Consider the following 144,179-nt stretch of genomic DNA (forward strand, 5'->3'; position numbering starts at 1 on the left):
TCTCTAAGCATTCAAAGTATGCGGCATTGAGTCATAGGCTTTCTTGTAATCAGTCCAAGCCATGCACAGGTTGGTGTGTCGGATTTTGCAGTCTCGGGCAACTGTGCGGTCTACGAGGAGTTGGTGTTTGGCTCCTCTGCTATTTACACCGATACCCTTCTGTGCCGTGCTCATGTGTTTATCCATGTGTTTGCTTATCTTGGCCGCTATGATGCCTGACATGAGCTTCCAGGTTGTGGAGAGGCAGGTTATTGGTCGGTAGTTGGGTGGGACTGGACCCTTTGTTGGATCCTTCTGGATTAGGATTGTCCGCCCTTCAGTTAACCATTCAGGGTGAGTCCCACTTTGTAGCAGCTGGTTCATTTGGGCTGCCAGTCACTCATGGAGGGCAGTGAGTTTCTTTAGCCAGTAGGCATGGATCATGTCAGGCCCTGGTGCTGTCCAGTTTTTCATACCTGAGACTCTTTCTTGGACATCAGTCACAGTGTGGCTCTGTTTCGCTCATTGGGGCCATGTATCCCCTCATTTGTAGTTAAGTCCCCACAGTTCTGACATCCAGGTTCCTCCCTTTTGCCGTAGCATTTGTGTTGTATCTCGTCAATCTCAAGTTGTGATACCAGTTGCCGTTTGCGGTTGTTGGAACACTGAGCTACTAGTTGTTTCGTGTTGACTGGGGATGTCGAAGTAACCATTCCTTCCCCAGTCTTTGTATGTAACCTCTCCGATTAGGGTTACTTGAGTAGTAGCATTCCAACAGATCCACATTTTCATCTCTCGCCCATTTCCGTCTTGTTCCAGTAGCCCATTTGTCATCAAGGTGCTCTGGTTCCCCAAAACCTGACGCAGACCTTGTTTGGCCGGGCGACGTCTGAGCCAACTTAGTATCTCTCATGGTATGAGGTAGGCAGTAGCTTGAAGGGTCTTGCCTAAGGACCCAGACTGGATTCGAACCCCGCCCTCTCGGGTGATACCTTATATATATATATATGTACTGTAAGGAAGGTTAAAAACTTTATTAGATCTTAAGCTTGGTTTTGTGTTTTATTTGTTTTGGTTTCCCGTTGTTAAAACAACGAATCGCGACATTCGTTGTTTTAAGTTCTGTTTCTTCTGCTCTTGACAGCTGGTGGTTGCCTTAGCAACCATTATCTAACAGCTGATCCGTTATGTTTTTTCTGTTGTTGGTTATGACGCTCACCGTTCGCTGCCCGGACATCGCTAAATGCTGTGTGCCAGAGCTAGAGGCCAGAAGCCACACAGTTCTTCTGTGGGAACGACTCAGTTTTCGTTAAAATCCATCTGTGATGGAAGGAGTAAACCAACGGAAAACAACGGAAACCAAAAAGCACGACAACTGGTGTCAGAAGTCGGATCATCTACAAGACTTTTGTGAGTGAATCCAATCGTAAAGACAATATCCAAGCCATCCTGAACTAATTACAACTTAAAGACAAGCTACAACTAGCCACAGCCGGTTAAAAGCAAAGAAAAAGCAGGAAAAGAAATCGCGCTGAGACAGTAATAAAGCTGCTGCGGTACTGCCGCGTAGCACTTCCGGTCCAGCCCTTCACAATAACAGTAACAATAACAAAGTTGGCACAGCGTTGACGAAGGCTGTTTCTGTCGATATAAGAGCATGAGCAAACTTACCAACGGAAAAAATAAATAAAATAGGCAGACACACACACGCCCCCCCCCCCCCCCCCACTACACACACACACCCATCTCCACGGTCAGGTAGTCAGAGAGTCAGATCAAATCATAAAAGAATAGTAGTTTTTGATCCAGGGGTTATTCTATTTTCTGTAATATAAAAGTTTCATATTCAAAAGATTCCTGTTCAGATCTCAGTGGATATAAAATGTGCTGAAAATCCTCTTTGTGATACAGAAACAGTCCGCAACATCTCAACCAACTTTTAGTTCCTTTTCCAGTAGAAAAGCTGATTCTGGGTGAAACTGCCACATGCCGGCCTGTTAAAAACATTACAGTATATCTATTTTTTTCTGGTTTAGTATTACCTTAACTTCTCTACCATCAAAAAGAAACAAAAACAAGTTTCTTAGAGAACTACTGAGAATGACAGACTGAGATGACCCAAGGTCCTTTTGCAATAAGCTGCTGCTGCTGATAACTGCTGAAAGGTTGTACAGATCAGAATTGGTATTGCAAGGCTTGACTTTCCTACATCTTTTTGAGGCATTTCAGAAATCTCTTACATTTCAAAATAACCCTGTACTTTGCCTGTTAATAAATTGATCTACATTCTTTTTTTTATGAATATCTCATACATCTGTTTTCTTTATTAAAATCACCCAGTATTGTCCTTTATAAAAGAATATGAGAAAAGTGCAGTAAAAATGCTAAACTTATTCTTCCATTAAAGCAACTTTTGAGATAATAAATTCTTAGCATTAGGGAGACATCTTTCACTGACTGTAAACCAACCACAAATCTTTATCTCTTTCTCTTCGTGATGATAATTTTTCTATTTTGTTTCTTTGAGCAAACATGGAAAATCATCCGTAAAAGACAATCAAAGAAATTAGGATCTCAGCAAAAAGTAATGATGAATGTTTGTAAGTTATTTTCAAGCCCAAGTCAATTCTGGAAAAAAAAGTGTTGTCATATCAAATGCGTGTCATTTATGTCTGTCTCATTATTGTGGGTTATTGTATATTATGATTTCATATCATATAGTCTTGAAGTTTAATTAAACACTTTAACATTGAATTGAGCCAAAAAAAAAAATAAATAAATAAATAAAAAAAGTTAACAACATTAACAATTTACCCAAATAATTTATTCCTGCTTAACTTGGAACACAAGATCAGATGATTTCTTATGAGACTCAAGTCACCAACTTCGAGTCAAAGCCAAGTTTTGAGTTTAAGTCACAGACGACACCAAGACAGTGTTCAGATCTCTGCTTTGTCTTGATGACTTCTGTTGTTCTGAGGTTTTATTCAGCTTTCAAAATGCAATGAAATAACTTCACACAACCTCTCTCACTGGAAAACATCTAAACTATCTCTTTAAAGAAACACAAACAATTCATGTTTCAATTACTGGTACAGAAAAGATGCTTCAATAAGTACTTCTCTCATGAGGGGAATGTTTTGTTTTGCCTCCACATTATGGTTCAGATTTTATTATGAATAACATGGCACCATGAAACCTGTCAGGGGATCAAATCAGCGGAACAGTTGGTCAAGGCTGGTTTGTGGCAGGATACAATTAGCAGCTTCCATGCAAGCAAGTAAACAGGGCAAGATGGCTGTTCCATTGAGAGAATAGTGACACGGTAAACAGCTATCTCAATTTTATCTAGCATTTGCATTAAAGCGCTGGGAAGATTTAGAGTTTTTTTTTTTAACAGCTTAAGACGGCACCAATGAAGTCTAGAATGTTGCTTCTCTGAACAGTGCTAAGTTTCCCTCCTACAAACTGGTTAATGAGCTGATACTAGAGAATAATGCAAGATATCTGCCTGAACGCGAGTAAAATGTAAATGAATTTAGCACATTACTAGCACACTGTGGCACACCTGCTGTGTACCAAGTGGGTGCAATGTGCAAACTCTTTATTTGCTGGTTTGGAGAACTCACACTCTAGACGTTTCCCTTAGTTTTTAGTGTTCATGTCGTGCGTGGATATTCCTGTACATCAATAAAGTCTAAAAGGCCAGGTAACTAAAGTTTTTTTTCTAGTTGTATATTATTTGTACTTGTCAAAGAAAAAAATTGTTGTGATGATGCAACTAATGCAACTAATATCTAATCAGGAGTAATTATCCAGAAACAAATGTTTTTTTTTTTTTTTGTTAATTAATTTCTAATTAGTTACACTTGAATTAACACTGATTTCAAACAAACATTTTAGTCACAGTTTTTGGATGTAATTAAATGAAAAACAATTTGCTTATTTGATTAACTCCTCGCTCAGTCAGAAAACAACGCTGCGCTAATTCAACCTTGTAGTGTTCATCCGTCGTCATCTGATGTCGTGTCTAATTGACTGTAGGTATGTAAGCGCCATGCTTCTCAGTGGTCTGAGAAGCGTATATTAAGAACACAGCAGATGCTCGCGTGTGCATCTGCAACAACAATTTAACACACCTGCAAATATGGGTGTGCGTGGAGAGAGTGTAGGAATTTAATTTTCCCTTCTGTCATGAGAGATGGCTGGGAAGAAAAGAGCAGGCGGGGTGGATATGACAGGTGTGGGTCTGTGGATGAGAAATCGGGGTTTGAGATCTGCTCCCCAGAGACAGGGATGCAAAAATGGAGAAATTAGATATGACAGGAGGAGGGGGAGTAAAGAGAATGATTAGAGGAATTGAGGGTGAAAACAGTGGAGAAATGAGGGGAAGAAAATAGGGGCAGGGGGGTGGGGGGGCTGAGCAGAAATGGGGGATGAAATGCAAAGATGAGACAGAGATGAGATAAACCAGGCTAATAAAACATAAAAGGTGAAAAGGGTGTTTTAACTCTGCAGGGGCGGTAAAAAGGTTGATCCAAGGTGTTTGTGAATGTGTGCTGTGTGCATTTGCACATGAAGGCGTAAGGTTAAAAGGGTGGAGGGACATCCTCAAAATGGTTATTTTCCTTCATCCTCGGGTAAATGGGAAATTCTTGTCAGTAATAACCCTGTATTGGGAGTGTAATGTGCGTGTGTGAGAGAGCGTGTGTATTTGTGTTGGTGTAATATAGATGGGAAATGTTTGTCAGTGATGGTTTTGCATTAGGAGTGTTTGGTCCCCAGAGGTTGAAAAAGGAGCCTAAATGACAAGGGATGAGTTGAAAAGTTATCGAAAAAATACTAATGTTCCATGAAAGGCTAATTGGGAATTAGTAATTTAGAAATGCTGTTGACTATTTGCAAGTTTTGTTTTTAAATGAACAAACCAGCCAAAACTTTTGTCATGTTTTATTGCTTTGAGCTCTGTAAAGGTTTTGCCCCCTCCTATTTATGTAATTTATTAGTACACTATGAAAATTGTCTAACTAAATCAAAGTAAAAATGTGAGATCAATGACAAAAATTACAGAAAGACCTTGGATTTGGAATTGATGTTTTACTATAAAAGTAAAGAAAACATGTAGAAAGACATTGAGAAACAAAAGATAAAATGTTAAACCCAGAATATTGCCGTCTTACTTGCCACCCCCAACAACAATGTCATAAAATAATAACTGCTTTTGCATATGTTGAAACCATGGCACAGCTTTTCCATTTTTCATGCAAAGTTTGCTCATCCTGTGGTTGAACTCAGGCATAAGCTGTTTTATTTAGCAGTTTGAAGCTTCAGATTTGTTTATCTTACTGAGAAAGGTTGCAGGAATAATGTCTTAACACTGTCATGTGAAGCAAATACCAATCTGATTTGTTTGAAATGTGTGATTGCAGTTCCTTTCTTAATCACATTCCTGTGGTTAAAAAAAGTTACCTTCTCCTGGCAACTTCCAGCCCCCCCCCAAATGGACAATGTGTGCACTGTACATCATGATTGGTGAAAAACAAAATAATATCAGATGAATAATTTCAGAGCTGACTGATGCTTATGAGGGTTAGAGTTGTTTTGCATGTCGCCATCCACAAACACTGGTATCCTAGTAAAGATATGCACTAAAGGTACTAAGTTGCTGATATGAAGACTTTGCAACCTCAAGATGTCACCCTTTGCTACAATTCTCCTATATATGTGTAGATAAATATCTTTATACTGTTTGATGCTACATCATACAGAATATGGGTCTTCATTAAGCTTTGTCTCAATTTTGAAGTTATGTTCTAATTGGCTTTTCTTAATTTTTTAGAAAATGATCTGCCTTAACCCAATGTTATGTATTTTCCCATTTCATACTGTATTTATAAGTAGTGGAAATATTCTACTTGTGGCTCATGGAAAAGAAAAAGTCAGAGATTAGTAAAAATTAGTAGGTCAACTTAAAAAGGTGAATTATAAACTTTTTTGATGGTACAACTTTATTGTCTAAAAAGTGTTTGGTTTGTCATTAATTATGATAACTCCAACTTAATGGATTTCTAACCTGATCAATTTAAAGATTGGACTTTATTTGTGTGAAAACTGGCCCAAACAGCTTCACAAACCTCATATCAGTTGGTTTATCAGTTACCTTTGTCTCATTATTAGGCAGTGAATTTATTGCTTATAATAAACCACTTTTCATTTTCAAAAGGGAATACAAAAAGTAGTTTGTTTTTGTAGAATGAGTAGAAAAATTAGAGGAAGAGAAAGATAGAAAAATGCTCAAAGGGGGAGCACTGGTATAAAAAAAATCTCCCAATTACACCATCAGACTGTAAAATGAACACAATTTCTGCAATACTGTATTAGGGTGGCAATGCGAATCCATTCCTGGACACATTGTCGTTTGCCAAAAGCTCATTAGATATCACTGAAATATGTAATTTGTTTTGTCTCCAGGGCCAGCAGTTAAAGTATGAAAGCCAAGACAAAATCCCATACATTATGCAACAGTTTTAAAAAAAAGAGAAAAAACTGGACTGGTTGATGTAAAAAACCCTGTTTAATTTGAAATAACATTGGATTTCGATCTGCAGCGGGACTCACACCTGGTGAGAAGAGACAACAAAATGGACCAAAGTTGATTTGAAATGCCCCGAAAATATTACACTCTTGAAACGTCGCACTGCGCTGTCCTCCTAACAGTCCAAACCCATGGTCTCTGGAAACCCACTTCTCTCACTCTCCCACAAAATTATAATGACTCAAATCATTTCTGCTCATGAACAGAAAGACTTTAAATATGAGGTTTAAAAGCTTTTTTTTTTTTTTCACATAGAAAAAAGATGATAATGACATTTCTTTTCGACTGATCACTTTAAGCTGACCCTGTGAATGCGACAATGTAAATGTGCACATTGTGTATGCGTGTGTGTGTGTCCATGTGAGTACCGGATGGACATTCGGTGTGGATCAGGACACACGATGACTATAGCGTCATGATGTTCTCAAGTTATCAAAAGAAACAGCCATGTAACAGAATGTGTGTCATGGCCTCTGACAATCAGTGATCAATGTTTACTATAGCTCTCTATTGTCATATAGATATATTTATATGCATCATATATATTTATATATAAGTAAGTAGATTTATTTTAAAAAAGGAGTTTTTACTTAATTACAAGTTGTGGCATTTTTCTTTTTATATTCATTATTGCAATGATTTGTTATCTAAGATGCTTTAAAAAAAAAGACAGGTGAGCTCTGATTTGCTACGCAGTTATTTACAACTGTTTTAATAAGCAAGCTTTCTGGTACCTCTGCACCAGCCACTGAAAAATCAGAGGGCGTAGAACAACAACCAAAGTGCCCATTAGGGCTCCAGCTAAATTGTGAAATGTACCTGTAAGCCTTTAAAAGACCGGTGGTTTTCAACTTGATTGTGGCCAGCAGAAACAATTGGTGGTGACTGCGTTGTGGGCAGATCTACGAAGAAATATTTCAATATGCCTAAAGCAGTGCCTTGAAAAGGATTCATCCTCCTTGAAGTTTTTCACGTTGTGGCACTTTTTAACCCAAAGAAACGGTTTTAAAAGGGACAGTTTATTTGGGCTTTTACGTGACAGACCAACACAAAGTAACACGTAATCATGAAGCTGACGTTAAAAGACAGATTTTCAACAAATAAAACACTGGAAAGTGTAAGGCGCATTTGTAAGGTAAGGTAAGATCTTTTTTTTTGTATAACACATTTTCAGCAATAAGACAATTCAAAGTGCCTAGTATGAAATAACTTGTCTTGATCCATTTCACTCTGGTACCCCTAATTACAATCCAGTGGTAGCAGTTACATTTAAAAAGGATTTAATTAGGATGTATGGAAAGAAAAGAACAGAGAAGAAGCCGGGAGAAAAAGCCATGGAGGAGCTGCAGTTTCATAGCTCAGGTGGGAGACTTTGTCCACACAAGACAACTGTTAGTCGTACTCTCCACAGTTCTAACCTTACTGGAAGAGGGGCAAGAAAAAACATATTTTTGAAAGGAAGTAAGACAAGAAGTCCTGTTTAAAGTTTGCCACAAGCCATATAGGGAGCACAGAAAATGTGGAAGAAAGATTTAAAATCTAGACGTTTTAATGTTGCACACTATCCTGAAACAAGATGGTAATGTCGGGATGCTTTTCCAGTAGGAGGTGACAGCTGGTCAAAGTCGATGGGAAGACAAATAGAGGTAATTACAGAGCAATTCAGGAAGAAAGTCTTAACACTGGTATGGGAGTTCAAATACATGCCGGACTTTTCCGATTTATATTTGATCAAAAGAAGATATAAGATGAAGTTGCATTTTCTTCTCACCTCATAATTTTGCTTTACCTTGTGTAAGTCCGTCATCTGCAAAGTTCCTACAAATTACATTGAACTTTGAGATTGTACTGTAATAAAATATGGAAAAGTTCAAAGAGAATGAATATTTCTGAAAGGCACTTTAGCTCACCTTTTTAGCAGCATCTGAGTTCTACGTTGTACTTCTGTTTAAACCGATGTTCCACGCAGCCTTCATCAATTTCTTTTTGCAAAGTTCTCTGACTTCCCAGTGGTTAAGATGAGAAGCATTTTGAGCCATTAAAGATCTGCCCGTATGTTTGTTTTCATCTCTTGAGTTCAAACTTCACCATTGTTGCCGAACAAAAATGAATATTCATCTGTCTGCTTAGTGGTTTTACTAATATAATGTTACTGCTAACGGAAAAAAAAAAAATGTTATTAATTAATATATTTTTCTTTTACAAACTTCTGTGTATTCCTTAGCAAAGAGTAGCCACACATTTCGAGGTTATTTCAGTACTGCAGTGGTTGATCACCCAGCTGACTTAGAGCAAAAAGATTATTCTGTATGTACGTTAAAAAAGGCTTTTTTTCATTTCGTATGAAGAGTCTGTGGCAAAGGAGCAGGTTTGCACAGTCTGACCGTTCAAGCTTACAGTTTTCTGGTCTCCTAATAGTTGTAATATCTGGCACGCAGTCTTTGCAGGCAAGTAACGATGACGACCATGATGATGATTATGAAAATACTGTTTGCAGGGAATAACTAAGGCCTTTTTCCAGAGGGTGTGGCTTGAGAGCCATTAATATCCAAAGAGAGTAGGAACGGGCGTGTTTTACGTGTCTTCGAAAGATTCAATCATCTTTATTGCCACCATCATCATGATCTGATTGGATTTGTGGTTTTTGTAATCTGTGCTGGCTTTCACGTTGGCTTGAAATGATCACAATATCGTCCTTTCCAAAAACTGAAAACAAAAACAACAAGAAGAAAAAAACATCTTAATGCTGTAGGTAACCGTGAAGTCTTGGTTGTTTTCTTTCTTTTTTTGGACCTCTCACTTCACAGTTTTAGTTCATTTGTCTTTTGTAAATTGAGCCAGTGGCAGCAGGAAGGTGAAATGGTTTCGCAGAGTTCGTTCTTGTGTCTTCAAGTGTTTAAAAATGTCTGTTTCTGAGTATTTTTGTTCAGTTTTCTGTCGCTATAATGAGTGTGTGTGTGTGTGAGAATATGATATGCTGCAAGCATTTGTGTGTTTGTGTGTGTGTGTTGATTTCAAAGTCCTCATGTTTGTGTGTGTTTAAGGCACGGCAGGTGTTTTTGGTTTTCAGGGCAGTCCGGAGGAGACCACTGCAAGGCCGGGGTGTCGGAGGGAGGCGTGACCAGCATGCACGGCTTTGGGGCAGTCTGGAGTCAGGACGCGGCCATTCTCCCCCACGCTTCCCGTAATGGACAGTCGGGCCTTATTCCGCATGGCTTCAGAGAAAGAGAGCTGTGTGAGAAGAGATGGAGAGGACATAGGAAGGAGGTGGAGACAGCAGATGATTTGTTTTGTTTTTTAAAAACTCATCACAGAAACAGGAATCATTTGATAAATGCAACCCATTCACTGAACACATGGACATTTCTGCTGACCAACATGCCCAGACCACTTATACATGCATGTGCCTGTGCACACAACATATAAATTTACACCGACTTTATCACCGTCACACAAATAGAGCAACATATACAGCGTCCTCCACATTTATTGGCACATCTGGAAAAAAATCTGTTAGAGGTCTTCACGTAATATTTATAAAAATCTAATTGCACATAAAAGTTTTAATCTCCATCTATGTGGCGTTACGATAAACATGAATCTTTTTTCAGCCACATTTTAAACTTTGCCACAGGCATTTCCTGAAGATTATACAAATCTGTCATACCTGAATAGCACATTATTCTTTCTTTCCAACTTTTAACAATGACAAAATTATTTTACTTAAAACTAGTTATTTTTCTTATTTCTTTATTTTCTTTTGCATTTTTTTTTCAGCTGCTTTGGTAAATACCTCAAATCATCCTCGACTTCTGCAAAATAGTAAGTGCACTTCTGAAAACAATTTGTACAAAAAGCAAAACACTGGATCATCAGCAAAAGCCTGTCTATTTCTCAAAATCCTTAGTTTATCTCTCAAAAATTAATATCTGTGTCAATCAACTCACAGAATGACAAGTCCTTGTGTCAATGTGTACAGATATAACAGTTGATTGCTTGGTCAACTCAGGATTCAGCCTGGAGCAATTGATCAATTCAGGACAGATTTGGGGAAAGAAAAGGAAACGTATAGCAACATGAAAGACATTTACTGAACTTGGGCTTAAATGTTGTGGAGGCTGAGACAATTCAACAGAGACTCATTTTGATCCACATGGCAGAAGCAATTGAAAATATAGGAAAAAGTGAAGAATCATTTACTATCACTTGAATAGATATACCAAACTTGCAAAACAGCTTTTTTCCATGTGAACAAGTGACAGGATGATTTGAAGAATGAACAAGAAGTTTTGAGAATTTCACTTCTGCTCTGAGAAATGTACCAAAGCAACTGAGAAAAACTATGATGTGCATCAAAAGAATTTGTTTTTTTTTTTTTTACACATCTTTTTCTGGCGTACCAGTAAATTTGGAGGACAATGTGCTGCAATAGACAAAAAAAAACAAAAAATAAACAAACACAAAAAAACAACATGATTACTTTTACTTTTCTACATCATTTTTTGACCAAAAGGATATGCAAAAATACATTTTTTTTTTACATTATCATTGAGTGGTATTGCCTAAATTTGATTTAGCTTTTTAATTATTTATTTAATCAAATTGTAAAATTGGCATCAGAACAATGTAACTATGAGCTTTATAAAACAATTTTAAAATATTCACTAAAGCAGATCATTAGTAGATTTGTTCTTAGGTTGTTGGTTGAAGAAAATGATTTGGTTAAAACATATTCAAACGTTTTGAGTAAAGGTTTACTGGCTGAAACGCCGTACTTACAATGGTAGGAGAGGGCATCTATTCATGTATGCATCAAAAGAAATGCACACTTAGCTGTTCAGCTAGATTTTTTTTAATTAATATTGCAAAATTGCAGTACGGAGATGTTTGGAGAGACTTTATTCATACTGCTCAAAAGCTCCGCCAGTAAATTTTGTTTAGCTATTAAAAATAATTTTGCCCTCTAAAGGGAACAAAATGCATTTGTATGCAAAATAATTCAACTTTGCTCTATGGTTGAATGTTGCACATGGCCTATGTGTAATTTTAAAAGTCTAACCTAAAACTGGGGCTAATGCAATCTAAACAGCACATTCATGTCTCCATCTTCATATACTGTGTAATCATATTGTGCAGTTTTCTTTTAACAAATGCCAAAGCAGGCAACAGTCAACAAACAATAGGTAGACAAAATTCGGGAAGTAGACATCTGCATTTAGGGGTGACATGCATTTCTGGATTGAGGCTTCTGTAGTCTGTAGGTGTGGATTTTAAAGGATAGAATTGGGAAGGTCAGGACCTTGGAAAGACAAAGGGAAAATGTGAAGGAGTGTTTTTTTTTCCTTTCATATCTTAAGATTTATAGAAAGGGAGTGACTGACTGTTGTGGTCAGATGTGGTTTACACTTCATGCAAACAGGCAACCAAGTGATGCAACAGCTGTGGCTGCTGCCTGAAAATTAAACCTCATGTTTCTGAGAGCCACAACTCCTTGTTTACAGATTTTTGCTTCAGACCTACCCTTTTACAGGATGATTTATTTACACTTATAGAAAACAAAATGTTATATGTGTCGTAGCGTTCAAGTCCAGATGGCAAGATTAAAAAAAAACATTTCAATAACAGCTTTTGATTATTATCTCCCAGTTTATATTTAGCGGACAAAACGCCAATCCTGAAACTGACAATTACTATACCTCGAGTCCTTTCTTTAATCATCAATACTTTATTTTGGGCATAGACTGAGCCAGTTTAGTTGGAGGTGAAATACATCTTGTTTTACGTCTGAATGGTTTGTTATGCAGGCCAATAGAGCTGCGCTCAGCATATTCTTTCACCTACCCCCACAGTAATTGCTCGGTGCTATCAGTAAACATGAGTCATGGTTTTGCAACATCACTGAGTGGCTGTTCTATATGAAGTGTTTGCTCATCAATTATCCCTCTCTATTGATGCAAAGTAAGTAAGTGGGCTTTTTTAAAGTTGCCAGGACTGAAATAAGTCAAACAGGGCAGTTCGGATCATCGGCAGCAGGGCTGCGCAACTCCAGTTTGAGGATGAGACAGTGAATACGCAATGCATGAGTGAAAACGCTGAGCTAATAGCAATCAGAGTTCTTACGGAACTTACTTTGCACTCATTTATCTTTGGTTTATTGAATTGAAAATGCAATATACTTCTGGCTCTGCCTTTTACATCCTGAAGGAACATTTGTTTGCAAAACGTATGATCACACCACCTAAATCAATCACAAATGTCACTATTTTGATCGGATTGATGAACGAGAACAAAGTGAAAATAGGAATGTGCTGCAAATAAATTACTAAATATGTAGGTTGTCAAATAATAGTACGCAAAGATAAATTCAAAGCAAATAGTGTTGCCGTCCTATTTCTTTTTCATCTCTAAGACTTCTTCATATAGCATATTTTAGAGCCATAAAACCAGCAACTATTAAAAGCACAAATAAGAAATAGATTTTAATCGGCCATGTTATCGCTTTTCAAATAAATCCAGGTATTTTAAGGACACCTAAAATTTCTTTCTTCTTTATATAGGTGATGATGTCTGATCTCGATTACGGTGACAGACTATTGTTGTACATAGGATATGGACTATTTTCCTGATTAACGATCGTGTACGTGTTTTTTTTATGTGTGTATTTAGACGTTTGGTTTCAACTGTGACTACATTAGACCTGAATATAGTTGAAAAGTTGCTCAAATTAAAATTCATACCCTTTAGGAACTTTTACTTGACATTCTTCATTAGATGCCAGTCACATTATCAGGTCACCTAAACATGGTCTCATCAGAAACAAATTCATGATAATTGCTGTCCACACAGAAGCTAATTAATTTGTAGCCAGAAGCAGTTACAAATTTTAATGAGGAGAACCTTGGCAACAAGGTTATGCTCCCAGGTTGGTAAGACACAAAAATAAACCAACTTTTTTACAACAAAAATAGATAATTACTGCCAATATTTCCACATTTGTTGTTGCTAGAATGGTAATATTTAGGTAAAAATATAAACTGCAATGTTTAATTTAGAAACTGTCTACACCTGTTTTTGCTGTCTTGTCCTTTATTGATGTAACATCACAAGAGATCAAACATCTAACTCATAAGTAACGAGTTATGTTCTTAAAGAAAATACATGGATGAATTAAAAAATTAATTAATTGGAAGTTTCATCATGCAGGTAATCATGTCACTGGAGTTGTGCATCCTTGATTCATCCCAATATTATTATAAATGTACTAAAATAACAATGCAGGTGCCTCATCTGTTTATTAGCCAAGAGCTTCACCATCACTGTCATTCTCCTCATCATCATCATCATCCTCATCATCTGCAGCCAAAGACAATGGAGCCAAGTTTTGGCGACACAAATCTAACTTCAATCACAAAAGAAGCAAAACCATATTAAAAGCCAAAATAAATAAATAATCCATGAAAATGTTGGGATACTAAAGTCAAGAAAAAAAAAAAGAACAAACAAAAACAAAAGTAAAACAGCCAAAACACAAAAAAAAATGGTACATTGGTTCCACAATGCTTGACCACATCCTCATCACATCAAGAACGTGGCGCGACAGCCTCCACAAAACAAACTCTATAGCACTACCACCATGATCAACACCACCATAACCCCACCTATGTATGGCAGCCTCTAAATCCTACCCCTATATCTTGACCCCCTCGGAGCCGTACACGTTGTACCCCTCCCTATAAGTGGCTAGATTCTGGGTGCTCGGGGAGGGGCTGGGACAGTGGGGGGGGCTAAGGTCCACCTTCATGCGCTTGGCTTCGGCCCGTGACTTGTAGCAGAACTCGACCAGGGCCACCAGCATAGCCAGACCCAGGCCACCCACGAGGATATAGAAGACTCCAGCCACGTTGGACAGGCTTAGAGCCTGAGACGACTTGTCCTGCAGGAAGGAAGAGCGAGGGAAGGACGGAGGAGTCAAGGTGTTTGTAAAAAAAATAAAAAATAAAGATGGTTCGAGAAAAGATATGGATGAGTTGAGGAGAAATGAGTGGAAAAAGTTGAATGGATGAAGAATGGAAAGGCAAGTCGAAGAAGAGAGCACATGAGGAAGAGTGAGGAAAGTGATCAATAGGGGTGAAACGAGGGAAGAAAGAGAGAAAATAAGGAAGAGTGAGTTAGACACAGAAAAGAAGATAACGCAAAATAACAAATATTCTGTTGATGTAAGGTTTTCTATGTCACTGACAAAAACATTACAGTAGTAGGACTAATCACAATATTACATGATACTAGCTACAAGTTTCACTACTGCCACCACAAACACTACGAAACACATTTAAAAACACATTTATGACATAAGTGCAACTACAGATTTCAAAATTTCTGAGAATAAAATTAAACTTCTTTTCATATCAGTAAAAGACAGTAACCTACAAAACATCTTAGAAACTTGCAACGGTTTTTATATTGTGTTTGTTTAAAGCTACGAAAAAAGAAAAAAATAATTTTAATGAGAGGAGATGTAACTAAGTCTACATAAAAATATAATATATAAACATGTTGGCTCTTGTTTTATTTAAAGCATACTTTTTATGGACTAACAACGATATTCTTTAAAGCTGCAACATGTAATGTTTCTAATATATATATATATTATATATATTTTTTTTACTTATTTGTTATTGGATTATGTCCTAACTGTATAAGATAGAGAATATGTGAAAATTTTGAGTTCCTCTGCTTTCTCCTAGTGCTCCAACTCCAAACCTCAGAAATACATCAATCGGTCAAACGCAACAAATCAGAGACAGGAGGAGGGTCTTAGCGCCGTCAATCATGCTAATGCTCACCCTCTCCCCTTTGCTATCTGCTATAATACAGATGGTTCACCACAAAATAGCTTTCCACAGATAAGGCGAGTTAGCATGAATGGAAAGTCGTTTCTTCGCTATTAGCACATTCTTTTTGCTTGCCAACGCTGCTCAGAGCCAATCCTGGTTCTGATTTTTTTTTTTTTTTTTTTTTTGACTGAGGGTGGAGCATTTCTTCAGATTGCAGTAATAAGTTAGGGAGAAGGTGGAGAAGCTTGATTTTTTCCATAAATTATCTGTCTCATTCTATGCTGTCAAAATACAGTGACAGATTTAATAAATATAAAAAAAACAAGTTACATTTTTAAATGTATTAGGAATAACTCATTTTACATTAGGCTTTCATTCAGTTAGAATTGAGATGTTTATAATTTTACTCCTATTTGTTGACTTTTCTGTCCATATTTGGAAAAATTTCAGATTTCTGTGCAAACAATTCAATTGCTCCATTTGTCTACATTTATAACTATTTCAAAGTGAATTTACCTGCATTACGGAGGAGTACATATATTTTGAATTTCTAAATTTGTCATGTTACAAATGCAAACTTCAATGTATTTTATTAGGATTTATCTAATAAATTAACAAAACATAGTACATCAGTGTGAGATGGAAGGAAAATTATAGTTTTCAAATTTGTTTTAGAAAAAAAACACTAAATAGGGTGATGTGTGCAGATGTACTCAGCCTTATCAGTCAATACTTTGACTTTTCTACAATCACAGATGCACCACAAACAAAAGCTTTTTTAGGTAACATCTGAGGGAAACAGTATTAGATCTTTTTGGAGAATATCAGGCTAATTGGTGTTCAAATCATTATACAATGTTAAGAGGTTTATTGCATTTAAGAACTCAATGTGAGTGATATCTTCTAGTAGTACCTAGGCCTGTCACAATAAGCAATAAATCAATTGCATAATAAATTAAAACAAACTCCATAATTTCCATTTGCATGATTTATTGTTGTTCTCTTTATTCTCTTTCTACCAAACTCTGGATGTCAAAAGTCTCCAGTTTGATGGGGGTTTTTTTAAATAGCAATTTTTGAAGGACAATTTTGTTTCCAGAGTCTTCATAATTCATTTCATTTGTTGCCTTTGTTGTTTTTGTTTATTTATTTTGGATATTTAAAATGTCTTAAGATTCCAGTGCTAAATGTTCACTAATTTGAAGTTTATTGATCTTTGAGAATGTATTCTCACATTTTGCCATTACCATTACATTACTTGAAAATGGTCTCAAAACACCATTATCGTTAATCGCAATAACTTCTGGGACAATTTATCGTCCAGCAAAATTTGTTACTGTGGCAGTCCTAGTAGCACCTACTTAAATGGTTCAGTATTTTATTACCCAAAGAGAGAACGAAAACTTTGAAAGTATATTTTAAGCCCATCCTATGAAGATAAGTAATGTAAAATTATGCTATCCTGATAAAATACAAAGAACAAAAGCAAGGGACAACTACTGTAATACATCAGCACTACTCCCAAGAGTAGATTTGTTTCAAGACATTAAATCTAAAGTAACAAATGAGAATAAACAAAAATTATGAATGGTGGGAATTTCTAATACCACTGGAACTGTAATGAAGATGGGGTTGCCGCAGATTGCTACAGAAACTGGACAAGAATTTGCTATAATTCTTGGTCTGGGGTTAACCAGAACCTTAATTTAATCTAATAAAAATTACCCATTTTAAGAAATCACCATTAAATTGTATGTCAAGCATGCAGTTTTGAAAAAAGGTACTTCTAAGGCAGTAGTTGCAGTAATCTGTAGCGCATTCAAGATGAGTTTTAGGCTAGCGTTCTGCAGGCCACAGCAGCGTGAGACTGACCTTACTTCCAGAGTCCTTGGGTCCACACTCTCCCTTGTCATACCACCATTTGTTTTTCAGTTTGTCTAAGACGCCTGCTTCGCTCAGTTTCAAAACTGCAAGGTTTACCGGGGTTCTTTGCGTGTAAAAATAACATAAATAACATCATAGGTCATGTTATTTTATGTTATTATGGTATTTCACATTTGCATTGAACATCTCAAGTCACATAGAAAACTTTGATTACATACAAGTGACCTAGCTTGGATCCCACTGAGTACATGTGTGTATGCTCGTTTAAGGAGGGGCTGGGGGGAGGGAGGGCTACGTGGAGCTAAGTCGAGCTACATACATATGAGTGGGACCCACCTTTGTCACTGATGGTAACACATTCATTCTGCCCCTGCTAATCCCACAATGAAACAGAAAGAAAATACTATCAAGACAGGTCTTTAGGATCAAGCTAGCTATATGCTGCCACTGAGCGAGAGAGAGCTACACTTGTTCAACTTAAAGTATGAAGCTTATCATTTCATGAACTGACAATTTAAATACATTTATGACATGATATCATTAACGAGTCACTACAGTTCTTTAAATGTACTGTTGCTGTAAGTCGATTATTTCAGCTTAGGTTTTTCTGCTGGTTAGCTCTACATTTGATCCAGTCTCTAATTAATTCAGACTTTGCCAAGACAGCTTCTGCATATAAAGGAAACTAATGCAATATCTTTTGTTAATGGTTAGACTGGCACCCAACTCTGCACAGGCACACTTCCAAAACGATTAATCTAAATTATCTTGGTGTGTCTTTGTAATTTCTGAGATGGTGATGCACCAACTCTATATTGATCAAATAAACAAAAATACATTTAATTGGCGTCACACTGATATTATTTTTATTAAGGCATAGAAAAACTACTGGCTTATATGGCATCATTATGACACTGTCAGTGTGTATAAATTATATAAATTAAATGTGTAAACTGGTTTCTCTATTATAATCCACAGTGTAAGGTCCTCAGTGTGAAGAACATGTGTTTATCTAAGCTAAATACTTCTGAAAATGTATAAACCACAGATATTTGAATAACTGTAAAATGACCTTTACTGAGTAAACAACTATTCATGTCTGTAATTACAGAATGGCTAAATATAAAGTTAGTTTTAAGTTGAATACATGTACTTAAATAATTTCCTCCTTGTTTTTTTACTACTATGTGAAATGATGTACTTTTTACATGAACACTTTGATGCCCTCATCTTCAGATGCAGAACAAATGTTGATATAAAGAAATGACCAAATTAACATCTGTAAGTACAACAGCTCCCCAGTTAAGAACCGGATGCAATCTGAGTGTGTAGTCCTCATACCATTTTTTAACTTCTCTCTTTTCTTTACTCAGAGCAGCTAGAAGGGGGGAAATATTCCTGTCTTCACAGTAATTGCTCTCTATGTGCTAATATTAATCACTTAAATTTTGTCATTGCTTTCTTCTATTGCTCATTAATAGTGAAGTCAATAGTGAAATTAACAATATGTTATGCACTGTGATAAAGTTTTTTGATGATTTGTTGAATTTCTACCTTTTGGAATTTAGTCAAACCAATTTACTCTTTCAAAAAAGACTTTTTGAAATACTTATTTTGAAATAAGGGCTTCCTCACTACATACCAATATATATCTATAAAATATTTTCTCTCCCCTGTGTGGTCCATAAACTTTTCGGCGGGGCAGATGCATGTGTCACACTCTCCAAGGACGGGGCCATCGCAAGCTCCTGCAGCTTGTGAGCGGCCCCTGTCATTGAGTAGTTGGGGAGGGGCGGGTGGGGCAGACAGAGAGGGCTAACCTTGGAATCCCCTCCCCCGCTGCCACATTCTCCTTTGTCATACCACCACTTGTTTTTCAATTTGTCCAACAGGCCCTGCTCGTTGAGTTTTAGCACGGCCAGGTTGACCGCGTTTCTTTAAGTAAAAAAGGAGGGACAGATAACATAGTTTGGTCAGAGCAGAGGATGGAGGGACAAACAGACAAGATAGATGGAAATCACAGCCAGGGGGGGGAGAAGGAGAGAGGGAAAAGGAGGAGAGAACGAATGGGAAGGATAAATCAAAAAGGGCTTAAGGCATAAAGGTGAGCTAGTGGAGAGAGATGCACCCCAAACAACCCTGTCTCCGACTGTTAAGAGTTTTTTCTATCCATGCTCTACTAACTTGCAAAGTTTTGCAGGTTCTTCTGTTACTGTTTCTGAGCAAGCACTCGTCAGAGGTTACAGTCTACATGAGTAAACTAAGGTAATCAGATTTCTGCAGCCTGCTGATGGTGCTCTTGTCCATCTTCTCAGTTTTCTCTGCTGAGCTGCACAGACGAGAACTGCAGCAGTCCTTCCCACAGTAACAAGCTAACTGACCTTCAAACTAAATCCACAGGGACCAGGCTAAATAATCTGACATTCCTGGACTGTATGCAAAGCAATTTTGTCTCATGTAAACAAAATAATGTCCTGTGTACGGCTGACACCAGAAGTTTACATAAACTGCAGAAAAAAAACAACATACACCTTTTTTTTTCTCCAGTTAAATTAAACCAAACCAAACCAGTTCACTTATTTTAGGTTAGTTTCATGTGGTAAAATTTTTTCTATTTTCTTTCCTTTTTCCTCTTTCTCATCTCAGAAAGCTCTCTGATATCCATAATTTTGTAATTCTACAATGTATTGGGATTTCTACCATAGTGCCAGCCTAGATGTTTCTTAGTCTGCTAATTTGACCGCACACCTGACATCATATCTCAAAACTTGATGGTCAGGTTACATTTCATCCCATGCTGGGACTGAAAAGTTGTTGCCTGGTCAAAAAAAATAATCATGAATACTTCAGCTTCAGAAAGAGACAGTGTTCTTTGGGGGATCTCATCTACAAGCTGTGACATCTCAACTTATAAGGTATGGAAGACAATAGTTGAAACATGTATGAAAATCAGAAAAAAAAAAACATTACAGGTATTCATTATTATTCATACAACAGCAGCTCTAGTTAAGAAAAGAACATTTATCTGCTGAAAAATTAAATATCAAAGGAGTCATGCCTGTCAGCAACATCATAAAGTCAGTTCAGTGCTGCAAACACCAGGAGGAGAGGAAGACTCAAACTCAGGCTCTCACTGCCCCATGACTGGAATACAGTGCTTTCTATCGACTGACAGACATCAGAGACAACCATGGAAAGTTTCAATGATTAGTTTTAAGGAGGTTTAAACAGCAACATATCCATATCCTGTCAGAAGTTCTTTATTTTAAATGGAAAGGGTTTTTTTGTTCAATAGGAGTTGAACTGCAGGGAAGCTGGGGTCTTGAAAAACTTTGAATAATCGAAGTTTGGGGGGGAGTTATAGTACAGGACTTGAGACTGAAGTAGTGTTCATGCTCTGCCTTTCACAGAGCAAATCTGACAAATGATGACAAAAATAGATAGAGGAGCAGAAGAGAGAGCAGTTGGTCAAATTTTTCCTGTACTTTCCGTCTGTGGGAAACATCGGCATGTAGACGTTTCAAAACTCCTGCATTTTGGTTTAAACTTTTCACTTTGTATATTTCAAGTCCCACAGGTTTATCATCAAACTCTACCTGATGAGTTGAACCTGCAGCTGCATAGTACTTAATAATTGGAAAGGGATTCCCTTCTCCAACAAGCTCTGCAGGAAGCAGAGAACACTGAAAAGGAATGGGTTGTCTTTCCACACACCAGTTCTCAAAAACGTGCAATTAACCAAGAGCGAGTAGAAGTGCTTACATTTTGAATGGGGCCTCTGACGTCTGGAGGGAGTCGTGCTGCATGTAGGGTCCACCTTTTAATAGCCACCTTGTCCAGAGAGCCAGATGATCTGGATGTGGATCATAAATCTCTCCCTGGACCTCAGATCGAAGGTCCCTGAGAACGAGGACGGGCGGGCCATGGTTCTGCTGACAGAACTTGGATCATCTCCACCACTCAGGGTTTCAATGGCCTCCAGATTCAAAGTTAAGCCCTGTTCTCTCACCTTGAGTAGAGTTGGGAATATTAGGCTCAGACATGGAGCACCACACTTGGCCATGAGTGTATCAGCACGTCCATGCCCAGTGGAGCATCTGGAAGAGATGCTTCACTGGGGCAGTGAGCATTTTCCCATGAAGTGAAGAGATTTAGCACAGCCTGTTGTTATCTCTGCCAGGTCTGCTGCACCACTTGAGGGTTCAGCGTTCATTCTTTGTACAGATGGATTCCTAAAAGATTGGTCTGTCTGTTCAGATTTCCTGGTGCGTGCATTGCGTGAAAGGTACTTCACTTTTTTTTCCTGGCGGGTCTTTGAGGCTTCAAGAATTGTCTTCCTTTACCAAGATGTGGTGAATGATCATATAGGGCTATGAACTCTTTAACAACTAGAAATACTGTGGTTGATGTGAAGCCGTGTCAGTGCGTGCTCCCTCTGTTGGGCAAAGAGGAGAGTTTTTGTTTTTTTTATTTTTTTGTGGAGGGTTTCTGCCTTTGGCAACATGTTGAAGGTTGAAGAAAAGGTTGTTTCATTTTCTCGGATTCCTCGAGAAAAAAAACAATAGGTGCACTGGGGCAAAAGTGAGTGAGTGCTTTGTAACACTGTCAAGGTGCTGTGGAGTGTTAGATGGCACTGTTGAAGTGATTACTGTGTTGTGTGCCCCACAATTTCCTCTCTCTGAACATAAGAGGGAGAATTTAACAGGACTCCTGGTGAACTTGGAATCACAGGAGTATCTGAACACTGGACAAAAAAGTTTGTTTTGCAATCTGAAAATCTCTTCAGAGAAGTAAGTTGGCAACAGTCGGTTGCCCACTTCTTTTTTCACTCCTTGGGGTGAGCTGGATAAATTTTGTAGTAGCCCTGAGAAGGAGTTCATGGTAGTACGCCATGTTGGGTGGCGGATGGCGTCACAGACATGACCCAACCTGAATAAAGTTAGAAAAAGAACCACTAGTGGATTTGTTTTGTGTGCTCATCTCCTGATAATTTTGGGTTTATAATTTCCATTAAGGTCTTACCATATTCAGTTTGAAACAAATTTAATAATCAATTAGAAAATTATGTTTATAGATTTTCTCTGTCACATGCAGCCAAATTTCAGCCGTTTTACAAGGAAAATTGTCAAAAATTCTTTTCAACTATCTTCATTTCTAGATGTCCACTACGATGCTAATAGTGATGCACATCAAAAACTTAAAGCTGCACATGCAGCAAAAGATTGTCCTTGACTTAGGAGGGCTAAATAGAAATGCCATTTAAAAACCCTTCAGGCTATGTAGAATTTTCAAATAATTTCTCAATAAGTTAATTTTTGTTGGGCTATCGAATAAATCCCAAATGAAATAAAAGTGGCTACAATGTATTTTGCAAGCAGATAATGCCAATTTATAGGACATTCAAGTAACTATGTTACCTTCAGAAATTTAAGTTTCAATTGTCTTTGCAATTTGAAACCTTGAAATTGACCTCTGTTTCTTTAAGCAGCTCTTCTAGTCTGGTGAAACTTAGTAAGGAAGGAGTGATGTATTAATGGCAGAGAAACAACCTCTGTACTAGGAAAACTGTTTGTCCTCTGTCATCGGAGGCCATGGTTAGCCTGATAATTTACGGCAAACAGCACCGTGGGCAAGGAGCAATAGCACAGCAGAGCAGAAAAGGGAAGGTGTGAGCAGTGCATACACAAGTGTGATTGACAGTGTTTAGTCCCTCCTTCTGGCTCAGATTGGTTGTTTTTAACCAGGAGCTGTGTATTTCTGCAGATGGCAGTAGGGCCACAGGGAGGAGGCAGAGGAGACTTTTTTTCACAGATTATGTGTCTCATATTACGCTGTCAGGATGTAGTGATAGATTTTAAAAATATGTAAAAAAACAAAAAAAAAACATTTTGGTAAACATTTGCTACAAAAGCTGTACAGTAATACAGCTGATTAGGAGTAAAATATAGAAACTTACTGAATTTAGAAGGAAAAATACTATTTTTCAGGGCTGTCTTAGCAGTGTCTGATCCCTGGTAATAAAATAAATAAGAAGGGTGAGAGTGGGTTTTATCTGGAGTGCAGTGTAATGTTTGTCCTGATTGTCTTCAGAGCTGACCACACCCAGTGGAGTCACCGGATCTTAACCTGGTCCATTTACATTGCACAGTACTAAACATTGTGTGTGTGTGCTGCAGAACTGTGTAGAAATGCCTTTTGGCTAAAAGGAACCTATCTGATGTTTTACTACAGTAAGCTTTATAGTACTGTAGTCCATGGTATCTTTATGCCTTCACTGATTTCTATAAAATCAAAAGCAATTTTTCACTTCTCCCATATGGCATCTGTTAGTTTATGAGCTTAAGCTTGTCAGCTTGTTAGTTTTTCTTTCCAGTAACTAAGAATCATTGAGATAAATAGAAAACTGCATTTTCTCACAGAAGATAATAAGCAATTAAAGAAAATTACCAAAATTACCACTGCTTGAGAAATAAATTTACACATGCTGTGCATGAGCGATCCAAATGGCAAAGACAAAATGGTGAAGAGGCAAAATCAGGTCCCATTTCTGACTTCTGATTTGAGTTTGCTGTGAACCACAATGTACCCCAAATACTTTGTAATGTTCACATAGTGATCTGATAAGTGAATTAGATTTACTAATGTCCCACTAAAATAAAATCCTTGGTTGCTCTTACTGTGAACTCAAGCCAATAAGTCAGAGGAGTGAAGGATGTAAACTGACCAACTGTAGTCAAATTCAATTGCTTTCTCATTCATTTCCTCTATCCTTCATTTCTGATTTTAATCAAACTTTTATGGAAACACTGATATAAAGTACTGCATCATTTGACATTTTCTTCTGGCATTCTTTAAAAAGAAATTACAGTTGTGTGTCATCCAGAAATTTAATAAAATAATAATTTTAATTTTGACTTTGCAATTTGACACAAGAAACCTTGTTAGTTTTACTCACTAGTCCCCCCATTGACCAGGCCCCTCAGTTTTATGATTCCTGATTGTCTATAAATTCCCCCTCTGTGGCTCTGGAGAAAGTGCCAGAAGTCTGAGGTTCTGCCCCTCCTCATGGCAGATTACTGTGAATACATTTAAATATTATTCACTCGAATCATCATGACCATCATCATCATTATCATCATAAAAAAACACACTTAAGACAGCAGACGAATGTACAAAGTTACCTGGTAGTTGGCCCTATGGAAAAAAAGGGAGAATGGCTGACAGTGCAACAGAGGTGAGAACCACAAATGAGATGTATGGATGGTAGCGACACTGGACAGAGAAATGAAGGGGACATGCCCTAAATCAAGAGTGGTGGCAGAAAAGGACGAGTACAGCAGAAACAGTGACAGAAACAATTACACACAATACAAAAAAAAAAAGAAAAACAAGAAAGAGAGAAAAACCAAAGCAAATGAGAAAGCATGATGATATAATTTTTTACATTTGCAACATTTATTTGTCACTGCTGCCAAGTGGACTGACACATAAAGTTAGAATAAATTAATAATTATTGTAGTTTAATTTCTATAAAAAAAATAAAGTAATGATTGATCATCACTCCAGTTCTTCAGATTTTAAGTTTAAAAAAAACAAAACAAAACAAAAAACCTGCCACCTGACAGCAGTGACAGTCCAATCTGTGTGGATTAAAAGGCACAGCAGGGTAGGTGGAATTTTGCAGCAATAGTACAGTATCAGTGTTGCTACTGTTTCCTATTGTTACACTATTCCACCCACCTTAACAGTGAGCCTTTCGGTGTGGCAATGCCGTATCCTTTGGAGTCCAGATTTCCTCCCACTTTCATAGTGTCACAAGGCTTCCGCTGCTCCGTGTATTCGTTCATGGTGGACTCCAAGAGGAAGGCGTACTTCCCCTTGGACTTGCGCACTCTTGCCACACCCTCTGCTGTGGTTCTGGTGAACACGGATGGCTCAGCGGACTTCATGTAAGACCACATCTTCTCATAAACGGCTATCTTGGACCTCTGGGGTGGAGCGGGTGAGAGGAGAAACCAAGGGTTATTTGCACATTAGAAGGCATCGTTTCACAAAGGTAAAGATGCAGAATTTGATGCAGATTACAGTTCTTGTGGCTATTAAACATATGAAAAATGTTTATGTTGGGTGCTTTTTAAACACTTGCTATGAAGATAGAAGAAAAACGTGTCAACATGAAATGCAAAAATATATTTTTCCTGCCTAGAAATCAATCTACCATTTCAGTTGAGGTACTGATATGTCACTAGAATCCAACTGGCATGACATTAAGAAATTTATTGTAACTAAAAAACATTAAATATTTTTGATTATTCACAATTAATTAATTAATATTTTTAAAATCAATTTCCACCATTAATCAAAAGAAAGTGCAAAGCAATTGCACTTTAAAGTTCGCAAAAGGCATAAGACAGCAGAAAACAGAACAAATTTGGAATAAAACTTGTTGCAACCTGTAGAAGACTTAATATCAACTGAACAGACAATCATGAATCCAATGATTTGGTTTAGATCAAAGCATACTCATGTGTGGGTGTGACCCAGTCATAGTTCATATCCATCCCACCGACACGACAATGTTCAAAAACCGATGTTCATAAAAGTGATCTTACAAAAGGATCTAAAGCATAAAACATAATTTAGTCACTAGGCTTAATTTACCTTCATGGTACGTAAACAATAAAAACACTGACATGTGCGTTTCTGCTTTTTCTCATGGCACCGTAACAAACAAAAGGTTTTTTCTGGAATATTTCAGAATTATTTATTTAATCAAGGGGGAAAAGCTATTGATTCAATAGCAAGTCTCAAACAACCAACGGACTTTCAAACCTAAGACAGTCACTAATTCATTAAATAATACTTTTACTCTGTGGTCGGCTTGCTAAGACTTATTTGTGCTTTTAAACTGATCTGAACTGAGCTGAAAGTAGAACATTGTAATACAGTTGTCACATTGCTCTCTGTATCACAACAAGTCACCAACTGCCTCCTTTTTGATTTTGTTGTTTTTATTTTCACTAGCAGGATGAAGAGTTGGTGTTAGCTTTAACACAATAGAACCAGCAGTGCAGCTGACAGCACTGCACACAAACAGGGAGCTTTTACTTGTCAAATATAATATTCACTTATTTTTTTTAAACTTTGCCTGCTGTACAACACAAGGCTCTGCTGTGGTACAACGCTGCATCCTGCGTAAAAGCAATCTCATTTCATGTGAGGCCTAAAAGAGACATTTATTTACAGCCAATTTGCCTCTAGGATTAATAACACCTTCACATATGGCTGTACATTTAACAGTAAAATACATAAATATTCCTTATCAGATGTAAAAAAGAAAAACAGTTAAGGTCTACCATATTAGGTCGAATATTCAGTTTGTGAATTTAGTCAGACATTTACAATGATTGTTTCCATTGAATTTGTGTCTATTTCTTAATGCCCCTCCCTATAGGTTACAAAATTAGCTGCTTATCAAATTATGGATTTAATCATTAAAATGTAATTGCTGCATTTGAGATGTAACAGAAATATTTATAAATGAAACTGCAGTTGAATTTAATAGATGCTTTTTAATAAATTGACAAAATGACAACACAGATATAATTTAGTGCTGGTTATGTTATAAATGTGTCTTTAAAGCTTCTGATTTATTGCTACAGCTTTATATGCTGTAGCAATAAATATCCAAACTGTTAGAGCTGATTAGAATACAATTTGAATTTTGAATAATATTACACTGCTGATTGAAGGCTGTCTTATCCATCTACCATTTTTATGCTCGGGCATATAATGACTTTTATAATCTCATTGTGAATGTAACACTATATCTCTCTCAAAAAGTCAAGCATCAGTCTCACTTCGAATGACTTGAACAGTTGCATGCTAATCATGCTGCTACAAATTCTGAGGAGTCTTTCAGTAGGCGTCTGTCCGGAGTGATAAAGCCGTTGGTCTCCGTCTGCACATAAGGCGTTTTTTTTCACCAGTCTATATGTGTTTGAGAGACTTATTTGCTTCTGTCCAAGTGTGTGAATTGTGTTTACTCATGAGTGAAAATAACAAGCATCCTCCACAAGCATTCGATTTCTTCTCCCTCTCTGTCTCCTGGTATTTAAATGTTACTCTTGTTGCTTTGCAAGTAACAAGCCAGGGCCTGAGGAAGTGAAATCAACACCAGGGGATGGTATGCGTGTGTCAGGGTGCTGATGGTCCGTGACGGACACCTATCCTATAATAATGCCATTCACATTCAAGAGGACCAATATTCCCCTCTCTCTCTTATATCCTGACTTTCTCCCCAACCTTTGCCTTTATTTTTCACCCTAGCCAGGGGAAGCTATCATAAATTCTCGTCATCCTCTGCAGCCCCTTCATTCATCTGTCTGTGTAATGTCCGGGACACAGAGGAGACAGTAATGTTGAAGCTTCTGTGCACGTACAGAACACTGTCTAGCCCTAGAGGGATAGATGTGTGACAAAATACTGTGGCTTTTCCAAATTCTTTAACAATGAATGTGGCTGTGAAGGAGGAAATGGATGCTTCAAGTCACCTTCAGGCCTCCCATGCACACATTTTCTAAATACACACGGGAACAGATGCATTTTACATGCCACTCAAACATCCATGGGCATGTCAACTGTATTCATAAAATTTAGCTAAATGTGCATACATGCATGCATGCACTTGTGTGGGTGTGTGTGTGTGTGTGTGTGTGTACACAAGCGCACATACACACACGCAAAGATAATTAATGGTGGTGGCGAATCCCCCTCAGCTGTGGGAGATTAAATTGCTTTTTCACCCTCCACAGATTTCGGCACGCTCGTTATGTTGATGATGCGAGAGCCACTCAGAGAAGTAAAAACTATCTGCCACTAGCTCCTCGACCAGCCCCCACCCTGCTCCTTTCTCCAACCACCGCCACACTCATAGACACAGCACTCAAACAAAAATACCAATGCACATATCCTTCAGAAGCATAGAAGCGCATAAGCACAAAAGCACATGCACCAGTGAAGGAGGATATTGGGGTCAAAGTGTATTACGCCATCTTAGCTGTTTGCTATTGTCAGCAGGAAAAAAAAAAAATAAAGAAACTTCATAACTATATTCAAATGTTGATGGGACACATTTGTTGAAATTGGATAAAAAAGGCATCGTGATTTTTCTCTGGGATAATTTACTTTCCGTCTAATTTTGTTTCCCATAGAAGTTCCATGCAGAGCATTTAGCTCTATATGTTTCTTCTGTCTTCATTTACATAGTTTAATTTCCTGTATAATTTACTCTGATGATAATTAGCCAGTTAATAACTCTGTGTGACTTGGTGGGAGAGTGATTAAATGTAAGGACTCTGATAAACATTGCTCAGCTGGGTTTAATAATTGAGAGGATTCCTCAAGAATCCTTCATAGACTGTTGGTAAACATTAAACATGGGAATGAATTCTTGAAACCAACAAGCAAACAAAAAAAAAGCATGTAAGTGACACTTCATCACTAAAGCTAAAAAAAATAAAAAAATATCACATAATCCTTTCTATGTTCAACTCGAAGAGTTACCATGAAAGCTTCAAAGATATGGAATATCAATTTCCCATGTTTTCCCAGCCCAGTTAAGAAACAGCAGTTTAACATTTAGTGGACCTCTTAGAAGTGAAAAAAAAATGTTAAAAAAAAAAAAAAAATTTAGAAAATTTTTGTCTATAGTTCTTGAAATATTTTGGCTAATACCCATCTTTGTATCACAATTGCAAATACTGTATGGGCATGAAAATATATTATAGTGTCTAACATGTTATGCTATTTTGCCATCTTAAGTGTTCAAGAGACACAAAAACTTATATTTGACATCAATCTAAGTAAAAACAAACAAAAAAACACCCATTGAAGTGACTATTTAATTTAAAACGAGAAAAAAGCTGTGAAGCCAGTTTATGAGGCTAAGATCAGAGCATGCACTGATCAAGAGAAGCTCCAAAACAAATAGAACAGAAAATCCCTGAAGCCTGTCCGTATGGCAGGGCATTTAAATACATTTCTAATGCTTTGGAACTCCAGCCAACCAAAGTGGTCGCCGTTACTCATAAAATGAGAAAATCATAGAAGAAAGTCAAATCTTCGTAGAATGGCTGGTCAACAAAAACTCATTCATTTTATGATTTTTATCTTTACTGATGAAATTAAAGACACAGGATTCAGAATACTTTTGATTCAAGATTTATCTTGAAAAGCCTGCAGAGAGTCCATACCCTGAAGAACTCCTTCGTGGAGCCTGAATCCAGTGTTCCGTAGGCTATCTCTGTCTGTTTAGCCAAGTCCTCTGCACTTTCGATAGGTGAGACCATCCGCTCCACAGTGAGGAAAGCAGCCAGGTTGGCTGTGTAAGAGGAGATGATGATCAGAGTGAAGAACCACCACACACCTCCGACAATACGTCCAGACAGAGACCTACAAAGAGTGGTGTGGGGGTGGGAGTGATGAGAGCGAGGGAGAAAAGGGAAGAAGAGGAAAAGCATTTCCAGAAAAAGAGAGCGAAGAGATTAGGTAGATTAAAGAGGTGATTTGATAGAATAGATGAGAAAGAAGATGAGGGAGATGATAAAGGTAAAAGGTGATAAAAAAAGATTAAAATAAGTTTAGAGACAGAATGAAGAGAGAAAAAAATTATTACATTTAATTCTTCTGTCAAGGTTGTGCAAGACAATGTGCTGTTTTACACAATCAGTTTTAATACTAAAGTGTGTATGACTGTAAACCTGCTGGAGCTGCCAAAGTAATTGTCTTTCAGGCCTAAAAAGCATTTCAGCAGTAACAATAACAGGCTTGGCAAAACAGATTGTAATCTGGGCACTGCGCCGTGTCTTTCTGGGCGCTGCACCTCATTCTCTCAGTTTCTTTCTCTATGTTTAGTCTCTTCATCCACCAATTGCAAGATAAAGTTAGTGGCAATTCATTTAATTTTCTTTTGGTTGCATGAACTAGTTTTATACAAAGAAGTAGTGAAGAGAGCAGAAAAACAAGGATGAGGTATGGAAAACTGAGGCGTTTAGACTTTTTTTATGGTAGACATGGTAAAATAGCTTGCTAGTCTAATAGAAAGAAAACAGGAACATTCGTCAGCAAAGGCTTTGTTATACACATTTTCCTAATGCACATTTCCCTATAAATATCTTCAAATATTCAGTGTACCACCACTAATCGCAATCAAACTCAACCAAAAGGTTGTTGCTGTTAAAACATAGTGAAAGCCCACTTTTAAAGATCACGAGAACATCTGACTATGTGGAAGAAAGTTTTATGAAAAGACTGAACAATCTAAAACTTCACAGAAGTTTATTTTATTTAGGAAATGTTGAATATACATCTGAAAACTTGGGTGTAATAAGATAGATAGAATATCCATTTTAAGGATATCACTCACTAAAAATATCAAATAGGCTAAGAGATGTCCAAAAGTAGCATATTGTACTCCAATCTAAAGACATTTGAGAACAAATGTGAAAATACAACAGCCAGTCTAAAATGCATCCCCCCCAGGAATAATGAACAATAACAAAGGCTGTTACAGTGATCAAGTCTGCAGTTGATTAAAACATTGGTGAATATTTCAATGCCCAAGAAGGGGGCGATGACTGGAGGATATAGCAATTTTAGATGGAAAAAAGCAATTATTTGTTTTGTGGTTGACATGTTGTTTGAAGGAGAACACCACGTATTCTCCCTCTACCTGCTAATCCTGGAGGATGTTGTCTAAGCTATCAGTTTGTCTCCTTAAGCTTGATCTCACTTGAGCTCAGACTGTTAATAAATCCTTTTCTGAGGTTGTTTTTTTTCTTCCTGATACTAACAGGCGATCATTTGAAAACATTTCAGTCCAGGCTGACTGAAATGTTTCAGTCCAGGCTTCATTCATGTTCAGATTGCGCCCCCACCAAACCTTTATATCTTGCAATGCCCCTCTGTTGCTTAGTAAAGAATCAAAGAGAGAGGAGAACATGGGTGGTTGAAATTTATATTAAAGGTTTAACACTGAACCAGTAAGTGCACAAATCTTAAAAAGCCACCAGCTGTAAAGATAATAATGAGGTGAGAGAGGTGCCAGTTTGATCTAATACATACTGCAAAATGAGTTGTACATTTAATTCAAACACAGCTTCACAGCAACTGGGCTTGATGAATTCACAAAGTGCTGCCTGTAGGACAAAGCAGTATTGCTGGAGTTAAATTTAATAAGAATCTCGATAATAGCAAGTAATTCTTCATCGTTTGACTCAGTAAAGATTGAATGTGTGGTGTCTTGTGTGTGGTGTGCTTATGAATACAATATACACATTTTTTCATATGGCCATCAGGTAAGTGAGGGAGTCTTTAAAGAGGCAATTACTCATAGGAAAACCTGCTTTAAATGCAGGAACAGGATGCAGGTCTTTTTGATCAGTAAGAGGGGAAAAAAGTTAACTGCTCTGTCAGATTGAAACTCTTTATTTGTAAAGGGAACTCCTTTGAAAGTACAGATAACCATTATACACACACACAAAAAAAACTGATTAAATCCCCTTCCTCAGATTTATATATATCACCTGCAATCACATGCAATTAAATATTAAACTGAAGCACAGCTAGTAATTTAGCAACATCCTCGACCTGACTGAATTCACTAGTGTGTTGCATATTTGGTTTTAATAAGTCTGTGGTGAAGTGAGAAAAGGACAGAAATTTTGAAGGTGTATTAACCTCTGTGTACTCAGAAAATTATCTCTTTTTCAAGCTGCTTTGCATTTTGTTACTGTTCAAAGGCCAGAACACCTCTTATTAACACTTACTGCTCTCAAACAAACACACAAATTTGAATTGATAGGACCTGGCTCTGAGGTATTGATCTGTTTATACGAATAAATGAACCAGTCTAAGATTTTGATGGCTCCCTGAAGAATAATTTTTAGGGTTAGTTATTATTTCACTTTAAGAAGACTTTGGAATGAACTGACATAGACAGATGTTCACTAAAACAACGGATACAAGAAAAATTACAGATGTTGAAATTAATTGAAAAGTTCAGCAACCTTTCCAAAGCGCAGATGTTTTCCGCAGATGGAAAAGCATAGTTTTTGTTGCTAATGGGCTCAATGTTGGTACAAAAACAACAGTTTCCATTTGATAAAATGAATAACCTTGTCAGATATTAAGGGGAGGAGGAGGACAGAAGGAACAAGTGGAAACACAATACAAAGATAATGTGGCACATATTATTGTACTCAGTGAACCTGATGTTCCTTTAAAATCACACAATTTCCTCATGTTTAGACACATGCAAGATATGTTTTTTTTATACCTGGCAAGATAGGAAACAGGAGGTGTAATCTAGGAGAATGTCAGACGAATTCTAATTGGTTGATGACCTAATGCTCTCTCTAAATGATTATCAATCAGCTATCTGAATGTTTGGGCTGCCCTATAATTGAAAGATTAATACTATAATTTAAAGATAACTACTTTTGCTCATACGCCGTGTTCCAAATTATTATGCAAGTGATATTTTCTCAGATTTTCTTAAATGGTCAATGCAAATGATGGTCAGTATAATTTCCAAGTCATGAACTCTTACGGTATAAATAAAATTTTACTCCCCATGAGAAAAATATTTATTTCAAAAATAAATAAAAAAACTCAAAATGCACTGTTCCAAATTATTATGCACAGCAGATTTTCTAAACATTTTATGAATGATAAAGAACTGCAAAAGGTCATTCTTTAAATGTGTAGCATTACGTGGTCTCCAGGTACTTCCACTATTTTTCCCAAATAATAAAAAAAAGGAAGTATAATTCATCCTATGGTCATAGAGTAAAGTTTGAGAATATTTGGTTTCTATTTTCTGTACCTTGTGCTATCCTCCATAAGCCAGTATGGAGTGTATTTTTGGAATGGATGCCTTTGTTGTGTGTGCTGCATTCATGAGTTGCTTTGGCGTTGGTATGCAACAGGCGAATCATCCTATAGCAGGTCATGCATCATCTATGATAGCCAACAGATTGCCTCCACAATTCTCTGTGTGAAAGATTAATGGCATTCTGTGTACTTCTTTCTCACACACTCTGCTTTCGGCAATACTTTTCTTATCCCATGCATCCAGATTTTTATCACCTGACTCAAGCGTGTGCATTGTTTCATTTGTGCTTATTCTGCTGGGTAATAACTGGAAATCATTTTAGGCTTGATTTTTTAAAATTGGAGAACGGCAGGTGATTCATCACTCATTACACTGATGAACCCACCAGCAATATACATGGAGTTACTTGCTACTTTATTGTTGGTAGTCTGGGCATTCAACAGAAGGTGCTTTTTAGTCACCCACACTTTCAGTCGTTCAGTTAAGAGAGAAAAAGCATATGTGATAAATTAGTTCCAGATCGGGGAAAGTTGAAGCGAACAAATGCTTGAACTCTGATCTTTTTATTTCCTAAGAGATTTTGCTTTCTTCTGCTATTTGGTCTTAAAAATACTATTCTACATTATAAAATAAATATCTCACAAACTTGGAATAATAAGGATCTTCTAACAATCTACCCTCTCATTTATCTAAAGCAACCCAGAGAACAAAAACACAAAATCTCAAGGATTCAGTATTTTATATTCTTTGATTTTATTTTTTCAATATGTCTAAAATCTATAATGTGAAGCTGTTTCTGACATGTATTTAAAATACTTCTAATGTGAAAAAGCATTCCTTAGAAGACAGCATTTTAATTCAAATGTCCTTGCTTCATATATGTGAGGCCCTGTGCTGCCACGGAAAAAGATTTCTGACTGGCCAATAATATGACGCAGCTTCCAGGTTGGCCAGGAATCCGTTCCTGACTGGCCAGCTTCCCAGGATGGAACAAGGTTGGTTTTCACATCAGGATTTTCTGTTCAGAGTTTGAATCCAATCCCTCAGAAGTAAAAAAGAAAAAAACAAAACTTTGCAGCTACTCGGAAAGAAACTGACTGAGATCAAGACCTGGACAATCAATTTTGAAAACCAGTCATGTTTATGATTAATATTTATTATTGTAAACACTACTGTATTTGCTTATTTTTTAGTAGCCTTCATTGATTTTACTTCATGTATTTTAAGCACAATGAGCATTGCTCAGTACCTTCAAAAGCAATTTTACTAGAGGCATAATAGTTTTGAGCTGTTTATTTTAAAAGGACCTCCAGATTGCCAGATCCCCAAAATAAAAGAAACTTAAAAAATGTTGAAAATCAATACGGATGTAGTTTTTACTTTCAATACTAATCAAAACAAACACTTTTATGACACTTCTGGCATCACAGACAAATGCTGATACAGCCCATCAGTCTGAGACACTTGCTTCTGTCTGGACTTAAAATCTAAAAGCTTTTTTCCTTTTCCCAACTTTGTGTGGACCTCCATGCTTGATGGCGGGGCCTCTCTACCACCGTCGAGTCTTTGTTGTCATCACAGGATCCAGGAGAAAAGCAGGTAAACAAAATGGCAGATGCAGCATGCTTGTTGCAGCAACAAAAGGAGGAAATATTGGTGCATGGCGGGGGACGCAGTGGGCAAGATTGCACGTCTGACAAGGTTCCATTGCTGCTCGCCAGGTGCTTTTCCTTTGTAAGATACTATCTTTTTGGTGCAAGATAGTCTTTTAAAGTCAAAGAGTTCAAATCTAAGTGAAGTCATAAGTTTGTGTATGAAAGACATCTCCAACTTTACACAGTGTGCTGCCCCCATTTGACTCAATTCATGACTCAAATCCACAAGATGATAATAACCTGACAGAAACAGACTTTATGGGGGTGTCAAATACTGAGCTGAGTTAAGAATAAATATCCAACTTTGACTTCTGTCTCCTCTGCATTAAGCTGGAATGAAATTTGGCGTCATGTTTTTCATTTGTTGTTGCCAATGCGCTGCTCAGTTGCTCCCAGTATGGGATTTAATTTGGTGCAGATAATCTAAGAGATTATTAGGAATCCCAGAAAAGTATCAAGTGTAAAATAATCTGACTGGTAAAGTCAAAGCTAGATCATTTTCCACTGAACAAAGATTTCTTAAAGCAAAATTTAAAATGGAAATAGAAGAACATAAAATATCCTAAATATAAACCTGGACTGAGTTATGTCACACTAATAACATAGTTTTTGAAACATTTTGTGGAACCTGTGTTTATGTACATAAAAAAGAAAACAGTTTTTAAACCCAAAAATATTGTCTACAATATAATTTTGTTTTCATAGACCAAAGATTGTAAATCTCTGCTCTTGTTATATACCTTTACCTTAGGTTCTTTGACAATATTCTTTAGCTTTAGATATTTCTTTGCCATGTTTATTTTTTTTGCAACTATAAAGACTAAATATCTTGTGTTCTTTTTTATGCAATTTCTAAAATTCCCATTCACAAGTTTAATTCATTCATCAGACTTATTTGGTGTGGAATGACAAGTGTAGTTGGGCAATGAACAGAAGAATTATTTTAGTGATCAATAGTCATAAGACATGTATTAAATTTCACTACTATCCCTAATGTCACTGGAAAAGCATGAACATGGTAATCTTAACTCAGAAAGGCAGAAGGAAAATCCTCTCACTCTTCTCAGCTACTTCCATTTTCTGTTTTCCCTTACAACAACCACTGATGCGAAATAAGGCGAACTGATGAAATTGATTGAAACAGGCTGGAGCACTTTCCAACAAATCGAGCTTGATTGAGGAGAAGGAAGCAAACAGACTTAGTTGAAAAAGATGATTAGCAGATTAAAGATTAGTAGCTGGAGGGCAAATGTGAAAATAACAGCAGTGATCAGTCACCAGGAAAGGCTCATGAGATTAATACAGAAGGTAAATCATAAATGAAATGAGTCAATATGAGCTGCTGGTTTTCAATCAGTGACCTTGAGACCCAATATTTATTACTTAGTTACTAGTGCCATTAGGAGGAGCTCCTGCTCCCATTAAGTATTTAACACGCATATTTCTTCCATCCTGTCACATGATGCTTAAAAATACTAACCCCACATAAAACACTCATAATTCACAAGTACATAATTGCCCCTAAGCAAGTTGCTGACATATCCCAGAATACACAAAGAAGCCTTCAAAGGCAGAAGGCTGTAATTTCAGATGTTTATAGACAAGGCCAGCCCTTCTGAGAATAATATTAGGTTGCGATCAGTTTTCCAATTCTCATTCTCTCAGAGCCAGTAGATGTTCTTCAATTTCATCAACTTTAGGAACAATATTTTTTCTCTGCTTATTTGTCATTTTACTGTCCCCCCTTGTGTATGACCAGGGTGACCCTCATCATCATTTCAAAGCACATAGAACAAGAGTTGACAGGTTGATGGTCTTATCAAGGTCACTGTGGTAGTGTGAGGTCAATATGGGAGAATGTTCTCATTTCCGACGACAGCTATCACATCATGGAGAGGTACAAGAACAGAAAAGAGCATATTTGCTGTGTTTGCAGAGCAGATAAAATGCCACTTTTCTGCATGCAGGCTTGGCACTGCAATCTTGAAGCACGGTAAATCTGTGAAGAAATGTACATTTTAAAGAGCAAACATGTGAGTTGAGTAAAAAAGACAAAAACGGAAGCATAGATCAAAAATAAATAAAAAAATAAGTGTAGAGGTGCATGAGGGTGTGTTTTATGCTGCGTCTTGAAGACTGCAGAGATGACTGCAGCACAGAGGGAGGGACCCACACTGAATACCAATGGACCTGTGATAGTAACTTAACATACAAACAATGGCATACTGGCTCATACGCTAATACGAAACAAGCACAGGTTGCACAGTAAAGTAATATCTTATCAGTTTAGGCTTATAAAGGTCACGGACACCACCCAATACACCTCAGTAATTTGTGATCGAAAGAGCAAAGAAAGCTGAAAAAAAAAATGTAGAGCTCATTTGTTTGAGGCCTTCTGAAAAGCCTGAATTGTTATCTTTGTTCTCCTGTAAATTCTCTGTAAATGTCAAATTTAGCATTCACATGATCAAAGAAACAGCCTCGCTGCTGCCAGTCAAAGTGTAAAATGAAGCGATAATACTCAATGAGAAACAACAGTTTAGTGACACAATTTGCTGTGTGCTAAGCAAAAATATTACAAAGCATTAAGAATCAAGTATGTCCATCCCATAGTGTTCTAAATGAAGGGAAACTAAAATAAGAGATTAAGGAAAATAGGTGGATGTGGCTGTGAATATTGCAACTCATGATACAATGAACAGGAGTAAATTTCTTTACCAGTTCTTACATTTAAGGGGCGGTAAGGAATCTATAAAACTCCTATTTCCTTAGCAGCGTTCAATAGTTTGAAAGTTGAGTAGAAAGCTGCAGACTCCTGCAGCCAGGTCAGAGAGAATCTCATTAAACTGCATTCTCAATATTCACCCTATGTGCTTGTCAATGGACCATTCTTGTTCGTTTCATTGCCAGGGATCTCTCAGAGAAATCTAGAGGGAGAAATCGGTTTGAATTTCTATCTCACTCAATTCAACTCCTTCCCAGGCCTGACAGCACATTTTCTTCACCTCCTAAAAGATTCAGGGTTTTTTAGTAAAGAGATTGTTTGATGGTGAAACTCCATTATCACAGTTTTGTGTTGAAGCCTGCAATACTATTGCATAGCATTATGATATCTGAAGATTGTTGTCCAGTATGATAGAGTGTGTTTAAGTTATTCAAGTAAAAAAACAATTTTATTTGATATTTTTATTCTATTTAGACACTGTGAGCAAATGTAGTAATTATATGCTTATGATATTGTTAAAGCAGCCCTGAATTTTAGAGCTAAATAGAACCTACTATCTCACTTGTGATAAAGTTTGTGTGACTGAAGCCTATGTAAGGTTTGACATTGTGATTTTACCTGCTTATAAAGGTGAACAAGGGACTGGGGATTAGAGGAAATGAACTGAGGGGGTAGAAAAATGATATGACATTATGATATGCATGACATGGCTCCTTTTCAAAGGCTATAATCTCAAGAGCATTGTGCCTCTGAGGCTCATCCATCACATGAATTTATGCCTAAAGTCTGGATGCCAGTTTTACTTCCTTTCTGCAGCAATATATCAAATGAGCCAGGCTTTTTAATACTTTCTGAAATAAAAATGTTTGATTCAATGATGGCACACAAAAATACTTTAAGTAGATTTAGTTTTAAGCTGTTTTTTTTTTTTAGTTTAATGAGAATGAAAACTAAATAATAAAAAAACAACAACAATGCCCTTTAAGTATGATAGTAAAATATGACATATACCTATTATATGATGTCCTAAAAGTGGAAGATAAGATTAGGTCAGCTTTTACTGGGTACAGCCACACAACCCCGCCTTAGATTAAGAAATGATTGCTGTTTTAGGTCCTTTACTGCCTTAAATTAAAATAATAAGTATGTCTGCCACAGATATATGACATCATTCTGAATAATGTAAGGATATTTGAATCAAGGATGCAAAATGTCAGAAAATTGTTTTCCCAATTAATTGGAAAGGATATCAGTTTCACTTCCTGTTTCAAGTATCCATACATTTTATAAGAAAATTAGAGTTTCTCATAAAATTTTAATATTCATTATGATACATTTCAAAGACCACTGCTGCTTAGGTCTAAGAAAACAATGTAATAAAAGGTAATTTTCGGAGTTTCTAAGTTGTAAAACTTATCAAAAACAGATTTTCCCAGCGTTTTCCTGGAAGTGTGTTTTCTCAGTGGGAATCAAACTGGAGATTTTGAGCATGAACTAGAGAATCCCTGATCTAAATGCCAACCTTCCTGTCAAAATCATTCATACACTCTCATTAAAAAACACTGCTTGTAAGCCTAAAAGACCAACAAATCATCTTCTTTACCATGTAGTTTTATGCCTCTTCAAGAAATACACGCCCTCATCTGCTTTGGCAGGCTCAGAAAGGGGTAATAAACATACAAACATAATTTGTGGCTTAGTGAAGCAGCAGCAACTCACACCAAAATAAAAAACAAAAAAAAAACACAAAGTCAAAGCTGAAAGTGAAAGCTATCAAAAACCTCTAATCTTTGCAACCTGCATAAAACCAGTCAATTTTCCCTGTGATCATATCTCTTTCCTTGGAGTCTTTTTCCTCCACTGTTATCAAGGGAAAGTGAAGAATCGTGTGCTGCGGTTGAATGCACGTGTGTGTATGGGTGGACTATCAAAGGTGCAATAGCGAAAGTGACTGCAAACTCTAGTAAGATCAAAACACAGCTAGCTTATCATAGAAGTACAGAATCAATGAAAGAGGAGCTAATTCCACTTCTGCTTGCTCCAAAATGCCTCAGCAGCTCGCAGAGGACAAGTGTTCTGTCTCTGACTGTCACAGTGACTTTTAAGCTGCGTCTTGAGTACTAGTGCCTTTTTGTTTCCAACATTTCTTAGGCTGCACTTGGAAAAACACATTAATTCATATAACTTTGTTACATGGCCGTACACCTACAAACCAGGCATGCAGATCAATAATCAGAGACATAGCCTATAGGTGGAGGAACTGTACAGATCCTCATTATCAAAATGGACATTGTCCAAAAAGGACGATGATTAGAAATTTGCCTCTTAAATATGATATTTATTTAACAATGTCAAGAAGAAATCTTGCTTGCAATTTGCTTCAAGCCATAAAGGTGGTCTTGATAAAATGAATAGAGTATGTCTGCCTACCTATACTGACAGACGTCTTGCAGTTTAAAATGGTCTCATGTTTGTTCAAAGCTTTGAACATTTCATACAGCACAATACTCCTCCAAAAAGGGAAGAAAGTATGACATAACTGTAAACCTATCAAGACATGAGTGTCCACCTCAACTGATAGGCCTCGCAAGGAAATCATAAATCAGAGACCAAGGTAACTCTAGAGGAGGGTAGAAATCAATAGCTTGGGTGGGAGAATCTGTTGACATGACAAGAAGTGATGCATACAAAATATTCAGCCTTCAAATGTTAGCAAAAAGAGGGACATTGCTAAAAAAGCCACAAGGAGTTCTATTTAGGAGGCAGAGAAGCTCGAACATAAGTGAATTTTTTGAAGCCATGAAAAACACTAAGCTGCATCACCACGTGTAGTGGTGGCAGGATCAGACTGTGGGGAAACCTTTCTTCAGTAGGGACTGGAAAGCTTGTCAGAGGTGACAGAAAAATACCCAAAACTTGTTGTGGTAAAGCTCACAAAAGTCTTGTGGCTGAGTCCATGCAGTTCACTTTTCTGCAAAGTGATGATCCCAACCATTTAGGTATTGCTGCAATGTTAAAACTCAACTCAAAACATATACGTTGTGTTAAAAAATCCCAGTTCAAGTCCCAATAAAGCAGACTGACGTTTTTAGTTGTAACATGAAAACATGTGATAACTTGTACTTTTGCAAGATTCTGTCACACCTAAAACTGCATTCAGCCACTAAGAGTAACTTTGCAGCCACCAGTGGTGCATGTAGTGCTCTATATATAAACTTCTACTATTCCAGACAATAAAAGTGCCTTGTGGGACTCGTAAGTCTTCCGATCAGTAAACAATTGGAATAGTTCTATGTTTGTAGGAAGATAGTTTCCCATCCAAATAAAAAAGCGCTGCACACTTCCCTCAGTACATGCTTCCACTATGCTGGGAGCAGAGCCACGTTGCTAAATGCAGCTTTGATATCAGTTGAACCAATATGGTTTATCTCCTGGGGCTTGTTATATATTAAACATCCACACTGACTCCACAAGATAAATCATATGAGCTGTCACTCTAAAAGAGACATCTTAGACTTTAATTTGCATTGAAACATCCTGCCTCATTTAAAAAGCCAAGTAGATAAAAAAAAAAAAAAAAAAAAAGGAAAGGCGCAGAGAAGGACAAACATGTAAGTGACAGACTTCTCATTGTCAGAATGTAATCTGGCATTTAAGACTGCAGTAATCCCAGGCTATGCAAGAGTAGGGCTGTACTGGAACTGACAGAGCTTGGTGATTTATATGACGAACGCTGGCTTCACGTTAAGTATCACATTATCGCAATGACAGCTGTAGCTTATGAACAGGGCCTTTAAGTCACAGGGAAGTGCACATGTGCCTACTGATGAAAAGTTGTGAAACTGAGCAGTGGGCGTTTTCTTCTGTGTGGTTTTGTTAAACGTGTCCGTGTATGCAACTTATGTGTTTGCGTGCCTGTGAGTATGTGTGCCTGCAGCAGATGTGAGTGTGTTCCATTTAGAATTGGCCTGTCAGTCTCAGTGAAGTGGGGAGAGGAGAGAGACGACAGGTGTCAGGACTGAGAAGGAGATGGATGAGAGAGCAAAAGAGGAGGAAGAAGAAAGCAAAGTTTGTTCAGCTGCTGGAAATTTCTTGTTCTTTACTCAATAAAGAAATGCTAATGAAGATCCAGTGGGAATGACAGAGCAATGTTTGGTATAGTCCAGCTTTGAAAAAATAGAAAAGGGAAGCTTTAATAACATTTTTGAACATTCTGGGGATTTCTCGGACACACTGCTGAAAAGATAAAAAAAAAGACTGTTAACACTGAAAACAGAGTTCTTGTTAGTTGTACTTTTATGTGACTCATGAAACGATGTACATGTAAAATATAGATAAAAACAGTGAACAAAGTTTAAAACAGCGGTAAGGCAAGCAAAACACACACAGACATCAACTGTGACAAGTGCATACGTCTTGGTCCCACTTTTGCTGCCATTAATAGCTTTGAAGCGTCAAGGTTGGGACTCCGCTAAACCCTTAAAGATATAATGTGGCATCTGAAACCAAAATGTTAGTAGCATATCCTTATAGTCCTGGAAGTTGTAAAGTGGGGCCTTTAAATATCAGACTGGTTTCTACAATACACCACATAGATGCTTAGTTAGTTACGAGTTGTAGTCAGAACAAACACTCTCTCTCATAAGACTGTTAAGGTCACAAACAGTGCCTTTAAGGTAACACAAGTTGTTTGGATTGTCACCTGACGATCCAAACGCACCAATGTAACCAGGGTTCGCCTTTACAGTAACACATCCAAACACACGTTCTGCAGAGCGGTATTTTAGCAGGAGTGCCTAACACCAAAGAACAAACTGATCGTGTGAAGTTTTGGCAGTTAATGTGCATCAAGGGACGGGAAACTCGTCCGATAGCTGGTAAGGACTGAAAGAATCCAAAACACAGGACAACATGGATAATGTGGCTTCATGTTTTATCTTCTAGAGTGACTTGACTTGTGTCCTCATAGTTGGTGAAATTTTTGAATCATCAAGTCACAGTAGACCCAACATTAACTAAAAGGAAGGTATCATCAGCAACCCATGTGGCCTTCACATCAAGTAGTAACATTAATGCGCCACATACAGTAAATGTTCTGACTACTTTTCAGGAGATCCATCTAAAGTGCATACGTTCATTCAGAAACATTCAGAAATCTATGTGCCACACTGTTATGACATTGGTGATGTGGAAATTAATTTTGTTATCATAAAGTACTTTTAATAACATTTTATATTTGTATAATCAATAGCCTTTTGTAGAGAAATAGTGGTCAATTTGCAATACACATTATTAATGTTCTGTAATTTACCTTACAGGATAGGGAGGGATACAGAAATGGTATGATTATGAAAGTAAATGCATTTTGTTTTGTTATGGTGTGAAGTGTTCCCTGCTGCTACCTCTCTCCTTAGATCTGCTCCCTAAAGGTCTTGGAGAAGGATGGTATAAATATTTCACTAAACTGCATTCTCAGGTTATCAATTATAAAATGCTATCTTCGTATAAATATTCTAAAAATACAGCTGGACTCTGCTTCCTCCTTGGCATATTAAAAATTCATACACACCTAGCATTCTGCGAAGTCTCCATCCACACAGGACCCGTAAAAACACAGCTGCTGAAATGTATGCAGGGTGTTCTCGCTTTTAGGGGGTTTTGTTTGCATGTGGGAGCATGTTTTTATGTGTTTGTTTGTGTCTAGAAAATCTTTGGTGTCTGTACGACACATTTTGTTGGTGAATCAGATAAGCTCAGTGGAAGCTCAGAGGGTGGAGAGAAAGGTCAATTACACCGAAGAGTAAAACACATCTAGTGCTTGGACAGGTCTATTTTATTGCTAGTCTTTACATAGCCCTCAAAAATAAATTGAAAATGTTACTTTTTTAGCCCATAGTAGGGTATATCCTGTTCAAATGCAGCGTAACAATGTTTTTGAGTCTGTCTTGTTTGATGCATGTGAAACAAGACAGTTTTTAACCAACGTCAAACTGAAGATTAAAGTTTCTTTTCTGTTTTGAGAAAGAATGTCAACATAAACTGGACAATTAAATCAGGGGGTCCCCACTCAAGCGCAAATCAGATTGACACGTATACGCACACATGCACATGATCGATCTCAAGCACACCGACCTGGGCGAGATGTCACAGCCTTGTTGCATGAAGGCTCCCAAAGAAAACCACAGAGAGTTAAAGATGCCAAACTCATTTGGAGGCTGGTCAGTGGGGCCCTGCTCAGTGGCACCCTCCTCTGGTTCCTCTGCGTGCCATTCGTACGGACTGAAGCGGCTTACCTGGAACAGTGAAGGCAGAAAAATGTCAGCTAATTTCTAGGATCAACGATATCCATCCATCCACAGAATCCGTCCTGACAGATTCTGTGTCTCATTAAGCAAAACATTTAATAATTGCACTTAGACTGGTGTCTGCCTTCATTTATGCTGAATGACAACACAACTTTTAAAATTAGAATATTACATCATGTAAAAATCTACCGGGATGTTGACTTAATGGAAAGTACGTTTGACACCTCTCAAAGGTTGTTATTTTCAAAAGGTGCTTTTAATCTCAGAGATGAGCCTCATCAGAAGCCACATTCTCACTTAATTGAATAAGACGGTACCCGAAAAGCACTCATATCTATCTTAGTATGACAGCGTACTGGGACTGATAGGACACCTTTTTCCTTCAGAACTACTTTAAACCTTCAGATTTAAGGTTCAACAAGGCGTCGGAAACATTCCTCTGAGATCTTGATTCATGTTGACTTGATACAGACAGACTTGCTAGACAGATTCGTCAGCAACACATCAACAACTCTTGTTTCAATCCAGCTACCATAAGATTGTAACTTCTGAGGTCACTGGGTTCAGTAAAAGCATTGTCATATTAAAGAATCTGGCTTGAGAGGGTTTTGACTTTGTGATAGTGTGAATTTACTAAAAGGAAGAAGCCATCAGAAGATTGGAACAGGAACAATACAGCAGCGAGAAAACCCCAATATTCCACCTCCACCAACCTGAACTTTTTAAGCAAGGTAAGGTGAACTATGGACTCATGGTCCTATGTTGCTTACACCAAATTCTGACCTTACCAAGTTTTTACCCTCTTTTGGTGGACCTGTGCTTCTTTATTTAAGTGAGTTACACAGATAAAATTGCAAAATAACTAACTTATGCTGAAAAACTGTAAAGACACTGTAAAACGCTTGATTCTGTCTAGAAATCAAACTGAATTATAAACTTTGTCATGTACAGCTGGCTTTTTCATCTATGGTCCAAAGCCTTAAATAACCCATCTGTGCAGTCTGGCAATTCAGACGGTACACATGGGTGTACAGTTTCTATGAATCACTTACCAAAAACAAGACAACGCTGACTCCAATATAAGCAAACACTATGCACATCCATATCTCATAGGCCAGTGGGTCCAGGAAGGAGAAGACACCTGGTTTAGACTTCTGAGGCTTTTTGATCATGATGGAAATTCCAAGAGACATGAAGGGTTTAGAGAAATCAATCACTTCTTCACGCACCAATGTTATGGTCAGTGGGGCCACAGCAATTTCTGCTTTCTGCAAAGAAGAAGGGAAAGGCCAGGGACTTTATATCAGTCACATTATTGCACAATTAACTTCTCAAAGATTACATATAATATAGATAAATGGAAGGGAATGTGCAGTGAACACAGAGTAAAGGAAGGGCAGACATGGACTGGTATTGCAGACGAGGGAATAGAGAACCAGTGGAAGAAGAGGGCAACCCAGAATGACACAGGAGTAATTTATACAGTATGTTGGCCGGAGAGGGACATATCCAGCATATAAATGAGTCTCAAGGTCTAACTGGCATCTGCATGCAACAATGCTTGCTCGTGCAGAACACAGATCTTTTAAGTATCTAAAGTCAAAGTGGAAGAAAGTGGTAATAATTAATGATATGAAAATCTATTCTGGCTCAAATAACCAATAATGGGGTATGAAAGATCAACTTTGATCATATAAAACCCCAGTGAATATTGCATTTAAACTTACTGCAATTTCCCAAACTGTTTTCATACCAAAAAGGAAAATGAACAATGAAAAATAATGACTTTAAACTTTATATTGTTCATTTTTCTGTGCCTGAATCCTGCTCTTAAACCGCAGTAATCACACATTGCTGAAGTTCACCTTATACTTCACTGAATAAACATGGGTGATTTCCTCACAGAATAAAGCGGATATCTAAAATGTTCTTTAACAATGAGGTTGACTGACTATTGGTTTAATGTGTATTATAAACCACAAACTACTGCAAAAGATAAACTATTCTCCATGTGAGACAAAGCAATTCTTCAAAACATTCAACAAATCTGACAAGCATTTTATTCTTTATTCATTTATTGATTACAGGTCAAAAGAGTAAAGTTTTAAAATAATACCCTTAGGCTCTTTGACAGACTATCATGGGCTATTTTCAATACTCCTCAGAGGTTTGATGCTAAAGCAGCTTCAGAAACAATAGAAGATAAATTAACTGATAATGCTGTTATTCTGGAAAATAATTAAAATTTAGTCCAACACTTTTATTTTGTAGTATTTCTAAAGCCGTGAAAGTAAAACTGAGCTTTACACCTCTCTACATTACATGATAAAGGAATAATTAAAGCTGCATTTCTTACAACTTCCACTGAGAACTAAAGGCCACAGGATGAAAGGACAATTATGTATTAAATGTAGAAAGTTTCGCTATCCTAGACTTTTTCAAATCTCTTCAGTTTATCTGGATTTTTCATAATGTTACCATTTGCAATAGCTTTAGAGGATGTAAGTGGACAACTCATAAAATTGTTCCAAATGATTAGGGACCTTTTTTTTTTTTTCTGCAATAAATCTGTTCAAAATAGACTCTGTTTAGTTAAATTCACAGTTATTTGTGGGTTCTAAATCTGTGCAAACAGGAAATTGAACAACTTTCTAATTCCAAACTTTGACACAAAGACATGTCCACTCAAAAACAGCCATGCTGACAAAATTGATTCTCTCTAAGCCGTTTGCACACATTTCAACATTTATTATTTTGCATGTCTTCAGGTAATGTTAACCCATTTTTTGTATGTTTAAAAATATATTAAAAATGTGTATGCTTTACATATTTTCACTTAATAAAATTGTTTATTACTTAAATAATTTGGAATAATATTAAAATTATTTTAATAAATGCTAAGAATACAAATAGCATTGAATTGTCAAAAAAACTTTTGCTCAATTTTGTCAGGACTTGAAGTCACACCAGTAAATTGCCACATAAAAAAGACAATATAATATTTTCTCTGCTTCTTGATCACTTATGCTCTGTCTGTGTTATGGGTTGAAGAGAGGACAACTGCAAATTCAGTCAAACTTATAACGTCATGTTTGCATCTGCATGTGTTTCGTCAAAATGTCTTAGTGAATTTCGTTGCACTAATTCACGAAGACAAGACAGACTGAGGAAAAACAACTGCAAACATTGAGCAGACTGCCATCTTTGTGAATTCCTAACTTTGAAAAGACAAGATGGGAAAACACGATTTGCTCACATTTCTGTCAGTCAAAAGACTCAACTCCACAAGGAAACATTAATTCACAAGAAAATGTGTGTATATTGCTAGTATATAGCTGGAGTACATTTGAGAGTCTTTTTAAAGGACAGTGAGTGTTTTGTGTGATTCAAAACAGATAAATCAATGCAACAGTTTTGAGTCACCTTCCCCTATAAGTTGTGGAGGGTAATTGATTCAGTTGCTGTTCTGGAGCTCCTTCTGTGCTTCACTCCCCTAAACAATAACTGACATTGTCCGCTGCATGACAGTAAAGTTGACATTCAGGCAGCTATGTGAAATCAAAGGCGTAATTAATGAGCTTGGCAAATCCCCCATATATAAATAACCACTGCATGACACAGCATCTCTGTGGGAGCCAAACATGGTTACTAAGGAGACAGAAGCCTGGGGACAAGTTTATGTGCAGCATCAGAGTTATTTAAATTTTTTCTGCTGGTATGAAATGGAACTCTGCAATCTATAGGACCTGTGCAAGATCATCATGACTGAGATGTCCCAGACTGCTGTTGATTTCGGAGCCAGCTTCATAAGGTCTGTACACCTGTCTCAATTAATTCTCAGAAGATTAGAATTGTATAGGACTCATAAGAAAGGCTTTCCAGTGCTTAAATGTCATCCTTAACATTAAATGCATTTACTACATATAAAATGTGCTAAGAACTTGGCCTGGGTCCTTCAGAAAAAGGCAATCAATGCTTGTGGTGCTGATGAGGCGTTAAGGATGCCCAGGTTGCTTTAATACTTTCCTTCAGCTCTTCTGTATTGTAGTTTCTGGCTTCTCTCATCTTCGTCCTAACAGTTCATCCTCTGTGGGGTTTATTAGGCCCACTCTGTGGGCAGCAATTTTCATTAGCATTGACCTTTTGTGGAGGGTGACAGTGGCAATCTGCTGGACAACTGACAAGTCAGCAGTCTTCCCGTCATTGTATAGGCCATCCAAACCTAAAAAACGTTGTCAATTAAGCAACGTTTAAAGAGCAAGCAAATACAATCTAAATCCAATGTCTTACAATTGTCTGAATCGTCCCATTTTGATTTTTTAAACACCCCCAAAAATCTGATTTGAGCCATTTCCATAGCATTACATTCCTAAAATAATGGCCCAAGTAATTTCTTGCCCAAAATTATTATTCAGTCAAAAATTGGAGCATCACTTTTTGTTGATGCTCCAATTTACTAAGACGGACTTCTATAAAATTTGTGAACCTGAAATTTATTCAAACAGCACTGCAATACATTTTAGTTGTCTAAGAATGAATCCAGCTTATTCTTGTCCTGTTTCATCCTTACCCCATACACAAGCTCTCCCACCATGCCATTCCATATTTTAGTCTCTGGGTCTCTGGCTCCATATTTTCCATCAGGAACAATAGAGATCTTGTACTTGATTCCGATGTGCTTGGCAATCTCTGAAGCCAGGTCTACACAATATCCTTCATATTGGTCGTTGCCTTCGTAAAGCTCCCAGTTCTTCTTCTGCATCACATACGGACCCTCCTAAAAAAAGATCAGCATAAGGGGAGAAAGACATCTGTTTGGAGGAGCGCATCAGCAGAGAGAAAATTGGTTGTAAAGTGTGCACATAAGAAAAACAGTTAAGAAAGATGAAGACATAGATGTTAATATTGTAAAAGGAAAATGAGGAAAGAGGTGAAGGGGAAAAGGGTGCATGTTTGCAAACACATTGTTGGTAACAGCACTTCCAATTAAATCCTAAAAGGGACAGACTTTTTTCATTGAGATAAGAACCATAAGTGATATTTTAAAAGAAAACTACACAGACAAAGGCTTCCTGTCTTCCAATGCATTGTTTTTGCCTTCATGCCATTTTGCATAATTCCACTGAGATTCTCCTTTGACTCAGATCTCAGCTTCTCAGATCTGAAGCTGAGAAGACAGAAATGAACAAAAAAAAAAGAAAGAAACTACGAGATGTCTGCCCACATGAGCAGTAATAGGTTGGAGGATTTTTTTTTTATGCATGTGGTTAAAGATCAAAGGAAAAAGAGACACGCAGACAAACATCACTGCTTATAAGTGATTTATAAAGAGTAAAGACTCCGTCTGGTAAATGACAAGTTCATCTTTGAGAAGCAGTGAGTTATGGCACTAAGCTTGAGGCTGTTCACACTGTAATCCACATGAAAGCAAGCCTATTAAAATCTTATCAAGCCCATTTTAATCAGGAGACTAATCTCATCTAATTAAACAAACAGGCCTTTGCAATACCCAACACTCCGAAGCCATGAAACAGTTTATGAGAGCAATAAAACACATAGAAAAAGATAACATGCTGCGAATTGAATAGTTCATTCAGGAAATTGTTCACATTCCACACAAGTGCAGTTTAATCAAGGAAGAATTACCCACTAACATGCTTGAAAAGGGGTCAAACAAGCAGTAAAACAACCCAACAAAGATCTTTACTGGGTCTGCAGGAGAATCATCAAGCCAGAAAAAAAAACCCAACAACTTATGTTTCTCTTCTGTATATCAGTTTGTAAATAATTGTATAAAAAACCAAGGAGAGTACCGTCATCCTCTGCTGGACTCTATGTAGTGCCACACAACACATTTTAAAGCTTATGCTACGTTTTTTTCTTGAATTGCCATGTATGCTTTATTTATCTAAAAGCCCGTTTTTTTAGCAATTTGCCTAATGACTGAACTTGAACTTTATAAATAAGGTTTCATTGAAAACCTTTGAATTTACTTTGTTTTTAGTCAATTAGGTTAATTGGTCTAGTGTGTCTTTGTGTTGCTCTGTGATGTTGTGTACCATATCACTTCTGCAGTGACTCCTGGGGAAGAGTCACTGCAGAACAAGTGGGTATAAACAATGGGAGGGTGACCAAACTGAATTAGTCAGAAAATAAGAACAGCTCCACTGTCAAGTCAGCAATCACAGGTATTGAGTGTGACAGATATGAGTGAATCGTTGTCAGTGCCGACTGAATGCCTGCATTGTGTAGCAGTAGATTAAGTCATTTTAATAGCCTTTGGTCAAATTTAATGGAAGTGAGAAAAATGTGATGTGGTTTCTTTATTGTGTTGTGTATCTTTATATTCCCCTAAATGCAGGGTACATACTGTAAGTGAAGATGTAACAAGGATCTGTAATATCTTGTATTTACTTCAGTGAATAGAAAGCTATGTATAATACATGTATTTGACAAAAAAAAAAGTATATTAACATTGCACAGTAAAATGACACCATGCTTTATTGAAGCTATTACATAAGTTTCACTGGTTAAGTTTTAAAATCAAACACTTATCTCAAAACTAAAGTACATGTAAATGACTGAAGGAAACCATTAACCAGCTATAAGTCATTTGAAAATATTTTGTCAAATCAGATCTTCATTTCTATTCAAATGAGAATTAAATTAAATTATATTCGTTTTACTATAATTATCCAAAACAACATTGCCAACATCATTAAATTAATAATTATTACTCTTAAGGTCAAAACACACAAAGAAGAGCCCTTCTTCTTCCCACCTCCCCCTCAAAAATGCTATTATTAGAGACATTAGAAATTCCTGGGGCTCATTTAATAGACTCAACATGAATCATAATGTCAATGACCAACAAAACAATTAATTCCCTTTAACAGATCTGCAGAGCCATCAGCACCACTCTGGGGAAAATGAGCAGATCTGAAACTCTTGTCTTGAGTGCAAAAAATCTAAAAGGATTGTATATTGCCTAACATTTTGTATTTCATTATTTGTTATTTTAAAGCTCAAATGTTGGGAAAGTGTTGTAAATAACTAGACTCCACTGCATAAACATTAACTCATTCAACAAATTTAAACAAAACAAAAATGTTAAACACAATCTAGACCAACAAATAATTCATCTGAGAAAAAGAGGTAAAGCTTGGATATCGTGGTGTCTGATGACACAGCTTGGTGTGTCTGGAAAATACAAAAGAATAAAAAGTCCTACACTGGGACTGATCGGATAAGGAAAAGAATGAATCCCAACACAATGTGGAGACAGACCAGATATGGAAAGTGTGCAATCGAGGTATATGGTGATCTATATGTTGTTTAAAGCCCTGTTAAAAAGGCCAAACTGATATTTAAAGCATAATAACATAAAAAAATGAGAAGAATGGAAACAAAATGTATAATAAGAGTGAGGACCATTTAAAAGAGCATCATAAATGGTCCTGCGATATTTCTCTATGTGGAAGTGCATTTACAGTTTGTGATGCTTATGAGAGGAAAATGTGATCCATGGTAGATCTATGGCATCACAAATCGAAGAGAGGCCTCAAATAAGCAGAGAAAAGAGGCAGCAGGATTAGAAGTAATGAGGTCAAAATGTTGAAAGAGGACATTGGAAAAGAAAGATTATAAAAAATTGTGTTTATAGGTGTGTTTTCTTGAACGGTGCAGGGAGGGTGGTCAATGCTTTTCTCCAAAACAAAACTGAAACAAATAAAAGACTGCTGCAGGGAATGCAAAAAAGAAAAGGAGAAAATAAGAGAAATTGTGTTGTGGTTGGAGGAAGAACATATATAAAAACATATTGAGAAAGGAAGAAAAAAAGAAACAAAGAAGAGGGTGGCTTAAAAACATACCTTAGGAGGAAAATTGTTAGAGTTAAAAAGGGAACCAAGCTTTGTAGAAGCAAATGTTTGGGGCTGATAAGACATGAAACAGACTAACTGGAGCCAAAAAGATAGATAGAACTTGTTATCCAATCCAGTTGGCAAGTCAGTAAACAACAAAACCGCCTCTGTCCAGCTATTCATTCAACCTGCCAACCAGAACAGACCCTCCATCAATTCAGCATTTTAAAAGATTGTCATGTTAAACTGTTTCAATTTGCCAGGATGTTTAATTTGCCTTGGAGACATTTATGCAGATAAGCAGAGAGAAGCATGCCAGGCATTCAGTCAATTACAGCTTCAGCCAGTGAACTTCTCAATATGCTCACTTTATTATACAATTACTATGATTATGGAATATAATCTATCCATATTTGCCTATTTTGGCAACCTTATTGTCTGCTGGTCATTTAGCCAAAAAGACTCTAATCAAATTTGATTCTAAAACAAAGGAATCACATTTTTCAACATTGGAAACTGCCTCACAGTTAGCCAGGAGTGGTGTCTGAGTGAAACTTAAGCAGAAAATTGTAAGAGTGTGCTTTTGTCTACTTATTTTACAGTACTGAGGATATTCTCTGCAGTGTGATGAACTGATAAGGTTCTGAAATTTGTCAGGTAAGATGCTTTTTGGCACTACATAGCATTTGCAAATTTTATTTGGGTAAAAAAAAAAAAAACATGTCTCTTTTGGATATTATCACTTATTCCTTTAAAGACAGGAAGAAGCGTTTCTTTCGCATCACTTGTCAGTTCTGTGGTTGAGAATACCAAACCAAGAATAGCAACAGAGAAGGAATGTAAATAAAGGCTACTTACAGTCAATTGATATAGGGACTCTCATTATTGATGTGCTATTTTATGTTCTATCTGTTGATAAATGAAATTCAATCAGTGTAAATTATGTGTTTTACCTGAAAACTTTGGGCACCAAGCAAATTGAAGCAATTAGTCATCAAACAACATGTTCTTACATTGTGATCAGTCCAAAACCTTTTTGTTTTTTTTGTTGTATTTCTGGAATATATATAAAAAAAAGGCATGATTACATATAAAAACAAATAATCAAAAATATTAGGATAATATCTGTGCCATCTACGAGGTGTCTTATGCCATATTATCCACTCTGTTAAGGAATGTTGATATTCATAAATACACATATTGGAGTACATCTATGCCTGTGAAGTGCAATACAACAGAATACTTAAGCATATAAACATTTATGATGTCTGATTTATAGCAGTATTTCAAAAATGTATCAGTACTGGAAAGGTACGACATGAAATTTATGGTGAGACAAAATGATAGTATATATTATTTTAACAATGTTTTTCTTTTTCTTTTTTTTTTGTCAAATACATTTTTATTAGCATAAACTTATGTTTTCTAGCACTTACTTTCACTTTGGTGTGTCTGTTCAAACCTTGTCTTCAAACAGAAAAGGCAAGTTGCCTGATCAGGCTTGACTGAGTGGATTTACAGAGAGACAGAGCAGAAAAATAAAAATGGAAGGAGAGCTCCAACCCAAGGTGAAGGATGCACAAAAGAGGAAGGACACTGTCCTGTAAACTCACTTTGCATACTCTCTCTTGAAATATAACACTTTTTTCAAGACTTTTTATATACAATTATTAGGTTTTTCTCAGAGGTGAAACCAATAATGTAACAGTGAACACCTTGACCTAAAAACACACACAAAAAATCCGAAATGATAATGCTGCTCCACACTTAGATGGCATTGTGCAGTCAAATGTCAAACCTTAAAAGATGCTACAGAAACTCTTGCTCAGTTACCGTCCAACTGAGACTTTTCTCTTGAGGGACGTAAAGCAACACAACCCAGGCGACTCCTGATCCTGCTTTTCTTCTATGCGCTGTGGCAGTGTCACTGCAGAGCAAACCACTTCAAAGTGAAACAGTGACTCCAGACGGAACCATTAAAAGTAACATACAACGAGAAAAGCAACATAAAAAACAACAACAACAAAAAGAGTCTCTGTACAGGTTCAGTATCAGTCTGGCTGTTGGGTCTTTGCTGAGGCTGTGTTTCATTCCCATGCTTTGTCTGCAGACTCGGGATCAGTGTCGCAGCAGAGGCTTCCTCATCATCAGAGGCTGCAAAGAGGAGGAGGTGGCTGAGCTAATTGTTAGACCTTGCCAGGTCATCCACAGAAAAATATGATATGGTGGGGGTGTAAGTATGGAAGCATAAACAATGGGTTGGGAAACAGGGAGAAATTAGCTAAAAAGAAAACGACACAGAGGACAGAAAAAGAAGAGAGAAGACAGATGTGGGACAGAAATACAGAGGGAACAAATGTTGCAAGCAGATCTGCCACTCATCCTCATTTACAAACTCCAAAGAACTCAACAGCCATAGGAACATTGATACAACAATGATACTCATTTAAAATCATACATTGAAATTACTTTGATTCCATTTAGTCGCATGCAGTTTTTTTTACAAAAAATATTAACCATTTAACTTGATCATGTTCGGTCACATTACAACCACAGACTTTAGTGTATTTCACTAATTTTATGTGACAGACCAACACGTAGTAGCACACAATTGTGAAGTTGAAGGGAAAGACGTATGGCTTTGATTTTCATTTTACAAATAATAACTGAAGAGTGTCGTTTGCATCTCTATTTAGCCCTTTCTACTCTTTTACGCTTCAACATAATCCTGTGCATCCAGAGTTATTTACTCAGAAAATAAAATCCATTAATCCTACTGGACTACCCGGCTTTTCCGTTAAAGCCTCAAATGTTTGTTAGAGAACATTAGGGAAGAAACATCATCATGGTGGCCAAAGCACATCAGAGACGGTCAGAGACATAGTTATGGAAAGGTCTAAAGCAGTTTCCACCATTTAATACACAATCTGAAATAAAGAAAAAAGGCAGTAGCACAACTGCAAACCTTCCAGATCAGGACTAGCCACCAAAACTGACTCAATGCAAACAAAGACCATAAATTAGAAAAGAGCAACAAAGAACCTTATGATAACTCCAGAGGAACTGCAGAGATTCACAGCTTTAGACGAAGACACTTGACATAATAATTATTAGTTTTACACACAAACCTAAGCATTGTGGTAGAGTGGGTAGGTGAAAGCAATTGCTTAAACAAGGCCATCAGAAGTTGCAGTTTGCCAGAAATCATAAAGACAGAAACCTGGACAAGAAAGTGTAATTTTCAGATGAGACCAAAATATTGGTATAAAATGCTCATAAACTGACTATGTACAGCACCCTGAACACACCATCACCACTCTGTAACATGGTGTTGGCAATATTATGCTGTGGGGATGTTTTTTCAGGAACAGAAAAGATGGTCAGAGTTAATAAAAATATTAAATGATCATTTGTTTTCAAAAAAATTGCAACAAACTATGTTTGTAGTTATAATTTGGTGATAATGTTTTTCCATTCCACCACATTTATGTTACCCAGCATATTGTGTGCTAGTTTCCAACTCTGGAGCTTTGGCAGGTTGATATATTTTCTGGGTGTGAAAATTTATCAACTCACTATCTTTGTACACACGTCCTTTAATATGTATTTGCAGAAACCCAAAGTACAGACATTTTGGTCACATTTGTAATTATCCTAAATTAAACAAAATGCCCAAATAGAACAGCTCAAGCATCTATAGATTGATCTCTGTACTAAAATTAGTCATTTGAGTTGTTTACACTTGCATCACTTTGCATGCCTAATTGAGTCAACACTGAATGCATTTACAGGAAGGAGATGGCCACCATAAAAGGCAGCAGATGGGTCAAGTGAAATCAAATGTAAGTGGAGGATGTGCGCACATCCAACAATTAGTCTTTTTTATTTTTATTTATAGACGAAAGAGGGATAATTAAACTGTGTGGAGGAACTGTGTCTATGTGAAAGCCATTAGAACAGACTGGACGGAGGTCATTTCTAAATGGTGAGCTGAGGTCAGTTTTAGATTTGCCTACTAATGAGACATTAGCTTAATCTTCCAACTGAACAAGTGCCACCCCCTCCTGGCTGTGCTCTGGCAACTCTTTCCAGCTCGTATAACCCATTATCCCCAATCTGATTTTCCCTTGCTGTTAACAAGTCTCCTTGCAGCTCTCTCCACAGCACATCTTCCTATGAATTTTAGACTCTGAATTTGCTCTAACATGTCATGGAAAGCAATAAAATTGAGATTGTGGATTGATTTGAATTCCTGTCACTTTCAATGCTAAGACATTTTTAAAACTTGTCAGTTCTTTTGAACTAGCTCATGTTTTGCCATGTACATTATTGGAATTTTGTGTGTTTGATCAACATAAAGGCATTCCTGATTGTGAACTTCAGGCCACTCGGGGCTCTCCAGTACTCATTGGGCACCTAGACACATACAGGACAAAGAATAATGCACACACACTCACAGACATTAATTCATCCACAGTCATGTTTTTGAACTGTGGGCGGAATCCAGAGTACCCAGAGAGAATCGGCAGATGCAAAGGGAGAACAAACAAACTCCATGCAGAAAAGCCTCAATCATAAATTCGAACCCAGGATCTTCTTGCTCAGTGGAACATTTCTACCAACTGTGCCACTGTGCAGACTGGGAAATGATACATTGTGTTAAAATGTTTCTGAAAAAAAAAAAGTGTGGCTTCCATATAAATTCAAGACTCCCGATTCATTTAGCAAAGCTAACTTCTATTGAAGTTACAGCTGCAACCTTTGTGGGCCTGACTTTACTCAGTTTAGTATATATATTGGGGTAGGGCTGCATGAGAACTGCATAGGCCAGAGCAAGCAAAAAAAAAAAAATAATAATATCAAAAAAATTAATATGCAATTAGCCAATTAATTGCCTCATGACTTTGTTTAGGGCTAAAAGAAAACATTATCCCATAATGATTCAGTGAACCTTCTGGATAAAACGTTATTTCTATCTCAACAAGGTTTTATTTAAAAAGTTGCCTCTGGCTGACATCTGGAGTTTTGGCTTTGCAATATCTTAGTTGCAATATCTTAGTTGCACATTTTTAATGATCTTACCATCGTCTTCCCTTTAGAATCTCTGCTCCATTAAAAACCAAGTGTCAATACATTACACACGCATACAACCTAAATTCATCCTAGCGAAATAATTACCTGTAATTTATTACACTATAAGCAGTTCGTTATGATATGCTTGTTACGTATAATAATATTGAGGAACCAATAAAATGTGATATATGGTGCAGCCCGACTAAAAGCATTAAATGTTTTATGCAAAATAGCTGAAGCTCACTCAGAATGTCTGGACAGCATCTGAAAATATCAATATCCAAGTCTTACAAGAGATTTTCAATTGAATTCAAGTCTGGCCTTCAGCAGGGCAAAAGATGAAGAGTTTGAGTCGAGTCATTCCAGCCAAGTTCTAGTTGCAGTTTTAGAGCCATTTCTTCTAGGGTGGCACTGTGTTTAGTCATTTCACAGCCAACCAGTTCCCTGTCCCTGCTGATGAAAAGCATCTCCACATTATGAGGCTGCCACTACCATGTTTCACGTAGAGATTGTGTGTTTAATGTGAGCTGCGGCGCTAACAATCTGTCACATATATCCTGTTTATATCATAGCTCTGCAATAGACAAGCAACATGAACGCTTATGAATCACTTTGTCTTTTCACGTCATATAATGCAATCAGCCGAGATCATGGACATTTTGAGCTTTTTGCCAATACTCCTGCTTCAGCAGAATCATACGGGCATCACTTACAACTCAGCTTTCATCTGCTAAGAGTCATTTCCCATTGGGGAATCAGCAGCATTTAACTCTGTTTTCATTATGCATACTGTTCAAACTTTCCCAGTGACATAAATGCAAGTGATGGTGCTGCCCACTTTAGTTAGATTCAGCTGATCTCCCTTTTTCTCTGATCAGATGGACACTGGTCAGACTGAACCGCCAGTCCTGCTGTCTTTGCTTGTTGCTTTTTCTTTAAACCCAAGTTACTCTCTTATAGTTGATGGTGTTCACAGGTTTTTACAAGCTCCCAAGGTGGAGAAGGTGGAAAAATTTTATCAGATTTTTTAAAGACATTCCAGGCAATCATGGCGTGTAATGAAACATCAAGTTGACCTTAAAGGGGATACACTGTTTTTCATCTAAGCCAAAAAGATTGATCTTATTTTTGGTCAGAGGGCATTTTTTTATTTCCTGTCTTTATGATCCTGTTTGTTCTTCAAGGTTTTCAAACAAACTCTGAAGTCTTCTCCACTTCTAAGTAGATGATTTCTGAAGAGGATAAATGCATGGCACACTTGACATTTTATTCTACAGTTGTGTGAACACATTTAATTCCAATATAATACACAAAGTATGCGGTTGCAATGAGATAAACTGTTAAACGGTTAAATTTAAGATAAATATATATATAGTTTTTACAAATAACCATATGTAAATTGGTAGAATATATTGACAAAGTGTATACTTTTTTTCTGACAGAGTTATTTGTATTATTTGGTGCAGCATACTTTAATTTACTGCACTGAATAATTTATGGAATGATAGTGATACCCAGAAGGGCCTTGTTTTTTTTATTTATTATATTGCTTTTTCCATCCTATTGCACTTTTGTGCGGCTGTCTGAGAGACATTTTATCACATTTTATCTATAGGTTTGTCCTTCATAGTGACAGATGTGTCCAGATTGGTCATAAAAAGAGTTTAACGGCTCAGACACAATAATTTTTATCTCACCAAATTACAGTGTGACAACGGCACACTTGCTGTCCCCGTGTGGCCTGTTGCCCTTCAAGGTGAATTTCTTTTTAGGATACAGCAGAATAATAGTTTCTATGACTATTCTCTTTTGGAAAAGATCCGTGAAGGAAACATTGCAGGTAAAAGTAGGTTTCCTGGAATATACTGGATCTACTCTGAGAGTGGGAATGAAATATTAACTTTCTGCGACTTCTTACTTATCAACTTATCTCACATTTCATTTGTTTGATACCAGTGACATTTGAAAATGTTTGATATTTGCCTCATTATTCCACCACCACCACAATGTCTGGTTGGCAAGCCTGACCCTGTTTTCAGTCTGTATCTGAAAGTTTCATAGAATCCTTATTCTTTTTTGACTTTGGATTTTCTTCTAAATATTTTCCTGTAACCTAACTCACTGGTTTTGATGTTCAGTGCGTAATGTACCTGCATTTTATACCTAAATATTATTAAATTCACTGTTTTTACCCTGGCACACACTATGAGATTTAAAAAAAATAAATCTTGCAGACTTTGACATTTTACATTGTGCAAGTTCAATACGATAATGGTTTCTTTTACTGCTATACAATTTGGTGCTACAGAAGGATTACATTACAAAGGTTGTATACATATAAGCCCAACAATATATGAGAACCAAGTTATAGGTATTAATGTGCTTATTAGAGTCGGATGCTGGAAAGAGGGAGAAGGGATGTTGGAAAAAAAGACAGCTGGAGACATTTATATATCGGCGGTAGCAGCAGACTAACTACAAGATAGTGCAAGAAAACATCTGACTCTGCCTGATGTATATCATAGATCATGGTTGGGAGAGGGCTAAATGGATGGTTGCTATATCTGTCACAGTAATTGACCAAGTCACTGACTTAAGCTCAGGATTTTATTTTCAAATGAATGATACACAATAATTGCACCGTGTTTACCCTCCTTCGGGGGAAATTTTGCACAACTTTTATCTTGGGTTTAGTCTGTATGTTATTCTTCTGTTCAGATTAGCATCTTTGTGCTGTCTTTTCGCCTTCTCTTGATACTCGTAGAATTTCTGTTGGTATTTCCGTTCAATAAAATTTCTCCTTTTATTCATTTGGGCTTTGTGGCCTTAGACATTTTCTTGAAAGACTTTCTTCTAGTCATACTTCTAATGTACTTTCATATCTTTCTGGTTTTTATTCAGTGTAGTAGCACCAATTCAAACTAGTGTCTCTTCATTATTTGTCCAAAAGTCGCAGTCTTATATAGCTGGATGTAATCTTCAAAGCTCATTGTATAATGACATCCTTAACTGTACTTGCATATCTTTATCCTCTCATTAACTTAAATATACAGACACAGACATGTTTGCTTGTACCCTTGAAACTTATTGAAACAATGCTTGATTGCCTCAAAAAGTCATCCTCTATGCCTTCATTCCTTTAGCGTGTGACAGCAAAAAACATATACATTTTTCAACAATGATATATATATATATATATATATGTATATATATGGTTCATTGATATATATATCAATGAACCATGAACTGTTTTGTTAGTGCCCCAAAAGAGACAATTAATTCTTGTAGCAAAGTCATTTTTCAAATTATGTGTTAAGTCTACCTTCATCCACATGTATGTCTATGAAATAAACATCATGCTGTATTGTGTGGCGTTTTTGTATGCACCACTCTGAACAAGCAAATGTGAAAGATTTTGGATAGTTAATAATAATAGATTACAGACAATTATGCTAAAGGTAGAGGCTGGAATACCCTAATCGAGCAATTGGAATACCCTAATCGAGCAATTTTATGTTTCTGTGACCACAACTGCCAATATAGTTAAATGTAGAAGGTTCATGGGACTGTAAGCAACTCCCCAAAAGGTGTGGACAATAGGAAATTTTACTACAGTTTTGTCAGACTTATAGAAATAGATCTAAGGAAACCATCCAAAAACAATTACAATTCAAACTGAAGTGCAAGTTCAAGGTACATGACATCTGATTGAAAAAAATCATTCACATTTTAATTCTTTATTGGCTATATTTTTAAGATCCAGAAGGCTCTACTATAAATTGAAACATGCCAAACAAAACAGCTAGACTGGACTTAATAAAAATAAGTCCAAAAGTCTCTGGGAAAACAAAAACACAAGAGCGCCAATATTTTATTTTTTTCCCTTTGTTGTTTGCAGTGTTGCATTTTCATTTCTGTATCACAATGACCTGGTGTGTAAATAAATGACGGTAAAATGGTAAATGTGAATCTTTGATCTCGGACAATTACAAATTGCATTTCTTCAAAATTTTAGCCATAGTTTACAACAGATGTAAACTAGATGGCAACTAGTGACAACTAGTCATGTTGTCAGTGTTACAGAGACAATATGACTAGTTAACTGGACTGTCTTGTCAGTACACAATGAAACCAGGACATGTCATACAGAGGCAATGACATGTTCAATGACACAAACATCTATCTTTTGAGAGATGAACTTAAGATTTTGAGAAAGAGTCTAGTTTGTGCAGGTAGTCCACTGTGTTTGTTGTCTGTACAAATAGTTTTAAGAAATGCACTTATTCTTTTGCAAATGTCGAGGATGATTTGAGAAACGTACCAAAGCGCCTCAGAAAATCTGTTGTACCGCTGTCTGTCACGAGTTCAGTTTTGAAGGTTTCTTACGCAGGGAGTATGTATAGATAGAGTCTTGTTTTTCATTTTTAGTGCTAGGAGAGTTATTAGCTAGTTTCCCACTCCGTTCTCCATTTCTAATGCCATCTTCAAACCGGACACAGTTTGAGCAAACAGGGGTTCAAACTATCAACATATTGGCATTGACTTTCTCTGTGTGAAGGTCTCATTTTATTATGGCGAAATACAGATCATTAGTTGCATTTCACCATACAACTACTGTACAACTGGTGGTGATTGTGGCAAAACAATGCAGCGGCATAAACTGTATGAGGTCCAGTTGAACGTTTGCCAATTTTAAGTTATTTAAAATATAAAACGTATTTTGTGTTTGTTGTATAAGGGTACCACAAATTTGTCCATGTCTGTAAATCACTTTTGATCTCTTTATATGTGGTGAGATGGGAGGAACTAACAAATTTATGGGTTTTCAGCAGCTGTTTATCAGGCTACTGCTTTCCTTAAGATATCAAACATTAAAAAGTCTATATGGAATATGATGCAGTGGCAGGGGACATTACCATGATTGTTGTCACAACAACCGTCCTATTCTCCGTCAGTGAGCCTTCACTGGAAAGACCATTTCCATCCTGTTCCAACACAAGCTTGTCGATGTCGTTCCAGTAGCCAATCTGAGGAGGCCAAAGGAGAGCACAACTCTTTCAGAAATTGACTAAACCTAGTGCAAACCTTAAGGAAAATTAATGTGGGAGGACAGAAAGAAAAGTGAACAACAAAAGTTAGCCATTCGATTTGCTCCTGTAAATTTCCCATTAGAGCAATAGACGATATTAAAAGTGAGCCAAAAGTTTCCAATAACTGCACATTGCTGCCTAAGGGATAATTACATAGCTTGAATATCATGTAATTTTGTTATTTTATCTTCTACACGTGTGTTTGTTTTAATAAAGATAATTTATAGGAAATGTCAGCTTCAGTACTGTCCTCCTACGTTTTGCTGTGAGGAAGACAGATTTTGTTCAAATTTTTATTAGTTTGAAAATTGTAAACTTTTTATATTCCCTGGTTGACTGTAAGGTATAAACATAAGCTCCAAAATCCTCATGAAGCCCATCCTGCGATGAATATTTAGATTAGAATGATTTTCCATCTCAGTAGAACAGGTAATCATGAAGGACTATTAGAATAAAATATTGGCCTTCAGGTGAAAAATGAGCACATTAAATTCTGCAGAAATTATTAGGAAACATAAATTAATATGTAAAAGTCAACTTCTTTTTACTACGTTTGTTCTAAAAAGACCTTGCCGTCTTAATTTTTTTTTAAACAAAGATTGATATGATGATAATGTATATGTCTAGAAGGCAAACAGAACAAAACACAGAACAAAACAATGCATTTAACTGTTTTAAACTGAGAGCCTACCTTTAGCGGTCCATTGCTTTTCAGTTCAAATACGGCCATAGTGTAATTGATCCTCCGACCGTAGTGATCAAACTGAATATTTCCAGTAAGACCCTGAATGCGCACCTAGATTTAAAGCAGAAATAAAGGTAGGAACTCGTAATAGCAAAATAATATCTTACAAAATGAAACATTTGAACACATGACATTTCTCTGACGGCTGTTGGATTTCACACGTTCACTTTATTAACATAAAATTATTTTTTATTTAGCAGCATAATCTCATACAAAAAAATCTTAGAAACAAATCTAACCTTTAATTTAAATACAAGTATGGATACAATTCTCTGAATGTGTGAGAAATGACAATATGCAAACAAAGAAAGGTATATTTGTGTTGATGTTATTTTCTTGCACGCGTTCCTTCTTGAATAAAGGGCTAAAACTAATCTTGCTATAAATTACACTGAGGGCACTAATTATAAAGGTAGATTGACAAACAAGGCTGAACCAGGAACCCCATGCTTTTCTTGGCCTGGGTTTCCAAAACACAGTGATGATGAGGAATAAAGGAAACACTTTCATTGACAGAAATGGACAAAGATAAAATGTTTTCTAAAGGTTAATGAGACGGTAATTGTAAGGCTTTGTCTCATTTTTAGATATGATGGAGGCTTCAGGCAGAAAACACCCCCCTGTCAGTCTGCAACAAAAAATAAATGTGTAGGACGGAACCACATGTCTGATGTTCAGTTTGGTGGATGAACTGCGATGCTGTTTGCCTGTTTTTTTTCCAAATCCCTGTGAAGTATTTTAAACGCATATTACACAGAAAAGCATTTTTTTCTTCCAAAAAAAGAAAAGAAAAAGCTGGTTTGATTCACGGCGGCAGCCAAAGTCCAAACAAAAACCACTAAGCTTCAGCATCGGGATCAGAGCCAGGGAGAGCAGCTGCAACTGTGCTCAAAGCCAGCAGCTGGATCCTATCACAGATCCGATTTTTAAATAGAGCAGTGAGAAAAAATAAAAGGAATCACATGAATGGTCCCATTTTCATTCTCCTTTTTTCATCCTATATGTGACGTTCCGAGATGCACCCAAAATATTTAAACTTCTTAAGATCTGAAGTGTCTTTTGGATATCAAAATGGTCATGCATGTGACCAGGGAAAGATCTTAATGACTCCATACATATAAGAAGTAAAAGGCCTGTGTCTCTTGACTTTTACCTGTTTACAATTAAACAAATTGTCCCAACCTGTTTTAGTGCTCGCTCCATATCTATCCCTTGGTTCCAGGGAGCCGCCGGATTAGCAAGGCAGTCCCCAGCATTGCCACGGCGGCTGATGTCAATTTTCTGTCGGCGTAGGGTGCGGAAGGCCTCGGCCATTACAAGAACACCATCATACGTTAGAGATGAGGTATACTGGGAATATCAAAAGAGCACAGAGAGGGGGGGAAAAAATATCTTTAGGTGTTTTGTGTTGACTTTGTTTGTTGTTCAGCTGTAAATAAGCTAATACATTTTCAAGAACATTAAGAAAAAATACAAAAAAAATTAAAATAGAATTCAGTACAATCGTAAATTTACAATAAAAATTATGTGCTTTGAACTTCTTTTCACGTTACAACCTAAAACCTCAAAACATCTTACGCATCTTGTAATCTTGTGACATCCGTTTACATTTTTCTTTCTTTCACAATTAGGACGTCTACATTTATGAGTTACTGTGTAGCTCCTCAGGTCTTCTGTTCTGTTCTGGTCTGCATCCTCAGAACCAGACCCAAACAAGGAGAAGCAGCATTCAGCTTCCATGCACCACAAATCCGGAACTAGCTTCCAGTAAATATTTCACCCACCTGTCCAGGTGGGTCAGAGGTCAGACTGTCCCAGGGCAGCTGTGGCTACAAAGTAGCTTACCATCATCAGTGTGTGTTTGTGCATGAATGTCTTATGAACAAGGACACCCATGTTCAAGAATGACAGAGTGTAGAGTGAACCACACTGTGGTCCTCTGGACTTGATAAAGCACTATACAATCACAGTCCATTTACCATTCACATTGATCAACGAAGTCATTGCAGAAAGGCGACAGAGTTAACGGAAACAGTTACACGGATTCTGTTGCACAGCCAGAATACACATGGACTCTCAGTGCTGCGCAGACAGAGGCAGTCAAACACACAGCAGGCTCTCTTCACATCACGGTGGAAACAAGGAAAAGATGAAAGTGAGGAAAAAAGACTAAAGTCAGCTGAGATCCTCTCTGCCTCTCTGTGGGTAGTTTCTCTCACTGACTGACATCCCTTGATTTTTACTTTACTGTGTGTACTTTGGAGGGCTCCGCTACCATGTTGGCCTATTTTCATGTGCTCTGTTTGAAACTGAAGAGGACCTTAAGAAAGTGACTGACAAATGATGACTATGGAGAGGAAACATCTAGACTGGGGATAGTAGCACACTGTCTTTGCTGTTCCTGTCAGTGGCAGAACAGAAAAACCTTTGGGACAGGGAGAATAGTCCTTACCTAAGACTAGACAAGGATCTGCAGTCAGAGCTCTGCTTTTAGCTATAATCAGTCAACTTAATGTATGTCATACTTGTGACAAAAAAAGCAAAATGGTACAATTTCTAGGAAGTAAAGCCACTATCTAACCATTTTAGTTTGCATTCGACTGTATTTGCTTCATGAGTCCCAATGGGAATTGCACATTTTTGTTCTCTGAGACAAGTTAACTAAGACAAGAAATTTATAGTCTCATTTAGTAATTTGAAGCAAAGATACAGATAATTTTTATAACATATTACACAAGCCTGCATGCACACAAATCACATCTCAAGACATATAAGCAGTTTATTTGATTGTTTAAAGTAGCTCAACAAAATCTAGTCTACACCACATAGTAAAAAAAAAGTTAGAGATGCTGACATTACCACATCAGACTTTTACTGGGTCTGAAACTTTCTGCTTTTGGCCCAAGGCAAACTGAGTTCAGGTTTAACGCAGCAGCTTCAAAGCCAGGGGCAATTTGAAGGCAACTGTTGTCACTAGAGGGTTTTCTGTATTTATGTTCAACCAAATTTGTTTAGTTTGCATTTGCAGAGCGATGGAATGAATATTTTTTCTGGGCATGGTGAAGTATTAAACCTTTGCAGTTGTTTGTAGTTATCAAACAAATTGCAAGTCTTTTTTGTTAATTTAACTCTGATGATTGTGTTCATCTGTTACCATCCATCACAATTTATTTACCTCTGTTAGTGCACAAAATATTGTTTTACTTTAACAGTGCAAATTATAGAGTCAGCACTGGCAAATGATAATTAATGTGGTAAATGAGAGTGATTATTAGTTGATTAACAATAGCCAGCAGTGACAAAAACATTTCAAACACAAATTATCACCATGGAATATCAGCCAACATAAAAGCAAAGAACATGGGTAAAAAATGGATCACCTGCCTGAAAAGTCACTGATTTACAAAGAAACTTCACACATTTATAGCCGCAGCACACATTTATTGTTTTGGACGCAACTTGACGCATTAATCTTTGATTTAATGACTAAGCACACAATGTAATTATGACAAAAACCATCATAAAGAAGCACATGTTCTGCTTATACCATACTGTAGCATTCAGCTGCAGCCACAAGCATTTTTCCATATCACATTTTTCCAGACGCTGTTTAAGTTTTGGAAGTGGAATAAACTCTACCCTGGTGCAGTGTGTCTGTTTCCCACTGATCATGTTTAATCATACTTTCTGATTACTTTTCACCAGATCTGTATGACCACATCGCCTTGACAATTGGTCAGTTGCTGACAAACCCCTGGATTGATCGACAGGTGTAACAATGTCAATTCTGTACATTTTTATTTAAAAAAAAGGTAAATAAAAGCTATTCTGAAGTATTTTTAATGAGTAAGTGGACATGTTCCCAATTAAATGCATTTCCACTTGACTCCCGGTCACCAGCCTGTCTAAATTGGTCTGTAATAGAAAAGGGACAAAAAGAAAGAAGCTATCGCCGTCTAAATATAGAAATACTGATGGGGGGAGAAAGAAATGTGACTTAATGTGACTTTTTTTTTTTTTAAGAAAACATGATGCTTTATTGGTGAAGTTATAAAATTATGCAGAAAAAAAAGTATATGAAAAGAAACACTTACATCCTGCTGCAATTAGACACAAGGTAAAAATGCATCTGACAAAAGAACAACTAAATAATTTTAAATCCAAATCTTCCACAGGTATCAAAAACGTTGGTGTTAACTGTAACTATTGTTAACAGAAGGATGCCACACCAACAGTTTGATTCATTCTGTGACATAGACAGCCTGAATTATGATTATGGCTGTGTGGCTGCCTGTTATAATCAGGTTATTTGAACACTGCATTTTATTTTATATACGTTTAATTACCTTAGGTGGACTTTCAGACCCAGGATATTCTCGCTGGTCCAGTTTGTTCCACCTCTGCATGAGCTTTATGACAATATCTTTGCTGAAGTCCACCAACTGGAAACCAGTCACGTTGGCGCCACCATGCATAAATCTTTCCAGGGAGATGTCCTTAAATCCCTGAGAGAAAATAAAAGTAAGAATCAATAAAGGAAGAAAAAAAATTAAATATCACACAGTTAAGATGATGAAAAGTTCATTCTCACGCACAAACTCTCTAGATTATTTTCATGACAGATTATTCTAGTGAATTCCACAACTCCAATTGTGAGCATATGCAAGGAGACACTTCACTGTAAAGAGGATGTAAATCAATTTGGGACAGAGCTAAAGACACTGGCAGACTCTAAAGACATGTAAGCATTATCCAGGGTTGATGAATGCTAATGGTTAGACGGTGTGAAAGCCTATTTAGCCTTCAATATACTCAAAGGGCCTTTTTTCACTGTCACAGAGAAAAATACCATTGAACAGATTTCAGGGATTAGGCTTGAAGTCATATTTTATTTCTCGATGCAGGCTGCCAAAAGCTCCTGACAGTTATGACCTTGTCAAGAAAAGACACATGAAAATGTATTAGGCACATAAAAAGCAGTGAAGTTTTTTTTTTTTTTTTTTTTCAAAAGACCATAATCAAATTATGCAAAATCAGAGGCAGTAAAAATAAAGTGCACCTTTAAAAGGACATTGAGTTTATTACTGAGGTGTATTGTAATATCATTATGTGAGTATTATATATTTAGATAAACTCTAAAAGCAAAATTTAAAGTTTGTTTTGTCTCTAGTGGAACAAGTGGAAATGAAATAATAGGATAAAGCTTAACAAAAGGTCAAGACTTTCCATCCAGCACAATGGATAAAACGATTGTAAATTATTGTAACATAAAGAAGAAGCAAACGCCTCAAAATGTCAAAGCTTATGTTTTCAAGATTTCATCAGATATTTTTTATATCCTGGACACATTGTGAGTTCATCAAAGGGGACCAGAGAGATTCACAGAAAAAAAGGGCAAATTAGAGCAATAATTTACCCTAAAAGTCATTATTCTGGATTATTGGTGTACTTGATTAGCACCCAAACAAAGGGGAGACCATGCAAAACCCTCTGCAGAAAAACCCCAGACCTGAATTCAAACCCAGCACCGTCTTCCTGCAAGACGGCAATACTTTTTTTTGCTTGAAAAATTGTGTGTATTCTTAGTTAAAAGAGAACATGCAGTAGCTGTAAATGTTGATGGTCACCTTCTATGGAATTACAAAAAAAAAGAAAAAAAAACATGGATAAAACAGGACAGATTTGATTTTTCTCCTAACATTTGACTTTTTAAAGAAGATTTTAATCTGTCCAGTTTCCAATCGGTTGTGCTGTGGGGACAATCGTGTACCATTCTTAAACAGTAGCAGCACAGAATCATTGAGTGTACTGCAAGTGGCTCTTGAGCTGCACTTTGGTCTCCCTTGATTGAGATGCCAAATCTGAATAAAAGGTGTCAGGCACAGAAAAGATACATGGCTGGGGCACTTTTCGTGCAAGAAACACTCTTGCATTATTATCTGGTTTACGACTCAATGGATGCAACAGACATTAACATGATCTCAGCTCTCTGGGCAAAAAGGCAAATGTCCCATAAACATAGATTCACTTCCCTGATTTGAATCCACTAAGAAGGTCTGTTTTTATTTTTTTCCTCCAGCAATACATGCAAGATAAACAAGTCTTGTAATTCAGCTTTAAAGATGCAAAGCTTTGTCTTCCTAATGTTTGTGTGTCAGATACCTGAGGCAAGATGCATAAATAACACAGGAACATAAAAAATACAGAAAAAAAACAGATCTCTCTATTCCTGCATAAAATGTTTTTTTATGAAAAATAAATGTGCAGTGAGAGTGCAGCATCATCAGACTGTTGTTCAAAACAACCCCAAAACATGCTTGTTTTACAGTTTAAGTATAACATGATAATGTGACAATGGAAGAAAAATTTAAAATGAAACTAATATTTCTATGTTCTCCTGTATACAATCTTCAGTTTGAAGATTTCATGCTCCAGCTATGTTCAATATATAATACTCACATAAAAGCATGGAAAATAATATATTTAAAAATTAATGTTTCTGTGGAACATGATCTATGAAACCACAAATAAAGGTCAATGGACCCAACTTACAAACACACACATTTTTCTTTTTTCAATCTTTGCAGGGTATTTTGTAAAGGCCATACCTAATAATAACATCAAAATAGAAGAGGGTGGTTAGCACTAACGGGTAACTGGAAGAGGTTTACTGGTGGGTTTCTACACAAGATATAATTATTTTATAGTTCCACTTCATGTCTGCTCAATAGTTTTTGCACTGCAATCTAAATACAGACAATATATTTCCTGATTTCCTTTTCCCAATTTTTTATGAGTTAGCATAATTTGCACGACAGTACTGTTTGCTCAAGATTCAAAACCTTTAAAAACCCACTTCCTGTCCATGTGATCAACTAGATAAACAGCTAAAACTCCCTGACTATTGAACTTTTCTCCGAGTGGCATTTGACTTGTAAGCAGATGTGAATTTCAGTTACGTTAGACAGTGTGAGGGCACAATTTATTGTTCAAACAGGACAAAGATCATAAACACCAAACTAAATGTGGTATTGGAATGAACAAAGCAGGCCAACAGGAAGCTTCTACAATTAAAATGTATGGATGTTAAGTGTAATAAAGTAAATTGAAGTAAAAACAATATAATTGTTCCATGCACTTCCACAGAAACTTTTAATTACGTGAATTCACAATTTCTGTTGAAAATGTGTTTAAAACATGCTTAAGATCTCAGTACGTGCCAGATAAACTAATTTAAATGGTCAGGTATTCAGCCAGAAGTATGTTTGCAGCTTGTTGACAACAACAAAAAGCATGTTTTCCCCATATTTTGGTTTGAACATTTCGCTTGTAATCACCATATGGATTAGAGTCCATAAAAAATGTAAACTTTGAATGAAACAAATCATTAAAGCCTCAAAATTAAAGCCCAGCAATGACAAGACATTGTACATGTCTGTAGCTAAAAGTGGACATCCATGATGCACATTTAATTTCATGAGAGCTGAGGTTAAGAAAGAGAGGTATAAAAGAAAATGCTATATGAAGGTGGCACAAAGAACAACACAGAATTTCATGTTTCTGGGCCATGGTGTCTGACCTTGTCAAAAAACAATCCATCATGCAGCTGGTTATCAAAACTGCTTGCAAGTAATGGACTGAACTTGTCTCAGTAAAACAAAAATAATACTTACCAGGTTTGCTATGATGTAATGGTAACCTTTAACATGCTTCCCCACACTGACAGCCTAGAAAAAGAAAACAAGAATATATCAATATTTCTTTTGTGAATGCAATGTGTAAAACTGCACATTTGATTTGGAGGTAGGACAATAAATATAAATCATTCTTTTTCTAACCATTTATGAAACTCATTACAGCCAGAAAATGTAACTTCACAGGTTTGTGCTACAACTCAGTCATCAATACATGGTCATTTAACTTTATTTCCTAATTTGCTTTTAAAATACCCAGTAAATTAACTCAAAAATTAAACTATATTAGCATTTTGCAAGAGGGAGAGGGACATGAAACGCTTTGGGTTTTTTTTATAACATAGAAGACGTGCAAATCTCTATTGATGTGATGCACAAACCTAATTAATAAACTGTTCACATTTCTTACTCCTCTCTAGTCTCACCCACACATATCAGCGGCAACATACTGACACACTCACACATGCACAGATCGCAGCTGGCAGGAACAGGAAAACAGAGCAGTCTCTGTCTCAGAGCAAGGATGCTCGCCAGTGCCGGTACTGCAGGATTGACTGTGAGGGGAGAGTGTTTGTGCATGTATCGTATCCCTGTCTCGGTACAAGTTAAAGTCAGTGTGTGTTTGTGTGTGAATGCGTGTGTGTGTGTGTGTGTGCGCATGTGCATGTGTGTGTGTGTGTGTGTGGATGCTCAGTCACTACTGAAGCCAATTAAAAAAACAGTCTATTTTTCTGTCTGATAGGGAGGCTGCTGCCAGTGTGTGTTTGTGCCTAAGGAATTAAAACCTAGAGCTGTGAATTGCATAAATAAAATACACTTTTCTAACATGAAGTTGGTTAACTTCCAGATTTCAGGTTAATTCTAAGTTAGTGGAGATTGTTTCTTTTGTGGTAGTCTGACTTTCAGCCAAATGATCTTAAAGCATTTTAGAAATTCAGTTTGGGAATTTCTGAAAACTGCTGTTATTCTTGTTTACTTTATTCACCATATTTTTTCCCTTCACTTAATTTTCAATCATTGTGCAGCACTCTACGGTAAGCCAACATTTATAGCAATGACTAATTATGAATGGTTTGTGTTTATAAGATGCTTCCATTGACTGTTTTTATGAATGCCTTATCTTTATGCATTTTTGGTAAAAAATAAAATAAATAATAATAAAAACAGACATTTTTTATCAATGGTGTTATCAATGGTGTTATAAAATACCATTGCACTCGCTGTCTTTAGAGCTTCTCTTCTGCTTTATTCTTTTAAATACCTGCTCAAACCCAGTGCAGGTTTGTGCAACACCCATCAATGCAAAGTCCAGCCACCTCCTACATGGATTCCCAGAGGGACCTGATCATTTTGCTTCTTTTTGGCGTTTTATAACATCAAACATGTTATGCTGACCATGTGTCAAGAGGACATGTTGTGCCTGTTTTAAATACCGATGACAATCACTAGATTTAAAATGCAGTGCAGTTTATCCCACCCCAGGATTCAAATGAATCCCTTCACTTTGATTGGTTGAGGGTTAATGGATAAAAGAGGAGCCTCACCCACAGTGGAATTCATGCAAAAACTGACACTGAAAACTACGGTTTGAAAGTTTGAGTTTATACAACATTTTGAGAGAGCAAATGCCCTAAATGAAAGTCACATTTTCTAAAGACCTTTCTGGGTTTTGTAGACAGTGACTGGCCATATTAATAACTTCTCCTTACTTGTTATGTCATTTGGACAAAAATAGATATTTCACATTTGATATTTCCTCCTATTTCAGAGAGATTTTAAAAACAGATGAACACAATGAACTGATAACATCAACAATAACACAAGGAAAACGAATCCTTTGCTACACTTTTACTCATACAAGTCTTGTACTGTGAGAGAACATCAATCACATTATGCATTCTGGAATGAAAACTATAAAATTTCTTTTTGATCTCTTTGATTTGCATTTTAATGATATTTAAAGCAATTTTCAAATACTGGTAAAACTGTTTGCTCTTTAAATACTCAAAACCATTTCTTATTATAATGTCTAAATTTGCCAAGCTTTAATATTTGAAGGACTGTTCTATAACCTCAAGGAGAACAAGGTATGAATACTGTATTAGCAAACAATAGTAAGCTTTTTGCAGAGAGAAGAAGTTGACATGTACGGTGCACAATCAAATAAATGGCAAGAATAATCTGTTCTTTCACAGAGCTTTTTTTTCCCCGTCTTTTACTGATTTGGACACGTTTTTGGCAAATTGGATTTTTATGTAAATGTGTGCATTTGAAAGGTATCTGCTTGCATGTGTCACTGGATTTGTCAGATGTGCATACATGGGATCAGATGTGATGACAGGTGGCAGAACCGATGGGATATCACACTCCAACCTGAAGTGAAGGGCTCTCAAACACACAGTTACGCCACCTGTCAACCCAAGGCTTAACCGTAAAGCGAGACAGATAATCTAACGAACTTGGACAACCAGAAGGTGTCCGAGCACGTTCCTTAATGTCATTTATGTGTGCGTGAGCTCTAAATTGCAGTGTAAGAGGACACACACTAATATAACTGCTGCAGAAGCCGCATTTCTCATTTCACAACATGAAGTCCAAAGAAAACACAAATCGTCTTTTCTTTCCAGATGTCAGAAAGAAAACATCTGTAGTGCTGCTAAAACTAGCCGACAGGCGCATCAGAGAACACTAGTGGTAAAGTGACAAGAATGCTACTTATATAAACTCACAATAATTAGCGGTACTTCTTTAACAGAAATTTTCTCACTATACTTCCACATGACGTCCTATTCCATCGTTCAGGCCAATAATAGCAGGGAAGTTTCACAACATTATTAAGCTTTAATTGCTGCTAAAATATGGATTAGTTATGAAGTCTCTACTAATCCATAACTTAGTAAAAATAACAATGTCACATCAAACTACAGTGCAGCATTTATAAAAGTTGCATCATATGAAAAAATATAGATATATTTTTATTTCTGCTTTATATAACATATACAGACATAAGAAAATGACATTACACTACAAACTAATTCTGTACAAAAAAAAAATCACACATTGTTAGATTAGTGTCCCTTTCATCTATTAAGCATACTAGTATTCAATGTACATTGTCTTATGTACACATATCTTTGATTTCTTTCACATAAATATTTTTGATATTTGTCTAAATATCATAAGGGCCATCTCTATGGGAGTCCTGTATTATGCATCTTGTAAGCCCCTCATGCCTTTCTTGGCCCTTCCACTCGAACTCATCTCGAGTTCATCAATTAACATCATTCACTGTAATTGCAGAGTTGGTTTTCACCAGTGGTCCTACCTGTTCTAGAATGGTCTGGAGTCTCTCAGGCTCAAGGTCGATCACATATTTCCTCTCCTGCCGTCGGTCCAGGTCTTCCAGGATCCTGCGGTACGATGCGTCGTTGAAACTCTCTACGCAGATTGCGCTCACCTGTTTTTACGCATATTCACACAGAGTATTCAGTAAAACATCAGCATCATAGGAGAGCGGGGTCAAATAAGAAAATCATGAGCAAATTTATAATGTGTAAGTAACTGAATGACTATGCAGAGTGTATGCTCTATGAGATCATTTTGCTTAAGAAGTGTGCTTTGTGGCAGGTTTCCAAGAATGTTTCTTTGTTTGCGTGTCTGTGTGTAGGCGTGCATGTGCATGGGTGGGTGTGTAGGTGTGTGTGGGTGTGTGTGTGTGCGTGTGCGCGTGTGTGTGTGTGTCCTGACCTGCCATGCATTCTGCCCCGCTTTCTCCATAATTGCCTGCAGTATTGCATAACCTAAACAACAGAGAGTTGGGAACAGAAGGAGAAAAGGAGAGAATTAATGCTGCTACATGGTAGATGCAGTAGTTTGGAAGCTGAGTAGATTAATTTTACAAACAATCCCGGCTTGTGATGTGAAATAAACAGCTACTTTTAAAAGGAGAACAACTTGCAAACCCTTTTTATTTCTTTAAGTAAATGGGGCTATTAAAAGAGGGGGAAAATGACAAAAGGAAACTTGAAAAACTAGTACTCGGCTACATCACATTTTATTAAACAAGTAACTAAAATTAGGCTCTCGCATTGGGGGAAAAAGAATAAAACTACATTCAAAATCTAACGAAGTAGATCTTTAGTTTTCTTATGTAAAGATTTACATATGATGACATAATGAAACTTATCATCTTATCCAGCATTTAATCAGTTCTAGCAGAACAGTCATCCTACTGTAGATTTACTGCTGTTTTTAGGTTCATTCTGTCATTTCTGACCTAGTTTAGGTCAGACAGGTGGACAAACAGAAGACATCAAGAGAAGTTCTGTGGCGGCAAGACAAGCCCAAATCATCACCAGTCAATCACTGTGTGAATGGCAAATGGTAAATGGCTTGTACTTATATAGCGTTTCGTCAAGTCCAGAGGACACCAAAGCACTTCACACTACAGTCAGTCATTCTCAGACACACACGCACACACACACACTTTGATAGTAGCAGGCTACTGGACAGTAACCAGAGCTGCCTTGGGGCAATCTGACAGAAGCAAGGCTGCCCTACACCGGCGCCACCGAGCCATCTAACCCCCACCAGCGGGCAAGGTGGGTGAAATGTTGCCCAAGGACACAACGACAGAAGCAGGTAGAGCTGTGATACAACCAGCAACCTGCTGATTGCAGGGCGAACTCCTAGCACTGCTACCATTGTGTGAAAGTTAATGCAAGGTGTATTGTTTTTTTTTTCAGGAATTGTGTATTATGGGAGCCCTTTGTTGAGCCTTTTGCAGCATTTTTTTTTATCTGTAAAGTCATTGACGCCTTTCCACCTTGGTGTAAAATACATCTGGATTTTTTTCTACCTGGAAAACTGTGTAGACAAGCCATCCCATTTGTAGATGTTCAATTATTTGTGCATTTTATAAAAATAGCAGTCGGCTGCTACTTTTTTTCTTCTTCTTAAATCCTAGAAGAAGTACTTTGGAGTTATTTAAAAGCACATATGTTTCATGTTTGCTTTCTTTTAGTATGCCTCATCTTAAATAAGATGAGGCATACTGTAAACATTGTTAGGCTTTTATAAGACCCAGCATTTTTTATGTGCTTGTGATAGGAAATTTAATTTAAAATGGTGTACTTTCTTTATATTAGTAAAAAAACAAACAGATATGGATCTTTAAGTGACTTAAGAGTAAACTAGTTCTCTCTTGGAGAAGAAAACAGTTTTAGCAAAACAATGTAGCAAAGCTTTGAATATGAAATATTAATTTTAAAAGAATGATATCCCAAAAATTCTTTTAAATTAATTAATGTTGTGGGCAGAATGCGGCTGGAAAAAGTCTTACATTAAAATAAATCTGTTATATTTTACTAGGATTATCATTATTGTCCTATTACTAAATTGCAAAGACCTGAAAAAGCATTCATATTCCTTCCTAACCACAAATTGTGATGTATTTTATGAATTTCTTTTAGATTTTTCAATTCTGGACCAGAATTGAGGATCATGTTTTATGTCCACACACCTGAATAAATGGTTGATTAACAGGGTTTCTGGACCAGAGACACATTTAAAATAGTCGTCTGGCTTAGATGCTTAGATATGAAAAAACAGTATAAATCATAGCATTTATTTGTACATACTTAATACTTTGTAAAACCTTTCGCTCTTAAGGTCACAACTAAAGGTTTTTAGAACACCCATGTCATTTCACACCTTTGGTTTTGACCAAAGCATATTTATGCAGTACAATGGACAAGTCAAAGTAAAGGCCCAAATCCAATTGCAAATCCATCCATCCATTTTCTCCATTTCCTTGTTGGGAGGTCCCTATCCCCAGCTAATGTTCTGGGCGAGAGGTGGGGTTCACCCTGGAAAAGGTCGCCAGTCTGTCACAGGGACAGACAGGACAAACAACCATGGACACACTCACATCAGAGACCAATTAACCTGACAGTCATGTCTTTGGACTGTGTGAGGAAGCCAGAGTACCCAGAGAGAACCCACACATGCACAGGGAAAACATGCAAACGCCGTGAAGAAAGACCCCGGGCCGGGAATCGAACCCAGGATCTTCTTGCTGCAAGGCAACAGTGCTACCAACTGCACCACTGTGCAACCCCCATTGCAAAACTGGAAAATTGATGTTCATTCAAATGTGTCTGAGCTTGTGTTACTTTACATAGTCAAATATGATAACAGTCTCTGAATGCGAGAAGCTCAAGGAGACAAACCTAAATCAAATGGCTGAACTACTTTATGAGAATGCAATCAAGTTCTACAAAGCCTGCCGATGACCTAATTATTTGATGCAGGTGTAATGAAGCAGAACCACATCTAAAAGTTGCAAGGCAGCAGTTCTCAATGACTGGAGATAGCAAAGCCTTATCTAAACCTTTCAATTATAGCTTTATCTGTATTTTTACGGTCACTGAGGATGAATCTCTATGACCATGTCTATTGTTTCTAGACTCTATCCATCTTCCCATCAATTACAACAATGTTCTTTGTCCCTGATGAAGAAAGGCATTCCCACAGCATAAAGCTGCCACTACCATGTGTTGGTATGGGAGTAGATTATTATGCATGATGTGCAGCGTTAGTTTTCTGCCAAACTAGTAACAAGACAAACGTCCATATTGCAATAAGATGCATCTTATTCTTGCCAGGCTTCCTTAAATGTCAAATTTATGGAAAGTTTTCATTATGCTGTGTGCTCATTTATGAGGCTCTGAAATTAAATTAAAGTACAAACTGTTGAACTGTATTTATTGTGTAGGTGGCTTCTGATGGCTGCCTTTTGTGCTAAATATTATTTAATGGCATCATAGTAAAGAAGACTGAGTACAAGTCCTTTGAACTATTTTTTTAAATCATGCATCATCTTCCTTTGACCTCACAGAGACAGGTTCTTTCTCTTGGTCTGTCACATAAAAAGCTTTTTTCTCAAGTTTCTAGATGTAATCTGACAAAATACTTAAGCTCTATGGAAGCTTTTTCAAGGTGCTTTATCCTGATAGTTTTGCACTGAAAAAGACTTAGAAAAGAAGCTAAACATTTAAGTCAAAGTAAACTTCACATAAAATGAATAAAACTTTGGCATTTAATCTTCCAACATAAATAGAAGCACGCAAGACAAAATGAATTTCAGTCTAGTGCCTTATCTCCATGGCCTCCACTGTGATGCTAAAAACACATTTTCTTGTCATAAAATAAATGCGAGTGTGCTCAGAGCCACATTTTATGCTATAAATATTTTGCATGCATAGATGCTGTCTTTGGACTACATGCATCCATTTTTGATGTGTGTCTGCATTTAAGTGTGAGCATTGCATTTGTCTTTGCATGCAATTATGTGAGTACATGGATATTTGTGTGAGAATGCATGTGTCAGCAGGCTATCGGTGGAGCAGAGCAGGGGGCATAAAACAGATAACAGCATTACTGCCCATTTTCCAGCACATTACCAGTAGCAGGGCCTGATGGGAGCCTATAATGAAGAGTCCTGCCTTGGCCGAGTCATGGGTGAGTACAGTCCAAACTCTGTGCCTCTATCCTTTTCTCAGTTTCTCCCTCCTTTCCCTGTTTTCCCTGCTCCCTTCCTCCTACAGTGCATCCCCTGAGGCTTGTGATCCTGTCTGTCCTAGTACTCCTCTTGTTTGCCCTTTCTGTTATCTCTCTCCTGCCTCCCCTCTCGAGCCACACATCCACCTCTACCTTCTCCTCATCTCCGTCACCTTGTGTATCTCCTCCCATGACCCATGTATTTTCCAACGTTTTGGCTGCCTCACCAACTTGATTCATTCCCTCCTTCTTTCCTCTTTCTGTAGCTACTCCCCTGGGTACTAACCCTGACAACCTGGACCACATGGAAGTTGGCAGAGGCACAGACAGGGTCCACACATCTTTACACACTGTACAGCTCTCTAGTACTCCTAGCTCACAACCACACAGTGGTCTGTGGGGACTTTGCATCATATTTGACCTGTGTTTCACTCCTCATGGCAGGGAATTTGTCTGCGTGTGCATGCATGTGTGCAAAAAAGAGGAAAAAAAGTGTTCCAAGGATACCCATGACAATGGCTTATGGCCAGGGGCCTAATCTGTTCCCGCACCACTAACTTACTCATACTTCATGACTGCATGGTAAATTAAAGGCAGGTGAACGCTTGAGGAATTGGAGCCAGCCTCTTGCTTCTCGCTGAAATGAGACAAATTACAGCCTTTTCTTATGTAGCTTTAGTCAAGCCAATTTATATCTATTGGCACAAACTCTCTCCTTTTATGGAATTTGACTTTAACGCAGATTAACACTGAGAGCTTAATACAATTTTCACTTGAAGCAGTTGATAAACAGAAATTGTTTTCAGTTTTCAAAACCAAAGGAATAGCCAATTTGTGGACTCACACAAATAAATTCCCAAATGAATACTGGAATCTGTTTCAATTTCCCACAGCTGAGTATTTAACTAGGGGCAGAGTCATGGAGCAGAAGAACTATTCAGATCCAGTAATCACAGAAGTGCTTACAATTAAGCACTGAAATAATTTGGAGGCTTTTAAATTATAGAGTTGCTTAAAGGTTTTATACTTCCCATTAACAAAACGATCTCTCAAACAATATGCTAATATAATTTGGATAATGAACAAAAGTTCCAATCTACAACAAAATGGTAAAACATGACACTTTACTATGAATTGCTACATTAAAATAACAAACTGTGATGTATATGAATTGCATATTCTTACTTTTGCACACTTTACCCATTATGCCCAACACAACATATAACTCAATATTTTTTTTAATAAATCAAAATCTGGAAAGTGCAGATACATTTCCTACTCTGATACTCCAAAATAAACTTTAATGCCACCACTTACTTTCAAAAGTCCCTTAATTTACATTTGTACAACAGACATATTACAGCCATGCAAAACTTTCCTTCTATTTCAAAATTATGAATTATTTTTTTTAATCTGCTCTTAAAAAAAAGTACCTTTAATTTTGTGACAAAATAAACATAAAGGTAAGTAAAGGTTAAACCTTTTCGCTATAATTCATTGTGTTTGCAAAATGTAACTAATGCTGTACAAGCAAGTGATGGTACCACACCAAAATGTGCAATGGACTTTAAAGATATCAAGCATTTAATCTGATACATCCCTCAAAAATGCAGGTCTGTTTCTAAAAGTAATGAAAACACTGAGCAATAAATTGAAAAATCTCTGTGTGACACCTTGTTAGATATACTTGTCGGTGTGTATTTACCTCTGTCTGTGTCGTATAAGAAGACGAATCGGTTCCAGTCATAGTGGTCGAGCAGGGACAGCAGAGCTCCTCTGATGGACGGCCTCAGCTGCAGCGTGAACTGTCCCTCGCCCTCGGTGGGAAAGCTGGGCGTCACCAGGCTGATGTGCAGGGCTCCACAAAACGACGTCAACGTGTTCACCGACCGCTTGTCGTAAAGGCCAAAGATGGCAAAGACCCCCCTCGAATACTGTGAACAAACTAATGTGGTGAAGGACGAGAAGAAAGGGGGGAACGGGAAAGAATATGGGGATCAAAATGGAAAATTGGATGAAATTGGAAAAGAAGAAGAGAACATTAAGGAAACTAAAATTGAAAGTTTACTGGGTGACACAAATTAAAGAAGAAAAAAAGAAATACTTTTTAAAAACTTCTTTTGATTTTGTAAATGAGTTCTGCAGAAAAAAAGACCAAGAGGGGGAGAATTCAGAACACATGGGTCTTAATTAAATTCGCGCTGTGGAATATGTTTAAATATGCCAACCATTTTAATGAGCTACCACTTCAGCTTGTGTCAGCCCTACACTACCTCCTCTTTCCTAATTAGACCCACAAACTGCATATTTTGAAAAGTGTATGTGCCCGAAATTCAAAAGTACCTTTTTAACCTCGACAGAAGTTGAAATGGCATCAATCAAATCTGGCTCAGACATAGATAAAACAGATTTATGCCACCATAAGGAAAATCTCATCTGCCTCACAACATCATGTACAAAAACCGAAATAAAAATAAAAAACCTCACAGCTCAAACATTTTCACACGCATGTGTTCAAATCTAAGACGCTCACAAGCCAACACATTTCAGGCTTTGATTAAAATAAAAAAGCTACCCTCATCAACAAGAACTAACTGACTTAGCTGCATCTGCAGTCATTAAAGAAATTAGAGTCAAATATCTAACCCTGCTTGAAGCTAAATGCCCTTAGGATCTATCGTTGAACATAAGCAGACTTGAAGATGCAAGTCCCTTGACACAACCACAAGCAAGTTTCAAAGTTTGGATCATTTGGCAGGACTGCACCAGCAAAGAAAATAGGACAACAAAACAATTAAAAACATTTGACTTAATGAAAAAGGTTGGCCTTTTAAATTACAACTGTAAAATCTGGAACGTGTTTTTATTTGACTCTAAGTCTGAAATGTGCCTGCTTTTTAATTTCCATAATATTATTTTCTACTACTATCATAAATGGCCGCATTGATCAGTTCCGGCAGATATTTTATTATTTTTTGTTGCTGAACTACGACTTGGTCCTGCATTATAATTTACTCGCTTCCCAGTGATATGTCATCAAGGACTAAACGCGAAGACAGAAAGACTGCAGGCTGTGCTTTAAGCAACAACTGCACGACTCCAAAAGCTCCTTTTTTTCATTTTCTTTTTTAATCTTTTTGTACATTGCATCATCTACAGCCCTAGATCCTTTCTTCTGTTTTTAAGGCAGACTCCCTTCATCCTCTCTTTCAGCTTCCACCATCCACTCTCTCATCTCTTCTCTCCTGCCCTCCCTCCCTTCTCCTCCTCCTGGGACTGAGAGTAATTCCATTATCAGCTATAAGCCTCAGTGGGGGTAAACACTGAGGGAAATGCTGCTTTGACGGTTCGGCTTGTGGCAATTAAACAAAGCCATGGCCTCTGCACCCGGCCGGCGATAAGGCGGGGATTTAGTCTTAGATTATGACAGGAGCTAAATGTCTTCAATTCAGAGAACTTGCATATGAGCTGTACTCAGCATGCGTCATTCAGCTGCTGCTGAGTCATGCCATCCTAAGTGACTTTCATGTTGGCTTTTACAAAGACTGCATGTTTCTTAATGTTTCTGAGCATGACAGACGGGTGAACCGATGAGACTGAAAGGTGTTAATTTTTCACAGATATAGTGATTTACTTCAGTCTTATTAGAGGAAATAAATTATAATACGGCGATTAAAAAAAAAAAAATCTAAATTTAAAATTCAAAGGATTAATGCTGACAACCAGCAGGGATGTCTAATTATACTAAAGCAGTTGGGAAATAGTCACCTAATGAAAAGCGCGGTCTACTAGAAATGAACATCATTTGAAAACAAAAGATTATCAATATACACACATCAGCCACTTTATTAGATAAAATGGGTTAAGACATTTAACTATTCAGTCACATCACAGCAAGAACAAAACTCCTGCTGTGTTCAAATTACAAATCTAAATTGCATAGCCTTTGAACAATCACCACTTTTCAGTGTCCATCAGAATAAATATGTAGATTATTTTTTTCTTGACTATTCCCTTTCTTTTGCAGCTCACTTTAGATGTTGGTGAAAGAGCTTAAGTTGTAACTTCTTTCTTGAAAAAAGTCCTCTGTCTTTTAAATCCAACAAGGGGTTTGTCGCTGCTTGTTCTGGGTGTCCTGGATTATGATGATTTCATTTGTACGCTCTCTTCTTCTCCAAGTCATGCTTTGGAGACTGTTTACCACAGGTGGAGGGATTTATTATACACTTTAAAAACTCACACGCCATTGTTTGTGATAGGGTTCTGTTTGATGGTCCGACTTAAAAAAGTAAAAAATAAAGTAAAGCATTGGTATGTTAATCCACAAGTCTATTTTGGAACATTTGTCTTAATATTTCAGGTCTTCATTTATAAGAAAATTATGGTGGTTGCAGCATTTGGTCCCAGAATATAGTTGTTTTCTCATTACTTAAAACCCTAATTCTCCCATGTCAGCCATTCAGAAGTGCCTTAACACCTTCTTCTGAAATGCGTCGCCTATTTTGTTCTCAACTGAGCCTCTCTGTCTCCCCCAGCTCCTCCAGACCAGCGGTAATGGCAATTAGCAAACATCTGGTGGAAATGCGAGTCTGCTGAGATTTTTATGCAAGCTACTTCTCAGTTCAGTGTTTTTGAAAAAAAAAAAAAAAAAGCCTTCATCAAGAAGTAAACAGCATCAACAAATGACATGGAGAAGCATTATTGTGATGACATGCTAAGAAGAGGGAGTGTCAGAAGGGGCAGAATGTTCTTAAAGAGACAGAGTTCAATTTCAAGGAGTCAAATACAGCTATAAATCAAAATTTCATTTAAGTTCTTCTTGATATAGTATTTTTATAACAACTAAAAGTAAGTGACTTGATTGTGCTATAAAATGGCAGTATTGGCCTGACCATTTAAAGGCAGGAAACAAAGGCGACAGTTCAAATAACCTCACCAAAAGTGGAGTACACAGACAGAAAATAATGTTGTCTTGTCCACTGAGATGAAATTGCATGTGAAGTAATCAGAGTTTAATCTTAGAACATCAACAGGTTTTAAACATTTCATTCTAGAAAGAAAATACATTGGGTCTGTCTAATCTACTGCAAAACTGATTGTTTTTTTCCCCTATGTTTAAACAACTTACTGCATCCAACATAGCAAGTAAAAGAACTCTACTGAAAATTTAAAAAATTGTTTCCTCATAACGTGCTTCCTCTTAATATATGCAGTGCAGAGACACTCCTCAAAACTGCAAGAACAATATCTTACTTTATCAGTTCGGAAATAAATCTGAGATGACATTTTTTAAATCAACACAAGTTCAGTGAATGCCTGTCTTCAGCAATCACTGAACTATTGCTGTGTTAGATTTGTCCCTGAATTTGGAGCTCTGAGCTGGAAATGATGCCATGTCCAATATGAGACAATTTATTTGCAAGCCAAAAAACAGTGAGATCTGACATTCACATGTATTATCAGCATATCCCAATAACAGTTTTTTTTCCTTTTATTGATTTCAAACACAAAAGGAACATGTTCATAGGTTGATACATTACAGTGCCACAGATGGAGTCCAACTCCTGTCAGCTCACATAACAAAATTATGATAACTTTGGTCGAAGGAGAGTGAAGGGCCTAGGCAAGTAGGGCTGAGAAATTTCTTTGGATTAGCACAAGTGTCCTTCACAAAAATCAACCAAAGGGCCATCATGGTCAAAATAAATTATGTATAATATACGGTATTGGTTAAATTACAAAAGCCACAGGCCTGATCTGATCTGTTGCCTCCCTGCAGACCCAGATTGCAAATGCCAAATCATCCAAAGTTTTGAAATCGGGGAACATTTCTCCAATTGAAGTGATCAGAAGTACTGAACAGTATTCTCTCTGCCATCGGGAGGTCATAAGAACTCACAGATTCTACATGACGGGTTTCTAGTTGGTGGGACTTTGTGAATTAGACAGATGCATGTTTTGAGAGAGCTGCCACCCTGCAGCGCCTTAATGAATCAGCATGTGACTGAATATTACTGTATATTAAGGCTGTTATTAGAAAAAAGATTGCATCATCCTCTGTTCTTAAAGTTCTGCAGTTGGTATATGTCATCATTCACTCAGCCACCATTTGAAAAAAAAATAAAAAAAGAATTGTGAATTTTTATTAATCAGAAAAGAAAAGAACTTCATTCCACTGACTCAAAAAAATAAAAAGTTTGACTTGAATTCCTTTGACCTTGATCCAATTAATAACTAATGTCTTAAACCGTTTGTTTTATCAGCCCCCGGGTCTCCATTAAAGCTATCTCTGACAGCCTAAACCCCACTCCTCATTTTTAAAATCACACCAAAACCGCAGAGCCTGCAGCCTAAACAACTAAACAAAAGACAGTCTTTCCTTAGGTCTTTTTGAATCACCTCCACTTTTCTTAACTCCCATTTGCTTTTAATCTTGGCTTTGCATTCCAAACACTCTCATCCCTTTTTTCACTTCCACCATTTCCCCTTATGATCCATGTCTCTATGGGACTGTCACTTTACAACCCCCTCTACTAACACCAGGCTGCCGCAAGGCTGGAATGTGCCAGACAGTGGCGTCATTATAATAAAACGTGCACTAAGCTTGGTTCATAAAGCTTTAATGAGAGAAGGGGACCAGCGGCATGGTGCATCATCACTACAGTAAAAACTCTGGACAAAATGGGTCTCATGGGACTTTCTTCTGCCTTTTGTAGTCTCATACTTGCTTTTTCTTGCTGCATCATGTGTACGGTGATCTTTTTTTTTTTTTAGGTGATCCTGTTTGTTCATTCTTTCTGTCAAGCAGTTAAAAAGGTAGCATGCATTCTTTACATATATGATTGCACAATAATCGTGTGTTCAGAACTCAGGTCTTTGTTTATTGTGAAATTTTTCAACATGTTTCCACATTACAGAGCAATAATTTAACTGTGATTGTTGATCCAGTACAGTACTATGATAAAACTATTTCACCACTTATGTTACATCTGAAATGTTTCAGACAAATTGATCCATTATAATTTCTGACAATGATAACCTGAGCTAACACAAAAAGCAGGTTTGTTTTCGTTTAAGGGTCGAATACCATTTAAACAAAACTGGAAGAATGTGAAAACAGAATCCCACTTGTTAAAATGATTTGAATTACCTATGATTAAAAGAACATTTTGAACATTTAAACACAACTTCACCAGCCAAATCTAAGCCTGATTATTCCCAAACCAATTAAGAAATCACACAAACAAAACAACTCTGATCAAATGAAAGAGACTAAAAAATTCTTAAAAAGCAGTAAGCCATGTTGAAATCTCCAGAAATTCCAGAGCAGAGAAGAAACAAAGTGAGATTGACAACTATAGCTTGTAGGTACGATTCCAGCTTCCACATGTCACAAATTGTATGTAACCCTGATGATCTGTGTGTCAGTGTGTGAATGTGGGTGTGTTTATGGGTGCAGATGAGTGACTGTGTCTATCATGTGAAGTGTATTGGTCAGTATGAGGAAAGGCATTATACGAATTCAGTCCATGTAAAATGTATAAATCTGGAAATGGTTACAAAACCATTCCGAAAGTGTGTGAGTGGTAAGCTGTGAATTTTCTCAGTGGCATGAATTGCAGTTCTCAATTGCCTCAGTTAAACTCAGTGTTAAACTAAAGAATTTTTATTTTAGGGGAAATTATTGACATTTCTTTTATGATTTTAAACATTTAGCTGCGAGAAAAAACCCCAAAACCTCATAAGATGTACTTTGTTTTCTCCCCAGCTTTCTTTGATTCTTACTTTGGTTCGTATGTGTTTAGAAAGTTGTATTTACTCCACATGACGGAATGAAAACACACAGAGATTAACCTGCTGTTGATTAAACTGTCAGCACACATCAACCCAGCTCAGCACCAAAAGTTCTGCACACACATTACCCACAGTCACCTATGACAGCATTCATGGGCATAATCAGCTCCTCTTCATCATATGCAAACATCTTCCACACTTTATGTTCCTAATGCTGCAGTTGTTTTTTGTTTTTTTTTTTTCCTGTTAGTCTGAATAACAGCCCTGTAGCGGACACATTATCCAGACAGCTTACACAGCAAAATACTGCGAGCGCTCTCGCTACCAGGAGGCAAAGGCAAAAATAAAGAATGCATCATTATAAATGAGGGATACAAGCCAATTTAAAAGCCATGAAGTGTATTTCTTTCTACAGTGGTCAGAAAGGCCTACAGTGCACCACAGTAAAAAGGGGGTGGGGCAAACATAAACGGCACTAATAACCTTTAATGAGCAATAAAATTAGATGAAAATCTACTGTCCACTGCCTCATTCACTGTTCAGTCTGTTTCTAGTTGTAGACTCTTCAGTGGAAAGGTCTTGTGAATAAATTTTATTCAGTGCTGCAAGACAGTGTGTAATGATCCTTAGCAAGTGTGCTGCAGTCAACGTATTTATTTATAACTAGGCCATAGCCATTCATTATCTTATCTTCACAAGCATTGAATAAGGTAAATATTGAATGCAAAAACTTATCATACCACATTTCTGTCCAATTGTCAAATATTTAATTTTAGAATTGTAGGTCGTAAGTAATGTAACTGTCACAAAAATCTTATTTATAACTGCCACTTATCTTGCTACTTATATAAGTGCATCTGAAAGCAAATTTGATACGGGTCTAAATATGAAGAAAATATTCACATTTTTAGCACCATTCTCTGTCACATACAGTATAATCCTACCTAAACAGTTGCTGTGCCAAGGTGAGTGAATCCTTATCCAGCTATGCAGACAGAGCAAGAAGCAAAAGATTAACATCAACATAGCACTTAAAGTTCATAGTGGTTTTCATGTGAACCATTTGTTTTATCAGAGCTGTGAAACTGTACCATTTTGTAATCTGTCCCAAAAACATGTAGGTAGCCTGGACTCTATCGCGATCACATCACGCATGGAACAGTACCAGGAGTGGTGATACTAGAGTGTTATTTCAGATTCCATAAAAATGTGACAAAAGCATAGCAATCTATACCAACCCAAGACATAATTGTGCTTATTTCTCTTTAGAGGGAACAAAAAGTCAACCCAATTACCCAAGGAAGAAAGCACTAACCCTGACATACATCCTTATTTTACTGGGGGTTTTATTTAGCTCTTCCTCATCTTAAAATTAGCTGGAAAGGATTCATATTTTTATAAATGTTTTCCAGAGGAAATTGAGAAAAGCCCTGGAGGTGCTGGTAACAGCTAGCCAGTTGGCCAGTGATGACTTCCTGTAATGTTTTTAAAACGGGCAGGTAGAGGTCAAAGATATCTGGAAACAGAAAATAACATAAGTCAAATATATTGGTGTATGTATTTAGTTTGCACCATGTTTCATATTTAAATGGCACAAAACTGCAAATCTTAACAGAAATAAAATAAGCAAATTATAAGAAACCTTTCTATTGGAAAAAATAAGTCTTTTTTTCCCATATAGGCAGAACTGATTTAAATTGGCTTTTTTGGGGCAAGATTACATAATGTTATGAAAAATGAACCATGGATATTTAGAGTTGGAGTTTTGGACAGGAAATGTCCCGAGATTACATTTTGAATGGATTCAGTTTTTGTAACAATATCATCACTATTCAGCAACTTTTGACTGCAATCTCAGCTACTTTGTGTACATTTTATGTCAGCATTTTTTTAAGTATTTCTCATCTAGTGCATATTCTACATCACAACATATTGTATTTTCTTAACCCAGAAAGCGATCTTATGACGTCAAACTAAAAGGCCAAGAATCAACTATTTCAAGAGGCAGTGTTACAACATGAACAAAATGAAAAGACAAGATCAAAACAATAAAAACACATTAAGTCTTTAACAGCTGCAATAAGCAGGGATTAAGGCCTACAGGTAGGAAAATCGTTTCCAGGATGTAGTCAGAATTAGTTTTAATGTCTTCTGTTAAATCAAGTCATAGCAGGTTAAGATACTAAGAGTTTTTAAAAACACATAAAAATGCATATTTTTTTATATGAAAATGTTTAGGTTGGTTTTATGTGAAACGTGTCAATGTTCAATTGCTGAGGATTTACAATGGATGTCAGTTCTCAAGTGTTCTCATCGACAGCTTTACAAAGAAGATAAAAGACAAAGCTTGACAATCTGGTAGCAGCTTTTGGCCTCTGTATGGAATCATATCAGGCTTTCTCTTCCAGAACATAGTCTGCAAGATAACACAACCACAAATGGTTCATAAACAGGATAGTGATTATTAGGAATAATAGAGCACAGTGAGTGCTGTTGGCTTGTGTGTGTTTCTGGTTCACTGTGCAACCATTCATCCCTCGGTCTGCTTCCTTCTCTTGTCTATCACGGTCAGACTTCTCTTTTTCCTCCCTCTTTCACTAAACAGCCCCAAGCAGAGATGGAATTGAGGCATTGCTTCTTCTCAAGAACAAAAAAAGAAAATGTTGAGGGGAAAGGAAGAGAGCGGTTCCAAAATCCACAAGGGAATCTGAGCGCCACAAGAGTCTGCCAAGCAGATTTTTACTTGAAAGAAGAAAAGGTAATGTATACAAAAAGCTAGAGAATGTGAGACAACTACCAGTGTGGTTAGCAGGACCACCTAGAAACAAGTTTTTAAATGTGCTCACAGCTCTTTTACATGTGTTGAGGCTTAAGTCGTGAAATGGTTTTGCATACACACACTCAGGATCATCAGCTTCCGCTAACTCATGCACAGAAATGACTCCAGGGATATTCTGACAATGTCTTTTTTTAGCTTTGGTTTTTCAGCACAGAGTTCAATATGAGGTCAGACGTAGGGGCATAAACAGGAAAAATGCTTCTGGGTACAACTGTTGTGATTCACTCTTTGTCCCCCATATTTAGATTTTTGCTCTTCTTCAGGACAACCATTTGAGCTTCAGGTGTTAGAGAAGACAGATTAGGATCAAATTAAGATTGTTACCCAGGAAAGGCCTTCACAGCCTTTGCTGTCCTCACAGTTGTTAGGTGGAGTGATGCTGCCTTTGTTTTGCCTCCATATAACAAGCAAGACAGATTATCGACAATTAGCAAAGCTATTAAAGTCTCATTTGACGATCGTTTTAAAGTAATATCATTTGGCTTTCTTGGGATGTGAGAAGATCTTTAGTGTAACAATCAAAAAGTGTGGTAAACATATACGCCTGGGGCAACAGCCTTTACAAACTAGTCTTTGCACTGATTAAACTATTGGAGATACAAATTGGTTTAGCACTTGGATCCACACTCCCCAGAAATATTTGAAAGTTTTTATTTGTTAATACAAACAAGTGTTTGTTTGGCACCTTTGACAAGACAAAAGGGAATTCTTACAGCTGCTTTTTGCTTACATTTTGTGGAGAAGATAGCTATGTTCAAATCGCTTTTTTAAAAGTAAAAATGGAGGTTGGAAAGTAACAAATGGGATTTACACAAGGCATCATGGGTAATAGGACTAAGGTGAGTCATCAAGAGACTTTGTTAAAAACTAAAATATATATGTCAAACACAGAGTTGAGAGCTCTTAAAGAAAAAGTAAGACAATTTTGAAAGTCTTTTTAAAAATATGGATAGCTTAAAAATAAATCCTCTTTTTCTACAAATATAAAATGAGGAGAACGTCTAATAAACTGACAGTTGAATAATAGCATGTTTAGAGTTTTTTTTTTAATCTGATGATGTGTCCAGCCCTGCATACTAAAAAGAAGAAAAAAAAACTGACTTCAAAACTTAATTTTTTGGCATTAGTATTGTTTAAACTTTTTACCAGTGCATGTGCACAATGATTTGGGAGAAAATGGGAAGCAAGGCAATTGCATGCCAATGGGTATGTGTGTGTTGTAGCTTATTGAATCTCTGCCAAATGAGCCATGGAATATGATCAATCAGCACTTTTGCCCCTTTTTATGTTAGGTTTTGAGCAAATAAACAAACTCTGGTAACATTCCATTAATATCTCATTTATTTCTTCAGGGTCAGCAAATTATCAGGGCCAATATGACAGAAATCTTGGTTCTCCTCCATCAAAAAGGCAAAGAAGGATCACAAACAAAACTGATGACTTTTCATATAGTACACATATGTGTTTAAGTTCTATATGAGGCCTATGAGTCTAAATAATTTCTGTGATGTTGGAACATATTAATTTTTTTAAATGAAAAGCAAAAGTATTGGCACCATAGTTTCCTTGGTCCAGTAGGTGTAGCATCAAGCGTTTTAGATCTATGTGCCTTGAATTAATATGGCTGCCTGCTTCTTGCAACATTCTTACAAATGCGACAATATAGAGTTTGCCTGTTGCATCTATGTGGTGCCTTCAAAAAGTATTAATGGATCGGACGCCTGTGCACATGTGAAAGGTTTGTTACAGGATGTGAGCCACACCAAAAGCCCAGGTTAAGCCTAAGCAGAGAATGTCTGACTCATTCAGGTGACAGAGATTCAACACAAAGCACCTGCTTCCCAGGATAAGTCAAATATTAGTTACTCCTGCAATCCATAAACATAACTATTAGGTTAATTTGTCTTTGCATGCAAGTCTGTGCTCACATGGCTGTTTTTTTTATCTGCATCTATGATGCCATGCTATGGACTGGTGACCTGCCCAGGGTGCACACTCCAGCTACACTTTCTGGTCCCCCACCTGTTGGGGAATGTCTGAAGTATTGCAGCTGGAGTACTGGATCAGAATCAGTACTCAGTACTCCAGCTGCTGGGACTTTTACTGTGTGCACAGTTCCAATCACTCACAGCATTCAAACGTGCAGTGACAAATATAAAAAAATGACAGATTTGAATGAGCTCCTAGTTCGCAGTTCTCTAGTAATTATAAAAAATATGCCTATTTTATATTTATAATATTGTAATTCTGTTCAAATTAAGTGAGCATTGTGCCAGTAGGAGTCTAGTTTGTCTATGAATACCTATAAATGATTGCTTAGGCCAATAACTAGGAAAATTAGTAATTTAGATCAAAATTACCAAGTTGAGGCAAGACCTGATAATCAAGAAATAAGTCAAATAGTTCAGTCTCAGTTATTGTATATGAATAAATGAGTTGAGCTCATTTATGATAACTATCTCCTTGTTCTTTCAAGAACAAGGAGATAGTTATCAATGACGCAGCTAAATCCTGAAACTCCTCCTCTTCCTGCTGAATCTGAAATTTAATTAATAAAGTGAATTATTTAATTAAACAGTTAAACTGGCCACCTTCTTCATAGCATAACATCAGTATCCCAACGGCAGCAAATGTTGGCAGACATTTTTTCTAACTTCTGGAAGCTCTTTGTTTTGACTTTTTGCAGCTAATTGAAGTTTAGCTGCCAATTGAAGTTTATTATTTAAAGTAAAATAATAGTGTGTCTGCTCTAAGCAACATCAATTTTACGTATCTGGTGTGAAAGGTCACATGACCAGACCTCTTTACTTCCTGCCTAACGCTGGAGGTAAATGTCTGTCACAAACCTGTACAAGAGAAAGTCAGTAAAATATTTAAACATGTAATATAAAAAAAGCATTTTCAATATATGTTCTTTCAAGTGTCTTCTACTGATATATAAAGAAAATTGTATCCCTTCATCCATATTTTGATCATAAGAAGAGTGAATGTAGGCAACAATTGTTGGTGCAAGAATAATGCTATGTGTCCATAGTTTTGCTGTTTATTCTTTATGCCTTGTTGTTCCCGCACAGCTTAAAAATATCAGATATTTTAGATCTTCTAGACCCGAAGGAACCTCAAAATGATGTCTTCCACATCACCGTCATTCCCACAGTTGAAACTCTACCCTCCTTTTCTTCCCCAAGGAGATCCTTTACACAAAGTGTGGCCTACGCACCGAATGACCACTACAAAATGACGCCCCGCTTGAAACTACATCAGAGCCGAGGTGTAGTGATTGTTCTGGTAGAACAGAGGGAATTTCCTCCCAGCTGCAGATTGGTTCATACTAACATTTTCACCATGACTTTGCCTCATTGATGAAATGACCAAATGAGGTCAAAGGTCACTTGGCACATTGAAACAATGACATCTGCAGGATGTGGCATTGAATCTTTTTGCATCTAAAACATTTCTGAACACTCTTGTAACCATTCTTTGTTGTAATAAGTTATGCATGTCATGATTTTTTATATGTGTAAATTGACCAGATTTGTGAAATTCAGACGATGCAGTTTTCCACCGGCAACAATTGTTGCCAAGTATAAAACTTATATTTTCACTAACATAACCAACATAAAATCTAATAATTCATAAATATGTTTTAGGGAGGTCCAAGGATTGAAATGCATACACTTATTTTGCAGAAAAAAATTTGGGATCAATGGATTAATAAAAGAAACTCAAGTTTCTAAATATCTTGGTCTTTAAGAAGTAAAACCTGTTTTCTATGCAACATGGTCGTAAGACATTATACTAGATATTGTACAGTATATAAAAAAAAGGTCTCCAAGACCTCTAGTCACTGTAGTTACTGAGGCATGTTATTAAGCTTGTAATATTAAACTTGGCATAATCGCTCTGGGCAAAATTGTGGTCCAGAACATATCTGCTCTCAGCATGATCTACCAATCAGACATGCATGCACACATAAATTTACACACCCGCAGCCACACAGTGCATTGCATTATACTGACAATGTGCTGCAGTAACATTCCCCCCACCGACAAGGTCTGGAATAGCAGAGATAAAAGATAGAGGGGGGGATGAGAAAGAAAAGAGAACGAAAGAGGGAAAGTGCATGTCACCTGTCAAAGTGCTTTGCTGGGTACCCCTAGGACACAACCTTTTAAACAGGGATAATATGTGTGTGTGAATCAGAGACAGAAAGAGAGATGGAGAGAGAGCAAAAGAGAGCGCGTGAGTGTGTAGACCAGAGATGTGACAGCAAGGCTTTTTACTCCAGTCATCTTTAAGCACTACTAACAGTAGCTAAAACCCTCTGGGCCTGTCCAGTATGAACATAGTCATTCATCACATGCACACACAGACACACGCAAACACACATGATATCAAAACCATTCATCACAGTGGTCAGACTAAGAGGTAAAAGAAGGAAAAAAAGGGAAGGAGAAGCTTACACAGAGCTGCTTTCTGTGACACTCTTAATGTATCTTGTTGTAATGTCCTGTTTTTATTCATCTTGTAGTATTGCGGTTGAACCAAATCCCTTAAATATTCTCACCTCCTTAATTTCACACTCTGGTGAAACAACCCCAGGTGCAAAAAGTTATTTCGAAGGACATGGTTTACCTATAGGTGGTTTTAAAGTTCTATTCTCAAAATGCCTCAGTGTTATCACTCCTTAAACGTATCTGCCAAAACATAAGCGTTCTGCTTAGCAAATACACAGAAAGTTATTTTGGTCAAACAAACAACTTCATTGACATATGCATCTCGCCCAGTGCTTAAGAATATAAAAGTATATAAAGCTAATTAAGCTGAAATGATCATTTTCTATGGCTAAACATGATGTGTTTTGAAAATTAGCACAGTTGTTCACATCCAGATTTGAAGTGTACCTCCATCCATTATCTAAACACACTTGTCCATGCAGGGTCATGAGGGGGGATGGTACCCATCTCCAGCAGTCATCAGGCGAGAGGCGAAGCACACCCTGGAGAGGTCACCAGTCCATTGCAGGGCAACACAGAGACACATGAGAACCAAGCATGCACTCAATCACACCAACAGACACTTTTAGAGAGATCAATCAACTTAGCGGTCATGCTTTTGGACTGTGGGAGGAAGCCAGAGTACCCACAGAAAAACCACAAATGCACACGGAGAATATCCAAACTTCATACAGAAAATCCCCAGGCTGGGATTTAAACCAGGGACCATCTTGCGGAAAGGCAAAAGTGTTAGCAAGGGTACCACTGTGCAGCCCTGATTTTGAAAGAAACTTTCTCTTTTTAGCCATGGTACACATGGCTCTGACCACACTGTTTAAAAGAGGCAGTTTTATGCATTTTCTAAAAATATAGTTCCAGTTTATAGCACAATCAAGTAACTATGTGCTATAAACTGTTAGAAAAATGCTGATATAGGAGATTAAATAATTTTTGAAACAGGCATGAAAGGGTTAACAATCGAGGTAAGTTTTTGGTAAAGGAATAAAATAACATAATCTAAAGCTAAAAAATATATAAAATAAAATAAAAATCAATCTTATATAATACCCCCTGTAATAAGAATACCAGAGCGAAAGTGACTTTTGAATGTTGAAAACTGGAAGCCAGATCTGCGTCTCTCTCACTATGTGAAAACGGGGTGTTTAGAAATTCAAATGGATTTTATTAATCATCAAATATACTTAAACTTGTCAACAAGAGACATGCACTTTAGTACTAATATAACTGTCAGACCAATTTGAACCACAAACGCTTGGGCATGATTTAGGCAAGCTGGTTATAAGCAGGTTAATAGCTTTGACAGATCAGACCATTAGCCACTGAATTATACCTCCTTCTTCTAGGTTTTTTATTCTTTTTCTCTAATTAAAAAAATAAAAGTATCAAATTCCTTTTGAAGCATAAATGTTAGGCAAATCAGAAACAAATCAGAGTAAAGTTATCTTCGTCAGAATAAAAGTGGAAATCCTCGTTCTTGTTCTTTTAAACAATTCAAATTTAATTTGGGTATATTCAGCTTGATGTACTCGTATTTTTGTAACCATCTGGCTGAACCCTTCTCTGTTGAGCTGCGTTTTTCAACAGCCACCTTTTACTCTGTCTGCTCGGCTTTTCTTTAATATATAAATTGCTCAGCGGTTTTGTGTTTTTGTGCGTCTATTTTGTCCTCTCAAACCCTCAGATGGAGGCAAATACCTAACAGGAGGTTTCTTATCTGAAAAGAGTTTTCCCTTTTCACTTTCTCAACAAACATGCTGAGTATGAGAGAGTCGTATGAAGTTAAGAAAGTAAAACCTTAATGTAAAAAAACATGCACTCATTCCTGACTTATTTTCTATCGCTATGTGTTGACAAATTTCTCAGTTCTCCTTAATTTACCTATGAAAATCTAACTTGACTTACCGGTAATATTAATTTATTGTGGCTCAGGTTTCACTGACAGCGAAACAGTTTTGTAGGTAACAGAACAATTAGGTCTAGTGGTATGAAATTAACAATGCAAAAGCAATTTAAATAGCATTTCTATGTTTTATTATCTCTGAAAAATGATTAACCTCTCTAAACCCACGTATATTTTTTTCGTATTTCTAATTAAGATATGAAAAGATAAATATGTAAATACGTATTACTGAGAATAAAAAATACATTGCACTCGAGTGTTTTCCACTGCAGGGCTTCACAGGAAATGGATGCACTGAGTCCTCTTAATTTCAATCCCTACAGTCCTCTGTGGAGGTTGTGTTTCTTGCTAATGGCTCTGGCTTTTAATACCAAACAGAAAAGCTAGACTAAGAATAATATTTAATACATTTCAATTTATCAAAAAATACATAGAAACCATCAGCAAAGTAAATGCATGCAAACAGCTGGTAAACTCTCAGAAGGACATTTAGCTCAGTTAAGTGAGACTTTCACACATTATCTTATTCAAGTACGAAGAAGATAACCTTTGCAAAACAAGACAAAAAATATGAATGCCACAGAATGGATGCCGTTAATGTGCCATTAAAGTGTTTATCTGAAGATAACAAGGAAAATATGTCTTTATAAGAAGGATAGATTTCTCATTTGAACAAGAGTGTAACATTTGTTTTCTTGGCATGACAGGACATTTGCTTTGGGAATAAATGTTTTGTTTTTAAGTTCACTGGATGAATATGGTGCAACAATATTCTCATGTACCTGTTCAGTCCGACTGCTCAGAAGTTTGCACATCTTCCGATATTATCAGCTGCGAAAGTAGTTGTTTTATGATGCTTTTATATACCGGTCATGAACTAAAAGAAATCCAAGCTGAACTCCCTATAAAAAAATAAATGACCCTTTTCAATGTTTTCAGAAATCTTCAAAACAACCCTCAACGTTATTTTTGATCACGTCTTATTTCCAAGTTGTGTTAGTTTTAATAAAACACTGGATTTGTATGTAGAAAATAGTTCCAAATGTTAAAAGTCTTAAGAAAATATTAAATATTACAAAAATTTAAGAATCTGCAGCGAAAACACGCAAGGCTGCAAATTCACACTTGTATTTCCGTCTTAAAAAATAATAGTGATCACAATTGAAAAAATATCAGAGTTAGAAACTTACAGATGAAAAAAAAACACTTGTCAAAATATGACAATACAAAATTGCATAGATAGTTATAAATCCTACAAAATGAAAATAAGAAGACAATACAGATTGCAGTAATTCATCACAAGTTTTATGCTAATTAGCATGAACTCTGTTCCTCTCAGAGCAGCTTTAAGTAAAGGTACTGTATGTTATAATCTGTAGGTTTTGAGATCTTTAGTTTCATATTCGTTTCCATTTTGATCATTTCTACATCGTCTTTCAAATACATTGTCATTTTAATTAATCCCTGGTGGTAGTTCATTTGCTCTCTTTGTTTATGCTTTAAATTTATTTCTTTGTTTAGATTAGTGATTTTTTTCTGTTTACTATGTAAATTAGTTACAATCTTTCTACATTTTTCATTCTATTTGCTCTGTTTATTTCCCACCTTAAGCTCAGTCTGACGTTCGGCTCCCTTTCCCAGCTGCTTTCATTCACCTCTGATTCCTTTTGGTTTCTTGGTTCTCTTCTCCCTCTGTATATTTAAGTTCCTTGGTTTTTCACTCTGCACTGAGTGTGTTCTAGTTACTCTACTAGAAAACAACCATAATGTCAGTGAGCATCTAATAATGTAAACTTAAGTCAATTTATAGAAATGATGAAAGTTCAAAGTTTTTAGAGAGAACATGAGAGGGAATGTGATCTGACTGGTGTCTGACCCAAGACCTTATGATTATACCTCATCCTAGTTAATCATTTTTCATGGATAATGTAGTTGCTTTTATTTATTTATTTTTTTTCTTAATGTCGCAAATTTGTCAACAAACTGAGTTTATAATGTCTTTAAGCAGGAAAAAGACAGATAAAAATTTCAAAGACTTTAGTCCTCAATTATTTGTCATCTTTTTTATTGGAAAAGATTTTGCCGGTAATACATTGGTATATTTTCTTCCTATGTTTTCTTCATTTTCATGTTACCAAAGAAGGATCCACACACCTAATGAAAATGCGCAGAACCTGGTGACATGCTGAGAAGGTCACGTGTTAAAGAAAGTAAAGACCTAAAACCAACTTCAGAAGCTGTGAACATTCAAGAAGAGGTATAGCATTCACATTTAGATGAAAAAAACAAATGACTATGACGTAAGTCTGCACCATATTAATGAAAATGACACATGAATGTATACAAGAAGAACAGGAGCTGACCCTGAATAGCATTAGATTTCTAAGTATACTTCCACAACTTAATTTGGGGTTTTTATGACTAGCTTCTCTCCAATGTATGAAAATATCTCTATTTAATGCTTCATATATTCATGACTTTAGTTGGGTCAGACACTATTGTCCTGTAACTGGAGCTAATTAAATACACCACCGGGCTTATACAGTAAGCCACACAAGCTTCATCAAACATTCAGATGCACACTCACAGCCTTACCGCCACAAGAAGGTTTCTGGGAGCTGTGTTTCACAAATGTATGACTCGGTTTCTTTGTCTTGACGGCAGGCTGCTGGCACGCACACAATGACACACAGAGATCACCGCATCCACCAAAATGATGCAAGCAGCTACTCAAATAGTTGGTCAAACCAAAACAAACGTAGAAATACACGAGGCGACATAGAACACTATGATGCACTTACTGCAGTATATCCAAAAAGTATCTGTTTTTGTAATAAATGATTATGATCTTTATTTCTAAAGCTGAACGGGTCACTAGTTGTGAGTGTTGTAGGGAAACGACTGAAAAGAGCAGATATTTCTAAACAGCCTGCTCATGAAATATAGATCTGTTCTATAAAAAGAATGAATAAACAACATTTTGGTCAGTTCTGTGTTGTTTTCATGTTAAGAATCTTGGAAATTAAATTGTGCAGCAAATTTGATGGCTACTCTCAAACTATTCCATTTAAGTACATAGAATTAGGCTGTGTCATTATCTGTCAAAAAATGTTTTAATGGGTAAACCATTTGTCCTTCCCAAGATGCAATTAGGCACACCAGATTTTTATTCAGAAATGTTATTTTTGTAAAATTACTTACACATAAGCAAGCATCATATTTGTAAATATAGTAAGACATTTTCTGAGTGATTTGTTAAAGTAAACTAAACAAAAAAATATATATAGAAGAAATAACTTCTGAATGAACAGAAATATCTAAAATGTTATCTGACATTTTCATCCAAAAGTTATAAAACTGACCAAGGTTTGACTAACAATATAAAAAAAAGTTTGGGTTAAGAAAAAACATGAAGGGATTCAAATTGTTTAAGAAAATCGAGACATCAGTTTTTCTGCTGGGAGCTGCTTGCTTCAACAGAAGAAGCAAAACGTTTACTTTCAGGTCCGGAGCTTGTTGTCTGCTGTCTGAATGAGCTAGATGGGATCTTTTGACCTGCGGTTCTCATGTTCCATTTCTCAACTCAGTTGACACAAGAATCTCAGCTCAACATCTGTCTGACCTGACAGAGAGTCAGCGAAAGACAATAACATATCTATCAACATATAAAGCTAATTTATTTAAGAACGGTTTATTTAAGTTTCTAAATAAAAAAAATACATGTCAAAAAGATTTGACATGTATTTTGAGGACGACTACTTGTAGACATAAAATAGTCAACATAACATTAAAATATTGTAAACAAGTGTTATAGGTCAGATGTCAGGTGTTCTTGAAAAAATAAGTGTTTTGAAGGTGGTGCTTATGTCAAAGATATATAATTAGATCACCCTAATAACTTGAGAAATGGTAACTCTTTATTCTAAGCAGGGCTTTGAATATTTTCCGTCTTTGACTGGTTTCTCGAAACAGACTGAAAAATCTGAAGGCCATCTGTCAAATTTATAGATTATGCACACAGTATAGGTAGTAACTAAATCAATCAAAAAACAAACATTCCCAAAAAACAGCATCTTTGCATCACCTCAGAGCCAGAAGCCACATTCAATGCATCTCGCTATCCAGAAGCCGACAACACACTAAAGTGCACTTTAGAGGTTTTTTTTTCTTATTTCTGATTTATTTAATCTTTTTATAGTGGTCTCAATGGTTTAATTTAAACATTCCTGCTCCAACTTTGCTTCACTCACTATCACAGGTTTGTTTGTGATAGCATTATATAGCAATTTACATCTATGTATATGTTTCAGTTAAAGCTAACAAGTCTGGACCATTTGATGAATATAAATGTTTCTAAGGTTTTGAAGAAACTAATGAAAAATTATCTGTTTTTTTTTTTCACTCACCATTATTTGTCCCTTTTTGGATGCTACTGCCTGAGCAGGTGTATGGCAGTGAGGAGTAGCTGGCACAGGACTTCCTGCTTCAATCTAAATGTCTATGATGTCATTGATTACATCACTGAGTCCTACCAAATGGAGGGTTTTCTTTTTTGTTTTTGTGGGTTTTTTTTCCTTTAAAGTAACCTTTTGAATTCCTCTGTATAAAATGTTTTGTTTTGAAGACCATTACAAACGCATCTAGTTATGCAAATGAATTAGTAAATTAGGTTAATAACTGTTTCCCTGCTTAGATTTTGTAATTTGGTTTGGTCTAAAGAAGCTCAGGTGTGTTGCCAATTTGGTATAAGATCCGTAAGAGCTTAAAAAAATACAAAAAGTGAAACATTAAAATCCATCAGAAGAATCTGCAACTGGTGGCTGATGCTGTTTTCGGTTCACCTGTTTTGACCATTTGACTGCACAACGTCACATTGCAGAGAGTTACAAATATTCCTCTGGTTGATGCGAAATGACACAAAATGGACTCTCTGTTCAGCATGTTTGGGTTGAATATTTGCTAAAATGAATAAGAATGAAAAACTGTTGAATATGTCACTATTATTATTTTAGACGCTGACAGGTAAAAATAGATTAAGGCAGGTTTTTATGTTTTTTTTAACCGTGTTAGTCAAAATGACAAACAACAAAAAGGTTAAAAAAAAAGAACCTCCTCTTCTATACAACTTGTCATAAACACTGGCTACAATGCCAATTTTATTTGACCTGAAATGCAGAGTCACAGGAACAATTATGTAATCCTTCCTACACAAAGTCTTTAAAAAAATTACACCATAATTCTCTGAACATTTTAAGTTAATGGAAGTGACAAGTGCTACATAAAGATGCTGAAATAGTTCAGTCTGATTGTTTCTCCTGGAGGAATGGATTCTTTCCCACATTGGAGATCTCATCTTTACTCCTCTCTCACCCTACATGACTGCTCTGGCAGTATCACCTTCCTATACGGAGAAGAATACTCTAGTATGCCATCTGTACTATCATCCCATCATTCCCTGGAGCATGTGACTGTGCTTTTATGTGTGAGGACGGGAGCCTGTGGAAAAATGTGTGAAGAGAGTAGGACATGTGGGTGTGCATGCAAGTCTATAGTTGTGTGAATGACTGAGACTGAGGGTGAGTCGAAGTGACTGCGCATCAGTGCCAGTGATTCACAATCTGTATCACACCGATTGTCACAAGAGTAATATTTTGTCTGTCTGAGCACTTTTACATCGACTGTGCTCTCATCCACAATTTTTACTGTTACTGTCAGGGATTCCCTGTAGGCAGAAAAAAATGTGTTTTCCAGGGATACGCTGACCAGAGGCCATCAACAAACATTTTCTCCACTGACTCGCATTGCCCATCGCTCTGTCTTCTCAAGGAAACCCCGAGCACATTCCTGACACATTCCCTCCAAAATGAACCTGATTCAATACAGTCAGAGAGAAAGAAGTGAAGGGAGAAAGGAAGAATCTAGGGGAAAAAAAACATATGGAATTAATATAGGTAAAGAAAGAGGAAGAAGGTAAAGAATAACAGAAAAAAATAAGATAACATGAATCCAGGATGGATTGGGAGACAGAAAAAACGACGAAGGGGAAGACAGGAGAAAGAAATGGAGGAAATACAAAGAGGAAGAAAAAAGGCATGAAAGAAACAGAAGAAAGAAAACACGAGATGAAAGGAATTAAGGAATGAAAGAACTAACAAAAGAATGAAAGAAGAAAGGAAGACAGTCGAGTGAACGCAAATTGAATAGGACTCATGCAAAGTTTTACTTCTACCTAAGGGAAATCTATAGACGTAAAAAACTAACTGTTCTCTGACAAGTACTTCAGTCAAAGGCCTCAGACTGTTTCCTCCTCGCTTCTCTGTCGACAGTCAATAAAAGCCAGAGATGAATTGTATGTAGGTACTTTAATTAAAATGCCTTGCTACTGGCAGATGCAAGAAGGACACTGGTGGGTTTTTAAATGAAAGAGAAACTGTTGAGCAAAATGGCAAAATATCCACTTATTAATACTCCTGAAACTTTAACACAACAAAAAGCCTGACCTATCTCAAAAAAGAGAAAAAGTAAAAGCATGGCATGACGGCAGCAGCAGAGAGTTCCTCAGAGCAGAGTTTGTGATCCCATTTAGAAAGCAGCCTCTGGTGACTCCTCCAACTAAAAGGGCCCCAGATGGGAGGGCTCTGACCTTATTTTGAACTCTTTTGGGACTGCTAAGAGGTAATGTGTGAAACTTGGCAACTTTACACTTCAAAACCAGTATTTCACCAAACTGAACTGTGAATTTGGTGTGAGTTTATTACTGCCGATTTATCACCAAAGGTAAACATGCTTTTATAATTGGGATAATTCTGACTTAATTGTCTTGCACAAAACATAACCTAATAATTGTCTAACGTATGACATACAAAGAAGCCGACTGACGAGAAAGTTTATGAGACAATCTCTCTGTATAATTTTAAGATTGGGCTTCAAATTTTCTTTTTAAAAATGCTTATAATTGGAGTTCTACTGCTGAGCTTGTCACACAAACTACTTCTCAGTCCAATACTCCTGAGAAATATTGTTAGACATCGTGATGACATGCTGAAGGAGCGTCAGAAAGAGAAGGACCTTCTTAAAGAGAGAGGGGCCCAATTTCAAGACAACTACAAAGTCAAATTTGTTTTAAGTTGCTATTTTTTTAATATACAAGTTATTTTAAATACACAACTGAGGGTAATAGCTAATTTATTGTGCTATAAAATGCCACTTTGTGCCTGGAAAATAAATAACCCCATTGAACAGGAAGAGAATGGCAGAGGTCAGTAATTTTTTTTTGTTCTGGTACAACTCAAAGTCATCCAATACATTAAATTGGAGACAGCTGTGTAGTCCTAACTATGAAGCAACAGTTAAAGTGAACATATTGTTGTTACCTCATTTTTCATAAACTCCACTGTCTAGTAATGAAGCACGTAATTTCCCAGTAAAATATGAGCAGCCTTTCAGATCTGCGGTTTGTAGCTCACACCCTTGCTTGCTCAGATGAAGAGTAATAATAAGACTTGAGTCATAGATCACAAGGTCCAGTCATCACAAGTCTCAGTCGAGCCTCAAGTCCTTGCTTCTGGTAAATGATCTGCTCATAGATAGCAGTTTATCATGTCCAGAGGACCCCAGAGCACTTTACAATACATTGAGTCATTCACCCATTCATGCACACATTCACACACTGATGGTATGCTACATCGTAGCCTCTAGCTTGTAGAAAGAGGTGAGACTCTTGCCCAAGGACACAACAATTAAGACAGACGAAGTGGAGATTTGAACTGGAAATAGGAATGAACTGGAAACAGGATGAAGTCCTACCTCCTGACCCACCAACATCCCAACCAGACGACTTACTTCTCGAATTCGAGTTTGAGTCAGAAACTTGGGTCACCGTCTCTACTTCATCTGCTACATACACACCCACAAGGCATAGAGTAATGTGGGCTGTGATACAGTATAATCCTGTAAGTAACGTCTTTTCCATATTTCCATATTAAGTTGCTAATTTATTTATTTTTTATTTTTTTATAAATCTGTATAAAAACCCATGGAGTCGCACTCAGTCGCACTCTGTCTAGACATAAAGATTTATCTAATTATGACAGATAAATCTATATATTTAAATTTCTACACTTGTTAAAAGAAAAAGGCAGATGCAAAGTGGTCAAAATAGAAGCAAACAAACAACCATCTATCCTTGTGACTGTCTGTCTGAAGGGCCAGATAGCGTACGCATGTTTTTGGATGCAGTTAAATCCCTCTGAAAGAAGAGCCAGAATGTGAGTGGGCAAACTGCGATGGGACAAGTTTAAGAAATTACACGCATATTCTTCCCTTTCACACATGTACCCCCGCTCAAAGAATCACCAGTGCTGTCAGAGAAGACTGACCTCTTAGGCTATTATACAAACAAATCAGAAAACATCTAAAAACGACAGGTAGCGAGAGGTAGCTGTCTCACTACCTCTCACAAAGCCTGGATGAGTTGACTGCATTGCTGCATGTATGTTTGTGTGTGTGTGTGTGTGTGTGTGTGTGTGTGGTGTGTGTGTGTGTGTGTGTGTGTGTGTGTGTGTGTGTGTGTCCAAAACCAAGTGTTGAGGAATGCCTACTCCCTGCATCTTTATGTGCATCCTTGATAATCACCAAAGAGCGTATAATTAATTATTTTCTTCCATTTCTACGAAAGCCTTTTTCCCTCTCATATGAGCCCTGTTCCCACTCTGATCGCTTTAATAGCTTTTTAGCCTCCTTTCCTGTCTCTTCTTATTTGCAAGCACGATGAATTACCGGCTGGTTACCTAGGAATCTATAACTTGTCCTGCATACCAATGGGTAATTAAGAATAAATTGGCTCAAATTTATTCTTAAATTATCTTCTAAGGCCAGAAATTCTGGCCTTAGAAGATAGTTTTAGAGAATCTCTATCGCTGTCTGGCAATTTCAACCTATTCAAATTAACAGGTAATTGTTTGTACATATCCTCAAACATATGCACACATTTTTTTTTGAAATAGCATGTGCAAATAGTTTACCCTCAATGAGAAAACAACCCATGTAAGGGATTGCATAAGCTTTTTTCTGTGTCAGTGTTTGGGTGTGTGAGCATAAAGGTCATTTCTCTCATCTCTAAGTGAGCTCCAGTGAGAAGGGTTGAGTGGCAGCTCTCATCAATATTAACTAATGCCCTTCCTTTCATCTGCATCATAAATCCATGGAAACAAACACACACACACACACACACACACACACACACGCACACACACACACACACACACACACACACACACACACACACGCACACTCACATCTTTTAGGGATTCATTGACTGCTTGATGTGGAAGTGTGTGTGAAACATGTTCAAATTGCACAGTGGTTCTTGAGATTAAGACAAAATGTTTGAATAAGTTTTCCTCTGGCAAATCCTGAGGATTAAAATTTATCAGCAGATAAACACACACAGTATTTTTCTGTCTTCATATGTATTTATTGAACTTTTCCACATTTTGCAATGTAACAACCACAAACATGCGTATTTCGACATTTTATGTGACAGTACTTAGCACTTGTGATAGACGGAAAAAATAATATTGTCTTTGATTTTCAAGAACAGCAATCTGAATATTTCCATTTTATATTTTCAGCCCACCTCAGTCAATATTTTTGCTAAGTTTTTACCGATTTGCACATCATGAGACTGAGATTTATGACCATTTCTTGAAGAAAACATCAGACTATTGGATTAAGGACATCTGTGAACATCAACATTTAAGCATATTCACTAAAATATTAGATTTTAGAGTCTGTACTTGAAACATGACAAAACATGAGAAGTTCAAGGAGTATAAATAATTTTGCAATGAGCTTTACTTTCAAGCAAATATAGACAAATACAAACAGATCAGAAAACGAAAATAAAAAGAATAAGAGAGGGACATTTACGTAAAAGCAAAATATTTAAAAATGGCAAACAAGTAAATAAAACTGGTCATAAGAAACTGAGAAACAAAACAGTGCATAAAATCACTGAGCTAGTGATTATGTGCAATAATAAGCAGTGTGCTCAAAATCCCAAGAAAAACATGCATGAGTTGAGCAAAAGAAAAAAGAGAGGACAGTTTGTAAGTGGGGATTCTTTGATCAGAACATGAAAACAACTGAAGCTCAGGCATGTTGGCGAAGAACTACAAAAAAGATGTCACAGACAATTACAACAAACATGGCTCTGTGCACTGTAAACATTTCTGTGTTTAGCTAAGGCGACATGGAACATTTAAAATCCACTGTCATTTCTTTTCATCTTCCAAATGCCAGAAAGAAAAAAAAACAAAAAAACAAACGCAGTGGAAAGAGGGGCTTTTTTTCTGTTTACTGAACAGCGATCATGCCAACTAGAGGAAATAAAGAAGCTCTTAATGAAGCACACCAGATGGACAAAGGCAGTTGAAACACGGACTGTGTCAGTGCATATGAGTTTGCAGGAGCAGGTCAGAGTTTGATAAAAAGATACATCTGTTCTTTCGAGCTAGCAAAGTCCGTTTACCTGAAGGGAGGCTGCTATTCACTGAGACACTGCATGGCCTGAAAATATTATTCATTCTTCATTACTGTGGGAGCCGGAACAAAAAATGCAAGAGAATACGGTGCTGACCTGTGGGTGATTGATGTCATCTGTCTGAACACAGCTAATATGTAAAAAGGTTTTTTCCCATTGTTACGTTTTTATCATTTGGCTGTGCATCGCTGTATGTTGTGGGAGGATAAAACTCAGCCTCAGGCTCGGGTTGTAAAATCTGCAAAAAAGAAATGTCTCACTCTGTCTCATCTTGCCTGGAGGAACTGCACACCCACAAGAAATAATTTCATTAATATGAGTTTTAGTGTGACTCACTAAATACTGATCCATTATCCTTTCTGTGCACCATTCTATTATTTTGGCGTTTGCTGCAAAGACTTAAATCCTTATAAAGATGAACAGCATGTTGCAACATTTTGCAGCACATTATTGACAAGTTTTTGCTGCAAAAGCATGTACACGTGTTTTGTCTTGATGAGGCCTAGCCATTTTGACATGTTCATTTTGATTAATTATCTGCATAGATTTTAACCCAATTAATATTTTTTTCCCCATACAAATGTTTTGGCTGTTGAGGGTAAAATAACCTAAAAAAATCAGATTAAAAAGAATATTTTGTCCTTGACCTCATATAACCATTTATTCAGAAAAACCACATACATATACATTAAATTTATTCATAGAAAAATCCATCTGTGACTGTAATAAACTTAGCAAGGTAGCAACATGTGCTTTAGTGTTTAATATTAATAGTAGCTGACTTTAATTCAGATTGGAAAATAAACACACAAGATGTAAACTGTAATGAATCAAAATCTGCAGACTTACAAAATAACATCTGAAATAATCTACCTCAAATTTAAAATAATTCAGCATTTTGATGCCAGAAAGGTCTTCAAAGATCTCACTCTGATCCAGCAATCATCTTTGCCAGTTTCATAGATCCCCTCATTCACCAAATAGTGTCATTAAAACACATATGGTATCTGGAAAGTCACAGAAGATGGATGATTGCAATGTACTAATATTAAGTGTCACATATCTACAAGATTACCGGGGCCTTTAATCAAAGAAGCAAGCAAAGCAATGGCACAAAGGCATGTCTAAGAAGACATTACATCTATATAGACAAGTTGGCAAATCAATGTTTATACTAGTCAAAAAGATATACAGACCGGCAACGGAAAAGGGTGATTATGTAAAAAACATATTTAAGGATTTGTTTGTGTGTCTATGTGGGTGTTGGTACATGTGGCTGTGATGCCAGCTGCACAAGAAATCTATTTAATCAAAGCTCCAGCCTCGGATATATAGAGCGAGAAGTATATATTAATGCACTCTTCCGAAGTGTGTGTCTACTTAATGTGACTTTTCACGAGAAAAGTAGGCGCTAGTCACTGCAACAGAGGTGGAGGGCACAAGGAAATTAAAACCACCAATTTTTTTTAGAAAATAGAAATGTTTTTTTTTTTGCTAAATAAAAAAATATTTTTCATTTTTTAGCAATTATGTTTCTTATTTTGCCACTACTTCATAAATCCAATGCCAGTTTCAGAGGTTTAAAAAGATAAAAAGTTGTGTTTGAATTCAGCTTGTTCACAGATTAACTCTGAGCTGTTTCAGGATGTGGAGGAAAGTCATGGCTGGTTAACATACCTCGCAGTATTGTCTATTAAAACCTGATGATTTTTTTTTTACATTCAGTTCCTTTCAAAGAGGTATACGTCCCGTCAGTAGTTGACGTTCAATAACATGGGGTAGGGTTATTATAAAGGTGTTGACAAAGACCGCAAATGAACAATCTTTGTCAACACCCCAACTGCGCTCAGCAGATTTGGAGACAGAGTAAAATCCCCTTTGCTTGTGTTCACCGCCTGGACGGCGCCTTTCTATAGCAAAGTTAGATCATTTCAAGCAAAAAGAACAGGTCAAAGGTCATGATAGAGAGCTGCAGGCAGCCCTGTTTTACAAAAATCAATAAGAAGTGCTGAGCATGAATGAGTCTGAGTGAACATGTTCATAAGCGGAGGTCACTTTTCTGAGAATTTTTGGACTAAACAAAGCTGTGTTTTAAATGTGGAATGCTGAGAGAACTTGGGCTATTTGGATGTCATTTAAGTCGAATCTGGAGTGAATAAAAGATTTTTCAAAGCGTTTATAGAGTCAATCGTGGGTTATTTAATGGAGAAAGAGGCACAAATTTCATCTGAAGACATGATCTCAACCCTTGCTGCGAGCACAAGCAGCAGAGATAGACGAGCTCCAAGAACCCACATGACCAATTTAGACAAATGCATCTAGGTTTAAATTTGACGATAGGAATACGGTGAGATCTCACCAAATTTTGACAATATGCAGCACTCTGCTTGTTTGACTGAAGCAACTCAGAAGGATAGACTCAGAGCTGCATTATATGCTCCGTACAAAAACTCACAGTGATGAGTGCGTCCATGTATTAAACAAGACAGATGTTCAGAAACAGCAAAGAAGAATTGACATCAGCAGCAGATACATGAATATGTGACCCTGGAACAGAAAAACTAGACGTATCCCTTTGTGGGAAATGAACAATGTTTGAGTCTGGGAATTTTATGATACATTCACACTTCATGATTACTAGAATGGAAAAGAGAAAGCCGAGGTCAGAGGCAGAATTCGGAATGCCGATTCAAAGAGCTGCTCAGGACCCGGAGCGTAAGTGAAGGATTCACTTAGTGAACTGTGCCAGAGCGTTCTTGTCTTCCATTACTAAACGTGCAAAAGAAGACAAGAACGAGGGAGAGATTGGACATGGAGGGAAAGAATGTGAGAGACATATAGATGGAGAGAAGTGTATTGTATAGCCGGCAGACAGGCTGGAATGATGGTTCACACAAAAAAGCTCAACTCTTCAAACAATACTTCAGCAGTGTGCGTACTTGTGGAGCTATACCAACACTTTGGTCTGCATGATGTTCTGAGGACATTTTTTGTCCCCCTTTAAGTTTAATGATGAAGCACGTGTTGCATGGCCACACAGCGTCTACTCCCTGCATATTTTTATTTTTATGTTTTTTGCATAATACCTTGTTTGTACCTCAGAAGGTCAAATATATACAGATGATACATATCCATGAACTGTAGAAAGTTTTTACATGGGCATCTAAAATGTTTGGCGTTGCATGAATTAAAGGTTCCATGATTAATATGTTGAGATTTTTTTTTCTATTTTTATTTTTTTTATTGAGCAGTACAGAAAATAAAATAAATTAAAAAAAACACTTAATACTGAGAGTCGCTTTGTTTCAGGATTATACTGCTTCATGTAGGTCTTTTTTCTTTTCAGAACAAAATAGTCCATCTTAATGGATTTAATCTGTCAATATTAGGGACATCCCAACCCATTTCCAAAGATGGGCCTAAACAAGACATTCTTGTCATAATTTAGTCATAGAGTCTCTGACTAAATCCAAATCCCAATACTAATTAAACTCCCGCTGACCATTTCCAAAGTCTTCCTTCAGAAATTCTTGATGAGTGTTTCCAGAACGTGTCTTCATCTGGTAAATAGTATCTGTGGTCTGGAACTGCCGTAGATGTTTTTGAACAGCTCTTCTTATCCATCCCTAAATGTTTTCAGTGCTATCTTAAGAGTAGGGTAAAATGCAGGATGATACAAAAGAGGAGTGCTGTCATCACAGCATATAGACCCTCAAACAGGAGGAATGAGCAACTACAGCATTTCCATAACAGCAAAATGTGTCTCCTATGTTTAGTTTAAGGACAACCAAATCATGTCAGGAGAAGGCCTCCTCCACTGTGTTATGAAGAAAGCACCTTCAGAGGAGCTGCATCTGGTTTGGTGTTCCACTTTGGCTGTGGTGCATCGGCTGAGATAATGCCGTCCACTAACCCACAGAGCAGAGAGTAACACACTGACCAGAATGCCCTGTGCTACAATCAGCTTCCTGCTTTTGGAGCAATATGTGGTCCACTTGCATCCATACGCATTCGAACCGCGCCACTTCAACTGAACCGATGCCTAGGCTTTTAGAGGGACCAGTTAGCTTCTTTGGTTAGCAGTGGAGTTTGATTGCACATTCACACCTCCCCAAATGAACTGGACCTTCTAGACATATGAACTAGAGTTTGATTACAGCGGACTAAGGAGTGAATGCATCATGTGACAGAAAATCCTAATGTGGATTGGTCCCATTTATTAGCATAAGTTAATCATTGAAATGGTATTCTTACTTTATTTTCAACTCTCTGTATCTAACAGTTTTTATTCCAAACAAAATCAAGATATTTGAAGTGAGTTCTGTATTTGCCAACATTCTTAAAAGAATGTTTAGTGATCACTAACTAAAGTTCACAGTGAAATATTTACTCTTCACTTGATGGGTGTATTGTTCTCATCTGTTGTTATGTCAAATCAATCAATTCAAAATTTTATATGTAGTCATTTCAACTATAATGCATTTGGCTGTGTGAAAGTAAGCAGTTTTAACAGAACTACAAGTAGGTCATTGGGATTAAACTGAAAGTAGCAGAAACAGGAGTTAGGCTACAAAGAGGGAGAAAGGGGTCTCTGGTGCCTGCTGTAACATATCTCAGTCAGTCAGGCTTCAGTGCATGCACACAGACTGTAAACTCATGCTGGATTGTTTTCATGCACTCAGAAATGAGTGCACCCTTCCCATGAGCGCACCACTTTATTCATTACTAATAAATTCATGCACTTCCTAGCGCAATTTGAGAAACCCACCTGATGTTTATTTATCCAGTTGCTTCCCAATCATTCAGCTTATGCACACAGATGCAGAATATGATTATGTTTGTGGGTGAGAGGTGTTGGATGGCTATGAATTTTTTTAATCAGTGTAAGGTGTTTTAAGTAATCGATTCATTCATCTAAGTCTATGGTGTAGGCGGTACAAGACAAACAAACTTGGAAATTGAATTACACCGTCCTGATTTATGATTGTATATGTGACATGCATATGATGGGAGAACAATATTGTCTCCAGCAGTGAAAAATGTCCTAATGTATTGTAGATTATGCTTTAAAGATTTTAGACACAGAAGAAATAATACTTTCTTATAAAACAAGGGTATTATAAAGAGAAACATACCTGTGTAATACTGTATTGGTTATATTTGAACTACTTGAATAAAACCTTCATTGGTTTAATTAATGAACTGAAATAAAATAACAGCTAACATTATAAAACAATCTACTAAAATAAGATGAATTAACCACTGGATGGTATTAAAAAATAAAAAATAAAAGGCATGTAAAATCAGATCGATGTGAAAAAAACTGAATTTTTCAGCATCTATTATATTTCAAACATTTTCAATTTGCTTTTCTTCAAAATTATCTAAAGCAGGCCGATACTTGAAACATTTTATTATGTGGCTTATTAAGGTGCAAATACTGAACTGAACTGCTGTCCTACCACTTTAAATTTGCTACCTGATAGGTTAATATTAAGATATATTAACTTCTATAACAGCAAAAACATGCAAACACATTCTGAGAAATTATTAATTGCAGATTAGTCATTTACAGTAGACAGGAGTAAACCATTGTTAGTCTGCTGACTTATCAACCTACAAAAATTAAAACAATTTTTAAATGTAAAAATCTTGAGTTTTTTTATATAGGCAAATGTTTTACTACTCAGGGCGTCAACATCTGGAGATTCAGAAACATTCTCAAAAACGTAATCTATCGGTTCTCCCTTGAACAACTTTCCTTTTTCTTATTTGCATGCCAACTCAAAGACTAATGGGGTTCCCCCTTTGTGATGCACAAACCACTTTACGAGAATCTTGAGAGAACAACCGATGAACAATAATAGTGGCATTGGGATCTAATTTGAAACTTACGATTCAGCTCTAAATTGAAGGATTACTTCACTGTTTTCATGTCATTCATGCAAGAGAGGCCATTGACTTCAAAAGTGATCAAATATTTTTGTAATTAAAAAAACAACCTCCTGTAACTTTGAAGAATACTGGATTCCTGCCCATTCATGGATTCACCTATTCACATATTTTTCTGTGGACTTTAACTACAGATGATTTGAGGAAAAACCGGCATATCTGTCCATTTTAGTGTAATAGGTATGACTCTTTGGTGTAAAAAGCAGATTTACTGTATATATTGAATATATATTGATTTTTGTAAATCTTTCTAGTTGAGGTATAAAAGTATGTTCCAAAATTCCTGATGTAATTTTAAAAGAGATTTTGACTAAAAGTTCTGATTAAAAAGCTGCAAATTTCTGTAAATACAATTTTGATTTCTAAAGTAAAATGTACTTTCTATCCACTTGTCCAACCTTCCTTGGCAGCAGGAGTGTAACTGGAACTAAAAACTAGCCTGATTCACATTTTATGCAGGCATACAAAGCAGGTTTGCCAAATTTATTTTTATTTGCTCTTTTATTTACTGTTTACAAGAAAAAAAAGTGTATGCAACCGTTAAAGTCTTCTCAGTAGTAAACTCAGACGGTTTTAATGTGTTAAATAGAAGTTTGAGGCCTTGTATGTTATTAATTATTCAAAGTGTAGTGATTTTAAATTGATAGTATATATCTAAAAATATATACCTCTGTCACCTAATTGTAATTGTGTCTTTCAATGGCATATAAAGATTATGTGTGTAGTTCCAATCTATCTGAAACTGTAATGTGATCATCTGTTACGATTTTATAAAAAAAGCATAACCGATGCCTTCTTACTTTCAGGATGACTCCAGAATGAATGCAAATGTAAATCAAACATTGCAGGAATGACCCAAAAATAAAAGCACTTTATCTCATGTCACAAAATACAGATGCTCCGCATCTCAGTGTTGAAGATTTGCTTGCATAGACTTCCACCTGATGACCTCTCGGCACCATTAATACACAATATACAGACACTGATCTTTCAGGCTGAGATCAGTGTCCATTAAGTATGATAAAATAACCAAAAGAGAGGCACTTACTCTATCAATAGACAGCATCAAACAGTAAATTTCATATTCTTCACCTGAAACACACACTTTTGCATCATGTGTGGAAGCAGCTTTACTGACCAAACACTTGAAAAAAAACCAGCAACCAGGTTCAATTAATTTGCATACTTGACTTCTGAGCTAATCTCTGACTCATGCTAATTATTTGCCACATATTTTGAACTTAAGTTACTTGTAACTGATTACTGTGGCTTTTAAAAAACTTACTTACTTATTTTTTCCATTTTATTTTAATTTACTTTGTTATTTTAGGAATATTGCAGCTACGAGTTGATAGACGTTTTGCTAGGCTTTGTTAAAAATGATCACCTTTAACAATGTTTTTCAAGAAATTGTTGAGTACAGCGTCCTTAGCACACTCAGCACTTTAGTGTAAGCAAGTCTTCTGAAGTAGTCCGGTAAAAAGTAGTCCGGTAAAAACCAATCTCTTGTCCTACGCTATTTGCTTCATCCAGAGAGTCTGGGCTCTCGACTGTTGAGAAATGATTGCTTCATGGAGGCGTGGACTGTGTTGAGGTTTAAAATTTTCCCCTATTACTACTGTTTGCCTTTGACGTATGTAATGGACCAGTTTAACGGTAAGAAGCTTACTGGAAATTGCCAGTGCTGTAAACAATCATACTCCACCGCAAAGAGAAAAGTGCCGAGTCGTGTGAAGCAGCTGACGATGTTTATTCAATATTTGGAAGCTGAACGGCTTCATTGAATTGTCATTGCTAAAACTACAAACAGACTGAAATTTTACAACAGTGTAAGTAGAAAATATGCTTAGGACAATCCAAGTCAAAGGAAGAAAGCACCAACATGGCAATAGCTAAGCTACTTCTGAAGAACCGATATCTATGTGCTCAGCTTAACCAAGTGATCTGGAAATGTAACACAGAGGCTGGAGCAGAGAAGAGTAACAGTCAAATAGCTCAATATATTAATTATTTTCTTCTAACCGCTGCTACAAACATCTTCCTACCAAGTTTGACACTTATAAATATTTGAAAAGTTATTCATAACATTTTGAAATTGGATCAGATTGCAAGTAGACGTCTGGCTATGAAAAAACACCCAACAAACGAGAGAAAAATTTTACAAGCAAAATACGCCATAGGCCAACACATACCCAAACAAAGCAGACCCAAGAACGCCCCAGACTTTTTCAAGTAGCATTTTTAAACAACATGAAACTCTTCATATGTGATTGTCCTCATGATGACATTTTTTTCAAAACAGAGACAGATACCTTCTGAGCACCTCTGAACTGCCAGCAACAGGCTGCCTATGTGGCATTGTTAATGCTTCTTTGTCAGCACAAGCATCACCGAATACCTCTTGAAAGCTTGCAGGTTGAGGTGAAGCGTAAAGAATTAGATCTTAGCTGCCGAAATACAGACAGAGATAGTGAAAGATTAGCTGTCATCCTTCAACGGATCAGAGAAGACACGACTGCCAAGTGATTCTCTTTGTTACAAAAACAAAGGAGATATTCCGAACACAGTCAGTGTTTTTTTTTTCTTTTTTCAATCTAGTTACGTCTCTAATAACTCGGAGCAGTTGTGAAAGACGACGACTGTCGTTTTGCGAACGGAGGGGAGGAATCTGTGTAGACGTAAACAACTGAAACATGAGCCACTGAGCATTACCTGGGAATGCCACACTGACTTACAAATTGCTCGCTGTGAGGTTTAACTTCAAGATTTCTAAACAGCAGCTGTTCCACACGAGACAGTTTCAAACAAATTCAACTAAAATGTTTTACTGTTGCTCCAAAGGATAACAAAACTGCAGCTGGAAAGCTTAATAAATAATAACTTCCCGGTTAAAACCGCCACAATGACAGAATCTTGAGGCCATTAAACATAAACGCTGTGCAGAAGAAACAAACATTTGCTGAAGTCACTCATTCACAGTACCTTGCAAAAGTATTCAAGCTCCATGAACATTTTCACATTTTGTGAAATTATACCCACCATCTTCAATCTTTTTTAGCGATTTTCTGAAATCAGTGACAGTAGTATATACTTATGTGGTGGAAGGAAAAAAAAAAACAAGCTTTTCTTGAAATATGAAAAGTGTGATGTGAACTTGTACTCAGCCTGGCTGAATCAACAGCCTGTGATGAAAGACTTTGGAAATGTGTCTGTACCAGGATTACATATGTAAAGACTATTTTTTTTGTCAGTTCTTCTTGGTAAATAGTTCCAGCTCCATCTTGCCACTGCTTTTCAATATTTTTGCAAAGTGCTGTACATATAGAGTATTTACATACTTACATGCATTGGTCACTGCAAAGCTGTTGGCTGTCTCTATATTGTCAACGTGTGGGACCAGGTTAAAGGGAGCTTCCGTAGCGTTAGGGCTGGTGTTGTGAAGGAAGATAGCTAGTCGGAATGCTGTGTATTCCTGATCTGTATTCCTAATGAACAGTCCACCTAGACAGAGTGAGACCAGGCAAGAGGAGGGACAAGATGGAGCGGAGAGGAAGTGAGTTATTGTGGGGCAGAGAAAGGGCAGGTGGGAGCATGGTGAGACAGGGAGAGGCAAGGAGAAGGGGGGGGGAAGTAAAGATGGATGGGAAAGGCAGAGAAAAACAGAGGAGGGGAAAGAGACAAGAAAGCCAATATCTTCATTAGCTTTGTTATAAAAGGTGATTTGTCTTTCTGCACATTCTCAAGTTCTGTATTAACACACAGGCATGAATACAAACGCGCTTGCGGATGTTCAAATTGTTCAATTCATTAATGAAATCTGGCGGAGAGAGGCACAGAAAGGAATAGAGGAAGAAAAGAGATTTTCGAAAAGCTGAGAGGAAAGTCTAATGAGTCAGAGAATAACCAGATCACAGGGTATTAGTTAAAAGAAGTAGAGAACTGTCTTGGGCAAACTAACACTACCTTTCCAGTTAACATTTTAACAAGAAGTTAAAATGTTTTAACTTCTTGTTAAAATGAGAAAACACTATAAAAACACATGAGCTGGCAGAAAAAAAGTGATAAGAAAAGAAGAACAGAGTGGTGGAGATCATCTTTTGTAAAAACGAGGGGTCATCTAATCCTTTAAGGGCACTCTCAAATAACATGTTCTGACCAGCTTCTATTACCTGAGCCTGATAAGATATTAATGATAGTAATCTGACACAGCTAACAGTGACAATCACTTCCATACTTTAGGTATGTTGAAGCAAGTTTAGTATTCCATTAGGAGAAAAATACAATTTGAATATATCATTTAACACACAAAGACTATGTGATTCAAGTATTAATTTGTCTGTGATATTTTGTTATAACACTTGTTATAGACTCTAGTGAAGCTAGCAATTTTTCTCTAAGAGCTTCTAGTTTTCAAAAGATCACATTCGAGATCTCATAGGTTTTCCAACTTGATTGATGTTTTAGCAAATGAATATTTAATTTATGTTTCTGAACTGGATGTTCTGCAGAGAGGTGGTTACATTTAAAAATAATTCTGTAGTGTGAAACTGTAGCCTGAATCTGCACAATGACAAGCCAACGTCCAACATAAAATTATTTTAAGGAAAACTTGATAAAATCTTAAAGGAGAGTTTGTGTAATTTCACAAACTCAACTATTTTATGGGGAATCAAATAACTAAGCTCTCATATATTTGTTCTGTTCTACCTCTATTTTATAAAATCTTAATCCTTACAGGGTGGCAGTAGTGTGGGGTTCACTCTGAACAGACTGTCAGTCCATCACGCTGCAACGCTTAGACACAGGACAGACAACCATGGAGGACCAGAGTCCTCTATGGAAAATTGAAGAAAATTGAAATGGCTAGTTAACTTAACATGCATGTTTTCAAACTGAGGAAGAGAATCCATACATACACGAGGGACCTCAGTACCTACTTGGTGCAAAGCAACAGTGCAACAAAGCAATGCGCCACTTGCAGCACTGCGCCACTTGCAGCCTTGTTGTTTACCCTTTACTCCTTCATGTTTTAAAGAAATGTGAAGGATGGGAGTGAATTGGTAGCAACAGGACTATGAGGGCAAAGTGTGCTAACTGAAGCTTTTTTTCCTCTAAGGATCACAATCTCTGGTTCTGTCATATTAAAAGCTGTTGTTAATATTTTCAGCACTGGAACAGACAAGGATGTAGTAAGCAAGATCTCTTCACTTGATACCATACAAACCCCAAAACAAATAATTGTAGAAGCAACAAAAGTGAAACTAAAGCTGAAGCCACGGCAGTTCTGCACATGTACATATCTACTTACTTAGGAATAGTACTTTGCATTTGTGTAGGTTGGATTTAGATCAGGTTAGGTTTAAGTTAAATTTGATCTTAAGTCAAAACAAAAACAGATATTTACTTGACCTATTACTGCAGGAATTGCCCTCATACTAATACAGACATCCACGTGGAAAAAAATATGTTAAACATGACCTCTTTTAAATTATGTTGTAGTTTACATGGAACATGCATGCTACTCCTCAAGCACCGGTGGAACATCCTGTATCTACAGGTGCATTTACTGAGGACTGTACACAGAAGGGGAGGAAAGAGCATACTGTATGTGCGCTGCTCTGCACAATCGCTGCCGGCATTTTACTTTGTCCTATAAGGTTTTTCGTTAAACACTGGAATGCAAAGAAAAAAAAAATAGATGACTTCACAAATGTTGCATCTTTACATGATAATGTGCATAATAAGTGGGAGCATGCTTGAAAATCAGTGCACTCATGTGCAGGTTGGAGCACAAAGCAACCAGTGAATATTTAGCGCATTAAGTTTATTGGCAGCAGCAAGGAGACAGAGTCAAGGAGCTGAATCTCATTATAGGACCTCCCAGCTTACCCTCTCTACACCCCACCAACCCCTAACACACAATGCACCCAGTGTAGCAGAGGCACAGAGAAATTGTATTCCATACATGCGCGGTCCCCAGTTACTGAGTGAACTGATGCTCAGTTCACTCAGTTAACTTTTACTTCTGATTTGTTAGGGAGGTTTATCACGTACTAACACGGGGGAGGGGATGGAGAAAGGCAGAAAGCGACAGAGGGGGAATGCTGCAGTATCTAAACAGTGAACAAGAGTGGAAAAGGAACAAACCTCCCTGAAACATTCATGAGGCAAGAAGAGCTTTTCAAATGTAGTGAAAGAGTTTGTGTTCATTTATAAACCGCCTGAGACACTACAGGGGATACAAATGGGAATTTATAAGGAATGAAATGGGGGGGTGAAGGTTTCTATAATTTTGTGTTCTTCCGATCCGTCTTTGTTGAGTAATTTACTGTGCTGTACAGCGCAGTCGTTTTATCATGCATGGTGACTCCTGGCCGCTAAAACAACCATCAATATTCAGCGTAGTGCGTTAAGGCTGTAGTGCCTGTGCCGTGCGTAAAAATCAGTAAACCTCCAACTCACCTATCTGCACTGAGCTGGGGAAAGCCCCTGTCGCCAGTCCCCAATAAAGGGCGGAATACACCCCAAGAAATTGCCAAGAAAAAAGAATAATCCTCATGTTTGCTCCTTTCCTCGAATCCCTTCAGAAACTGTTCAAAGACATTTAGAAAGAGGGAAAAGATGCGCAAGAGATAAAAACGCGTCAGAGGACGAGAAGGATTCTCTTCTTTTTTTTTTTTCTTATCCTCGCTTTATTTTATTTTTCCCCCAGTTAAGATTTATATTCCATGTTGAATTCGTCCCTTTGCTTCCCCTGCAGTGTCCGCTCAGGAGAGCCGTGAATCCGGCGCACATGTAAAGACGCGGGGGGAGAGGCAGAGTGGGGAAACTCGTTGGAATGATTGGCGAGCGGGGAGAACAGGCTGCATTGAAGAACTGGACATGCGCGCCCCACCGCCTCTTTCTCACCCACACGCCCTCCTCTTCTCCCTCTTTCTGTCTCTCTCAGTAAAATGATCGGTTTCTCCCTCAGTCCTTATGCTCCTCTGCGTCGTTTACCCTACTCTTAGAAATGGTTTGCCTCGCAATAATAAAAAAGAAGAGTGAGAAAAAGATCTTTTATTGCGTCTTTTCTTTTTTTAAGTTGCGTATCCTTTGAACGCTTCACCGTTTCACCTGCAAGAAGTCACTTTCTAGTGCTGAACTATTTATTAAGAGGTTAAACTCAATATGAACCTTCATTATGTCTCTTAATTTAATGATTGTGGAAAATTTCCAAACTCGGGGAAAATCGAGGTTTAAAAGGGGTTATTATGTAAAATCGACTTTTTTATTATTATTATTTTATATGATGTTTTGTTATTCCCTCATCAAACACATACCTGGACTGTTGCTTTGATTCTTTCATGTATGACTGAGAAATCTTTTAATCTCCCATGTCAGCCGTTCGGAGTTTCCTAACCGGATGCTCTATTTGCCTTCCTGCGCATTTCCGCTTGATTCAAATCTCGCCTCACAGACAGTCTTGGCTTCCTCCCATTCAATTGGATTCCTCCTCTAGAATTTCAACCACAGAAGAAGTTGAACGATGCTGTCGTTGTTTTAAAGCTGTGGTCAGGCTGTAGAAAGTGAACAAAGCTGTTCAGTTCAGGTTATTGGCCAAGCTGATAATTAACTTGTTAATTAACATCACACTCATTGGGCCCTGTTCTTCCCTATTTGAAGTGGGAAAGATTGTTGCTGGATGCACATGACATTTTTGGGAAGCCTCGCAGATGGTGCAGATGTTAACAGTTGGGTAAAATGTCAAACTTCAATGGAGTCCACGCCTTCAGGAAGCAGGAGTCCAGATCCTCTTTACAAAGCCAGGCCACGGCATTTCACCAGGCTATGGTTGCTCATAAAGCATCATCTATTTCAACAGCAGCTCCTCCTTTTATGAACTGCCTGATTTTTTTTGTTGATTTTTATGCACTTTCTTTTCCTCAACATGCCCACTTTTTATGTCTGTCCATTCTACCCTCAATTTATCAAACCTAGGATCAAAGATTTTGATAAAAAAAATAAATAAATAACTGAGAAAATTAAACTCATAGATGCTTAATTTTGCAAGGGGATATAAAGCATTTTCTAAAACGCCCACTCATCAGAGTTGTTATATAAAGATACCTGAAAACATAAACTTACAGTGTATGAAGTCACTGAAATGAGAAGTAATAAGATGGAGTGAAACATAAATTTCAGTTTTTGCATATCTGGAAAATAATCTGTTGAAATCTTATTGTGGCTTTTGCTGTGCTGGGAACTTAAGATTTATTTTCCCGTCCTCTCCCCCTTCCACCCTTTAACAAAAAAAAATTTCTGGAAGCACCCCTGCATTTTTGCCAAAGCTGCTTTGCAGCCTCAATCTGCTCAGCTGACTGAGGGAAGACTCAGGCAGTTGTCAGCTGTGGAATGTCGATGCATCACAACGTCAAAACTTAAGGAGCGAAAACGCCTGGGCACTGATGCGGGGAAATAATGGGAGAGAGCTTCACATGCAAAATCACACAATCATTTGATGAAAGCATGAAATAATGAGATGTCCTGAACATACACAAGTAAGCAATAAAAGGACCTTGCCAGCTGTACGTTGTTACAGCACATTGTGTTACAGCCATGTCCCATTCAGGGTCGTTTGAATCTAGTCTGTTGGTAACAGGTTGATAAAGCTGACAGACGGTCTGAGATCAAGTAGTTACACGGTGGAGAGCACAGTTTCATTCTTCCAGATGGCAAGACGAAAGGGATGCTTCACGGATTGTCCCAGTGAAAGATGCGGTCTATGTTTCTCTGAAGGGCTTCCCCAGCCGGCGGCAGAGCAGACGAGTACATCAACAAAGCTCCAAAAATTGCCAATTTAACATTTTGCCACGCTATACTTAGAGTCCTGACTTATTGAAAAGATCGATTTTTTCAAACCATTCTTAGCTGAAAAAAGATGGCTGCTAATTGTGTTGCATGAACATGACAAGAAATATACAATAAATGCATGCTCTAAATGAGCATGAACTCAAAATGTGCGTAGAGAACACAGCTTCTAGTTCCCCGGATCAGCAATGAGAGACTCTGTCCATGGTGCTGAAGTCAGGCTGCAGACTCAAAGACATGAAGGTAACGTATGTATACTCATTGCAAGTATTAGGTTTACATTTGTAAAAGTGTTTATTCTCCCTGAATGAACACTTTTGTAATCAAATTTACTAATTATGTTATTTACTTGTATTTGCTTTCATTTCAAAACAAATGTATGATGACCATCAATAAAATATTAAATTAGATGTTCTACCCTGTTTTCCTGTAGTTCTACTAGAGAAATTTATTGGATGGCTACATTTTTGCTTTTACTGGAAAATAAAGAAGTTGGAGTAGTGCTACTCTTATGCGAGAACAATTGTTTGGGTACTCTATCAATTTCTGTCTGGCAGTACACAGGTCACAAAAATCTGAATGTACTTCACATTTGATGGGCACCAGACATTAAAACGCTGCAGGGCTGAAGACTACAGACATTAGCATGTAGACATAGGTGAAGATTTACTGTGTTATTGTGTCAACTTCATTAAGCAAACATTGTTGTTTAATTTTATATTATATTGCCTTCATTTTCAGACTAATATAGAAGGCAGCAATCAAAAGATGCTTATTGGGGGCTTATTTGCAGAAGTGAAGAACTCTATTTCTGTAAATCTATTTGACTTTGAAGAGTTTTTATTTCTTCAAATTAAAATAGTGATGCAACAAAATAAGAAATCAGCAAACCAAATACTCACTGTTTAAAAATCTAACATAATGAGTCAGAGTTTATCTGACTCATTCAAATAAAGAGATTGTATTTTCTTTAATCCCAGCTGAAATTTTGTTTCTTTAATATTAATCATTCTGTACCTCAAACATTTTTCTTACTCTATAAATACAGTGTCGGATCAGATTACGTCTCTGTAGCATCTCATCTCTTCTTTCTTTCTTTTTATAAACAAACTTTACGGCATTTAGTGACAAATAAATAGTTTCAATGATTCAAGGAGAAAATCAGCTGCAAAAAAATCAATCATACAGACGATATTTTATTGCGCTATCAAATTGTATTTAAATATACCATTTGATACCCCGCACTGAACCCAAATCCCGAATGAAAGCAGCATTTAGTTTAATAAACCATTTCGAGACAGAAAGATAGCTCTCTTGCTCTATGTGGTAAGGCTGTCATAACAGAAAATATGTCCCAGCCTCCCACATCTTGCACCATGAATAATCTAGATATTTATGTCAATATTGAAATCTGCTGCCTTCAGGGCATTCTCTTTTGTCTGATAAATTAGTTACTTAGTTAACAGTCAATACACCATCTTTGTAATAAAGACCTATTAAGAGTATATCCCACTGGCATGTGATGAACAATGGGAAAAAGAATTAGAGAGAATAATTTCTGTAACAATAACAAGAGCACTTTTTATCTAGTGTTGCATCTATTTTTATATCAAGTGTGTAGCTGTGAAGTTAAAAGGAAAATAATATGGTTTGAAATCTAAAAAAAATAAAATGCTTTAATTTAAATGGTTCCACTGCAGTTCTGGTTGTTTTGTCCTAAAGGGACACTTCAGCCTCCTGGTGATGGTCAGAGATCCAGGTGAACGGCAGCCTTGATTCTGTCACAGTGGAGCAGTCTGATAGATGTTGAAAAGCTATTACATTATAGTACCACATGCTGCATTTTTTTTTGTAGCTTACCACCACCACTGAATGACTGAATGTAGAGCAAAGTACTTTAAGTCTGGACTTTGTATAAGAATTAAACTCTGAATGGTTTGAGCTCATTACATCACTGGGTGTCTTTTGCATCTAATCACAGATCTTGGGCAATTGGTTACTCTAGATATTATTTAGAGGACTAAATACATATGCACACATTGTTCAGATTTATAATTTTTCCCTGCATTTTATAATTATGTGTTCCTTCCCATTGGTCTATCACATAAAATCCCAATAAAATAAATAGATTTGTTTGGTTCTACTGTGACAAAAGTGGAAAACCTATCTGAAAAAATCTATGTATGGGTGTTGTAGTGTTGCAGGGGTAAAGCGTGCGACTCATATATGGTCCTCAACGTGGCTGCCATGGTTCAAGTCCCAGACTGTTGACCTTTGCCACATGTCTTTCCCCTCTCTCATAACCCACTTTCCTGTCTGACTATTAAAAACAGGCCTATAGAGCTGGGGGAAAAAAATGCATGTTTCTGACTTTCTATTGATCTAACTTATAATTGTTGCTGCATGTTTTTTATTCCTCTGTCTAATTATATTTTTCCTCCATACTGACCATATGTCATCAATTTATAAATCCTCATCACCTCTTTTTCCCTCAACCCTCTTTAACTCTTTTTTTTCCTCTCTGCTCTTCCTTCTTATCTCCACATTCACTGTGTTGTCTATAATTCATAGTCTTAACTATATTCCTTCAATTTTTCCACCTTCCATTGACCCTAGCACATTTTATTGCAAACAGTTATTAGGGTTTTATCAGAACCTACTGGCTCTTTCGGCAGTCTCGCTGCATTCTTGCAAAGCTTTTGCACTCAAATCTCTTTCCCTCTAATGTGCCATATGGCACTGGGTCAGGTCTTCTAATTTCTGCTTGTTTTGCTAACACAATCTATTTTTGACATATCTAGCCACTCCCAACAAACATCTTGTATCCTATTAAAAACTGACAAATGATGCTTCCCTCCACTGAGTCCAGCTCCTCCGATTTCAGACAATACACCACGTTGAAAACATGAAAGTTCAAAATGAACAACAGCAGGAAATGTTGGCTTACTCTTCAGCCCACAATCACACGCACTTCAGCTCTTTTTAGGTACATAAAACAATGGTACAAGTGTGCAACCATTACTAACATTATCCACAAACAACCTCACTGCAGTAAAGTGAGATCTTACATTTTTGAAAGTGAAAGATTGAAAGCAGTTTTAGACAAAAATTTAAAGATGCATTCATGGCTCCAGGTTCAGCTGTCTGAATCAAAGTCCCACACAACATTTCACAGACCTTTGAGGGTTTGTGAAGGTCTTTCTTCAGAATAGTGGAGATTGACTAAAGTAACAAGCTCATTCTGGTTACAGAGTGTACTCAGTCTTTCAGAGAGCTGTGAAATTAGGTTTTTCCGTGCCAGTATACGGTGACTTGGAAACAAGTGTTGTCATGGTTTGATTTAGTAACAGAGAGGCAATGACTGGTGCCAGTGAGACTGACACTGCACACTCCTCACGTGTGTGGCTTGTATTCTTGTTTACATTAAGAGATTTGTAAGTATTTGTGTGTGAACTAAATGAAGAATAATATTGGATGTGGTTAATAATTACTGACCACATCAATGGTCAGTAATTATTACTATTAAAACAGCTGCTGAGCTTTTGCATGAAACTCTTCTCAATGCATACAGCGATCACATCATATATTGCTGCCCTTGTTGAAATGTATCTAAAAAAAAGCCTTGAAATATATTCAGTTTTCTTGTAGTCACATTTAGATTCATGTTAGGTGATTGCTTTCTGTTAAATTACTGATGTCACAATTATTAGTGTGTCTCAGGCAGGAGCATACCTCCCTGAAACAGGTAGGTATGTTGGCCTGAAACAGCCAACACTTTTACAAAAGTGTCAAAGTGGAGCAAAAATAAAGGTGTTTATGAAAACAAAAGACAACATACAGAAACAAATTCCAGAGATCAAAATCCAAAAATGTGAACATGGAAGGTAATGCAACTGAGAAAATCCAAAACCACTCTAAGATCAGTAACAGTATAAAGTGTTTTCTTAATATAATTATCATTCATGTAATGACAAAGTAACCCAAAGTGTTTGTTGCTAAAAAGTTCAACTTTAATCTCATCTCACCAACCCACATGATTAATTTAATAGACCACCAACATTTATGTTTGTGATGGTCAGAAAAAAAAAGGCATTTTCTTCACCATTAGACACTGGTAGTGTAAGCTTGGCTTATTTCCACTTTTAAGGAAGTGAGGTTTGAATTTTATCTTTCATTTCTTTCTATCTTAGTGACTATCTTGGTGGGTAGAAGATAATTTAGATCCTCATGGAGCTAATCACTTCACAGTCCATTTTCTACACAGCTTACTACATTCGTTGACATCTGACAGACAGTTGATGATTCACTTTTGTTTTTTGTTGTTATTCCATATATTGTCTTGTCACTGTATTCGAAATTCAAATGAACAAATCCCACCAAGGTACTTGGGAATATCTGCATTTGCCACTCATGCTTGTTAAGTTGCCCTCATCACCTCATTTTGGAGAATCCTATTCAAGTTAGAGGGGAGCTGGTGAAGCAAATGACTTAGTCGGGCCAGTTGCCAACACCATTAAATGCCATCCCCGGGTGCCTGTCAGATAATGATTACTCTCTTGTGTGATGGTCCTGAACCTTGTCTAAATGCTCTGCCTGGGTTCTGGCAAGGTAGGATAAACTCAAACTGTTTGGCAGACCGTAGACAGCAGTGTCCCAAAGGCTGGCAGGTCGCTCAATCTATAAATCTGGACAAGCACGTGACAGAGTTGTGTTATTGGCTGTGCACAAAAATGCAATTCATACGAATTGGAACATACAGAAAGAAGAATGATAATGACTAGATTTTTGGCATATTTTGTCAAGGCTATACATAAATCTTTTCTAACACAATTTTTACTGAATGGCTACACACAAAATTCAAATCTGTGCCAACTCTTTTCAGTTCCTCTCTCATCCTGCCATGGGCCAACATAAAACATCTGGGAGTTCACACTGTGTGCGACTATGTTCAGTTCACTCACTTCACTGCAGCCCATGTGTCTCAGTGTGTATCGGCTTCTCAACAAGCCTGCCAGGCTAAGAGACCAACATCTGTGAGTTCAGATGTTTTCTAATGATATGCTAATGGTGCTGGAGGGAGACAAGCATAGAGGCTAATGTAGCGGTCACAAACCTCTGATTTCATCTCTATACCTGCTTGTCTGACGTGCTGAGCTTTATTTGTCTTTTCTCCAGCAGATTCTGTAAATTCTACATGTTATATCAGCGTATATACTTAATTAAAATGACCATTAACTAAAAATATGAAGGCATTTTCAAAAATAATTTACCTTTTGTGTGACTTCTTTTTGTCTTATGCATAATGCAAGATTCCAGCAAAAAGTTTTGGTTCAACTGAAAGTAAAATTAGCTATTTTGAAATAAAAAGCGATTGAAAATGGAGGAAAGGATGATTATTACATCATCCTTATATATTTGACTTTATGCATTCACACTGAGTGTTTTAAGTGTAACAAAAATAAATGTAGTAATAATTATATTACTAGTAATAATTATATTACTAGTTCATTAGCACCGATGTCAATATTTATTCTTTTTTTGAAACTGAAAAAGCCAACTAAAGTCTAAGTCATAACATTGATCCAGATAGGGATAGAGCTTGTCATTGTTTCACAATATTGCTTTCACAATACAACCACAGGAATTATACCTTGGTTTGTAATTCTTTTTGCAATATTGCCAGAAATTTTAAAGTCTAATAACATGTCCTTAGAATCACCATCAGCTTTAAGATGAGCAATGGTAGAGCAGTAATAAAAATAAGCAATGGACACAACCCATCTCCTCTGCCTTGCCATCCATATGCAACAGTATCTCTGTAGTTCTGCTGCACACAGATAAACCACATTTGGAAAATGTTTATGACTTCTACCACAACACATTTACAATCTTTAAACATGACTTGGGGCCTGGTGGGAAAAAAAAATGTGAGTAAACCCACAGCATAATCAGCCATAGCAAAACAGCTTTTTATAAATGATTTTAGGTCACAGAAAATGTCCTGCGTAATCAATTGGCTTAGTTGAGATTTGATTTGATCATTTCACAATCATAATGCTGACGTTTTGGAGATTTTTGGTTCAGTCAGTCGACCAGGATACACACCTGTGTTGGAAGTTGGAAGCAGATGCCGATGAATATTTAAAGGAAGTAAAGGTTGTCCAGATTTCTGCCGCTTAACTCAACAAACATTACTCATCCCCATGTATATGTGCAAGTGGGTTGTACCTGTTAACAAGAAGAATTTATATTGTCATGGATGCTGATGAGTGTAGCTGAGAGTCTGTTTCATTGTGTCGCTGTCTTCGCTGTTCCAGCCATAGTTAAAAATAAAAGGAAAATCCACCTCACTTCTGGCATTTCATCTGTAAGCACGGTTGGCTTCAGCGAGGAAAACATGGTTTAGCTAGAATTGTTTACAGCCACTACAACAATGCAGGGAAGGGTTTTCATGTGCCTGTAATACTGCATTCATTCAAAACACAAAGGTTATTTTTCACTGTACAATTAAAATACTATTTTAAATCATGAAGAAACCAGTCAATGCTTTCAATAACAGTTTTGGAGGTTTTTAGATGGTAAACTTTGTGTTTGAAATCAGCTTGTTTACAAAGTAAGTCTGAGGTTTGGGACAATAAGTTGAAGGTTGAAGTAAACACAAGGCTTATTAACATCCCCAACACATTACTCAACTCATGCCAGTAATGGGCATTACAAACAGATACTTCAGAAATGACAACATCCACCAGATGACCTCAGGATTCCCTTGCTCATGCTTACCCACAGACGTCATCACAGTCACCGTTGCACAACCTGCTGCATACAGCCCACGTTAAAGAGATCTACCTGCACGCACTCAAGTTTCTGTTGGAGACTAAAGTCGCCTGCCTCTGTTTGTTCCCTGCAGCAGGGCGTTTAATGGGACAGAATCTGATCGCATTTCATTATTCTCCTTCATTAAAAACACTTATTGTGTTCTTACACTTCTGTGTTGATGTTGAATGTCTGGGTCCTCTCAGTGGGTCGTCACAGTTCATACTTAATGTAGAATAGAAAGGCTCAGAAACTCTGGAATTTGAGTTCAGAAATTTCAATTGGGTAAGTTGTACAGTGTTTTTCACTTGCTTCCTGTCCTTTCCTTGTCAAATGTGGTGGTCAGGTTTGAGAAAAGTGATGAAAAAAGGTTGCTTCCTATTTAGTATGCTTTACTGACATGATGCAAAATGAAAGTCTATTATAAAATAAAACTTTACACCGAGAGTTAAAGACATCTTAATGGCCATATTTCAGTTTTCCAAAGTAGGAGTGCTATAAATGGCTGGATGAATGCCAAATATTTAATGACATCTCATATTTTTGTAGATGACTGCTTAATTGTATTAATCAATTTAAACCTGCAAACATGATCTAAAGTATTACTAAAGTTTTACAAGAATCGCACACCAGTGTCTTTCCATTAAACAAATTACATTAGACCTCACTCCTTTTATGTGTAAATATACACCGTGTTCCAAATTATTATGCAAATTGGATTTAATTTCTTCAGAAAAAAAAGAAGTTAAAAAGAAAATTACATTTTTTTGTTTGTGCTATTAGATTTATAGATGGTATTGTGTATCAGGGCTCTTTGAGTAACTATAATTAATTTCAGAGAGCTGGTTAATGAGTTTGTCTCAATTAAAGGAAATCTACTTAAGAAGGATGTTCCACATTATTAAGCAGGCCACAGGTTTCAAGCAATATGGCAAAAAGAAATAATGTCTATGCTGATAAAAATCATCAGATAGTGTAGTACCGCATGAAAAAATATGAAAACATTAGATATTTAATGAAAACTGAAGCGTTATCATTGTACTGTGAAGAGATTTGTGGTTGATTCAGAACAAAGATGGGTTTGTACAGATAAAAGCTTAATGAGGAAGGTTTTTGTTAGACAAATTTATCGGATTAAGAGAGCAGCTGTTAAAATGTCCTTATAAAGCAGCAAACAGTTATTTGAAGCTGCTGGTGCCTCTAGAACCTCAAGGTGGAGAATCCTCCAGAGGCAAGTGGTGCATGAACCTAATATTGGCCCCTAACCAGAGCTCACAAGCAGAAACGGTCGCAGTGGGCCCAGCCGTACATGAAGATTAATTTTCAAACAGACTTGTTCACTGATGACTGCTGTGCAACCCTGGAAGGTCCAGGTGGATGCAGTAGTGGATTGATGGTGGATGGCCACCAAGTCCCAACACGGCTGTGATGTCAGCAAGGAGGTGGTGGAGTCATGTTTTTGAACCGAAATCATAGGGAGAGAATCATTGGTTGGCCCCCGAAGGTGTGAAAATGACCTCAGCAAAGTACATGGACTTTCTGACTGATCACTTTCTTTCATGGTTCAAAAAGAAGAGCTGTATCTTCAGTATCAAAATCATCTTCATGCATGACAATGCACCATCTCATGCTGCAAGGAATACCACTGTCTTTGACTGCTATGGGCATAAAAGGGGAGAAACTCATGGTGTGGTCACCATCCTCCTCTGACCTCAACCCTATTGAAAACCTTTGGAGTTTCCTCAAGCGGAAGATCTGAGGGTGGGATGCAGTTCATATCAAAACAGCAGCTCTGGGAAGGTTTTCTGACCCCCTGCAAAGAAATTCAAGCAGAAACTATCCACAAACTCACAAGTTCAATGGATGCAAGAATTGTGCAGGTGATATAAAGAAGAAGTCCCATGTTAACATGTAACTTGGTCTGTTAAGATGTTTTGAGATAGCTTTTGATTTTAGTACATGTGACCACTTAATGCTGCACATTCAAAGAATGACTTTGAGTTTATTTTTGAAAAAAATACTGTTCATATGGGAAGCTTTGTTCAATAAAATTTGATTTATACTGTAATAGTTCATGACTTGAAAATTATACTGACCATCATTTGCCATTGACCATTTAAGAAAATCTGGGAAAATATCACTTGCATAATAATTTGAAACATGGTGTAGAGCTGTACTAGAAACAGGGTGAACAGTCCAGTTATAGCCAACAAAATTTAACTGTGGCATATTACTTGTAAATGTGATGTCTTCACACATCAGATAAAATCATTTATTCTCACTTCACGCTTCCCGGACGTCCTCAAGCAGAAGCACATCTGCCCACACAGACACACTCACTCTCACATCAGGCCATGTTTAATGAGGTATTTCCGTTGGTAGTGGGGAGCTAAATGCCAACCCTCCGTCAGTGGCCTACCGTCTGTGACTGACTTTACCATCTCTAAACATCACACTGATACTATTCTCACGCTTCTAAGCTCCAACCTTTGATTGCCTTACTTCCTTTTGTATTTTTTTATTTGCTCTATGCTCCTGCTTTTCTCTTCTATCATCAATTGTCTCTCATTTACACCATCAAACCCTTTGTTCTGTCTATGTGAGAACTGAACTCTTGCTGTTAGCAGTAGGAGGAGACTCCAACCTTTTATGACCTTTATCTGCAGCGCAATCAACGTTCTCTCTCTTGGAAGATATTTTTTGTGTGTTGAATAAATAATATCACTAATTAATCTGAAAGACAAAACCATATTTAGATTTTTAAATCTCAATTAGGTCTTACTGCAAATAAGAAAGGAATGGCAAAAAATTGCTATTGCTATTACATTCAACTGCAATATTTGATCTTGATCATTGCACATTTCATTTGTTAGTCCAAAGTTGACATGCGCAGACATATGACAAAGTAAAAAAGAAATAAATAACAGAGAATCATAGCAAATGCAGTCCACTGCTGATAAATAACAATGGTAATCAGAAATGTATAAGACAACATCAACGACCAAAAAGACGTTATGACATCAACTTATCTTCACGTGGTTGTTGCTGAGATGGAGCTCAGAGACACTGAGTGAGTTCAAATCCCCACAGTGGGAAGATCAAAAGTAGCTCAGGACTTAGTGGAGTCATGCTTAAGAAAATCAACTTTATTCAAATACTCACTGGATGTTACACAAAGGCTGAATGCATGGTGAGTGAATTTTATGATGACACTTGGGCACTAGAGTGCATGATGGAACATGTTTAATTGAAATACCTACATAAAACTGAACATAAAACTACATATATTTTAATTATTTTTGCCATCATTGAGTTGAGAAATTATTGTATAAAAGTACTTTTCCAGAACTGCTGATATCTTTCTTTACACAAGAATTTATAACAGCGCTTTCACAAAATGTTTCCAACAGCAGGGGTATGTTAAAAGCACCTGTCTTTTCCTCTTTTAGGTAAATCCTATGCTCCCTGCCACTTCACAATACCAGAAAGAATACTTACATCATTTTCTCCCATCAGATGCCTGTCCACACCACAGTGCAGCCTCTGGGTCCTTATCTCACTTCAAACTTTATATCTGAAAATGCAAGGTATTCTTTTAGATTCAGGGCAATTCAGCACCTGGGCCTTTCCTTTTCAATTCGCACCGAGTGGAGATAAAAGACATCACTGCCTTACTTGTGTGACATACATAAATGTAGTGCCTTTTCCCCTGAACTCCGATAAAACGTTTATGCATGTGTACTATGTGTTTTGTGGAGCTGTGCTGCTTTAAGGAATACAGGTCAAAAGGACACTTTAACATAGTACTACAGTCATATCTGGGTTAGTATGAGCTGGTAACCAATAATTTGTGAAAATAAGAGTTTTTTTGTATTGTTTCCTGCCTCAGCAATTAAGCCCACTCCAAGAGAGAAAGGGGAAACGTGCAGAATGCAGTAAAAGAGATAAATGATTTTCATTCTTCAAAGGAGTCAGGCCTATGGCATCACATTCCTTTGCTATCTTTTGTCTAGTTTAATTAAGAAAGCAATCCCTCCTTCCCTGTAGCTGCTATGCTTTAAGTCTCACTTGTTCAGAGAGAAACAACAATTAATAAATTATGACGATGCTAATGGGTAATGCCATTGCTATAGTATTTTTTTTTTCCCTAACCACAAATGCTTCGTGGTATCCCCATACCTTGGAAAATTACAGTAATTCTGAATCAGTGCATTTCCCTTTCTTTGACAATAAAAAATTAAGGCATAAACCTAAACAACAGACAAGAACTGCCGATGGGAACATCAGATGCTCAAAGACAAGAAACAAAACTGTCACAGGACCACATTTCACTACATAGCAGGGTGTCAGAATTAGTGTTTGAGGATGTTAAGACGTTTGCCTGTAGTTTTTGGCCTAATCTTGTTTTTGTGTTCATGTGACCTATGAGATCTTTGGGATCTTCATTTGCGACAGAAATATATGTCAGCCTTGTGCTCAGTGTACTCCGCCACCTGACTGCTGGAAATGGATGTGACAGGATGGAATGAAGATAATTCATTTTGCATAAAAAATCACTTGTGCTTTTCGATCTTGTAAACATAAGCAGCAGTGCTGCATTGCATCCTGTTGTCTATTTTGTCTAAGAACGAATCAGAACCACCAATTAGGAAGCAGCTCAGGGAAGACATCACATAAAAAATATATTGTTGTATTCCATGGATTGCACAGTCGATTTAAGTATACCTATTGGTCCCCAGATAGTCAATGAAAACTGAGACATTTTCATCAGTCAATGAATGCCCTCAGCATGGCCTGGACAGAATGTGAAAAGTGGACATTTCCAGGGAAAAGAGGACATTTGTTCACTCTGCCATATGTATTGGTTAGCAGAGATTTACAGTCATGGGTGGAGAGGAGACACTTAGACATGTAGCTAAGGGGAAGCTTGAATCATATACACAAACTCTTGACTGTCAAACTAAAATTCTTTCTATTGAGCCACAGGCACATCACACAGCATTCTGTGTTCTTCAAATTGATTGGTGCATTTTATTAGCTTATTTTTTCTATGCTTGAAATATTGAGATAGATATGGAGAAAGTGCCTTAATGTGCATTTGTATGCAGTCAGTTGCTTTAGCAATGTTCAACCACCCGTTCAGTCCATTCTCCAGATTTGTATTGAGCTTTGCAGCAGTGGTATTATTCACACACTCACACACACCCACAGAACCCCTGAAGCTTGCACCTTCAATGATTAAAGGAAAAGACAAGAGTAAAAACAATGGAGAAAAACTGTCAGTAACAAATTATCTTTTAAAAAGTGTGCAGTTACACTAAAAACATGTTAAAAAACCTAAGAATATGAATTATATTTTTCCATTAGAGCTTACAGGACAAAGCCACTGAGCATAAAAAGGTCACCCACTACAGAATGATGAAGGGTTTTGCTCATTGCATGCCATTTCAGTTCTTGACTGAATTGTTGTTGCAGTCACATATTGCATTGCTCTTCTTTTTGTCAAAGCTGGATGAAAAAAAAGAATTTTTTTTTCTGAAATTAATTGTGAAATTAATTTGTCATTGCAAAGAAAGACAAATTCATTCAATCAAATAAGATAAATTAAACCTTATTTGTCACCAAGGGGCAATTTACAGCAACACCAACATAAGATATATATATAAAAAAGTCATAAACATGCTTATTATATCAAATATAGAGCATATGTTTTATAAAAAATGTTATATAAAAAAATAAAAATGTCTCTCTTGAAATTAAAAGATACATGCATTTATACATGATAGGCAAAGGAGGATTAGTTAAGCATTGAGAAACGTGCTGCCTTTAAAACAAAGGTATGGGAGGCAAGAATGCACAGTAAAGTGAATGTGAGAGGTCTTTTTAATTTCACGCGCTAAACTGCTTGTTTACTTGTCACATAAAGATAAGCATAAAGATAAGTTCCTTAAAGCTAGTCCAATGATCCTAGAGCTCACAGTGACAATTCTCTTTAGGTGGTTTCTGTGCTGAAGCTGGTGGAATGGAATCGGCACATATTGGAGAATGTGATGATACAGAACACCATTAAGATGTTTCTTTTTCTGACTCCAAAAGAAATTCACTTGCAAAGGCGGTACTGGCTTTGGTATCATTTCCTTATGATAAGCTTTGTGTTGGAAGAGAACTTCAATAATGGTCGTCAATTGTCTCCAGATATGTGTACTCCAGAACATTTTCCACAGGCTTTTTCACAGAAAGTGGAAATGACAGTGACTTGGTTTCTTTCTTTTTTGGAGAAGGTCATGGCCAACTTGTTACTTTCATCAACATTTTGTTGCAGACATGAATTGTTGCACCAGTCAACAAACTCCTGTAGGGCCTGACTATGGTTAAGATTAGGGCCTGACAGAGGAAAAAAGAAAACCATTGTGTCACTGAGCAGACTTCACCAGAAGAGTTGCCAGTGTGGATCTTATACTCTTAAGATGGGAAGTATTATCTGATTTAAACCCGATTAGAGAAGATGCACACAGAATACAGTGAATGAGGAGATGACTTTGTAAAAACAGGGCAAACAAAATGCCAACTTTTCTTCTGTTTTTAACATTCTCTCACTGAGATCAAGACACACGGTGTGAGAAACCTTTGAATATGTGAAGTTTGTTTTAAAGTTAGCTTGAGTGATAGAATTTCAGTTCATACCAAATTCATTCTGACGCTTTAACCTTAAACTATTATCTCACCTGCCTCTGGTTGAAAACTAAATATCTCAATATACTAAAGAGCCAATGTAAAGGATTAATTGTCTTGTACTGGGATGTAAATTCATGCAGTATTCCAATGACTCAGAAGAGATGACGTAGATTTTTTTCGGCCAGTGAACACACAGCTGTGCACTGTGCTCAGAGCCACTTGATCTAAGAAAAAAGACTTGCTCAATTACTTACAAAAACAACTGAACCGAAATGAAAGATTCTCTCATTTCACTGAAAGAGCGTGAAAGAACCATTTCCCTCGAGGCAAACCAATCACCCCGCGGACTCTTGGCAACTATTTACTGACCAACATTAGGGCCAATGTGGCTGAGGAGGACAACAGACTGTCTGTGAAACAGAGACTGGGGCTAAAATTTGCTTTTAATTGAATTTATCAGTCAACTACGTGGAAACTGGGGATGAACAAGGGTTGTGGGTTTAGGGCTTTAGTTGGAATGAGGTCAAGTGTCATAATTGGCAGCAGTTTAGTGGTAATAGGGCCTCTGAAACAGTCCAGTAAATGTATCTCAGTCTGTCATTACTCTTACTTTTCTTTGCTTTGTAAACAAGTAAAGAAAAGAATATAAATGTACCAGTTGCAAACTGAAAATTAGCCTCAAGAAGCTTAAAGCAATCCATAACTCAAGTGAATAATTCAAGCCTCTGGTGATGTCTCTGTCCCCATCTCTCTCCCTGACTGTGGCACAATGGTGCCCTGTGGGTTTCCTGTGCTGACAGGAAGAGAGCGGCCTTTCACAGCCGGCCAAGACACACAGCTGAGCGGAAGAGGGGCCCCCTTTCTGTGCTTATCTCTGCCTGCTGTGCCCCCCTACCAGTGATTCCTGGATCACATTTTGCTCAGACTTTTTTCTCCCTCCTCTCCTTTGACCATCTTCTCCATCTTTAATTTTCTACAAAATAATTTTTGCTATTTTCTTTCTTTCCTTTTAGCCTTCCTTCTCATAAAGCTATATACACGTAGCATGTTACAGTTTACATTTGGAAATTTTACACATGCAGCCCGTGTTGGAAAGCCAAAAGATTATTCTTTTACCATCCACTCATGGCCATGCTGCTGCGGTAGAACAATTTCATTGATAAAATGAAACCTCGAGATGAAGATATTAGTAATTTAGTCAGTGCGCCACAACAAAGGGAAAAATCATGTAGAAAAAACTCAGTGTTTTTTAGAGCTTTCTGTTTTGGCTATGCTTCACACAGATCTGTTGCCAGCAACTAACAGCAATGCTACCAATGTAAGAGGATTCAACCTCAAAAAACACACAAACAGTTGCCACACGAAAATCAGAACATTCTGTCCATTACAACTTTGAAGTTTATTTTGCAATTATTAATAAGTGACTCCTGTGGTAGCTAGTCTGTGGCAGCAGTAGCCAATTTACCACACTTGTGGTAAATTTAAACACCTGCACGACTGTGTCAAAATTGGTGTGAAGGTTGCCTTCATTTTCTTTTAACTGGACTGAAACACATCAAATTCTGCAGCACATGTTCACATTGAGGTTGTAGAATTCAAGCTATTATCTAATTCCCTCTCCCTCACTATTTGTTTTTAATCAAAACTTTTTTCTGACTTTGTTATCCACATGTGGAAGTATTGACAATTAGTAACAAAGCGCTCTGTCCTTTTTCTTTTATACATTACATGTACGTTTAAGATTTATTGCATTATGTTGACATCTTGACAGCTAAAACCAATGACAATAAGTCAGTGAGCCGTTTTTTGCCCTCCAGCAAAGGAGATGGATAGCGGGGTCATGCGTGCACGCCATCACGCTGCAACATGTTTATAGTTTTCCAACAATATTTTTCCAGACTTCTTTTCTTCTTCATTGAAACTCCAAATTGCTATTTCCAAGACTTTCATTACATTTTCCAAGCTGCAGTTTTGGAGATGCTCCCACTTGCTTGAATTCGTACGCTTTATTCATTTTTTGTTTCTAACTCAACAACTTTGAGATGTTCATCTGGTGCCAAACATATATTACACTCACTAATAGGAATCCTTCACGCCCATCAATGATTATAATATTATATCTGATCAGGGTAAAACTGCAATTTTTTTCTATTACATTACATTTTCCAAAATACTTTGTGTTTTTGGTCAGTGAGAATTACCATAATTATTTATTTTGCTAAATACCGGAATAAAAATATATATATGTATTTATTATATTTGTTTAGAAGGCTAATCGAAGCTCCAATACTTACATGAAATTTGAATCCATTCTCAAATATTTGAAGATTTCAGCTATTTGCAGGGTACTTTTATCACCAGTTGTTTATGGGGTCAGAAGCCTAATACGTCCAGCACTGGATTCATACTGAGTATGACTCACTCAGCCAAGAGTGATTCATACTAACACTGAAAAATACACCTAGAAGCCTAATTGAACTAGAGTAACAAAGAATAAGTGGACACAAGAAATAAACACAGTAAACTAGAATCACAAAGGAAAGACTGAATTAAAGTACAAGAGAAAGAAGATTGATCTAATGAAAAGAAACTAAGATCATAACAACAAATGGATTTTTTTTTTCAATTTTAAATCTTCCAACAGTCAGAAAGGTTTGGTTTCATATGAGGTACCACATCTTAAATAGTGTTAGATTTTTTTCCTCATCCCCTGTGGTATATGCTCTTTCTTTCTCATAACAAGAATACTAATTAGGCTCAAAACTAGCCATACCTCTGGAAAAGTAATAATTCTCCACCAACCCTTTTCCAGGTTAAACCTGGGACTTTGTTGTTGTCTCTGCTCCCCATCAGCATCGCTTACTGCCTCTGCTGTGTTATGGTGGTACTGCAGTGGATTTCAGTCTGATTTTGTCATTTCATCTAGATCCCATTTAGTAGTCATTCAGGTTGCTTTTGTTGGAAGCCTCCTCACGGAAGTGTTAGTTGACACACAGTTGGTGGTGAAATCTTGCCTTCCCAGGTGGATGAATTTCTCCCAAGGCTAAAATGAGTTTTTTTGTTGTTGTTTTTCCTCCCCGTGTCCAGACCCACTGCACCCCGAAGAGCCGCACACAGCAAAGTTTTAACCACACCTGAGAAAACAAAACCTCCTTGCGCTCAGCAATCAGACCGCAGCCATTGGGCTCCATTCTCCTCCAGCTACATCATGCAAACCACATGTATTTTTCTACAAGTAGAACTTATAATATTTGCTAGCTAATTAGAAACCAAATACAGCAACCAGATTGACCTAAGAAAATATTTTTCTACCATTTAAAATAACCTTAAATATACACTTTAAGTATCTTGCATGCAGTACCAGTGATGCCAGTTTTTCCCTTGTAGAAAGGGCTAGGATTAATCTTTTCTTATACAGGACACATATTGGTCATACACTCCCATGAAATAGAATAGTCTATCACACTGTGTTAATAAGATATTAACACAGTGTGATGTGAAATTTCCCTATCAAGTTTTTTCTCAGGTTTATTTTGTTGTTTTTCCCTCTTCATTCTACAATGTGCCTTTGAAGTCACTTTATATTAACTACAGCTCAGTTCAGGTAGTCGAGCAGTAACCTTACGTTCACACTTTCAAGAGACATCGAGGAATAAAGTTGCTAGAGATGGGAGGCAGCAGGTGCCCTACATAACAACTAACCCAACATAAGTGTGGAACATGAAACCTTGCATATTTTCCTGCTCAGGTATTTATTTTTTTGTCACTTTGAGGTAATGAGGTAGGCAACTATCTAGCTCATTGCTTACTACGTTACAAACAAGTCCAGTTAGTGGGAAAAATATATTTTGTCAGCTATCTTTTCAAAAAGAGGAAAACAGTTATAATTTTCACCATGGATTCAATGGCAATGGGTTCTCATCATGCTGATAACTACTTAGACCTTTGCACTATCTCCCCTCAAAATGGACAAGTATTTCCTCCTTTTAAATTTAATCTTGGTGTTATCTGTTTAGTTGTTTTGGTGTCTGTATGGAAACGTTATGATGGTGAAATAAATTTCACGTGGTACATATGAAATTTATTTCTCTATAACCTAATGAGTTGCCCCACAAAACCATCGGAAAACAAATGGGACTTACGTAGAACATCAAAGTTGCAACCCGACTGTGGTAGAATAAATCATTGAATGAACCCACTAGTGTGTGCAGGCTTCTGTCGTTTAGTTTACTTTTAGTTAACCTAATATTCTTTAGTCTTATATCCATATTCAAGCATTTCTTTTCAATGTGCTATTTTTATGGCCGATTTTTCTTCAGCTTTCATTTCTGTTTTTATATATTTTATTCATGTCCTAAGTGATTTGTGTGCCCTATGTGCTTTGTACGTTCCCTACGCCAGATGTGCTCCATGCATGTCATTTATTTGAAATTATTACAGATTTAGATTGTGGAGTTTCTGGTTTTTCCATATATAAACTCTTATTTGACTCTTTTTCCACAAACACACACACGCATCAACAAACTACATCACCCCGACATCAATTTGTCAACAGTTGTGCTGACTGATTGTCAAGATCAATAGACACCTTGTGTATTATGCTACGACATCGCTCAATATAAGCTGATCAACACTTTCGGCAGAGCTGTTTTGATGCACCTGTGCCATTCTGGGAAATTGTGATTCCCTGTCTTTCTTGAAGTTTAGCATGTCACAATATTAAACTGAGTTTAATAGGTGACACTAGAAATTAATGCAACGACTCAACAGCAATAGAGTCAACATCGTGAATCTATTTGCTTCACCAAAATGCAGGATATTTCTGCATGAATATTGTATTTTATCCCAATAGATGCATGTGTTTTTATTCTGGGTGTATAGACTTTCTCCTAAAGTTGAAAACCATGCATGCTTTCATACACCTGCATCCATCCAGAAAACAGTTTACTCGTTTTATTTAGTTTGTTGAACTGCAGGTTTACTTGTGAAAAGAGGGAACATTTAGTTACCCTGCAGTTCTCAACTTCTAATTACATGAATTAATTTAATCAAGAACCTCCAGAATGTAACATTTACTTTATGGATTACAATGGGATTTATTATAAGGAATTAGTATAATGAATTATATATTAATCCCAATGACTTTCTCATTATGTCATGAAATAATTTTGTTTGATGTAATTCATTTTTTGAGTCAATTCTGGTGGTGATGGAAGTGGTGGTAATATGCTCATGAGTTTGTCCTCTCATCAATATCCCAGCTGCAAAGTTTTGGATATACTGAAGCCTCTGCAGGCCCTTAAATGCGCTAAGACAGTTCAGTCTGCAGGACTGGATTATACACTATCTGACATTATTGGAGTAAAACTACGACCTCATCTCTGCACGGGACTTTGAATATTGTTGTGTTTCATCAAAGACCATGCAGGAGAATTGTTGGGGCAGAGCTTTTTATTTATTTATTTTATTTATTGACACCACCAGTCAGTTCTGACATTTCAACATTGTCAGAACTGACATTTAGCCACAGTAAATTGACATTTATTATAAAGCGGGTGAATTTCATCTGCTGTTTGCAGGTGAATCTTAGACAATGAACAGCTGCCAGCTGGTTAATTATATTGTTTGACAGTTAACATTGTAACTGCAGAGTCTCATGGCTTAGAGTCCTGGATTAAACTTCAGGTAATGTTTCAACCTGTATCAAGTAATTACACTGCACATACATATATATCTATTGCTCTATTTCTAACAATATAAACTAGTGTAGCTGTATGCAAATAGGAACAACTGTCTAGATATTTTTTTTATTAAATACTAATAAAGATCTTCAAATCTAAGTATAAAATCTGTCTTTAATGTGTGTTGATCTAATCATTAGCATCTCTAAAAAGATTTGAACAGTGTGATATAAAATCAGTTATGCTAAATCTAATAAACATGGCTGTCTTTTGTCCACCATTTAATTTGTGATATTGCATGTGTCTATAGTATAAACACATGCTTAATATAAGCATGTGTTTATACTATAGAATATACCGTTCATATATTAAATGAATCAGAATATTATTGAATGTGACTCCTTGTGAAAAAAACTGCAATTTGGAATCCTAAAATAATGGGAGAATTCATCCCGACATTCCAGTTTCTGTTCTGGTTCTGACTGTGTTTGTTATTCTAAAACCCACAGTTATATCAGTCCTAATATTTCTCCAAGGAAGTCTGTCAGTAGAGTAGTCTCTGTTCCAAGTCTCATTTTCCATCACATAATCAGGATGTTTTGCTTCTGAGGGTTTGACCAACATACAATATGTTGCCAAACAGATTCCCTCCAGCATCTCCTGGAATATTATTTCTAAGGATTAACTAGATTTACGGAGCTCCACAATTCTCTTTCTGATTTATTGGTCGATTTCTTTTATCTTTTTTATCATCTCAAACTAGAAAGTCGTGAGTTTGAGCTTTGAAGTTAAAATACATCCCCAACTGGGCCTCAAATTAACTTAAATGTGTCAGTTAATCTCTCCGAAATTTCCAAAGCCATAACATCATCGTCATCATCTTGGCTTTCCTTGTTCAAAGATGTATTTATCATTCTTTATATAAACTTTTGATTTTGAATAAATTAATAAATCAATCTCTTACATGTACTTTCATTGCTGTGTGATTTAGCAATAGGTTATTTTAACTGAGCTATTTGGTTGGAGTTAACTTCAGACAATGAAAAAAGGGTGTTCTGTCTTTCTATATGTACATTTCTGACTTCAGTTGTATAAAAGACGGATCTTTTGTGGCACAAAAATACTCTGAGACTTTCATAAAAACATCTCTGTACTTCTAAACGTAGATATTGCCAGGACTCCCACACAACTCCCACTAATGCATTAACCATGTCCTTTTTATCTTAAGGTAATTTGACTCAAAATAGTTGACAGATGAAACATTTTCCACTGAAAGATTGTCTTTCAGAGACAGCCATCTAAATGTATTTTGAATGAGAGCATAGGTGGATGTGACAAAGAGAGAATATCCTTTTTCACTCGCTATATGCTTGTTATTAACTACTTTGTCATTCTCTTACAGGACTGGCACGCAGACATTTAAACCTTGCACCTTTTGGTACAAAGGTTTCCTATTGCTTTTTTTAGAATGTTAATATATGGTCAAGAGGCTGTGTGTACTGTAGGTGCATTGTTTACTTTCAGTGTGAGACTGGGCTGGACATTAACTTTGGTAGTAGATGTGAAGGAGGCTCTCAGGTTATGTCCACGCTATTCCTAGCCTCTATAAGGCTTTGTGTGATTTAAGAGTTGTGCAAATTGTTCCAGTTTGCACAAATGCCTGTGCAAACTGTAACAGGCATTTGTTTACATGCTTGCAATGTGCTAACCGTCTTTCATCAGAGGTTTTAGGCTATAAAATATGTGGGAACACCAGTTATCACAGCTCAAATGTGGAAGTATTGTTGTACTGCTACCTGCCCTTTGATGCATCTCCGAAATTTCAACCATTCCTTCTCCATCTTCTTTTCCAGACTCCATCCTTCCATCAGTCAAGACCCATCTCACAAACTCACCAGATTTGGAAACAGACCAGAGCTCTTCTCAACAGCACATCCACCCAAAAATGAAAAGATGGTTGATTGCAAATGGATCCCTGCTCCCATTTACTCTGCCAGCCAACAAGTTTGGCTTTCTTCCAGGGATTTTCCTCTAAAAGGATACTCAAGAAAACTTTCACCCATATTCTTGGAACCTTTTACCATTCAATCAGTTATCAGTCTCTACACTATCTGTCTCAAAGTTAAAGCCGTCCTTTCTAGCACTTTGTGCCCTCCAGCTAAGCCCCATCCATGCACCTGGTCACTCTTCTTTCACATCCATTGGATTGTAGATGTCTGTCTCCTGGATCTTGGGCACCAGAACTTGTTCCACCGGGAGGGACACACAGGGTTACACGTTCCTTCATCCTGGTTCCCTTTCTCAATTCAGACATCGAAAGACTCTCAACTTCTTTTTCATCTGGCAGTGTCCTTTGAGGGGGTGCTGTTTTTTCCATAAGTGAGCACGTGAGTGTCTTTATTTTCTTACCTTTTTTCATATGCAGGATCTGACTGGCGAGTGCAGCTTTCAACTATTGCTCATCACCAGCAATTCTGGCAGCAACATTTATTTAGAGGAGCAGCTTTCCTGAAATAGAAGAAGGTTAATCTAGACCCAGTGGTAACTGGTCTTTAAGTTGCTCTGATCCTCAAGTTCAAATTGCTATTTCTTGAAACTGCATGTGTTTTTCTCAGCCAGTCTTCTGCTGAAAATCTATTCCTAATTCTTCTCTCTGCTGTTGCTTGCTGGGTGTCATTCAGAGTCTCCTGGTCGCTCCTCCATTGCTCCCTGGATCCTCGGTTGTAGTGTGGAGGGCAGAGATAAGATAGCAATCTGGCTTATAAAAGACCTAAATAAATCTATTTAGGATTACATAAAAATGATAAGAAAAGACAAGTTACAGGAATGTCAACAAAAATACAAATCAGAAAGAAAAGTGGTAGACTACCGCATTTCTGGACTATAAGTCGCACCAGAGTATAAGTCGCATTTTGGGGGAAATTGATAAAATCCAACACCAAGAACAGACATATCATCTTGAAAGGCAACTTAAAATAAAAATAGAATAGAGGCAACAACAAGCTGAATATTTGTACGGTATGCTAACATTACATAACGCATAACGTGTCTGGTATGATAACATAGCATATTAAGAGTTATTCAGATAACTATAGCATAAATAACATGCTAACAAGTTTACCAAACCATCTGTGTCACTCCAAATCACTAAATCTTCATCTTCGGTGTCACTTGTAAAAAACTCTGCTAACTCCGGAGGTAGCTTCTGCCACACCCATTATCAACACAGGCCTAGAGCGCCCTCTTGCGGTCTAGTGTGGAAATAACATGTGATATGATATAATAATGTGTTAATAATTTCACACATCAGTCTCACCCCTGGCCAAACTATAAAAAGTACATCATCTGAACTGGAGAAAAACATTGACTTATTTAAGAGTATTAACCGTAACCACCAAAGCCATCTGTCACAAATCACCCAGGACTCTTGTATTATCACTAATTGCCTGAATAACTGTGGCACTCTGACTTAGTGAAGCAGTGCAGAACAAAATACAGCCCATACCAAATGCTCTCTAACAGTGAATCTCATTTTCCAAGTTGCAGATGGGAGATAATTGAATAGCAGAAGTGTTTATGAAAACTTTGTAGAAACCTGCAGAAACTGTATGGCTGCTACAATTAGACTACTACAACAAGGAGAGCTTTCCAAGCAGTGCCTGAACAGAGAAACATGTCTGTGGTGTTGCCAGAGAATCCGGATAGATGTGAGGGAGCAGGAATTTATTTGAGACACCAGCTGCCCTGTGGTCACAGATTCCACAAGTTCTTTATTCTTGACTGGTGAATCATGAATTAGCAGCAGAAGTGTTGATACTGCTGAGAGAGGCTCAACCTAAGGAGGAGCCTCTGGGAAAACCATTATTCACAATCAGTGGTGACAAAATAAAGTTTTCTCTAGGCCTTAAATTGATCCCTGTGGAACGATACCTCAAAATTGTCTGGATTCAGCTGTACATTGTTTTAGGCCACATATATTTCCATTACAGCTGCCGACATGTTAATAGTGGCAGCCATAATCTGAAAATGAATATTACATGAAACAATTTTTTTAAAAAAAGCTTCCTTTCTTTGGAGGGTCATTCACAGCAGTGAGTTATGAGCTCTACACATGGAGAACACCAAACTATAGCCGCAATTTCTACAAAAGTTGAAAAACTTTGTTGTGTTGTGTTGCGAGTCTGCGAGTGCAGATCTACTTTACATTTCTGAATTTGTGAACACACACACACACACACACATATATATATATATATATATATATATATACTTCAGGTACACATTGATTTCAACACCTGGGAAGGTTAATATTTTTCCATATTTTATTTGTAGATATTGATGAAGACAGAGATGGAAAACAGCCAGGAAGGAAGGGAAAAAAAACTGATAGACAGGAATACATTAAATGAAAGGAAAAGGAAAAACCTAAAACTACCCAAAACAATGAAGGAAAAGAAACTTGAATCTAAGGAGAGAAGTCCGAGCACAAATTGAGAATAAATGAGTTTACACAAGAAAAAAACAAAAATGTATGCAGATAAACAATAAAGAAATGTTCAAAACAGAAACATAGATGAAAACCAAAGATTGCACTGAAAACCATCAAGCCTCTGTTATCATTACCTAACACTGTCATACACAGCTGACATTACAATAGCTGTGTCTAAATGACTGGCTGTTCCTAGAACTTGTTTTATTTTGTTAAGCTTGCTTGAAAAG

The 144,179-nt window shown here is 37.0% G+C and overlaps 1 protein-coding gene across 4 annotated transcripts; it reads right to left on the minus strand.

Moving 5' to 3' along the window:
* Positions 1-6,534: 6,534 nt before the first annotated feature.
* On the minus strand, positions 6,535-118,263 carry gria4a (glutamate receptor, ionotropic, AMPA 4a). Of its 4 annotated transcripts, none has more exons than XM_055027946.1 (18): positions 117,904-118,263; positions 114,784-114,942; positions 79,602-79,841; positions 74,084-74,136; positions 73,662-73,793; positions 70,316-70,369; positions 66,989-67,147; positions 63,825-63,992; positions 62,589-62,693; positions 61,724-61,834; positions 48,443-48,649; positions 44,925-45,140; positions 43,700-43,860; positions 29,547-29,745; positions 25,033-25,280; positions 17,281-17,395; positions 14,370-14,507; positions 6,535-9,805 (listed from the first exon to the last, which is right to left on the minus strand). In XM_055027946.1, the coding sequence occupies exons 1-18, from the start codon at positions 117,998-118,000 to the stop codon at positions 9,641-9,643; spliced, it is 2,727 nt and encodes a 908-aa protein (XP_054883921.1). In that variant the 5' UTR covers positions 118,001-118,263; the 3' UTR covers positions 6,535-9,640. The 4 variants fall into 4 exon arrangements, with proteins under 4 accessions (XP_054883921.1, XP_054883920.1, XP_054883922.1 ...); XM_055027945.1 differs by lacking the exon at positions 17,281-17,395 and adding an exon at positions 19,113-19,227; XM_055027947.1 differs by lacking the exon at positions 17,281-17,395 and adding an exon at positions 19,113-19,227 and having other exon boundaries at positions 9,692-9,805; positions 14,260-14,507.
* Positions 118,264-144,179: the final 25,916 nt, after the last annotated feature.

Source organism: Poeciliopsis prolifica, unplaced genomic scaffold (assembly GCF_027474105.1).
Source record: "Poeciliopsis prolifica strain line A6 unplaced genomic scaffold, Auburn_PproV2 SCAFFOLD004, whole genome shotgun sequence".
NCBI classification, from domain to species: domain Eukaryota; kingdom Metazoa; phylum Chordata; class Actinopteri; order Cyprinodontiformes; family Poeciliidae; genus Poeciliopsis; species Poeciliopsis prolifica.

Excerpts from the sequence above, each read along its gene's own strand:
- gria4a (XM_055027946.1), bottom strand. The coding sequence starts at position 118,000 with ATGAGGATTATTCTTTTTTCTTGGCAATTTCTTGGGGTGTATTCCGCC. Across the intron at positions 114,943-117,903 it reads CCCCAGCTCAGTGCAGATAG|GTGGACTGTTCATTAGGAAT; the intron begins GTGAGTTGGAGG and ends CACTCTGTCTAG. Across the intron at positions 74,137-79,601 it reads CTTATACGACACAGACAGAG|GTTATGCAATACTGCAGGCA; the intron begins GTAAATACACAC and ends TCTGTTGTTTAG.